The 144,179-nt window shown below is 38.4% G+C and overlaps 4 protein-coding genes across 5 annotated transcripts; 2 read left to right on the forward strand and 2 right to left on the reverse strand.

Moving 5' to 3' along the window:
• Positions 1-2,861: 2,861 nt before the first annotated feature.
• Positions 2,862-4,118, reverse strand: LOC140245548 (beta-1,3-galactosyltransferase 1-like). The gene has a single exon (XM_072325114.1). It carries the CDS (start codon positions 4,116-4,118, stop codon positions 2,862-2,864), a length of 1,257 nt encoding a protein of 418 aa, XP_072181215.1.
• A 13,353-nt stretch (positions 4,119-17,471) lies between these two features.
• LOC140245075 (E3 ubiquitin-protein ligase NRDP1-like) lies at positions 17,472-50,023 on the forward strand. 2 transcript variants are annotated; one of them, XM_072324673.1, is made up of 3 exons: positions 17,472-17,653; positions 45,338-45,466; positions 48,382-50,023. In XM_072324673.1, the coding sequence occupies exons 2-3, from the start codon at positions 45,377-45,379 to the stop codon at positions 49,249-49,251; spliced, it is 960 nt and encodes a 319-aa protein (XP_072180774.1). In that variant the 5' UTR covers positions 17,472-17,653; positions 45,338-45,376; the 3' UTR covers positions 49,252-50,023. The 2 variants fall into 2 exon arrangements, with proteins under 2 accessions (XP_072180774.1, XP_072180773.1); XM_072324672.1 differs by having other exon boundaries at positions 17,472-17,640.
• A 7,449-nt stretch (positions 50,024-57,472) lies between these two features.
• Positions 57,473-67,872, reverse strand: LOC140245549 (uncharacterized). Its single transcript, XM_072325115.1, has 11 exons — positions 67,779-67,872; positions 66,753-67,249; positions 66,083-66,620; positions 64,441-64,539; positions 63,596-63,718; positions 62,714-62,836; positions 61,523-61,625; positions 60,297-60,421; positions 59,401-59,529; positions 58,530-58,600; positions 57,473-57,481 (listed from the first exon to the last, which is right to left on the reverse strand). The coding sequence occupies exons 1-11, from the start codon at positions 67,870-67,872 to the stop codon at positions 57,473-57,475; spliced, it is 1,911 nt and encodes a 636-aa protein (XP_072181216.1).
• An 11,295-nt stretch (positions 67,873-79,167) lies between these two features.
• On the forward strand, positions 79,168-100,576 carry LOC140245050 (monocarboxylate transporter 2-like). Its single transcript, XM_072324645.1, has 7 exons — positions 79,168-79,430; positions 88,914-89,301; positions 89,634-89,927; positions 91,459-91,808; positions 97,762-97,987; positions 99,155-99,298; positions 100,069-100,576. The coding sequence occupies exons 2-7, from the start codon at positions 88,944-88,946 to the stop codon at positions 100,443-100,445; spliced, it is 1,749 nt and encodes a 582-aa protein (XP_072180746.1). The 5' UTR covers positions 79,168-79,430; positions 88,914-88,943; the 3' UTR covers positions 100,446-100,576.
• Positions 100,577-144,179: the final 43,603 nt, after the last annotated feature.

Here is a 144,179-nt window from a genome sequence, read left to right on the forward strand (position 1 = left end):
ACCAAGTGGCATAGGAACAACCTCCCCGTGTAGACAGAACAGTAACTGTTTGGAGATGGGTGTGAGGAGGGAAACAATCTAGCGAAGGGAGGGGGGGGGGATGGGGCGGCGGCTTAAGTTGGGTATAGAGAGGGTTATATCTCCAGTCATTCTTCGAGAACAAGTGAAGGAGTGACTCAAAAGAGCCAAAAATCTGTACGTCTAGGCTCCATTTCATAGCAAGTTGCTGTGATGGCAACTCATGCTGGAATGGCAATACATTATTGTCATGTAACGATCACAAGAATCCAGCTCCCTGATTGGTAGTTGCTATACGGGAAATTGCTATTCGAGAAAGAGTTGCTATCCTGACATCTTTTATAAAATTGGGTTCCTGGTATCATACCCTCTTGAGTGAATCATGCTCAACGATCGGTTTACATAGCGTCATGTGACCAATCGTAAAGGTGCTATAATGTCGATGTTGAAAATAATGATGAAAAATACTATGCTTTATAACTTGACGTCAGTCATTATATGTACGCTACATTGTGCTTTTAATCAATGTTGTTTCTCATGTCATGGATAGCGTGCTGTGTGAAGTGCTACTGGAATCGACCTCGGAGATCACAGTGTATAAGTCGCGTCCACTGTGGTATAAACAGATTGTCGCTAGCTGCTTCTATACATAAATATTTATATTTAAACAAAAGAATATATAATGTATAATATTTTGTTCAGTATATGGTTGAAGGTATAAAAAACAAATACATCATGCAATGTTTTGAGGTTTTAGTGGAATTATGGGTACCTTTGTGACAGAAATAGCACATTCCTCGAACATAACCTCGAATTCGAAAACACAACATGAAGAATACTTTACTCCATCACAGGAACGAAAACTCTCTACGATGAAGATGTTGAAGCTTCTTGTTATGTTTCTATGTTGTTGGGTTTTCTCTTCTTTCAATTCTTTTTCTTTCTTCGTTGTCAACAGTTTGTAAATCTCCAAAGTTGCTCCCTTTCTGATTTGCACGTTTGGAATTTTCTATTGCAAATGGACAGACTGTGTGTGAGGGTGACTTAAGAGGCCTCTTATAATCAAGAATGATGCTCATGATGTTTATGGCGCTCATTCGAAGAGCCTCTCATAATATAGACATGATAGAGGGGAACTATTACTTGGAATTTTGTCAGTACATTCTTGGATGTTACATAGCGCCTACTCTGAGATTCCTTACGTCAACTATACAGCATGTCCTCCCCCCCCCCCCAAAAAAAAATAAATAAATAAAAATAAAAATCGGATTTTCGCATTGATAACTCCCAATATGAATAAACTGTCGAAATGCTACTTCAGGGCCTTGAAATATAACATATTAGCTCTATTTTGCAGAAAACCCCATGCAATTTGGTTATGCGATCACAGAGAAATGTGGATTGTTGTAAAGCATGTCACGAGTCTGATTCTTCCAAGTTTAGCACTTGGATGCTCTGGAACTGCATGTTAATGTGTGAACACAATAGACAGAACTTGGAGGGAAGAGATTCCTGACGTGCTCTACAAAATTCCTCATTCCTCTTTGACCTCTGAAGCAAATCGAATGGAGTTTTCTGTAAGATGTGGGCAATGAGTTATAGTTTCATACCCTGAAATTGTATTTCAATTGATTCTCTAATTTTAAAGTTATCATTGCAGAGGCTCCCTTTGTATTTTTCTTTTTGACATACGGTATAGCGACTATATATCACAGTTTTACTCGACAAGTCATGACTATACAGAAAAATCTCATTACTGTGTTTACTTTATTAATATTTCATAATGATATGAGATGATAAAGGCAATTCAATTTGAATTTACTTGCATACATGTGCTTACTGTTTACATTGCCGTAGTTGATAACGGAAGTATTCATTTACGAAATTCCCGAAAAAAAAAAGAAATATATATCCTTATGATTAACGATAATTGCATTCTTGGTGATGATATCATTTTTTTTTAAAGCTTATGTTGACCGTCTAAAAATAAAAGCTATATTCCAAGTTATTCTTCTTCTCTGTTTCTTGCGCTGAACTTGTGAGAGACGCAAATCATTTGATTAAGGTCAATTTGTTTTATCAATTGCTATATGGTGTTATGCATAATAACAATAACCTATATACAATGACCAGTCCTGTCAACTTGGGATACTCTTTTTTGCATCTCATAGTTGAATAGAACACAAAATGAAGCAAAGCAAAATCTGCAATAATTCTAGCTGCTCTAAGTGCTCAAAGTTAGTTTACTTTTTCTATTGCTGCGATCATAACAGAAAGAATATGCTTCCTTTTACTCAATGACCAATTAACTGTCTGATGAAATAAGAAATGGTAAAAGAAATCAACAAGATATTTCAGTAATATAGTAATTACTAAGTCTTATTATTTTTTTTATGTAGGAGACTGTGAAAATGAATGTGAAGGTACGCAGAAAGATATTTTGCAAGTCAGACTTTGGCGAACGCTGAAGACTTCTCGAACAATCTTGATTTGAGCGTAACTTAACCTGTTATCTACGGGAACCGGGTACCCCTGTTTTGAAGCAATGGGAATTCGGAAGCAACGGGTTAACTTCAACGTACATTAAATGTAAATGGGTATCCACCTCCCATACACACTGTACTCCTTGCGAAAGAATGCATTATTTTCGTAGCTGATGACAGGAAAATATAGCTATTCACAAATCAACTGTAACACTGCTCGGTCTCTTCGTATCAATCTGTAGCGTCATCCTCATTTGTTTAACTTATTCAGATTGCTCAGTTGCGTATTATCATGACTCTCTAGTCCGCCGGTCAACACTGGTCAATGTCAATGTGCAATGTCATCGTGCAGTCTTCAGATCAGCTAACTTTTCCAATCTTCCACAACCAATTCATCGTGTCTGGACTCATGTTTGTTATCACGGTGAACAGCAGAGTCTTGTTGCTAGAAATTATGTCTTTCGATAGGCGGAATCTCGAGAAATTTTTCACGTCTTTCAGGTCCTGAATTCCGGCCTTTTTCAGACAGATTCCAATAAAAGCATCTTCCCATGGAAACAAGGGAGTCCTAATTGCCTCGTGGTACAACTTTTCTACCATGTCGGTGGACATTATATACGCAGGGCCATCCATGTAAGGGGGATATGTTGGATGGGGATAAAACTCTTCAGAAAGGTAAAATCGTCGCTTTTTGTTTCGCACCACACTTTGCGCTGCCCATACTTTTCCGGCGACAAAATTTGAGGTTGGAGCTGTCACCAGGATTTTAATTAGTCTTTTTTGATTCATCATCGTGTCGTCGTCAATCTTCATAGCAAAATGGGCGTGTCGACAGTGCTTCGTGACCCACTTCAATCCCATAACTGTCTTCCGCGAGAGATTCATGTAGCTATCGACAAAATCCTCCTGCACGATGTCGGAATGGCGGTGGAACTCGACGTCGATCTCTTTTTGCAAGGTGGTGTTTTCGATGGCGCCCAAGAGAAACACCGTTCGAACAGTCATGTCGTCGTTCAGATTCCACGATCGGGAATCGCCGTACGTCGAGCGAATAACTTGGCGCCTGAGAAAGTTCCCGGGGGCTGTCAGAACAAGGAAGACAACCAAAACTTGCAATTTCTTGCCGTCTTCTTTCAAACAGGTTCTCCACGGATTGTGACGGTAGGTATAGTTGTGAGTGTCGACGGGTTCATCGAGATAGGTGGACTTCTTATCGACACGCACAATATCGTCAGATTTGTCGATTTGTAATTCAAACATCGTGGCCATATTGTCGTTCTCAGTGCCCGTTTCTGGATTATGCTGGCTCACTTCAGATCCGAGTTCGTGATTGCAAGGATATGATAAGTTGTCACAGCGTCTGGAAGCGGTTGTCCTAGCTCCATCAACTGCCGTCTCATGCATTGTCGATCGGAAGCGAGACTGTACGACGTGCTCGTCACCCTTGTGATTACCAAACTCCCTCGCCCGCCACGAAGCGACGATTTTTGGGGAGACCATATACCGGACATCACTATTCATTTCAATAATCGTCATGAATATGAACATGACCAGCGCCCCTGACAGGAAGATAAAGCCGTGTTTCACGGTGAGATGACGAGATGCGATCAGGATCATGATACCATTAGTACGTACAACCCGAGACTCCACCAAATACGCGTGAGAAAGTTCACTTGAGGCGGGGTTTCACTGACTGCGTGCATGACCAGCCCACTCGGATGGGCTGCTCCGTTGCAGATTTTCGAAAGCCATCGCCCCTGGAAAACGTTACAAAGTCTTCCAGTTATGCGAATGTATAGCTCGAAAATAGACTCGACTCGGCATTCCGCATCTTGCAAAAGCGATTCTCAACAAGTTTACTTTGGCCTCAGTAGTGATGTTATTTCCGAGTGTTTTTCCGCTCCTTTCTCTACAGACAATGACAGAGAGTCAGAAAGTCAGAAAAAAAACAACAACAACTAATCCATCGTCTAGGTGTTAGATTTTTCTAGATGTTCCCCTCTAAGATAAGTTTACATCAGTCAGTTCAAGTTTCGTCGTGAGACGAGAAGAGTTCGCTATTCTCTCTAGGGTTTCTGGACAAAAGACTACATGCAGGGTAGCAAATAGAATGCATCCAAAATGCCTGAAGGTAGCCCCCATCGCCTCTTAAGGGAGAGGGGAAGAGGGAGCATAGAATTGGACACTAAATCTGGTTCTCAGCCTTGAATATGACTACAATACAGTACAATACATTAAAATACAATACAATGAATGTTTGAAACGCTCTTCCTACGTAGATCAGAGCGCTTACAAAGTTACAAGAATAAAGCAAAAGATTGTTTAACTGAAAATGGAATAGTGAAGGAAAAAAAAAAAACCAACGACAACATTATGATCAATCTTAAATCCATCATTTAAAGAGCGCCCGCACAGTAAGGAAACACCCTATACATGTGTACACAATCAAATACTCATCATAGGCCTACCTATACATACACATGCACATAAACATTAATTGGTTGACATACATAATACCTATCCAGAGCTGAAGGTTGGACAATACGTTTTCAGAGCTTTATTGAAAGAATTTGTGGATGCAGACTTGCTTGATAATCAAGGGGAGATTATTCCACAGCTTTGATGCAGCAACAGTGAAAGTTATTTTTGGTTATGTCACCAGTTTGATTTCGAGTAGACAGGATAAAGGAACTAATTTTATAACATTCCGTTTGTTGACAGCCATACAGCGCGAATTAATGAGAGAGAGAGAGAGAGAGAGAGAGAGCAGATAAAACAATGGGTTTGTGCCTATACACAATAATTCATCATATTCTTTCAATAAGTTAATTGATCGATCTCATTAACGGAGGCAATAATGGGGCGAATTAATTTCAATACAGCCATCAACCTGGATCTAGAGAAAAATGAAAAGGAAGAGTGGGCTTGAAAAAAGAAAAAGTTGTGCAACTAAAAAAAAAAAGAAGGAAAAATCTTTTCGAAAATGATCACGCACTCAAGGAATAAAATCAATGTTAGACTTTTTTGTCTGCAAGCAACCAATGTCATCGAACTACTCTTTAAATGGAGATGCACATTCACGCCTGCATGATTCTGGGTCTGACACTCTGCACCGTCACACCACACCGTCTGGGTCTGGCACACTCTGTAACTGTCACGCTTTTTCACCAGGCATTCACTTGCTAACTCCCTTGGAGCTGTACTTGCATTTGAATAGCAGAAGACACCGCATGTTATTCTTAAAAAACAACAACAAAACAACAACCAGCAAATAAGTTTGGATGTTAAGCTATATCATAGGGATGTTTGTTGTACAATTTACTTCATTTTATTTTTTATGTTTGCCTACTCCTGTTCTTTTGATTTAAAGATTGATAACATTTCGGGCCTGAGGAACTACTCTGGTTTGTATCGTAAATGTTTGCATGAATGGGGTTCACGAGTTAATTCGAGGGGATTGATATTAATGTGCGAAGCTGACGTAAAACAACAACAACAATACCCATACAAGTACCATATTGTCCTCATTCAAAGGGACTTAAACACTAATTAGTCGGCATTTGGGGAAAATCCTAAGATGTTATAAGGAGTTGTCTTTGCCTTTATAACATCTATTCAGGGCGGCATTACTGGGGTCTGATCCAAATCTAGTCAAGTTAGTGGTAAGACGGCTTTTCATGGCGAAGATCGGAGCTGCATTAATTTTGTCAGTCATGTGTGATTGTGACTGAGCTATAGGACTCCGTAGAATTCACGCAATGAACGTAAAAGCCAACATGCTCATGGCCGCTATACGCAGGTAGATATCCACTAAGGGATACAAAATGAGTGGCCGCTGGCCGCGTTAGGCAGGTGGCCGCCATAAGGGTCTACAATACAGCAATTTCGTGCGGGGGATTTTTCATTGGTCGCTATAAGCAGGTGGCCGCAGAGACAGGTTTGACTGTATATATATATATATATATATATATATATATATATATGGTACAAAATTACAAGGGTCGACATTTACAGTGACCCAGTGGCCCAGAGTAACTGAAAACGATATCGGGCCACCAAAATTTGAGATTGAAATTAACTGCAGTGAACGGGCCACCAGAGGAAAAAAAAAAGAGTTACATTTTTAGTCCTGATAATTTATGTAGACCTACATAATGAAGAAGAAAAAAAAAATGATATACATGTATTTATAACTAAGTGGAATTTGTGATGAAGACTAATCAGGTTACTCGTAGTCGAGGGGTTTTTCATCTGCATGAGTAGAATCTTACGTCTGTGATGAAAAGTTGCTACCTATGGGAGACGGGGGGGGGGGGCAGTAAGTAATTTGACAAAAGTAGCGACAGCTCTCTTATAGAAAAGAATAGATTTACAATGTTTACTCGCTGCAATAGAAGCTTACCCAAGTGGATACAGCAATTGAATACAGTCACTGAAAGTTCGAAGAGACTTTCAAGGCTTATTGCTCAACGCTGCATTGTCCACGCCCAATTACGTCATACCTCCTTGGTCATTATTATGCCGCTGATACAGTGTGTTGTGGTTCTAAAAGAGCAGCCCGTATGCGTTATCATGCAGTATACTTGTACAAATAGAAAGTTAACTTTCGCTCTTCACAGAAAATGCGTTAAGACATCACATACAATCTCTCTCAGGTATTCCTGAACCGGTATACATAATTGTTGAACATGTTGTTTTCATCTCCACGCAAACACACAAACAACTTATGAAACACACACCATCTAAATGGAAGGGGAGACATGTTATTATTAAGAGCGTCCTTTTGGGAGTACTGCACACTGTGCAGCCGACATTAAGTTACGATGATTTCTGTTAAAAAAACAAATTCCTACCATCTTAGTGAAAGAGTGTGCTACAGTTTTTTCACCTATAATAGCCATCATTGTTAATTTGAGTCTTCAGCAGGCATCAGTCCCAGTCTCATTGAAGTTGGCTTACATTTACCCTTTATTAAAGAAGCCATCTCTTGATCCTGAGGCTCTGCAGCATTACCGGCCTGTATCGAACCTTCCATTTTTGTCCAAGATCCTTGAGCGTGTTTTCTTTTCACGATTATCAGACTATCTGCTGGAGAATAATCTCTTAGATAACCGTCAGTCAGCATATCGGCCGCATCATAGTGTTGAGACCTTACTAGTTAACTTATCCAATGATATTTTGAGAGATATGGATGATGGAAAGATTACTGTTCTCTTACTGCTTGATTTATCATCAGCATTTGATACTGTTAATCATACGATTCTGGTGAATACTTTGAAGTCATTAGGCGTTTATGGTAAAGCTCTTGAGTGGTTCAAGTCATACTTATCTGAAAGGTTTCAGGTTGTTTGTATTAATAATGCAAAATCTGATCCTGCTCCATTAGACTGTGGTGTCCCACAAGGATCTGTCGGGGGCCCAACGCTTTTCTTGATTTATCTGTCTGGTTTGAAAGAGATTTTGTCACTTTTTTAACTATCACTGTTATGCTGATGATATCCAGATATATACATCATTTCTACCTACCCAAACCAATGTCGTTGACATCATTCAGAAACTTGAGGCTTGCATCCATAATATCAAAAAGTGGATGAGCTCGCATTCATTGAAGTTAAATCAGGAAAAGTCAGAGTTGTTATTTATTGGTTCCAAGGTTCTACTTGACAAGGTTAGTCTTCCTTCTTTAACGGTTGACAATGATGTGGTTATTGCTCCATCTAAATCATGTAGAAATCTTGGAGTATTATTTGATTCTACAATGTCCATGTCTGTTCAGATCTCTGCTGTCTGTAAATCCGTGAGATATCAGTTACGCAATTTGGGCATTATTCGCAAGTATTTAACTCGTTCAGCCACAAAAAAAATAGTTCATGCTCTTATATCATCCCGACTTGACTTTGGTAATGCACTCCTATTTCAGCTACCACAATCTCAACTTTCACGGTTATAAAAATTGCAAAATTCAGCAGCCCGCATTGTTACCCTTACCAGGAGAAATACTCACATTACCCCTGTTTTGTCCTCATTGCACTGGTTACCTGTTGAATCTCGTATTGTATTTAAACTATTACTATTTGTTTTTCATTGCATACACGGATCTGCCCCAGAGTACAATGTTAATTTACTGACATTTTATAATCCTTTTAAGGTCATCCGATTGTAGATTGCTTGTTGTTCCTAAAACGAAGAAATCATGGGGGGATCGGTCATTTGCACATGCTGGACCTTACCTGTGGAATCAGTTGCCTCAAGCTATCCGTCACATTTCGAATGTTGACTCCTTTAAAGTTGCCCTCAAGACTCATTTGTTCATGACCATTTTCCAGTAGAATTGTATATTATGATGTACATTTTTTCATTATCATTATTGTTTCATTCATTTTCATGTGCATGTTTGTGTAAGGATTTTTGTATTTCATAACTTACTTCTTCTACTGCGCCTTGAGCACGTTAACTATGTGGAACTGGCGCATTATAAGTACCCTGTATTATTATTAAATCAAAACAAAACACACACATACACTCACTCACACACACACACACGCACCTACCAAACAACACACAAACACGGCATACCGACATGAAGAGTCTACAAGCAAAACAAAACAAAAGAATAACAGACAGTACCTTTCCAATAAATCAAGCAGGGATATATTTCAGAAATTTATTTTTTATTTCAACATTTTACACAAATCCTGTATGATTTTAACCAGTCTAGGTGTTTTTTTCCTTCCTTGTTAAAACTCTTGAAATGATCTTTATGACAAGAACTAATATTATGATCAAGTTATCAATTTGAGAGAAAATTTGAAGTAATGTCCCTAAGTTGGGCTTAACAACAGTAAAATTAGCTATTATCGGATACGAGCTGGTCATTTTTGTTGAATTTTATGTTTTCACTTGTTTGGGGGTAAGAAAATATGGTGCATACTAGCAACCTATAGTCTACTGATAGATTTTTTTTTTCTCGTTCTTTTTATTTGATACTACGAAAAGCAACAATATGTCATCGCGCGGTTTGAAAGTATCAATGACCTGTTTGTCAATGTTACAGTGAGAAAAATAAACACAGGTAAAATATAAGAGTAAAAATAAGCACTCAACCTGTCTTTATAATTCGATGAAAGAACGGTAAAGGGGTATATTGATAGCTGTCAAAAGCACCTGTGCACCCGAGATGGGTACACGTCACCAATTCGACACCCACGAGTCATACAGCCCATGAGCTCGACACTAAAGGCGAAAAATTAAGGCCCACTAGACTGACACAAAGTCATTACACCCCGTCATGTAATGTCGAGTTCGTGGTTTTTGTTTTTGTTTTTTTTTCCTTCATTTTTTTTTTTTTTGTTTTTGCCAAGGGTCGAACTTGTGGGCCTTGTTCGCCCACTGGCAGACTCATTGGACTTATATCAGCTGTATATGCCTTGTGTCGAGCTCATGGACTATATGACACGTAGGCTGTATATTTCACGGACCTTTATTTTAATGTCAAACTCGTGGGCCGTATGACTCGTGGGAGTCGGTCTCGTGGGATGACCCCCTCCCCGATGACATCATCTCCTAAACCGTTTCCAATTGTTTGTGCACCATCCTTAAATGATCTTTGCCATTTTTATGAAATTCGTTTGAGAAGACGATATCAGAAAAATGACGCCCATTTAAACAAATAACGACAAAAACACATTTGATATCTACTCTCGTTGATCCAAAGCATGTGTTTCAAGGTTAATGTGATACAATGTCGTAACAATCTCAGTCTCATTTGTTTGCTTTTTTTATTTCGTTTTCATTCAACTCATTATTTTCGACACATTTCCGCGGCCAGTCGCACCTTGAAAAAGACCCCTTTTCCAAACAAAAAGCATAGCTTTTGGTTTCAAGTTTGTGACTGCCACGTGCTTTTTAATCTTTGGCACTGGGTCAACACCCCGTGGCAAGCGCGGGAGCAAGAAGCGGCCCAACGATTTCAGATGAATTTTTGCTCTTTGCAAGCAAAATCCTACGAACACATCCTCCCATGGGAACAGAGGTAAAGTGATTGCTACTCTATACACCTTTTCCGCCACGTCTGTGGTCATTAAATATGCTGGTCCATCCAAGTAATTTGGGTACCTTTCCTTGGGATAGAACGCCTCAGAAATGTAAAATTTTCGCCTGATGTTGCGGACGACCTTTGGCGACACCCGAATTTTGCCGCCGGCGAAATTGGAGTACGGTGACAATCTTTCGAGGGTCTCGAGCAATCTCCTTTGATTGATCTCCGTGTCATCGTCGATCTTCATGACGAAGTGGGCTTGTCGACAGTGGTTCGTCACCCACTTCAACCCCATGACCGTCTTACGCGTCAGGTTCATGTAGCTGTCGACGAAGTCCTCCTGCACGATATCATGGTGGCGATCGGACTCGACGTCGATCTCCTTTTGCAGGCTGGCATTCGCCACAGAGCCAACAAGAAACACGGCTCTCGTGCCCAGGTTACCAGCTGTTTCCCATTCGCTGGTATTGCCGTAAGTCCCGCGTATGATCTGTCGCCGCTCGAAATTTTGAGGAGCCGAAAGTACGACGAAGACTATGGTGATGTTTGGCTCTCTTTCACTTTCAAAACAAATGCTTTCTGGATTGTGCATTACTTCATATTTATGAGGGTCGACTACTTCTTGATGATAATCGCCTTTTGGTGGTTTCATCATTTCTTGACCAGCCGCCCCTGAGTTGTGGCTTGGATTGATCTGCGGCGAACTAGGTTGTTTACCTCCGATAGCATGTGGGACAGGTCGCCTGATGGCGCTTCCTTCTCTGACAAGGGATCCTGGGTCGATTAATAAGCTGGAGTTTTGAAAACAGCAAGTCTCTAGCTCTCTCACGGTGGGTCTCAGAGGTGATGTATAGCATGTTAGGTGATCGCAGTATCGATCGATAATCCAGTTGTTCATCGTGCGAGCGTAGAGAACAATGAGGAGTAGAGTGGCCAAGAGGAGGGTGCACAGGCCAGAGTACTTAACTGATGGCACCTGTGTCATGGTGCGTGTTCACATGGTGTCCATGGAGGGCATATAGGGGCACCTGTTAGATGCAATAACTTCTTCAATTAACATTTCAGATCGCGAGATGAATCCCTGTATAACATTTGCTGTTATTGTTCTTGCTCCTTGTTCATGTAGCGATGTCCAGAACGGTAGATTGAACGAATTGTTCAGTGACAGACCAAGGCATATCCGCTGGGCAAGTTCGAAGGATCCATTGGGTAATCTGTGACGACTGAACGTGTTGCAGGCAGTTCTTGTCAATGTATCCTCCCTCGTGCTTTCCGATGCACTGTAGCAGTGATATTGTGTGATGGTTCTTTCTCCAAGAGTAAAGAGAAGAAGGTGAAATGGCTTTAAAGTTTTTGAAATCAAACGCAGCAGGTTTGAAAGCCTCGACCCTTTCCTTGATGAAATATACCGGGCTCCGCACCCGACCCTTCCTCCTCCCGTTATTGATTGCTCAGAGATGCATAAAAAAGAGAAAGGAAATAGACTTAATAGGCAACGTTAGCGACTCTGCCCTCACCCACAAAATACACACACCATTTTCTCAGTTGAACGCAGTCACATTCACCGATCATATAATCACTTATAAGCAATATTCCTGACTAAACTCTGGTTTTGCTTCACGTCTGGAGCCGTTCTTTGATTTGATCAGTAATACTTGATTTCAACAAAACATATTCATAACAACGGAATTGAATTTTGACATGTTCAATACACAAACCTGCACTTTTCATTTCGAATCTCACTTATGTGGTTTGTACAGCACGAACAAACTGCCCCACAGAAAACAAGAACAGATTAAAGTTCTTAGGATGCCAAATCGAGCCAAAAGCCATTATTATATACATTATAATAATTATGATAACACAGAGTGTTGATATGAAATACAGTATATCATGCAAATCACCATCTGAATATATTCCTTGATGGGAATGTGATATGAAAACGTTGATAGACTGCCATATTGACAATCCCAAAGGCCTACGTTGAAACCAAATAAAGTGATAATATACACAAAACAGTGGCAATTCGGGTGACGTTATTCAGAAGGTTCGTGACTCCGAAGGTTCGCTAATCCGAAAATGACATAAGTTTCGTCAATTCAAAGGCTCGTTAATCCAAAGATGATAATGTTTGTTATTCCGAAGATTATCCTATCCGAAATGAATAAGGTTCGTTAGTCGGAAAATGGAAAGAAGGTGCGTACTGATCTGAATTAACAACCTTATTTCTCTTTCGTAGATGACTACAAAAAAAAAAAAAAAAAAAAAAAAAAAAAAAAACGTACATAAAATAAGCAAAATAAAATCAGGTGGTTCCATCAACCTTGCCATTGTGCGCAACACTGATAGCATCCATTAGACGAATGCTTAAATGTTATACCTCCGTTCCACAGAGATTTTTTCTCATCGGTCATTCGTCGGAAGCAAAGTTTTTGCTTTGTTTTGTGTGTGTGTGTGTGTGTTTTTTTTTTTATGCTTTATGGCCGGAGTGTATCGGATCGCAGTCTGATGCATCCGATTTGTGTTGGTCAACGAGATCAGGTCAGTGTCAGACCCGTCGGGCGTGATCCAATGAGGCGAGATCGTCGGACACTGTCGGATGATGGAAAAAAAAAACTCGATCAGAGCTTAGTTCGCCAGCCATCGGACGTCATTTCCAGTCGCAAGTCCAGTCAGTGTCGAATAAGTGTCGCGTCGCTCCGATAAGTGTCAAGTCAATCTGATGTGTGTTAGACTGGTGTTGTGCGACTGTCGGGTGTGTCCAGCCGACGTCCTATGACAGTCTGTTGAGTATACCCAGGGAGGTGAGATCACCTCCCTGGTATACCCGACGATTAAAAGTCATCGGACGGGTTTAATGAGCCCTGGTTCTAGGGATCTTCTGTCGTTGGTATCATCCTCGGTGAGCATTGGGGCGAGTCTCTGGAGGTTGTCAGATCAGATTTCATCGGAACTCATCGGAGAGCGCCAAAATTTTTACATTTGGGGGATCAGATGAAAGGGACTGTACAGTACTGGTTTAGGTGGGGATTCATGTTTTGAACATTCCTAAGTGAGATAATGAGAAATTTCTCATGAAATATGAAAGAAAATGTAATTCTAAGAAGGATTCAACGTTTGTTTGATGAAAATTGGTTTTCAAATGGCTGAGATATCCCCCCCCCCAAAAAAAAAAGTGACAATAATAAATGCGTCAGGCCACGCCTTTTATTAGGATCTCTTTGTTTCACCTTTTTTTTTTTTTGATATCTCAGCCATTTCAAAACCGATTTTCATCAATAAACTTTTGATACCCCATAGAATTGCATGCTCTTTGACATCTAGAGTGGTTTCTGAATATCTCACAAAACGTTAAAAGCTAAATCCTCACCTCGACCAAAACTGTACACACCCTTGAAAATCCGATGGTCAGTGGAACGTGGGCTATTAAATATAGGCGTTCGCAATACTCCAGAGAATACACAGTCAGTGTGAAGAAAGAGCGAAACTTTGGTGCATAACGAAAAAGATTATACAAGGAAGGAATTCATCGTATGATAAACTCATCAGCTGATGCGTGTAATTGTGTTCTATATGAATACCCTAAAGAGAAGAAAAAGAAAATGAAGAAGATGAGGACGAAGAAGAAGAAGGAAAATAAAGCTTCACGTACTGCCCAGTGCTGCTGACGACTGTTGACGACGTTTATAGGGAACTAGATGATGGAGAGTTGATTACTCGCGTAACTGTTAAAAAAAAAAGTAAAAACCTCGTATATTACCTGCAGCTTCAACTACGAGGCATCAGGGTTTTTTTTTTTTCTTTTTACAAAGCAACGTCCTTCATTATCATATAATAGTTCTTTGTAAACTTCGGGATATTTAGAGACCAGTATAATAATAGTATTATGTAAATGTTTGGTGGGTTTGAAAGCCTTACGAAGCCTTACGAGCACACCAAGCCATATTTCACGCAATGATAATGATAATTATTCGATTAAATCAATAAAATCAGAGGAGCTTGCCCAGTGTCACAGTGAGAGAAAGTTAATCACAAAAATCTGATTATAAGCTTATTTCATAGAACGATGATGTGTAATCGTGCGTCACAAAACCAACAAAAATTCGCCCGCCTTAATTTTGAGTTGTTCATATTTTCTCAAAAAGTAATATTCTTCTTCTACACTATATTCCTAAGTTTGGGATCATAAACCGAATGGAAAATTGTGTTTTAGCAGTGTTTTCCAGAACTCCTTTATTTTTCTTTTTCTTTTTAGAATATGTGTGATAGGTATACGTAGTGTAGAGGCCCCTTTTCACTTCGGAAAAAAAAAAATCCTTCACACACTCTTAATTTTTAACTCTAATAACAGTTGAAAGGGGTTACAGCTCGTTATTCCGAAGGTTCGTTATTCCGAAGGCTCTTCAGTCCGACGATTCCTTATTCCGAAGGTTCGTTTTTCCGAATTTCATTTTCGGATGAACAAATCTTCGGAATAACGAACCTTCGAAATAACGCCACAAAGAGATGTTCGGATTAACGAACCCTTTTTCATTTTCGGATTAACGAACCTTCGGAATATCGAACCTTCGGAATAACGAACAGCACCCATTGGAAGGATGATGCTATACTGCTTTGAAAGTTGGTATTATTCATGGATGAAATGCCTTGATAAAGAATTCTTAAATTCGGCTTAATCCGATGATCCCTTCATTAATAAGTTATGGTGTATATCCGGTTTTTCAGTGTCCCATTGATTGCACAGCCAGCGAGGCTTAATTGGTAGCGCTTGAATTCAACCCTATAATATACTTTCATTTGGCTTTGCAATGGAGTCTCTTTTCTCAACACACACTTTTTCAGAGTGTGTGATTTCTTTCCAGTATTTAGGTGAGAAGAGTTTATTTAACTTGCGTTACAGGCCTACATACTTTTAAAGCTTAGAGTCTGCCCTTTCAATTCAATCATTTCAATTCAATTCAATTCAATTCAATTCAATTCAATTCAATTCAATTCAATTCAATTCAATTCAATAGTTTATGAAATTTATCATTTTATTTCCATCATATAAAAAGATACAAAGAGGTACACGTGTCACTTCGACTTTCATCTAGTTGGGAGGGACAGATCATTGAGTACAATATAAAATATATGCACGAATGACTTTTTTATAGCGAAAAAGGGAACAATGCACATTTTACCATTAACAAAAAAAGAAGAAGTAATCATAACGATGCAGGAAACGAGTGTTCACTAGAAAGGTAAGCTTGTAGGACGAGGAACACTAAAAACAAAAACAAAAACAAACAAACAAACAAACAAACAACAACACCAATATGTTAAATTCATGTATGTGCCATTGTACATTTGATCAATGATGATGCAGCTGGTAATACAAACATGCGATCAACAGTACTTGTTTACTCTTTTAAAACATGCCCTAAAATAAAAATCCTCAGTGTCTGGCGACTTTTTTTTTTCTTTTTTTTTTTTGCTTTTGTGATACTGCAGGGTCACACCATGATTGTGCTATTAGATACAGTCAAACCTGCTTTAGAGGTCACAACTATAGAATAAAGGGACGCTTGCTGTATACGCCCAACAGAATAATTTCCCCGAGAGAAAAGCAACATTAACGAACATGTCTATCACGTAGCGGCCATCTGTGTATAACGGCCACTTTTTTTTTCGTCCCTCTCTACTAGCCGCTCTAGAAAGGTTTAACTCTATCTATTTACTATGGGTAACATTTAATGAGGTGATGGTGACATCGCGGTGACATCATTCTATTCTGGCTTTCTAACTGTTTGTGTACGTGCGCGCGCACACACACACACACGCACGTTCATCATAAACAATATGAAAATCATTTGGTAGGATATCTAGCAATTAGTGCGATCTCCTTTTCCTAATCAAACGTTACCATTGTGATGTTAGTATGTATATCAGTAATTTCAATTCAGCTTTTTTTTCATTGTGCCATGTGCACCTGTACAAAACACAGTAAAGATCAACGAGAATTTAACAATGATACGACAGCATCCGTGATAACTAAACTTGTGACAGATATGAGCTTTTCGTTTTGAGTTCTCGTCAAAAAAAGAAAACATAGGCCTATAGGCCTATAAGAAAGCAGCAAGACAATTTCAAAGGGAGACGTATGAGGCAACAACGTCATTCTGTACCTCATCTACTTTGCATAATTATGGTTCACAATAATGTCGCTGTTCCGTGAAACCCTTTGAAACTTGTGGAGGTCCCAAAACTTTCTTCTTCTTTTTTTTTTTTCGTTCAACTGTTTTGTCCGATTTTAATGAAACTTTCAACCTTCTGTTTGCTTTGCTCTATTCTATCTATCAAACACCAACGTGAACATGGAACAAACCTTGTGCATGATTAAAAGTCTGCTTTCACTATAACCAAAAGTACTTTAATGTAATTGCCTAAGATCGCTTGGAACTGTGCACAATATTGCGTGTGTTTATGATATAGTCAGTCATGCAATCCAATACGATGGAGGGAGTGAAGGGGTGGGGGAGAAGGAATAGTCGTTGTTAACAAGATGCACCATCTGTCAGAGCTTTGTTTCAGTCTTCAAGAGCCTGGTTTTTGTTTTGTGCTTGTTTATCTTTTTCTAGCTTGCACTGTTTCCTTTTCTACCTTCATAACGTACCCATTCGCAGCAAGCAACAGTGTTTGCACCCTATAATAGGTCCTACTTTGAAATCAAACGAAGAGTCCATTCCACTGTTCCAGGGGACCACAATAATGAGGAATAAAACGCTTTTATCGCAAGATGGCGCTCTTCAAAATCGAGAGCAATAATTGTTGACTCGACATTCTGTTGTCAGCTGCTGCATGCTGACGGTATGACCACATACACCACGTACCGTACCGCAGCATACAAACACCCGTGTAAAATCGTTGTACGAACATACCATTGTGTGGCGACCAGTTGTAGTCCCTGAATATAAACTGCATGACTGTGTAGCTAATTTTCTTTCACCATCTGCCTCCAGTTTACTTCACGTATCGACTGAAGTGGCACGAACAGCTAGCCAGCCAGGAGTGGTATGATTGGCGTTTTAGCTTTGCAACCGATGCTGGTTGTGAGAACGGAAGGTATAATTTACTAGTATGTATTTAACGTTAGGCCTAGATACAGTAACACTGACTGTTACTAACACTGACAGTGCAGTGACCAGTGTATTGATGTGATGTAGACTCTTGACTCTAGCTGTTATATGCTATGCAGAGACTAAATTTCATAATAAGAGCGTAGAATCTAATGCATTGAATGAATGTGTTTCACGTCAGAACTCCAGTAAACAACACGTACCAAGAGCTGAGTAGGGCCTAATAAGCTAAACTTTACATAGGGTACACGTTGTACGTGATCAATATAAAGGGGCTCTAACGTTAGACTTGTGGTCTTGTAATGTTAGAAGTTAGGCCTACTTCTAACATGTCTAATGAAGTTCTATAATGATCTTGTCTCGTATGTATGGCCATGGTACATGTATGTATGGTTGGACTTGACAAAAAGATCGGTCTGTATCTGGTCGTCGGGGAAATGTTCCGCGGAGACTGCGTCTGGCTTCACGGATCCCCTCGGAGGAGAGCGATAATGTTAAAAAAATAAAAGACTCCTCCGGACAGACGGATCTTTCTGTCTATGGTCGGACCTAAAATAAATGTTACTCATCGACTTTATTTGTAACCACTATTTCACCGAAAATATTCGTCAGATTTAATGTACCTCAATTTCGTCTCACTTTGGGAGAAAATACCGCAGATCCTTACCCCATGCTCAGATTGTTGCTCCGTATCCTACGCACGTAAATCTCGGTGATAAACACATGGGAGGTTTTTTTCATGTGCCCGCGGTAGCTCATTTTTTAAACCGACCGCCCATTTTCCCATTGAAAAGCATGTAAATCCATTGACCGACAAGTATGTCTAATTCCGCGAAAAACTTCTTATCTATAATAATGACATTGGCTGGGTCAGTTACTGACCCAGCCAATGTCATTATTATAAATGAGAAGTTTTTCGTGGAATTAGACATACTTGTTGGTCAAGTAAATCCAGTGAATGGGCAAATACGTGTTAACAATAATTACCTGTATTACTAATGAGGATTTTCTTCAATTCTTTTTCCTCCTGTTTCCTCAGGTTATTTACCTGTAGACCCCTAATCTTTCTGGATTTGTATGAAATATCATGTTCGAATGTTCCTGTGCTGTGTATTGTGCCCCGTCCCACGCGTATTTTTTATTTCATATGCGAGAAAGCAATTTCGTGAGGGTGGTTGATCTAAAGATAGGTGGTCGATGAGTAGTAGACTTACTAATGTACTACCGGTTTGTTCCTAACAAAAATTCTGTGGTTGCCTTCCCAACGCTGTTCAAAGGCAATGTAACGTTATTAAACAATAGACCTAATATAATTTCTATATTACACTGTATATATCTATGGTTAGACTAGGACCTACCATATAGAGTCTACTGAGCTGAGTTTAGTGGAACATGACCATGATGACATGTCGGGCAAGTCACGTGATTGAATTACTTAAAGAAATTATGCGAGAGTAGGGCCCTACGTTAGACTCCTAACATTTACTGGCCTATTTAAACATCGGATTTGTGTTTTCATCCCAAATTCCATGGACTGTTGGATGATGGCTGTGTTAATTAATTTAGTATTAGTACTGTATATACGCCAAATATTTCGTGAGGTTTTTATTTTCGCGAATTTCGCGAGTCAGCTGTAATTCGCGAAATTAAAGACACGCGAAAATATTGACTCTGATCCCGATATGAATGGGATGTACGCATGGTTCTGCGTTCAGTAAAGGACACCATGGTCGCGAATTTAACCACTCGCGAAATCGTCGGGAAGTCTCGATTCGCGAAAATTTAGATTCGCGAAATATATGGCGTATACAGTATATGGGTAGACCTCTAATGCTATTTGGATGCACCTTTGCACCTGCCTGAAGCTCATCACTCTCTTAAAAGTAATATCTTAAAACTACTGATAAATCGTCCTCTTGTTTGGTGGCCTCTTGCTGATGTCTAGTTAACTGTTACTAAAACTGTCAGTCATACGGTCAGCCCCTTATCATTTTCTTGTTCGTAGGTCTCTTGTTAACTGTACAGTCGGGGGTGTAGTAATACATCAGCCCCTCACTGAACTGTGAGGGGCTGGCCGTATTACCGACTGACACCTAGGGGCTGACCGTATTACCATCTGTACAGTTGACAAGAGGCCACCGAACAAGAGGCAGGTTTATTGGTCTGATCCATAGACAGATCAAGGTTCTAGACCCTAGTGTCACAGTAAGACCCTATTTTGATCTGCATCAGGATCACTCATATGTTTTACATGTATATCAGTGTATTCACAGAATGTAAACTCCCAGCCCGGTCTGTTAGAAACATGTTGCTGAAGTAATTGGCATATATCCATACCACAGACCCCATATTGCCATTATCCCAATGAGGTTTTACTTTTACAAACATGGAGCTCATTCCAATATCATGTGACCTAGACATTTGTATTTAGGTATTGTCTATACATGTACGTGTACATGTTACAATGAATGAATAATTTTGTTGGTGTCCGTTCATATTCTTCATCTCCTTCATTTCACCCTACAGTTAACGGACCACAAACTGTGTATACTAATCAGTGGTAGACTGTACACTTTCTACAATGTACTTAATTCTCAACCTATATCCATTATCTGATAATTGACAAAGCAGATCATATCATTTTGTCTTTGTTTACATTCATCTTGCCCCAATGTCTATTGTTTTTATGAATCGTAAAATGAATACCATCAAGCACCAGCTTTCTATGGTTAATGATGGTAGCTGTAGAAACAAAAATGTACTTGTAAAATTTCTGTTCTGTGCTCTTGAGCAGTTTGGAAGTACATCATAAAAAGTCTTTTAGTAAGACCAAGGATGATACACATTGCTTGGGATACCTTATTGCAGCTGTTTTGAGGAGGATTGCAGAGATTTTGAAGATTTTTGTCAGTTCTGAAAAAGGCTCTCTGAGCATGCATGGAGGGTTATATCACTAGTCAGTGGTCCCATACCATGAGGATTTATGTTGTGATGCCTCATGGTCCATAACTTTTCACAAAGGCAGACATGTCAAAGATAAGGTTATCTCGGTCGTAGAATTGAAAAAAGAAAAAAAAATTGAGGAAATGTAGAGCCTCTAGAGGACATTGAATTTAAGAGTTTAGTTAGAGAGTGTTTTTGAATTATTATTCACTTGCTGAAATACTGTCTATGATAGTTTAATTTCTGACATTCCAACTGCTCGTTGGGAAAGATATTGACAGCCTACAGCTATCAGAAAACAGTAAGAAATCACCCAAAGAAGAAGAAGTATAAAACCTTATCAGTCATTTTCTTTTTTTCCTTTTTATAGCCACATACATGTACACACAGCTTCCATGGGGATGCTGTGGGGGTCACATCCTCATTTATTGTAATTAATGTTCTGTCCAACTACTGTACATGTACCTCCTGTATTGAAGCAAACCAAAACCCAAATATGAATGTGGATTGAGTAAAAGCAGTAATATTAGTAGAACAATTCAGTGAAAGTTTGAGGAAGATCAGACAATGTAAAAAGTATTGAATTTTTTAAGTTTCAGTAATGCCATAGCTTGTTAAGGAGACTACTACAGTTCATGACTTGATTACCTGGTATGGACAACAGTTACCATAGAAAATATCAAGACAATTCAATATATCTTCACTTTTTTAGCATAATGAAAGAGCACTTGACTTCGTTTGTACCTCTTTCAGAAATCTGTCACCCATAACATAATATGTTAGTGACAAATTAATGGAATGTGTACCTTTCGTGAAAAATGAAATTTTGCGGAATTAGGTGATCCGAGTATCCTCTCGGATCACCTTCTGTATCTGTACTGATTCTTTGTTCTTCTTTTTATTTTCCTTTATTTCTAACCAAAATTTGTGCAGCGGTTAGCTCAGAAAGTGCATTGCCTTTCAATGTCAAACTTATACCATATATGTATCATGTCCCAAAGACGGCAGATCAAGTAAAATCATAGTGATCAGTCGACCGTGACGTCACTATGACGTCATTATATGAAAACACATTTTCATTCATATCTCATTAATGGAATGGAATTTTGCAATGAAATTTATGTCACATATAATTCAAATTATGCGCATTCTACTCATGTTCTCAAAAATCATATTTTCTCTTAAAACGTGCGCGTACGCGCGCGTTGAAATATTTGTATGCTCAAATCGAGCTCAAATTTTTTTTGCACACGTTTCAGATCATTTGGAGCATTTTTTGAAAAATTGAAAAAATTGGACGGACGCGTACGCACGCGCACATATTCGCACACACAGCTCATATGCAATGGAAATTTCCCGTTTTTTTACATTCATCGGATGCCTGAAATGTCAAGGAATATTTCTACCATGTTTCAAGTCAATCCGACTCAATATGACGTCATACGGGCCCGTCAAAGTTGAAATTCTGCGCGCGCGTCAATGGCGATATACAGTGCAACGATGCCAAAAAAACGCCAATTTTAAATCCGATTTTACTCGTCAGGATGGACGGTGACCCCCCATTTTCTTTACAGATTCTGAAAGCTGATGAGTTGGATATGTTATTTCATGGGTTGGCGATGCTGGCAAAATGATTAAAAGATATCAAATTTCTTAATAAAGTAAAAAAAGTAAATTTTCAAAATGACGTCATCAAATTTCAAGTTCACTCGAACGTATCTCACTTATCCTTGGCCAATTTCCACCCAAATTTCAGTATGTTGTAGCTTATTAAATGATCTTTCATTAATATAATTACAACATTTTGATTGGAGGACGGCATCACCTCGTAAAAATGGATTGAAAGTAATATTGTCAAATTTGACCAGTTTACGTGTTATCTCTATGGGAGAGCAGTTTTTCTGGCATTGAAAATTGACATGACTCTCTTTTTCGAGCACTAGCTCACTTATGCTTCGGTGAATTTCTCCCAGATTTTAGTATGTTGTAGATGAGACTTTGGGCTATTGTAAGTGTGCCCTCCATTTTTTCATACGATGTCGGCATCACGTCGAAAAACTTGGTTGAAATTGGCACGAGGTTTCGATGCAGCGTCATTTTGCTTAATACACAGGGCCTATGGAGAATGAAATAGGTCATTGCGTAGCGCATCCGACTCGTAATCCTAAGGTCCCTGGTTCGAGGCTCACCCCTGCCAATATTTTTTTAAAATTTTTTTAAACACTTTTTTTCTTCTTTTTCTTTAGTTAATCTTAATCTCCCTTTCCTTACTTTATCTTTTTCTGATTTTTTTATGCTTCTCCTTCAAATTTCTATAAAATAACATAATTTTTTCTTTATTTTTCTTTCTTTCTACTACTTTCTGTGCAATAGATGAACAACAACAATTGCTATCAATCCCATATTTTGCACATGTTTAGTACATGTCAAGTACATTATTTCATGAAATAACAACTACTTGATCGGACACCATCTTGGGTATGTAAATTAGGGTCAAAGGTCATAAATGTTTCATCCTGTATCTTGGTGAATACATGTCCTATCTTTCCCATATTTTGCACACGCAAAGACCATGTTACAAGAATCATTTCATAAAATAATCACTTTTTGCTTACACGCCATCTTGGGTGTGCAAAGTGAGGTCAAAGGTATATACTTCATTCTGTATTTCCGTTAGTGTATACGGAATTCGGTACCAAAGATGGCAGGTCTCACTCCCTTTTCTAAATGAGAATCCAAACATCACACGGCCAATGTCCCGTCAACACAGATGAAACCTGTATGGTCATGAATATTTGGATCAGGACTCAAATCATTGATTTTCGAAGAGATCGGATCACCTAATTTGTCAGTCTTGACAAATTCCGGGTCTAGTTCTCACTATATTTCCTTTGTATTGTTGTCTGTAATGATGTCATGAGCTGCAATCTTCTTATCCAGTTTTGAAGGCACCAAAACTGTGAAAATTTGTAAAGTTTTAAATTGATTGTCCACTTTTCCCTCAAACTTATTTTCCTCACTCTGATACATAATGTGTTCTACTAATATTGCTGCTTTCACTCAATCCACGTTCATATTTGGGCTCTGGTTTCCTTTAACATGCCAGGTAGACAACTGAGTCATGTTCCCATCCCTTGTTGACTAAATCCCATGGGTGAAACAAATTTGGCCTGGGCTTGGTCTATCTTGATTTCCGCTCCTCCTCTTGTAACTGGATGAAGTTGTCAGATGTGCTTACTGATACATAAAGTGGCAGGAATTATGGAAAGTTTGATTTGTTCTGTTCTAAACCGCTTGGTCGACTACCAAGGGGAAGATTGGAGTTCAAAGCTTGAACCCCTCCGTCTTCCACCTCTGATGATTGATTAAAGATGATTGATCCAGATATGGAGCCCGTTTCATAAACTTGTCATCAGTGACAAGTTGTCATAGATGTGACAAGCTACTGAAATCCTTGCATCTGATTGGCTGAGAGCAAATTTGTCATAGAAATGTGGCAGTTGTCACTGATGACAAGCTTTATGAAACGGGCCCCAGATGTGCTAAGGACTCCTAAAAATACACCCATTATGTGTTAAAGGTATGGTACTGTTTACCATCCGGAGCAGTGATTCAAAAAATGTTCAAGATATCATATTTCGATGCATGGATATGGGTAGGTCCGTTGTATCACATATTCTTACCATGTAAAAATTTTGGAACAAAGCCTAAGATATAAGGAGATATCACTATATTTCTCACTAAACCATAACTGTAGACGGTTTAGTCTTGAAACATTTTTATTGTAACTATTATTCACATTTTGTATATTTGACAATCAATACTTAACATTAATTCTACTGATTCAAATTTTCACATTGGTTGTTAACTATCCCTAACTCACATTTTAGAATTATTTTTAAGCACTAAATCTGGGTTTTGTGAATAAAAACAAACTTTTATGATACACATGGACATACAAATTGATTGAATTTGCTCAGGACCACTGCTGTGATTTACTGTCAATATCTTACTGTCAGTATCTTACTTATTACGTTTGCCAATGAAAACAACACTATGCAGGAAATGCATGTGATACCAAAATTTTACCCTGGAGGTATTTCAGTGATTAAAAGTGAATGCAAAAAACAAACCAAACAAACAAACCAAAAACAGTGCTTTATTCAACTTTATTCAGTAATTGAAGCTTGCATGGAAGATCTGTCTATTTACATCTGATAAAGTGTTTGTGGCAAGTTCTGTTGTACGTAGTGGACACCGTTTGGTCTAGCCAGGGGGGTTAGACGGATTAAAGGTTTAATGCAAGTATCTTGCTGTGATTAAGGGGATCAAAGTTTCGGTTCAGATTTGCTGTCGGCCGGAATTCTGTAATACCATTGGCAATAGGTTTGTGTACCATTTGAAGTTTTTACATACGTACAGTAGTAGAAAATCTGACAATGGTTTTGAAAAGCACTGGAATGAAGGTTTGAGAAATAGGAGAGGAGTTAAATTAAAGTCTCAATTTTACTATCGAGCTTGAATTGCCTTCTCCGTCTTCTTCTTCTTCTTAGTGTCACAGTAAAATTAGGCTTTTCTGGCAAGATGAAAGATACTGTATATTTTGAATCAGACACTCATTGCATTTTTCCTAGTTTAATGATGGCTTTAGGTTTTAGTTGAGCAGTACCTTTCTTTGAATACCATGAGCTGTTCATATTGCACCATAGCATTGGTTAACTTCGTGGTTTTAATTGATCGTCTCGATCACTTGCATGATGTGTACTGTATGCAAGCAATATGCTGTAGGGATGAGGTCTACCATGGACCTACAACGAAAGGTCCATGGGTCTTAGACCCCGTTTACACTGCCTGACCACTTTTAGGCCGGCCCAAATTGCGGTACTCGGTGGCGTTTACACCAAGAATTTGGGCCGGCCTATATATAAATATTCTGACAGTAGCGGCACTCTGCATGTGAACAATGATTTCATTGGATCGTGCCCGTGGGAAATGTGTATTGTGTACATATGCAATTCTGTGAACTGAATACCTGGGGATGTCATGACTATTTTGTCCGACACAGAGCATGGATTTTGGGATAATTCAAATCACAAATAACGTCACATCACCGCCACTACCCAACAAAAATCAGTTTCACAGTTTCTCACCATCCTTACCTACGCACAAATTTTCTGGAGTGAGGAAAAAAAAAATGACAGAGATGAAACATTGTGAGACATTGCAGGACAGAATTCTCCGCTCCTTCAAGACAAGACAAGACAAGACAGCATGCACGATATAAGCACTCATAACATTACGCAATTACGTCACGATCGCTGCGGAAAGGAAGCGGGACTCGCATTTGGTACCGCATTTGGGCCAACGTGCGTTTACACCGACTTTTAGGCCGGCCCTGGGCTGGCCCTGGGCCGGCCCAAAAGTCGGTGTAAACGGGCTCTTAGAGTCTAGGGACATATACATATGTGATAAAGTACTACCAGTTTCATAGTAAACCTGATGTACATTTGTACATAAGGCACTTTTGCGATATGTATTGTGACACACCTTTTGTGCTGGATGCTGTAGATTTGTTTTTGTTTTTTTGCTTTGTTTTTTCATTTCCTTGTCATCTTACCCTTCTTTTGGGAGATCAAGTTTATTTGTTTGAATGTTTTCAGTATTGTACTGAATTAGAATACATACGGTAGGGGCCTACATGTAGTAGGCCATGATATCAACATCCCATCCATTATAGACGACACCCAATGAAATTCTAAATAATACACCCACACACACACACACACAACACCATTAGTCATGGCTAGAGTGTGTAAACTCCCTGCCCAGCGTGACTTGACACTCCCATGCCTCTTTTATTTGTAATTTATTGTAGTTCAAGGTTTACTTCTTTGTTTTTTCATTGCTGAAACAAACTACTAAAATTGACATGTTTTAATAGTTATTCACTATACATTGATACCAAATTGTGTATGTGTAGATGGTAATCATGATATCAGCTAACCATCTCTTCTTTTTTTTTTTGCGGGGGGGGGGGGGGGGGGCTAAGAATCATATTTAACTTGTCTGACTCGTGTATGGTCATAACTAGGGCAAGTTCTAAAGTCACAGTCACTTTTCACTTTTGGTGACTAACATGTGACGCGTTGCAAATCCATAGCACTCTTATATTGTTAGATTATGATTCATTGTATTCTGTAATTGTATGTTTGAATTCCCTCTGTGACAGGGCTGCCAACTCTCACGCATTGAGCGTGAGACTCACGCAGTTCAACCAATTTTGACTGTCTCATTCTGATAAACGAAATCTCACGCTAAACCCCCAAAATGGAATGTACATGACTACAAAAATAAATATATCTCTAAATTCTCTGATATTCCGAATATCGATATATGCCCAAGCCCAAAATTTCGAGATTTTCCCGCGCGGGTGTAAAGCTTAACCAATAATAATTGTTTTTCGGTTCGCGCGCAAAAACGAGCTATGGGATTACGATTGGTTTCTACCTATACCGCGTGAGCGTAGCTTGTACTTTTGGCAAATTACAGTACATGTATGGCTATGACGTGTGCTTTACATCGCTTTACATACACTGACTGTGTACGTAGTACGCACGTACGTACGGCCGCACAGCAGGCCGCCAGGCGCTAGCCAGGAGGTCGCTCCGCTCCCTCACAGTATCTCACGCCAAACTCTCACTCAAGGTTGGCAGCCCTGCTGTGATGGTATTTCAGCCAATAATGTGAACATTGAGTAGATCATGTTGGGTGCATGAAGCCATTTGAATGCCACTTGTGGGCATGTTACACTGTAAAAGCCTTCCAGAATGTGGGCTAAGTATGGGATTTTGCCATTAGCTCAGTTATGGTTGAAGAGCTATGTATAGTGTGTACATTCCTGTTCAGCAAACTGAGCTGCATGTGATATGTGGGCGCAAATGTTTACAGCCCAGGCATTGAGAGAATGCAGAAACACAATTTTGATCTTTTTCAGTTCATTGAGTACCACCGTTTGTACCGAACAATGAGTTTTCATGTTTAAAAAACAAAAAACAAGGGGAAAATAATACTGCTTTTGTTTCCTTTTCTGTTTGAAATTTTTACCAAGTGATAGATAAGAATCAGTGGAATGTGATATTCTAAAGAGAAGATGCATTTGATTGTTGGGGGGGGGGGGTGTAGGGGATAATTTGTTTCTAGACTGGGCATGGAAGAATTCTTGAGGGTAATTGGACCAAAATGGGTGCAGTCCTAGGTACACTGTATGTGTGCCAATTTCCTACACATTCTATTGAAGAGGGGTTTATCCTCCATGACTCAATTATAATCTCAACTGCCCTTTTAACTGTAGCAATGAAGCAACACTAATACCCTGCTGGTATGGCAAATAAATGGGGAAAAATGCTTTTGGTATTCATTTCCGGGAGAATGATGGGTAGGGCTGCAGGAAAGAAAATAGAAATACTATTTGGAGTGCCAGTCATTTATCATTGCTCATGACACTCGGTACACATGATTTGTGGCATCCTTGGGTTTACCTTGATTTGCTTGTTTCTTTGTTTGTTTGTTTGTTTGTGTGTTTTTTTTTTTTTTTTTTTTTGGGGGGGGGGGGGGGCAATCCCTTGACCCAACTAGGAGCAGAGTAGACCAGGGATCCCCTCCCTCTCCCCACACTCAAGTCTTTAGCCCATCCCCATTGATTAAACATTGTGCAGCCACTGTTGCACAATGTAATGTAATTTTACGATGATTTCTTTCTTTGAATGTATGCAACATGCACAAAGTGAATTTGTACATCAGTGATTACTACTATGTACAGTGTTTAGCTTGTCTAGGCCAGCTTCAACCATCGATATTCACATGCTGTATTCTGTCTGTTGATGGGAGGGTGAAGTTACAAGACCCTTTGGTAGTAGTTTGGCTCATATCCCCATCAGAGCCAAAAGTAAATACCTTGGTACTCAGATTGTAAAACAATAGAATACTAATAGAAAGTGATATTTTGAAGTATGGGTTCTTATAGAGCATGAATGTGATTTTGTATAAAAAAAAAGGCACAAGCCCTGCTTGAAACTTGCATCTTCACAGAGAGTAGTCAGGCTGGTAGAACTTTATAAATCATCAAGGAGCTTGTTTTATGTAGTACAGGGGCCATTTAACATTTCTTGAGAGAAGGGGGACGGTCCATTGATCTTGATAATTATACAGAATGTCCCCAAAAAATTACCGTCGGATTTCTGCATTGATAATTTTCATTATGATTAAACTGCCTGAATGCTATTTCAAAGGTCTAAATATATATCATCTTCCCAATATTTTGCAGAAAACCCCATTCAATTTGGTTGAGTGGTCACAGAAATGTGGATCATTGTATTCAAAAAGCATGTCATGGGTCTGTTTCTTCCAAGTTTAGCACTTGGATGCTCATGGAACTGCATATTAATGTGTGAACACAACGGACAGAATGTGGAGGGAAGGGATTCCTGACATGCTCTACAAAAATCCTCTTTTCTCTTTGACCACTGAAGCAAATCAGATGGGTTTTCCTGTAAGATGTGGGCAATGAGTTATAGTTTCATACCCTGAAATTGTATTTGGATTGATGTACTGGTGTATTTTATAAATAATGATAATACAGGGTATTTATATTTTGAAAGTAAGTCGTTGCGGATGGGCCCGTTGTAATATTTTTTGACATACAGTACAAAATGTCGCAATTTACTGCCTATTTCATTGCATACCACCATCATTTGGAAGATGTAAAATAAATGGTAATGTAATGTAATGATTAAAGTTTGGAATTAGAAATCATTGTTGACATCAGACTTTTTTGTGTCTAGCTGCAAACTTTTGCTCCTGTCGACCTCCATGAAGTGTCGAGGTATTAGAGAATTCCTGGAGATTAGATTCGTCTCTTTGCAGAAGATCTTTCTGAGAGTTGTTTTGTTTGTGCGTGTGTTGTGCTCTTCCTCGCATGACATTAATTTGGTAATAACCCAAAAAATGCGGCCAAATTCCATGTGCCAGTGAGTTAAAGGGATGGTACAGTATTGGTGGAGATGAGAATTGGGCTTTTAACTTTTTGCGATATACCAAGAAAGTATAAGTACAGAGCATACCATTTTAGAAGAGGAATTCAAAGTTTGATGAAAATCGGGTTTGGAATGACTGAAACATCCAAAAACAAAGTAAAACAAAGCGATCGTAATAAAAGGTTGGTCCCACACTTTTAGAATTGCCCTATTTTGGATATCTCAGCCATTTCATTTAAACCAATTTTTATCAAATAAACGTTGAATTCCTCATGGAATGGTAAACATGCTCTTTAATATTTCATAAGAGGTTTCTCATTATCTCACCAAAAATTTTTAGAAAACCTGAAATTAGGTCTCAACCAAAACTATACGATCCCTTTAAAGCTTTTGACTAGAGAGAGCGCTCATACAGTACAGTTTTGTATCCAGATACACGAGTAATACAGTGTATGCCAGCATTCCTCAGTGATTATTGTGTGGGTCTCTACTCATGTGGACTTATCTCCGAAGTGTGCCTCTACTGAAGTGGACAATGGTGGAGCCAGCGCTGCTACAATTGTACAGTCACATGTGTGATGATCACTGAAGCAAGGAAAGGGTGTCTGTGCACCCGGTATTGTTGAGGCGCGACATGAGGTCTGTATTTGACAAGTTGTAACCCCTATTGTCCACTCTGTCAACATACACCTGGACTACAAAAAGAGAGAGGGCGATAGGGAGTCCTACACTTCCACATTATGACCCACCCCCACTCGTCAGTTCTCTTTTGACAAGGAACTGATCTTACAATCATATTAAGGCGACTGTGAAGAGTACCTGGAGATCTGCTTGAATGGGCGGGCTATCACTAAAAACTTTCTCTGCTCTTTTCGCTCTATATCGCGAAAGCACATACCGATGGTTGTCGCCCCATCAACCACCTCAATCAGCAGGCACGCATGAAGTACCGGTACCCAAACCCTGGACTTTTTCATGTGGTATGACACAAGGGGTATGTCTCTTTGAAACAAGGAATTTATACATTTTTTAACACAGCAATTACGTATTTCAAGCTCTGTGTTCATGCAGTGATACTTCTACCTTCTTTACTGCTGAGTAGATCATACAAGTACGATTGTACATCTCTCTTTGCAATTGCGTGAGAAAGATGACCATGCTTGGAGCATTGTATTTTATAACGGCAACAGTAGTAGTAATAGGAAAGCATTGGTAATAAACAAAGTAGTAAATGTTGTACTGTAAAACATATATTCGCGGCATGAAATTTTCGCGAACTGCCACTGGCGTTCAATGCATACAGTGTAGACAAGAACTCTCGCGTGCATTTTGATTTCGCAAATCTTGGCGCTCGCGAAATTCACGAAATTAAAATGCACACGAACATTCCTCGTTTTACAGTATTTAAGTGACAGCTGTAGTAATGTACCGGTAGTTGCAGCAAAACTGGTGGTGGTGGTGGTGGTGATGGTAGTGTTAACAATGCTATTGATAAAATGGTAGTGGTAAAAAAGCTTGTTGTGAAGTAGAAGCTGTGGAGGCAAAACAACCAGTTGCAATTCAGACACAGGTAATGGTTTTCATGTGGAGCTTATGTTGCACAAGTAGCAAAATAGCATGTATACTAAAATGAATTGTCCACACAGGCATACATTATTGTATCTTTACATCCACTGATAATTCACACTGTAACTCACCGAATTCTCGCGACCGGGAGGCTACGTCTTCCATTCTCATGCCGCCGAGGGCAGCTGCAGGGCGGGGGATTTTGAGGAGGTGGAGCCGGCTGGGTGAAGCGCTGCCATGTTTCCTTGAGCTTGTCGGAGGCGAACATCATCTCGGGACTAGTTGATATGGCTGCCGTTTAGTCCCGTGTATTGATATCCACGTGTGTATGTGTGCTATTCGTGACAGGGTAAGTGGTCCACACATTCAAGTGTCCTGTCTGATCAGATATTTTTCCTTGCAGCAACTTGTGGAATACCTTGCCTGGTCTGTGATGTGGCAGAGTGGATTTAAAGGTGTACAGATTATCACGTTTTCTACCAATCTAATTGCATGAGCCGAGAACTTGTAATGCCAATTTTCAGATACAACCCTTTTGTCTTACAGGTAACAGCATGGATGTAATGTTGTTAGGTTGAGGACAGGTTGAAGCAGTAGTTCTATCAAAAGGTGTACTCATAGAGAGAGGATGGAGTTTATGCTGAAATACATTGAAATCCGGATGTCAATCACAGGTTCTGGCTTGCTGTCCACACTTCTCAACACAACAGCCACAATCTGGTTGACGAATACCCCTCATTCTTCAAATTTGCACAGGTAATCTGATGACTCTTCCACAGAATTTACTTCTCATTGGATATGATTTGTCAGAAATCTATTCTGAGTTTTGCCGACAAGAGTTCTTCATGCAGACTCTATGACGATGGTGCGTCAGCTCGCTTGGCTAGACCTCAAGTGTTCTTTTGCTAGAGGGAGAGTGATCATTGGGGTGATGGTTGGAGTTTGCTGTGAACTTGGTATCAAACTCCCTTCCGGCAGGAAAGTCACCCCGACAGGAGTGAGAATATGACCAAAAAAGAAAGACCTAATCAGAGCTGTTTCTTGCCAGTCAACCATCTAGCCAGTCACCAGTGAGGTCGTCTGCTTGAACACTGCGATGGCCCTTGGCCTGTGAGACGAGTGATTCACAGTGCACGTACAGCGTCTCCACGGCTGCGTCGCGATCGCTATCTTGACGATTTACAAGGATCCCTGGGCAGGAGGAGAAGTTGAGGGGCCCTTATGACAGTGCATGAAATCTACCCATCCCTCGACAACATCCGTTCATACAATGTGCTAATGTCATCTTGGGGTTGTCGTCACTGCTGTCCTATCTCTGTGTACTTTTGAAAGGCATCACGTGCGTTTGAGAAAAACCTAGATGATCGCCAAGGTAATTATCTCACCTCTTCACTCAAAATACGATGTGCTTCTACCTTGGATAAAGATGCATGTGGAGCAGCTGCTTGAATGTTCGAGATATCAGTCACATTGAATCTGTCTCTGTTTGAAGAGATGTCGACCCAGTGATTTCTGTATCGTCTTTTCCCAAATGTTACCCTGATGAAAGGATGTTCTAGCTGCTTCTGAAGTTCACTGTGCCTGTGACTCACCAGAGCAAAAAATAGCTCAGTCTCTGGAATACAGCCATCATGCCAGTGTGTGCCTGCGCAGACGACAATGTATCAGCCTTGAGGGATTATTTTTGGCTCTTTGAGAGTTTGTTTAATTAGGACCAGCTTGTCGGGTCTTAATGTTGTGAAAACCCCTCTCCTTGAGGTCGGAGAAAGGGTCTGTCGCAAAGCATTTATAGGTGGGAAGATTCGGGATTTGGGAGGAATCCCGATTCGGGATACAGGATTACAACGACCATACCAGATTACTTCATACCAGCTATCATTTCTGTAGTTAGACATTGAAGAGAAGTCCCCTGTTTGTACGTTCATTTGAAAATGTATGTTGAGATGACTTTGTACAAAAAAAAACAAAAACAACAACAAACAATCTTTGAATCATTGGAAAGTAGCTGTATATTCACCCTGAGTTCTAGAAAATGCATTGCTGTACATTGTAGGTTGTCGTAGGTGAACAAATAAGGACAAAACTTCATGCCCTCATGACACTTGATGATGAGATAGAAAATGTATCTGACCAAAGTGATTCTAGATTGATCTTTTTTGGTGCACAGGTGATTTAAGTGTCCACTTAACGTCTTGAAAATTTTAGGGGATTATATTTTAACTCAAATCCAAGTAGGTCTTCATTACATATAAGACATAGCTTTAATGTGAAACGTGACCAAAACGGCACAACATTTGCTCTGGTCTTATTTTCTCCAAGGACATTGGGCTAGAGTTGTGTTAGGGTTTAGGTTTAGTTTGTTGTGAGGATTAGGATTAGGGTTAGGCTTATGTTTTTGGGTAGGTCTTATGTTTGGCTTAGTAGCGTGCAGAAATTTCATAGGAGCAATTTTCGCAGGAGCAAATGTCATGAAAATGACCAACACACAACTTAGATTGCAGTAGTTGTCTCTATTACTGTTGGATTCCGTGACTCGGTGACAGTAGATGAGATGCAGAACTGGCTTTTGAATTACAAAGGGATGACAGGTGCTCTCACAATGCCAGCAAAGTGAAGTATTTTAAGTACGATTTTCCAAACATTTTCCAACCGTACCTTCATTGCAAAGTCATGAAAGTCCAGTCTTCTGCGACACAACCCCCCCCCCCCCTCCTCAAACAAAAGGAGTTACATTCTGGCAAAAGTTTGATAAGTTTAGTTCTCCGCATGTTTGCTGAAACAACCCTGTGACTGGCTGTGGCTGACAACAGAAGATTACATCAGTAGTACCAAGATTGCTTGCAGGTAAAATCACAAGTACATTGTTTGTTGTGACCATGCATGTACCATACAAAATTGTAGCTGATGGCAAATGAGATCACAAGAAATAAACAGGAAGTTATGCCACACTGTCATTATCACTATTCATTATATTCCCTGTAAGATAAGGGCCCCGTTGCATAAAAGTTACTATTGTGGTAACTTTGCCATCTAATGGTAACTACCATGGTAACTACCATGGTAACAATATTCAACAGTCAATCAAAATCAAGAATTCCATGGAAGTTACCATTTGATGGCAAAGTTACCACAATAGTAACTTTTATGCAACGGGGCCAAGCTGGATCAAGACAATACCATAATACTGTGACTGAAAGGGGATTGCACTATCACTTTTTATGGGCTAAGTATACTTGTAATGCTGATAGCTGAGAAGTGGTGTAGTTGAATTCATATCAAAGTTTTGCATATCTCCACACAAGTACATTTAGTGCTTTCGGTTTCTGAAAAGTTTTGTCGACTACTATTCAAATGCAGACAGTGTTACAGATCTATAGATTCTTTCTGCTAAAAGCAAACTTGTGCTCAAAGTGTAGGATGATCTGATTATCTGTTACCAGCAATTAACATGCTTAACATGTTATGAAGATCTAGAACCTTGTCACTTATTTCAGTGCATTGTGTATCAGTTTGTACGTAGAGTTTGCTTTTATAGTTGATCATGTGCCCATCATCGTTTCTGGGAGTTATTTCAAAAATTGATTATAAGGATGTATATGCTCTCCATGCAAAATTTTAGTGAATATAATAATGATTCCCTTCGATAGTGCCTTTGAACAGTCTTTTGTGTTCTCTGGCTATGAGTTTTCAGTGGTGGCTTTCTAAGGCAGAGCCGGGATTTGCCGCAGTGATTGGCATGAACTTGACATCGTTCCTGCTGTGTTGACGGTGTGATTTATAGCACGTTTGTCATGTCATCTTCCCCGAGACACGAGACACCCACCGCCATTTCTCTCTCCATTTGGACAGGAAATGGGTGGTAATAGGCAGTCTGACATGGCAAGTAGGGGGAAATAGAGACTCTTTAAGCAGACAGACAGGGCTTGTAGACGTGGAAGACTGATGCAGCAGGTATTTAAACATTCAAAGTGCCCCCTCGTGCCCATCTTTGTTGTTATCTATTTGTGTTGGGGTTGTTTTTCTTTATGTTTCAGGCTGTTAGAAAGTAAAAAACAAATAAACAAACACACACACACACACAAAAAAAAACCTCCCTGCTGGTTTAAAAAGACCAGTAAGTGAATATGGTATGTAATGCATTTTACTTCAATGCCCAAAATGCATTGCTTGTCTGTAAAGTTAGAGGAAAGTTGGGGGCAAGAATGTTTGAAGAGTCCTCCTTTGAGGTTTGGCTGTGGATGGGTCTTGCAAGCAGAATGTCCATGACACCAGACTGAATTTGATTTGTCGCTTGCCTACAATAAGACTGTGAACACAAACTCTTCTTGAAGTAGATTGGTTGACTTCTCAAAAGACTTCCTTTGTCTGCATTGAGGTTAATTATCTTTTTTTTTTTTGAGAAATAATGGATGGCTTTCATAGCTGGAGAAGGATAAGTTATAAATTTGGACAAAGTCTGAGAGGTAAGTGGTTTATTCAAATTCAGGGTGAATAGATTCAAGGAATGGGGGGGGGGGATGAATGTCTCGTTCTTGGCTGAACAAGGGATGACTTGGGTGCCCCATCTGAGGAAGCGACAATTTATTAGCAATTTTATCACATGAGTGTTGTCAAAAATACGCCAGCTGTGAAGTCGCCTGATACTGTGAAGTCAGTGAGCAGGATGTGTGATGGTTGCGTCCCCGTCCTCCTGTGACCTCTTGCTATTAAATCAAATACTGTGTAAACAGAGATGCCAAGTTCAAAAAACTTTTATGAGTGAGATTTTTATGACTCGGCGTCTCGGCGCTCGCGCGCATGCGCACGCGAACGAGGAGGGTGTCCCTCTCCCATGGTAGGGAGCTTTTTTAAATTATTAACTCTTAATGATGCGATCTGGTGCATACTTTAAGTGACTATTTTTTACTAATTTTGAAAGGCAAAAGGGAAATATACCTTCAATTGCAACTATCACTCTAATCCTTTAAGCTATGCTTCTTATTTTTGGCCCAAATTGCAGACTTCACCAGATGCGTGAGAAAAATGGGTGCCATGAGTGAGATCGTGAGACAGACCCTAAATGCTTGAGTCTCACGCAGAATGCGTGAGACTTGGTAGCTCTGTGTAAAATGTTGTAGTGACCATTTCTCTGTTAGTCTTGCTTCCAAGACTGCTCAGTATTTTTTTTCCTTCAGGATTCTTCCACTTTGAAGGAATGGTATAGCTTTAGTTGAGATGGGGATTCAGATTTTAAAGGATGGTACAGTATTGGTGGAGATGAGAATTGGGCTTTTAACTTTTTGCGAGATACCAAGAAAACACTTATGATATAATACAGAGCATATCATTTTAAGAGGAATTCAAAGTGTATTTGATGAAAATCGGGTTTGGAATGACTGAAACATCCAAAAACAAAGTAAAACAAAGCGATTGTAATAAAGTGTGGGTCCCGCACTTTATTAGAATTTGCTCTTTTTTTTTGTGGATATCTCAGCCATTTCAAAACCAATGTTCATCAAATAAATGTTGAATTCCTCATAGAATTACATGCTGTTTCATATTTCATAAGAGGTTTCTCATTATCTCACCAAAAAAAAATGTGAGAAACCTGAAATTAGGTCGCAACCAAAACCATACGATCCCTTTAACCTTTTTGGAGATAATCAGAAACCACTCCTGAAATATTAAAGAGCACACAATTCTAAGAAGTTCTAATTAAAAGTTTTACTTGATGGACATTGGTATTGAAATGGCTGAGATATCAAAACGTGAAGCAAAACAAAGTGGTCCTAATAAAAGGGGGGACCCACCTTTATCAGGACCTCTGTTTCTGGATATCTCAGCTATTTCAAAACTGATTTGTGTCAAATAAACTTTGAATTCCTCAATTAGAATTGTATGCTCTTTAATATTTCATGTAAGAAATTTCTAATTATCTCGTAAAAATTTAGAGCCTGAATTCCCATCTCAACCAAAACTATACTATCCCTTTTAAAAAGGGCGTGATGATGATTGTAAGAATAAATGAAAAGAACCCCCACAGGGTTCTAGCCAACATGAATGCAATACTCTTAAGAGACTAATGTGCATGAATGTGGCACAGCAATGGTTGTTTTGAAACTGATGGAGTTGTTTGTCATTTAGTATTGAAGCAGGATCACCTTGCTGAATATCAAGGAAGGAGGAAGGATTTCATGTATCAAGTGGTTTTGTAGATTGGGTGTGGGTTGGAATGATACAGCTATATTTATAACCAACTTCTTATTTCCTTTACAAGTTTGTTGTCAGTTTATGGTGCGATGTGGGAGGGATGGCCATGTAGGAAGCTGAAAACATTTGGTTCTTCTGTCAATTACCATATCAGATTTTCTCTTTGCTGCAAAGAGTGATATTCAACTTAGATTACATGTGGGCAGCTTCTTCCTTTCGGGATGACATAATGGGATGGATGTACTTGATGTGGATGTGGTGACAATTTCGAATCAATGGTATGCAACTTTTTGATAGCCGTGATACGTACGGTGCAATTCATAGAACTCGCTCTTCGCTGCTCGTACACCGATCGCAGCTCCATCAGCTAGGATGGCCCAATAGCCTTTCCTTGACAGATCTAAGGCCTTCCTGTGTGGCTGCTGTAGCTTTTACTTCCTGTTGTTTCCACGGTTTTGTGGTGGTCAGTCTAAAATAAGCCTAATACTAGTAGAGTGCTGAGCGAAAAAAAGAAGAAGATATGATACTTCTTCCTCCCCATCCCTGAAGGTATATGTAGCATGTGATGATGGCAGACGTTTGACCAGACATTTGTGTGGTTTTTTTTTTTAGCAAAAGTGAAATCAGATCAAACTTCTGACTTTATCTCATTGAAATCGTATTACATTAGTTTATACATTTGACTACTGAAACACATGAGCAGCACCCTGTATGGATCTCTCATCTGGTATGGTTGTCCTTGTACCATATCTAGTATGTGTGGGGTTTTTTTCCGTCTAATTTTGTCATCCAACAGAAGGATTCATGGTTTTGAAATGAATCAATTATATGGTTTCCCAGAAGAACATGTACAATTAGCACACGTGGCACACATGAAACTATTTTTTAATTCTAAGTGTATGCCTTGTACCCATTTGTTGGTAGTGTCCATTTATGAGTAATTTATGGTCCACCGATGTGGACGAAAGGCCACGTGATGCTTGAATTTCAACAGCTAACGTGACAAAAAGTATGTGCAACTTAAAGAGTACTTTAAATACAGTACATTGTGTGTCCTTTGCAATACCTTTATTTCTGGAAACGAAGGCTGAAAACATTTGCTGCAGTCACACCATCACAAAGAGAGGGCCATAATGTAATACCGAATTGTTACATGTTTCCACCAGTGAAATAGACTTCTTTGAAATCTAGATTTTTTGGTTTTGTCCTTTTCAAATTGTATACCTTTGCAGTTGTCATCAATAGACTTGAAGGCAACCATGGAAGAAAGTAAATTCTTTAACTGCAGCCATATTAAAAATGGAGATCACCAAATGTAATAGCTGATGCTTAAAAGACAGTAATCCATAAGCATTTTGCTAAAAAAATGTGAAAGATAGACAAATAAAAGTATATCATAGTGCTGATGGCAAAATTGGAGTGTATGTGAAGCAGGGAAAGGAAAAGGAAAGACCTTTGAAGAAAAGAAAAGAAATACTCAACTTTTAAAGCATGGCCATATAGTTGTTTACAAGACACCTGTGGTTAGGAAGTCCTGGTCCCTATTGTTCAAGGGATTTAAGCAGGTTGTGTACTTGTTTGTATACGTGTGTATGCCCCTTCCGTTGAGTCATGTATTTTCTTTGGGTGGAGGAGAAGGGAAAGATTACGATGGTAAGTGCTACCAATCTTGTGATTTACAAAACAAATAATTAATGGCTGATTATTCGTATGTTTTGTCTTTATTGCTATAGTAGGACTGTCTTTTACTGTACATGTATGCTACAATGAACACTTAAAAATGTATAGCTCTGGAGGAAGATCACACAGTCGCATACAATGTATGTCTGAAAGTCCAAATGCAGTGTTTCCAACCAAAAAATTTATTTCATGTATCAACGACACAATCCATTAAATTGACAAAATAATATAATGTGAAGACAGTTTTCCAATGGATATACAGTACTGTAGACCCTGCATTTAAAGGGTGTGTACAGCTCTGGTCGAGGTGAGGATTTAGCTTTTAACGTTTTGCAAGATATTAAGAAACCACTCTATGAGATGTCAAAGAGCATGCAATTCTAAGGGGTATCAAAAGTTTTTTTGATGAAAATCGGTTTTGAAATGGCTGAGATATCAAAATACAAGGTGAAACAACCGAGATCCTAATAAAAGGCGTGGCCTGTCGCCTTTTATTATTATCACTTTTTGGGATATTTCAGCCATTTGAAAAACAATTTTTATCAAATAAATGTTGAATCCTTAGAATTACATGCTCTTTCATATTTCATAAGAGGCTTTTCATTATCTCACTTAGGAATGTTCAAAACATGAATCCCCACCTCAACCAGTGCTGTACAGTCCATTTAAGCTGTGGATCATAGTGCATACAAACAGGCCATATTCACTTTTGAATAACTTTGATTTGCTTTAATAGAAAGCTGTACTTTGAATTTTAAAGAAAAAAAAATATGTGCAATTGCATTCGCATAAAATTTGTGTTTTGTTGTGCTTTGTGTGGTGTTTCAGTGCTTTCGTAGTGTTCGACTTCGCAGCCATCTTCCTCATAAGCTGTCCATCTTCTTGGAATTAAAGTGAGTCATGTAAATACATTTTCTACACCAAATGAAGCTCCTTCATGCTGCACACGGATGTTTTCTGTACCTTTGTCTGGTCACTGAAGGACAGATCTTTCGGACAATGGTCAGCTTGTAAGCCTCTTATTGTCAGCAGGGTAGGAGAATACAGCATGAGTTATGCCAGCTATGCAGACAATTGTGCGGAAAAACAAGGGCAAGGGAGAATTAAGCCAATGTTTGAAACCTGTCCTGCTCGCCCCTTGAAGGTAAATAGATGTTATGTAGGCCTACACTTGTGCATCACCCCTCTGCAAGCTCTTAAAAACTTCTGTTGAAGATTTGAAGTAGGCCTATAACCTGGACAGTGGTTGATGGGATTAAAGTGTGTCAGAGACCTATCAAAAGAGTTATGCTCTGTGCTTGTTCTTTTATTGTTCAGTGTTTTGGCTTTGTTTGTCTCAATTGTATGAACTATCTGATTGGACTACTCTTCTCGTCACGTACACATGGTAGACATCCACCTTCTGGTTGTCATATTCCTTGCTGTTCGGCTGGTAAGTACAGTCACTGTATGTGGTGCTCAGGAAAAATTATGATTCTACTCTAGGCGTAATGTGACTGCTGATATGAGGTCTATGTGCATTGGTTGTGTGAGTGAAAAGCATGTTTGAGTGTTCAAATGCAGGACATATGGATAAAGGGGAAAAAAAAGTACAGCGACAACTAATCCCTAAACTAAACAATACCTCACAAGGATCGAAGGTAGCAGGTTTTGTTATACATGTATATTGTAGTTGAACCATACTTTTTATTTACTTATTTTTTCACTTCAACTTGATGGTCAGCTGTGTCTACTGCTTATTTCGTTTTCTGTTTTTGTTTTGTGATTGCTAGGGCCACAGTGTACACCCCCCCCCCCCCTGAAAAAAGGAACATTTAAAGGATAATGGTTTCCCAGCTAGGCGAATGTACCCATATATTCCATTTGCTTCAACAGCATAGTTTGGTTTGATACAATGGTACAATGGTAGCACTGCCCCCCCCCCCCCCCCCAAAAAAAAAAAAAAAAAAAAAAAAAAAAAGGAGAAGAGAAATGACAAAAATAGACAAACAAGCAAATGGACAAAATTTCAGAATTGACAATTTGGCCTTTGAATGGATAAATCAGTGCTCTACAAGAGAAGAGTCAGTTGTTTGGATGCAGCGTAGCTGCAAGATCCTTTGTCTAGCTCAAGGTTCCGACAGTATGGGGAATAATGGTAATGTCGTTGTTTGTCTGTCTGCTTTTGTTTACATGTTTACCAGATGACACTTCAAACTTCATTTTGTGTGCCCGTGCGTGTTTATGCAATGTTGTGAGGTGACTAGTAGATGACTATTGAGTTTTTGTCTACTGCAAATGAAAGTGCAGTGAATGGTAGTGACTCGTATCTGGCAAAAGTTTGAAGATGGGGAAATACAAGTGTAGATCCTGTGCTAACTTGTACATGTAAGTCTCCCGAAATTTTTTGGAAGGTCATGATTGCCTTCCAGGGTTTATATTAAGCAATCATGCAATTTTTTTGTTGTTGTACAGATGACTTCACTTTTGCGGCTAGTTATGGTTGTAATTAATATGAAATATTGCAATGGTGTATTTGGTTAGTGATCCAGAAGGTACATGTACGTCGCCTCTTTGCAAGGTATCACTCAGCTGGTACAATTCTTCATTATTGTAAAACGAGGAATGTTTGCGTGCATTTTGATTTCATGAATTTCGCGAGTGCCAATATTTGCAAAATTAAAATGCATGCAATAGTTCTTGTCTACACTATGTGCATTGAATGCCAGTGGCAAGTAGCGAAAATTTCATGCCGCGAATACATCATGTTTTACAGTATTTATTGTAGAAGATGCAATTTACGTAGTTTGTGATTTTATCTTCGCATAGGAAATGTTGTGTTATGGGCAGTGTACGTAGCGATGTTACATCCTGGGTTGACTGCATTCATTTAAATCTTTTTATTTATCTATTTACCTTATTTTCACTGCTCCATGACTTGGAGTCTGATGCAGGATGCTTGTGCATTGATGCTGTGAGTGGGCGTGCAAATGAAAACAGCCTTCTTCAGCCTATATATAGCTGACATTATGAAACATGTTTTTATGCACTGTGTGTGTCTGTGTTTGCGTGGCTAACTGTCCCACCTTATTGGCCATATCGCATCGCGTTTCACATCCACTTATGTACATGCATGTACTTAAACACGGACTTGATATTGTGTCATGAGCACTTCTGTGGAGGCATTTCATAGGTAAGTTTATTGTCTGCAGAAAGCTTTCTTGCTTGTAGTGAATATAAGTCTGTTGTAACCAATACGTTCATTGTATGCTTTTTTTTCTATGTTGGACAGTATACAAGTGATGCTGAATAGGGTAACAGGTGGATGGAATACAATCTGTGTTGCTGTTGTTCAAAGACAACACAGCTTTCAGCAGATCAGAAACTTTGCATTCATCAATATGCCTTTGAAGTCTCAAGTTTGATGAATTATGAGCTTTTTATGGAAACCTTGTGTGTGTTACATTGTTCTTTTACATATGTGTATTTTTCCAATACTGCAGAGATTTAAGGTGATTAAGTTTGATTAGCCCTATTTCAAAAATTAAACATAATTAAGACTTAAAACTTTCAGGATATGTAGCCCACATATATGAGAGATAGTGGAGATAAAATCATATGAAACCTTACATTTTTCTTGTATATTTTAAACAATATGCCTTAAAAATTGGCCATTTTAGGACACCAAATTTGTGACATGATTAGTACCCCTAAGATCAAATGCATCACACTCAACTAAATTATATATTTCTATAAGTGTTTTTGACTGATCTTATTCCAGAACATGCCTATTTGGAATGACATGTAAAGAAAATCCTGTTAATAAACCTTTTTCATTCCTAAAATGCCATTATAAACAGTGCGTAACGCGTGTTACGCTTGGTGTCCACGCGACAACCGTTACACAGAGATCCTAGAAAAGGTTGATCGGAATTCTGAAAATCAATGCATTTTTGCTGTTTTAATGAGCTCAATGGGGGATGAAAAATATGTGACTTTTGTTTCAAAATATTTACATCTTTATGTCAAAATTAACAATGGTAAATCAGCAATTTTTTGGTGTCCAATGTAACCACCGTTACACATGAAGATTTGATCTTTTATTTTGTACATTTCCAATACTATTTACTGGCCTTTCTGATTTTTCTGAGTTCCTTTCCAGGATAGGTATCCAAAAGAAAAGAATATAAATTATATAAAATATTTGGGAAGAAACTATTTGCCTCTTTCTCTTTAGTGTCCAATCGCGACGCGCGTTGCGACACGCGTTATGCATATTTGGAAAATGCCTAAATAAGTACAAACAGTAAAATTCTGCACTGTTATCACAATACATTAGTTACATTATTAACAAATCAAGTTCATAAATATTTTGTGATCAACAATATGTGTTTAAAATTATTTTCAATATTCTATGTAACGGATGTTACATAGGACACCAAGCATTTTCAATGGATTTCCCTATAGGAATGTACACAAAATAACATTTTTCTGATTTAATTTTTTACAGAGCTTTTTTGTGCACTATCTCTCTGTACAACCCTGAATATCAAGAAGTCACTATTCATTAAAATGAAGCTTATTTTGAGGTCATTCTAGTGGAATTTAATTTGTAGTACAATGTCACACTTTTGGTTGCAGTATTGTAAAACTACACATATAGTAATTTATTGTTTGCACATTGTTCTGTCGAAGGAAATATTTGGTCACATGGGTTAATAATACAGATGGGATCACATGTGTCTTTGTACATACAATGTACATTTGTGAGTTTCACAGGCAGGTGGATGGATGCCCATTATTGTTTGGATAATGGTATTAAAGACTGCAGATTTGTATTAATCTAAATAGTGCTGTGAGCATGAGGAGAGCATTTCTGTTTATACCTTATTGGGACTTGACATGTACTGCATTTCTTGTGTCTTTTTCTTGTGTCTGTTGTACTGAAAAAAGAGTATTTTTATCCTTATTTTATGACGTTCGTGATCTTCCCACCAATTTTCAAACTTAAGACAAAGCGCAAGGACAAGAGACTTTTAGGAGAACGACCTTGAGTCTCCTGATGGTGGAGAGCTAAATATATGCGAATGCATTGTACTTTTACAAGTGTATGTCACATTTGTGTGACATTTCTAAGAATCAGATTCAAGAGGTTTCCTGAAGCTGTTGTCTGTTGAATTCACTTCTTTTTATTTACTTTTTTTTTTGGGGGGGGGGGTGGGTGGAGGTGTATTTGTATGACTGCTTAAGTGCTGCATTGATTAAGTAGCATCACCATTAGTGGTTCACAGTAGTGATATATCTTTTGTGGAAGTGTCTGTAGCGGTTGATTGTGTTGAGGACTAGGCTATCTGGAATATCTTGCTGCCCGTCAAGTGCTTCAGATAGTCAAAACTGCAGAATCAAAGTGCATTGAACAGAGGCCATACAGCCTGTACATGTACATGTGTATACCTACTACAAATGCACCTCCCAATAGTGGAAACAATAGCAGGACTCGGAGGCAGGGGAAACTTGATGGAACTGGTGCCGCTTTTTTGGAGGAGTAGGCCAGATGAGTTGTCGTGTTGAAAGGTTTCTGTATTGGGCAATATTAGTGCCATTTAGAGTTCAGTGATACAATGCATGTCATGCTCGGTGATTGAAGACTTTATGTCGGTGCCTAGAGGTGCAAATTGTGTTCAGTGCCTTGTGGTTATGTTCATGCTAAATGTTTCTTTTATAGTCCATATAATGCACAGGCTATGGGCTTTACAAGTATGATATGTCTTTAAAACGCTGCCAATGTGATTATGATTTTGTTCAATGTAAATGGTTTTGGAAGCCCTGCTGTGGCACTCGCAGAAACTTTGAACGGATCTCCTGCCATCATAAAACTTTGGTGTTATTACCTCATATATATGTTTATTTTGTTTTCTTCGTAAACTTTCAGAGAGTATTTTGGTCACTTGCAGAGTTTCTCTATTTTCAATGTTCAGTTGGCCTGTCATCTTGTGCAAATTAGAGGTCTCCTTTGTTGTTTTAATGTGCATTTCAATACAATGTATTTGTTTCATTTGTAATGGACTGATATTTCATGGTTCAATTGTCTCATAAATTCTTCTCTTACAGTGCATATTGTTGGGAATAATTCCCATCGTAAATGAACAGGCTATGGGCTTTACAAGTATATGTCTTTAAAACACGGCCAGTTTAATAATGATTTTGTTCAATGCAAATGGTTTTGGAAGCCCCGCTGTGGCACTCGCAGAAACTTTGAACGGATATCTCCTGTCATTTGACCTGTCTCCACAGATCTTGACCACTGAAGGGATTTTGGAGTGACCGGTCGAGATGGGGTACGAGGTTGCCCGCTTCGAGGGCGAGGTGGACGAGGAACTCATCTGTCCAATCTGCAGCTCAGTACTAGAAGATCCACAGCAGGTGAGCGACTTGAAAAAGTGCTATGCTGTTATACAAGTAAATATCCATACAAATTATATAAAAATATGTAAAATACCTCTATTCTGACTCTTTCAGCCTGTGTTGCTTGTCAGTCTTTAGAGGGATGGTATAGTTTTTGTTTGAAATGGGGATTCAAGATTTAACTTCTTGCAAAATAATTATGAACCACTTGTATGAGATATTAAAGAGCATGAAATTCTATTAAAGAGGAAATTAAAGTATACATGATTAAAATAAATTTTTGAATAGCTGAGACACCCAAAAACAAAGCAAAACAAAGTGGTCCTTATGAAAGATGGGTGCCACCCTGTTTTAGGACCTCTCTATTTGTGCATGTCTCATCAATTTTGTAAATTATTTTGCAAAAAGTTAAAACCTAAATCCCCATCCCAACCAAAACTACGCCATCCTTTTGATGTTATACATGTAGATTAACAAAATTTAACGAGAAAAAGCACTCAGAGAGTGCAGACCTCATGTCCACCCGTACATGCACACTGAAAATCACTCTATAAAGAGCTTATGTTTGTATCTCACAGTCTACCTCTAATAGCTTATTGCATGCTGCGCCAAATCTGTTCACAACTTTGTAAGTTAAAGGGATCGTATAGTTTTGGTTGAGACCTAATTTCAGGTTTCTAACATTTTTAGTGAGATAATGAGAAACCTCTTATGAAATATTAAAGAGCATGTAATTCTATGAGGAATTCTACATTTATTTGATGAAAATTGGTTTTGAAATGGCTGAGATATCCAAAAAAAAAGCGATTCTAATAAAGTGTGGGTCCTAAGAAAGTGTGGGACCCACACTTTATTACGATTGCTTTGTTTTACTTTGTTTTTGGATGTTTCAGTCATTCCAAACCCAATTTTCATCAAATAAACTTTGAATTCCTCTTAAAATGGTATGCTCTGTACTATTTTATAAGTGTTTTCTTGATATCTCGCAAAAAGTTAAAAGCCCAATTCTCATCTCCACCAATACTGTACCATCTCTTTAATGTGCAAATAGACGGGCAAACCAACACCGGCAAAAACATAACCTCCTTGGGGGAGATAGTACATTGTAAAGGATGTTCCCACATTATGTACCTCACTGTCTACAAGTGCTCCTGAAAGAGTCTGCAAGATTTCACTCATAACCTGTAAAAGACTTCGCCAGAAATGATGAGCAGTACTTCATGTTGTGATTGTGATTATTCAAGTATCGAGAGCAACACTCCATTGCCCGTTGTTTTCTTGTATGAGGAGGGAAGTGCTCTCCATTGTTGGTTTCCCCTGCTTAACCTTGTCACAACCATCAGCAGTGAGAATGTACAGAGTGCCACAGTCATCATGGTGGTGAGAGGGTTTAATGTTGTGATGAGTGTATGTACACCAAAGTGTGGTGTCATAGCCATTTATCACCATGGAAACTGGTTCTATTGAGACAACCTCACCTTTTATGACCAGCATATCTGTGAACACTATTGTTGCCAACCATTCTCCCACCTGGTTCCAACCAAAGCTGTAACAAAGGACCATGATATCGTCACTTATAGGTACTCTATATAGCTGGCGCTTGTCTATAGATGGGACTTTCATGTACATCTTCCTTGCAAGTGTTAAAATATTGCACATTTGAATACAATAGTAGAAAACACAACTTGCAACAATGCACAGTGTGTGGGGAGAAGGAATGTAATTATGCATAGTACTGGTACCTTTATGTGAGACCAGCAGGGCTCACCTCAACAAAATCCTTGATTAAACTGCACCACCACTTGATACATCGTTTTAGGTGTATCCACCATTTTCTCAAACCCACTCGCCTTCACCAAGAGATTATTATGGGGTGATGCTTAGTATTTCAAAGGCCTTAACTGTTGCTGTAGCCATGGGTCTGTTTTCACCAAACTTTTTTTTTTTCTTTTTAACAGGAAATAGCATGTTAGAATACTGTGAATGTGTGTGTGAACTTTAATACATGACTTCATCCCTGTTTAATAGCAAAAGCTCACAGTGGCATGACTTTAGGGATTCTAGTGCACTCGAATGCACATTTACAGTATGTGCAGTTAGATGCCAAATGGTGATAACAGTTGCATTCTTCATTTTTTTTTTTGCAGCTCTGTTTGTTGTATTCAGCAGACATGTAGATCAAATTTGACCTGTTGCCCTTAAAGCCCACAGGAGTCCCTGAACATTGATTTTCTGACATTGTTATTAAAATTTCCAGACTCTTCTGAGCTTTCCAGCAATGTATGATTTGTTCCACTTGATTTCCCCCAAACCTACCACCTATTTAAAGTGGTGAGAAAAATGAGCATGGGAGAGTATACAGCCATGCATGTATGAGATCAGCCAAGCAATCTCTGTAGATCATTTCAGCGCGCTTGTAGTAAAATACTTCATAAAGACCATAAAGTTGTCAAATTTTTTAATATTCTTGGTTTTTGAAATTAGGGATGGAATACCGGTAATAGATTTTCTAAATTCTCACGTCCAGTCGAATGTTACATAGTTCATACAGGTCAATATAAGTTGCAAGGGCTTCTTCTTTTTCCTGGCTTTAATATCTGACATGATTAAGGTATTATTAAACATGTTGAAAGGTAATGAAGCCTTCATAGTAAAAATGGCTCTGTCTTTGACCATACATGACCTGTTGTAAAGTTTGTGGCATGAATGTTGTCTAGATGTTTTATTCTCTTTATATTTTGATGTAATTGGGTGTGCACGTCAATCAGCTTTCCCCTGCAAGACTCTTTTACCCATGATTCTCCAAGCCTTTGATTTGATTCAAAGTGATCTGTTTTTCTCATACTTTGTATCAAGATATTATTGACCTCAACTTGACAGCAGATATTGCTAATTAAGACATTACTAACTGTCTGTTTAATCTTCTCTTGCAGGCACCAGAATGTGAGCATGCCTTCTGCTCTTCATGCATCCAGGAGTGGTTGTCACGGCAACACACCTGCCCTGTGGACCGCAACCACATCACCTCCCAGCAGCTCAAGCCAGTGCCTCGCATCCTGCGCAACCTCCTGGCACGGCTGCAGATCAAGTGCGACAATGAGGGCTTCGGCTGCGTGGCAGTGGTGCGGCTGGACTCCCTCCACCAGCACCTGCAGGAGTGCGAGCACAACCCCAAGCGCCCCATCCAGTGCGAGGCGGGGTGTGGCATGGTGATTCCCAAGGATGAGGTCAAGGACCACAACTGCATCCGGGAGCTGCGGCTGCTGGTGCAGAACCAGTCCAACAAGCTGAACGAGCAGGAGACAGAGATGTCAGAGATCCGAAACCAGCTGTCTGAGCACCGGCGTGAGATGCAGATGCTGAAGGAGTACATCCGGGCCATCCGCATCTCCAACCCGAACACCAGCCCGTCGGTGCGGGCCATCGAGGACGAGATTGAGAACAACGAGGTGGTGCGATGGGTGAATTCCATGCCGCTCGCCCGCGTCACGCGGTGGGGTGGCATGATCTCGACGCCCGACGGCGTGCTGCAGACGGTCATCAAGCGCTCGCTTCTGGAGAGCCACTGCCCCGCCCACATCGTGGCGGAGCTCATGGAGAACGCCCACGAGCGCAACTGGCCCCCTGGACTGAGCACGCTGGAGACGCGGCAAATGAACCGACACACTTACGAACAGTACGTGTGCCGCAGGATCCCCGGCAAGCAAGCCGTGCTGGTGATGGCGTGCGACAACGCCCACATGGGAGAGGACTTCACCCTTGACCCAGGCCTTGTCATGATATTTGCACATGGCATCGAATAACAACCCCAGCAACCTCCCACAGGTGTACAAGTTTGGACACGTGGAAAACTTTTCGCAGTATACCCAGCGAGTCTGATACGTGCTGCAAAATGACGTAGACGTACTTGCTGTGACGACATGTGGTGGTGCAGTAAAGTCTGTGATATTATGTCATCATTTCCCTGTGAACTGCGTTCATTTCCGTAGAGAGGAGAGAAATGAAAGAGTCTCTTTTAGGGCTCCCTGATGCAGTCGCATCTCAGTCAAGTTCTGATGTGTGTGGTGTTTTCGTAGAACTTGGCATTTGATAGGCAATTCTTTATGATATGTTGCAGATAACTGTTGTCATAATCTGTGCATTAGTGTGATCAAATGTGGTAGCTGTTCATGACAACAGGAATGTTCATACGTGACAACCAGTTTGTGTTTTGTTTTTGTTTATGTTGCCCTGGAAGTGCGTGGATGGCAAGTAATTAATGTTGTGATGCTACCCAGAGTGTCACAATAGAAAAACAGCTAGTCGGCTTCTTACTCTAAGTACTCAAATGCGTATCCTTGCTTTTGCCGGCCTCCATATTTCAGAGAACACTCGTTAAACTTTACTCTTGTTCTGACAAACCCTCAGCTGGTCTGCCCTGAATGAAAGGGGAACTCTTGAATTGGTCATTATGTAACGACTGCTACATTCACTTCACAGTTGCAATGGTGAAATATTGGCTGCTCTGTTTTATGATTTGAAGTGAATTCAGTCAGAGGGGTTATGCCTTCTCTACTATAAGGGGTCAGACTACTATAAAGGTGGAAATTTTCATGTATTTTGAGTGACGTGCACCTAGGGCATTAAAAAAAAAGCAAGTGAAAATGTTTGCTTCCTACATGCAATACTAGCTCATATTTTGATTTCACAGAATTGAAAACACACAAAATTCACTTTACCCTGCTGAGCGCAAAAAATTATGCACGCAAAAATATCCTCTTTTACAGTATAGAAAAGTTTTGGAAAACAAAAGCAAACGAATTCATGCTAGATGTGTTGACTACAGTGATTGTCATAAATTTCATGCATTTTTCCTTTCGTATTTACTATTTGCCTAAATGCCTGGTACAGCCAACCAGTGGTGCTGCAAGCTTCGTGTTTCCAAATTGCCCATTCATCATGATATCCCAGCAACGGTCCAGACACTCTTGTTTGGCATTACCATGATAGCTTTTTTTGCAACAAGAAAACCTGGTATGTGTACGACCATTTCTTCGCTAGGTGAGACTATGAACAACAGTTATAAAGGTCAAAAGCCAAATGGCACATTCCAAGCAGAAAAGCATGTGGCAAAACTAAAAGTAGCATAGTGTAGAGTTAAGCTTCTGTAAGGCAAGTCATTTGGCCGACTCTGAATAGATCTTGCAAAGGTAAAGTTATAGCATTTATCAATATTTGCCCTAGAAATCTGAGAATCACAAACTTTGACAGGGCAGTGTACTGACATGATGTGGACCTGATCTGATGGCAGTCGAGGTGAAGGCATGATTCAATCTGAAATGTTTCCATGTGCACAAAGCATGAAAAAGTGCCCAACCTAGTGAGTTGAAACTTTTTATTCTGCAAGACTAGACTCATTCAACCAGTCATTTCAATGGTAACAGTGATGTTTACACCTTGAATATGGGTGGTATTCTGTGCACAATGTAAAATGGTTCTACATCATTTTCCTGCTGTCTAGTGTAATGTTATATTGGAATATTTGGGGGTTTTTTCCCCCAACTTTGTTATTGTTGTTGTTGTTCATACAGTCATAATTGTACTGGGCAAGAGGCTGCGTTTGAGTAGAAATATTCAATACTGAACACTAGATTTGAAGGCAACACATTTTGAGTCTGAATGAAAGTAGCAAGTAAAGAAAGTACATAGTTTGTCTAAAGGCATCTCATGTGAAACAGCCATGAATATGTAAAGACTTACAGGAAAAGGGACATATAAATCCTGGAAATGGTTAACTTTGCCCAGCATTTTCTAAACTGAAATCCCACCAATCTGTGGACACCAAGAAATTGATGCACAAAGAAAGAAAGAAAAAATAGACTTATCTTGCTGTGAGAGGCATCATCTCTTTCTGCCTCTGATTATTTTACACAGTGTATGTTTTATTACTGAATCAAAACTTGAATTTCCCATTCAATCCACATAAGGAATAGAATGGCATATATTTCCTACGTCAGTGCTGCATGAATACAAATCATCATTCATGAATATGAATTTTTGCCTTTGGAGATTTTTATTTTCTCGAAAATACTGGTACGAGTATTCTGTCTTTGCTGTTTTCATTTTGAATGTTACATACAGGTCATTGGCAACCAAATAAGAATGAATTAAAGCAAAAGCAACCAGTAAAATTTACATTGTAAAGCATGCGTAACAGCACCTACATTTGTTGCTATACTTGTCTATATGTTGTACAAGAACAAATTTATTTTATCATGTGTATCTTGCCTGTGGCTGTTGCAACATACTGTGTTTTTTTGTTGTTTTTTTTTTTCATTTTCATAGCCTTGCCGTTATGTTGTCAGTGTGTGTGTGTTTGCTTAGAAATAAATATTTGCCTTGTAGTTACAGCTTAAACTTGCACCTATTTTGAAGCTAATTGTTCATGAACTTATGGTCTTGCTTGTGTGAATTTGCAGGTAAAATATCTCCATTTTTTTTTTTGAAGTCCTGCAGTTACGTTGTAGATAAAGATTAGTATGTATAAAAGAGAGTGCAAAGCACATGATGCCATGGTAACGGATGCGTCATGGTTCTATGGCTAGTAATGGAGAGATTGCAGTGAGTTGTCATAGAGATATTTTCATACCAGTGTATAATTGGCCTGTATTGTAGGAGGACTGTGCAAGATGCCTCAAAACTTATTGCATGATGCATCATACTTTTTTTTCTCTTGGGATGAATTCACATAAATTGGAAAGAAGAAAGTGAAAATCAGTCTGCAGTGTAAAGAACTTGAAACAGTGTCAAGTTTCCATGGTAATTGTTGATGTATTGTGTACATCATACAGCACTGTTTGAATGTAAATTGTAGCATGACAGGGAAGATTTTGCTTGGTTGTCTTTAGGTGTGGATGAAGCATTGATTTGGATGGAGTTTTGTGACAGGGGTGTAGTGGGATAAAAGGGTGGGCTCAGAATGTGTGCAGTCGTGGGCCTTGTGACAAGACTACATGAGCACTGTCATGTACTGAATTAGTTCAATGATGGGACGGGCTGTTGAAGGTGATTCACGCTTCAACGGACAAATTGGGAAATCTTGAAACCGTACCTTGCACATGCTGTGAAGAAGAAAGAAGATAATTAAACAACCTGTGCATGAACCTGTGCATTAACATGTGCTGCATGGAACATTAATAACCAAGGCTGAGGCTGAGGTGTGTTTCCATCTTACTGCATAGTCAAGACCTTGTTTGCGGTATAGAATTTGACTTCATATTTTCTCAGGGCATGTGTGCATAGACATTGGCAATGTGTGTTCTTGGATGAAGTATTAACCACCTGTTGAGGACGAGCTGACTTTGTTATAACAGGCATTTCCCATCGACACCTGCCCAAAAACACCCTGGACTCGACCTCAATGGAAAGGAAAGGGGGGGGGGGGGGGAAACGAAACTGTTTTATTAGGGCATCTTAATAGCATTTATATGGATTTCTTCATTACTGCATAGGTGACAAGACTGCTGACCCATAACAAAACATCATAACTCTGTGGGATGTGTTGAAAATAACAAGAATAACAATGCAGACACAAAAATTACTTCATGTGATATTGGAAGGCTCTATGTAATTATTGTAGGATGGAAATGTGTACCAAGATAAAATATTTGCATGTTCTTATGGCAGCATTTTTCCTAAAGCCAAAGATGAAAGCATTTTTATGATTCTGATTCTAACTTGGAATCCTGCAGAAGTACCTGAAACAAACAGCAATAGGCCAGAACTTCTCAAATTTTGTTTGCAATTTGTTAATTTAAGATGGATAGTTTGATTTTTTTTTCCTGGATTCCAATGAGTACTTTGTATATTCTGTTGGAAAAAAAAATGAAAATAAAATTGGAATGGAATTGAATTGAAATTAAATTGAAGATTGACTTTTGGAATCTTTTACAACTCTAGAGCTTCCCATAGCATCTATCATCACTGGGTTGGACTCACCTTTCTGGGATGTGAAATGGATTTTTATTAATTTCTTTGCACGTTTGTTTGCATTGTTTTCAATATTAACATTGCGATCTCTATTCTTTGGGTAAAAACCCAAAGTACACTGTGACCTTGTTGGAAGATAATGTTGCTTGGGTTCACTGTTCACTAACTGACAGATAGGCATTTAGATGCTTGCAAGCATTAGGGTATATCTGTTTTTTGTATGACTCTGAGTGATATGTATATTAGTGTCATGTTGATATTGTTGAATTGTTGATATTTGAGGAAAAAACAACAAAATCCTTGCCCATGTAGTGGTCTTATTCCCATATGAATTACATGCAGGTGTACATGTATGTCTGTTTCTCGCCTAAATACGCTTTGTTTGATTTTTTTTTCTCTCTCTCTTTTTGGAGTTGTGCAAATGAAAATGTATTTCTCTCTATTTTCCCACTCATGTTACTATGTACTATGTCTACATTCAGTTGTATAATAAAGTGTATTTTGTAAACAGAATGCAAATATTTGAAAAACCAACAGTTCTTGTGCCTAACTCTGAACTGTGTTCTCAGCATAATCAGAAGATGTGATTGCGTGCAGATGTGTAGTGTTGTATTCGTGTGTGCAGAATGATGTTGTTGCCTTTTTTTAGATAGGTATTGTGAACTTCTCAAGGAATATTTCAACAGAAATATGTAAAGGGACTATTAACTTTATAAATAATTGCAGTTTTAACCAGTGCAATTTATTAATGTCACTACAAGTTTGTGGATATGAGAAAGACAATTAAAAAAAAAAAGCTTTCATCAAACGAACAAATTCAATTATATCTAGATTTAACTACAATGTATAATATTTGGATACACTTGATTGAAGCATAGCTTGATGTCCGGGGAGATCAAAACTGCAAATTGAAGAAACTCGCACCTTAAGTCACCTTAAGTCAGCTGTGATGACGTCATCACGTTTAAAGTAGTTCCGTCAAAATTGGCTCGATTTTCTTTACCGTCGATTTACTGGAATTATCTTGATTTATAGTAGTTTTCCTCCAAAACCACTCAATTTTCATAAAAATTGTGTGGTCAACCTACTTTTTGTCCCCGCCGAACGAGTTCGAGCAGGGGACTATGAAACGGGCTCCGTACGTGTGTGTGTCCGTGTGTCCGTGTGTCCGTCCGTGCGTCCGTGCGTCCGTGTGTCCGTCCGTGCGTCCGTCCGTGCGTCCGTGTGTGATCAAAATGTTCAAAATGCTACTCCTTCGCCATTTCTAACCCGATTTTGATTCTGTTTGCTTTATATGATAGCACTACATGGGAGCTTTGAAACTTCTATAAAGAATTTCAGTTGTGACCTTTGACCTTGACCTTTGACCTATATTGTACATTTTGCTTCAAAATGCTACTCCTTCGCCATTTCTAACCCGATTTTGATTCCGTTTGCTTTATATGATGGCACTAGGTGAGGGCTTCAAAACTTCTACACAGAATTTTGACCTTTGACTTCTTTGACCTTTGACCTTGATTTTTTGCCTATATTGTACATTGGCTACAAAATGCTACTCCTTCGCCATTTCTAACCCGATTTCGATTCCGTTTGCTTTATATGATGGCACTAGGTGAGGGCTTCAAAACTTCTACACAGAATTTTGACCTTTGACTTCTTTGACCTTTGACCTTGATTTTTGACCTAAATTGTACATTTTGCTACAAAATGCTACTCCTTCGCCATTTGTAACCCGATTTCAATTCCGTTTGCTTTAAGTGATGGCACTTGGTGAGGGCTTCAAAACTTCTACACAGAATTTTGACCTTTGACTTCTTTGACCTCTGACCTTGATTTTTGACCTGTATTGTACATTTTGCTATTAAATGCTACTCCTTCGCCATTTCTAACCCGATTTCGATTCCGTTTGCTTTATGTGATGGCACTAGGTGAGGGCTTCAAAACTTCTACACAGAATTTTGTCCTTTGACTTCTTTGACCTTTGACCTTGATTTTTTACCTATATTGTACATTGGCTACAAAATGCTACTCCTTCGCCATTTCTAACCCGATTTCGATTCCGTTTGCTTTATGTGATGGCACTAGGTGAGGGCTTCAAAACTTCTACATAGAATTTTGACCTTTGACTTCATTGACCTTTGACCTTGATCTTTTTACCTATATTGTACATTTTGCTACTAAATGCTACTTCCGGCGGGGACATATATTACGCACCGCGTAATTTCTACTTTTCCTTGTTTTTCAACGGCCGATCTGTTCCCGGGCTTTTTTTGGGGCCCCAAAGTGTTGGGATGTTTCGTCAATCAATTTGTTTCTCTCTTTGGGCGAATGATGCTTCCGTTCATGGAACGACCCTTATCACTTATGTAGTGCAAGATTGTGTACAGCTAGCGCTCACTGGATCTTGTCCAACGCACAAGATGGCTTGAAATCCATGCGAAGTACTTTCCATTTTTTTTTTTTTAATTCAAATAGATATAACGATCTTGTACTCCTTGATATAAACCATGTCATGTTCACTTCGGGACACGAGATGAATCGGCAGTAACTGTGTCCTCAAACTGCCTGTAAAGTTGGCCTCCAAACCTCACACCTCCCAGGCACAATTTGACTGTCTCTCTTTCTTTTCTTTGTTTCTTTGCTTTCTTTTTTCTTTCTTTTTACTGTCCCTCTCTCTTCCTCTCTCTCTCTCTCTCGCTCTCCCTCTCTGCCACTCTACTTTCTTCTCTTCCTCTTGATATGTTTTCATGAAAATTCCACTCGATATGACAGGGATTTTATCTGTCAGCATTTTATTGCTCAGTTAAATATACATAAAATATGCTTCCATTTTGTTTTCATTACAAAAAGACCTCTTACATATACAATTTATTCATATTTTACAGCCATACACAAAAGAGGCCAGTAGGCAGTTAGAATGTCAGTATCAAAGTTTAAATGGCCCGAGTACATCTAACTTCTTTGAAGAGCAACTCCAAACTGTATTTTTATTTTAAAAATATTCTAGTGGTGTTTACTGAAGTTATATTTTGGCTTTTTGTTTTGTTTTGTTTTGTTTTGTTTTTTGCTTTGATCGTCTTAATTTTATGTATGATTTGTTTTTGAAAATCGATAAAACACATAAAGAAAGAAAAAAAAGTTATATTTTGGCAGTCACCGATCCATATAGACTTTAAACAGTAGATTCGTGTTAACTTGGGTCTCCACACTAACTTTTCTTTCTTTTCTTTTCTTTCTTCTTTTTTTTTTCTCTTCTGATGGTTTGTTCTGGCCACTAATTACCACCTGAGATTTGGGTGGCCCGAAATTGAAATGAAAATCATTAATATGCCCCATCAGGCATAAGAAAAAAAATAACCTTTTTTTTTTTTTTTTTAAAGTTTGGTGGCCATAATATAGGGGCCTACATCTATATTAGTGACTATGGGCCACCAGTTAATGTCGGGCTATGAATAACCAACTGTCAGTGGGAATAATGATAAAACATATAAAGTATTGTATACAGCATGGACTCTATTATATACAAATCAAAATGCGCATGAAAAGTTTGGCTTGCAGCAAATCCTCATCGTTTATCACCAGTAATTTTAGTGCCTCTATAAATGCTTTAACTTGTGGCTTCTTGTGGACTGTCGTGGTATCTCAAAATTTCGCCTCATTCCTCATTTATTTCTTTCACAATTTCCAGGAAAATTTTCTTGTACGTAGTAGTTCGATTTTTATGTTAGTTTCACAGTCATTCTGAATCCAGAGTCAAGTTACACTTTAAGTTAAGGAAAAACAGCGGATACTGCAAACACACCCTCTCGAACCACAGCCGCCGAAAAAAAACAGGGTGCGGTCAGTATCCCCAAGGAGGTGGTAAGCATACCGGTAAGCACTGATCACTTAAAGAGATCAGTCAGTCGTGGTGGTTAAGCCTCGTTCTTCTCTTGACTTGAACCAGTCGCTATGTAGGTACATGTAGATCATTCTTGGTGAATTGTAGTGAGAGTATTATGCAGCGACGTTAAACGGATGGTAGTAGAAGTCACGTGGCTCGCGGGATTTTCATCCCTAGGGTGTCTGTGACAGGAGAAAATGAACACGAAAGAATCAGTTTGCAGGTGTGATTCAGTATAGTATCATTCTTGTCACTTAGTCATCGGGGATCCGACAACAATATTGTTAGGATGAGATGATTATAATATATCTATATATGTTTGTATAGAAACACAAACAGATGTTATAAGTTGGTTTCCGTGCTCATTCTTGCACACATCAATGGGTTACACCATTTTTTTAACCCTCTTTACTGGACCAGCAGTGCTAAGCTTGAAATGCCGATGAAACACAAACAACCTGCATTGTACATTCGGTACATTCGGTATTGAATGTGTTAATCAGAGGGAAGACGCTGGCTTTGTCGGAATACTTGTACCATGGAAGTCCATACTTAGCACCAACGAAACTGAACAGTGAAAAAACTCCCTGTGCGCAATTCATAGGGCGCCCTCAACTGGGTCATGACACTGATCTTTTTAAAGAGCTAAGGAGTGGGTCAAAATGATCAGTCGCATATTTACAATTCTTACACCTTATTGGTCAAATTAGAATGACTGTTGGTTGATCATCAAAAGGACCTTATTACAAAACGAACTGTGATTAACGGATCTTAGATTGGTGTCGGTATAGGCCCACATAATTATAATCGATACAAACGCAATGGATACTTAAAAATGTAAGCCGAACAAACTTCAGATCACACATATCTCGATTGTAACAGGGTCCCTAACTGTTTTAGTTGTAATCATTACGTTATAGTCATTCTGATTCCATTTGCAAAGATATGAAACGAGAATGTATTCGGAGCAGCAACTAAATACCGTGTGGGTTTGTGTGTTTGGCTGTGCGTGACAACTATCTATGATTATGACATTGTGCATGCTCGCTGTGTTTCTACATTATTGACTATTTTAAACTGGTTCATGCGATTTGATTCGTGTCAAACAGAATGGACGAGGGCAGAATATAACAATATTACGTGGGATCGCGATCTGTCTGGAGTGTCTTTCCCACGAAATAAGACCTTCTGAGGTCTTCATGGTACAATGGCAGCCCTCATATTATTTACCTTCAGACTGTTGTGCACGCAGACACCTTTGACCTTGTTCAGTGTAAACTCGTCGGGACATGAATAGAACTCTGAAGAGAGAATAAAAAAATGTACACATTATATCTAGGTTGTGGGAGATATAATAATGGGAGACTTTTGGAACCTGTAGATAGAGTCAAAGCGTTAACAATTGACATTTGTGCACTATTTTGGCTTGATCTAGAAAAAACAAAAACTGCACTGAAGCATACAAATGTTATGAACACTATGCCCCTCACGGGCAAGGTATAGGTGTTGGGTACCTGTAATCACTTCTTTAATATCTTGATGAATTGAGTGAAAAGGCCTTGGTGTAAAATGTGTATGTCATTCTAGATATCGGTTGCTCTTGACCTAGACTGCTGAAAGAAGTGATTTCAGGAAAGGACAAATTACTTGAATTTCAACTCTTTTTGGTTCTAACAATGTAAAAATTATGACTTTTTGCTTTTTTTAAACCTTCTGATCAATCTTTTCATGGATAATGTTTGTTTTTGCTTCTGGTTACAAGGAATGTTGCAAAACCTATATTGTAATTTTTTATCATTATTGTTACTGTCAAAATTGAATATTGCTTGATAGGTTTACTCGTTAATATGATGATGATGATTATTGTTATCATTATTATTATAATTGTTGTTATTATCATTATTATTATTATTGTTGTTACTATCACTATCGTTATTATTATTATTATTATTATTATTATTATTATTATTATTATTATTATTATTATTATTATTATTATTATTATTATTATTATTATCTTCATTATTATTATTATTATTTTCATGTGAAGGCACAATATTGTACTATTAAAATGAATGTATAACCTTGTCTGTGAGCATACCTGCTGTACATCCACGTTCATCGATACCACTCCGACAATCCGGAGTTTCGTCGCAGAGGGCAGACTTTATCATACAGATTCCGTCACACGCAAACATGCCAAAGGCTTCGCAGTCCCTTTGGCTTCGATCTGCACCGAAGAAGTTGAAAGGTTTTTGATCATCAAAACACGAAAGGACATGCAGCTAGATTCCCATTAAGGGGAACATCACTGTATTCAGTTAAAGGATGAGATTCTGTGATTGCCAAGACACCCATTTCGGGTGCTGTTCGTTATTCCGAAGGTTCGCTTTTCCGAAGGTTCGTTATTCCGGAGGGTCGTTAATTTATATTACGCAAACACAAATTCCCTATACCTAGATGTTCGTTAATCCGAAAATGAAAAAGGGTTCGAACATCTATGGCGTTATTCCGAAGGTTCGTTATTCCGAAGATTCGTTAATCTGAAAATGAAATTCGGAACAATGAACCTTCGGAATAACGAATCTTCGGACTAAAGAGCCTTCGGAATAACGAACCTTCGGAATAACGAGCTGTAACCGGAGGAGAAAACAAAGAGTGAACATATTCAAAATACTGTGAAATTTTGGTTACAGCTCCTTATTCAGTATTTTGAATATGTTCACTCTTTGTTTTGTCCTCCTCCTCCTCCTTCTCCTCGTGTCCCTTCTTCTTCTTCCTCTTTTCCTTCCTCTTTTCTTCTTCTTCTTCTTCTCCTTCATCTTTTTTCCTTCTGCAGTTTCTCTACAGCTTTCTGAAAGGAGAGGATCTGTCTGAACATGTACTTTGTAGTTAGTAGATATTATACTTCATGGCCTTTCTGCATTAATTTGTTTTCCGGGTTTGTTGTATCGACTTAAAACTTGTCCCACGTATCGAAAATCGAAGTTCTCTTACCGCAATGATTCCCTTCGTCCGAACCGTCCCGACAGTTTGTAAACGCGTTACAGAATAATTCGTTCTTCACGCATTGCAGTCCGTCCGCGCATTTAGAGAACCCATCCGGACACGGATTTGTACATCTGTTCAAACAAGAGTGGATAAGATATAGCCGAATTAGATTACAACATGAAATTGTAATCATGGGATAAACATGATGATGGAGCTGCAGCTACGCTTGCTATACTACTGATAGCAATAATAATTCTCTACTGCTGCTGCTACTACTATCCACTACTACTACTACTACTACTGCTACTATTACTACCACTACTACTACTACTACTACTACTACTACTACTACTACTACTACTACTACTACTATTACTACTACTATTACTACTACTACTACTACTACTACTACTACTACTACTACTACTACTACTATACTACTGCTACTACTACTACTATTACTACTACTACTACAACTACAACTACTACTACTACTACTACTGCTACTACTACTACTACTATACTACTACTACTACTACTACTACTACTACTACTACTACTACTACTACTACTACTACTACTACTACTACTACTACTACTACTATTACTATATACTAACACGTAACTACTAAATACCACCACAACCACTACATAATGTTACTATTCTCCTGTTGCTTCTAGCGCTTCTGCTGGTATTATATCATGCAACTTTTATTGCTCTGGGTTTTTGTTTTTTCATAGATCCTTTTACTTCCATTCCTCTTCCTTCTCATCCTATTACAAAGGGATACTGCCTACTTCACTGTCATCACAGATTGTAGGATAACTATAGCGCCATTTTAACTCATCATTTCTGCCATAAATTTCGGCCGTTATCAAAACGTTATCATGGCTATTGATATCAATGATAACAGAAAAATTGCAGTTGTGATGCTCCGCATAAAAAGTAAATAAATAGATAAATCAATAAACGAGGTGTTTAGAAAACAAAGGGCAGACTTTGTATAAAGATGAGGAAGCTACTCATGTTCATTTACGTAAATCATAAAAGAAGTATTTTCCATGTTTAAAACGATTTTTAAATGAAGAAAAACAGCTATGAATATGGTAGAATCACATCAGCAGCCAGCTCTAGAAATATACATGAATTCAAATACACCAGTATCTTAAAGCCCGTTTCTCATCATACATTTTTCGTCTTTCTTTTGTTGCCATGGCAACAGCATCCTCACCTCTCCGATGTTTCGTCACTATTGTCGTCACAGTCCCGAACCCCGTCACAGAAATCTTCGATCTCCAGATATTTTCGGTCCCCATAAGACCCGATGCAAGTCACTGTCACAAAATCAATCGGATAATACATGAACTTCAGTATAACGTCATCACTCTTTCACAGGCATTCACATTCACTTGAGTTGTCTGTATACAGCTATTGTTTATCAGATTGTATGTTATCCTTAGATTGCGCTGGACCTGTCGTAGAATATAAAGTTAAATTTTGTACCTTCAATTGATGGAAAAACATGTTTTTGCTCATTTAATTGTGTGAGGATACAATAAGCTTTCTCGTAGTTGCACGGGTCCCATTGTCAGGCGCTAACTAATCGTCGTAAATTGTTTACTGTTGTGCGTACATGAAGATTTGACTTGCAACCAACATAATGAATCCCCCCTTCCTCATCCCTACGGAAAACACATTTTGATTTGCATACATATTCTTTACTGCGATTTGTCGATCCATACCGGCCAGGTTTAGCCTTTTGACAAGGCCCTTTCCCTATGTGTGGACAAGCGAACCCCATACGGCCTTCTGTCACACTCGGCTGGGGTCGCTTCGCGCAAGAGGCCTTGTCAAAAGGCTAGGTTAGGTTTAACGTAATTGAACCTTCACCCAGAGTCCTGACACTGTGAGCTTTATGAGTTCTGCCAGTTTTTCGAATGTATAAAGATCATTTACTCAGAGCTTGTAGATTTACGTTTCCTTGTTGTGACCACAAAGATCACATAACTTGCAAGACAATGCATTCAGTGAAACTTGGTACGGCCAATCATTATCTCGTTTATACATGCTCTTCGTCATGCAATGCGGAACTGAGCGTTAATGCTTCCGTTTCTCGTTTCGAAATAATCAGAAGTAGTGTAAAGTGACCCAACCTCCACTTTCCACTCCACGCTGAAATGAAATTGAAAACAAAGTGCTATCCACCGGTCTCGAAATTAGAAATGCAGAAAACTACTTTAGCATGATTTAATGCGGGGTGACACAGTGAAATAAAGGAAAAAGACACACACACACACACACACACACACACACACAAACAGCTTTCTCTTTAACCCTACCACATCGAGTTACGGTCTATCTTCCTAGCCTTCTTATTAATAGCACACTCAGATCCACTTAGTGCTGGGTTAAAACTACTTACAGCAGTTCTTCTCGTCTGCCCCATTGTAACAATGGAAGATTCCATCACACAAGTCGGTGTCCCGGATGCACTGAGACGACCGCCCACATTTGATGAATCCTGCAGGACATTGCCTGTCCTGCCCTGTACGTCGGAGAGATGATAAATAGGCATGATTTACCATTTACAGATGAAACAAAACCCCAATTTTAGTGCTTCAAAATAGTTCTTAAATGTTAGTTAGGAATATAAACGACCAATGTAAAAATGTTAATCAGTATAATCAATGTTAAGTAGTGTTTATAGAAAATATTGATTGTGAACATTAGTTATAGTAAAATTGTTTCGAGAATAAACCGTCTCTATATACAGTTAAGGTTCATAGAGATAATAGTGAAATTTCCTAATATTTCAGGCTCTACTGAAATTTTTTTATATGGCAGGATGTTTTTTTAATACAACTGACCTACACATATGCATCAAAAATAAATGTGATAACTCGAACATTTCTTTATATCACTGCTCCTAATGGTAAACAGTACCAATTAGATCTTGTCGAACCTAATGGGACAGTAATCCCAGTCTTAGAATTTCAAGCAAACGTCTTGATAATAATGATATCTGAAAATGATTCAGTGCGCTGCTGGAAAGATTCCAAGAGGAAACTTGTCAGGCATTTTCAACATCACCAGTCCTCTTATATTCTAATTTGTTCGTTATTCTAGACGTATTTATACCTGTTTCATTAAAGGCTGTAAAACTTTGAAATTCGAGTGCTTTCTCAGAGTTTGTCCCATTTTAACGCACCTGTCACAGCTTAGCTCCGTTTGATTCATTTCATTTTTTTGTCATCAAAATTGAAGATGGAGTACAAATTTGTTTTAAAACCGAGAGAATACTCACTACAGATATCTTGGCTTTCGTCGGATCCGTCAGGGCAATCGAACATGGTGTCGCACACTGTGTCTGGCAACACGCACTGACTCCCGTCTGCGCATGCGTAGCGACCTCCTGAACACTTTCTTCCTACTTAAAGAAACAAAAACAAAAACAAAACAAAACATCATGAAAAAACCCAAACATGCGTCATTCATAGCTAGGTTAAGAAAAGGAACCAAAACACTTGGCTACAAGAAAACCCAAACTGTTAAGTTGTTCAATATCTCGAAAATTATATATATCATGAAAGAAAGCACCAAAGAGGTTAGTAATCGAAGAATGCACTTACTAGCCTGTTTGATACTTCGTTTATTTAAACATGCGCCCCCCCCCCCCAAAAAAAAAAAAAATTGTATTTAAAGGCTGTTTTAATCATATATAATATAATTTTATATCTAAACCTTCAGAGAGGAAATTAAATCGTTTTTTTATGGACTGGCAGATGGAATCAGGATTATTATTATTATTATTATTATTATTTTTATTTTTTTTTGCAAATTAAAGAGCAATAATGTCATCTTTGACGTACCTTGCAAAAGATTGTATTACAGCTTCTACATGTTTATAAGTTTATCGATGAATATATGATTGCAAACACGCTTTGGATATTTGATATTACATGACCTACGAAGGAATTAGCTGATGGCAATAGCTTGTAATACATCTGTGAGCACGTACTGTGCATGGTGTGGCTATCCTTTTAGATTACTTGAGTCACGCTTGAATCTTCGAATCTTGTCACAAGTTATGCAAACCTTAAACAACGCTACAATATCTTTTTAAATCTTTTTATTTCATTTTTTTTTTACCTGGTGATGGTTTGGCCGTTTGCATGTCCGGACCAACCTCTGCAATTTCCGTGGATCCAAGAATCGTCGGATATGGCGTTGAGAAGACAAACGTTGGTTCTACGCAAGGAGGCAGATAAGAAATAAATTACCTGACATAATCTGCACTCTTGATGTTAAGGAGCCATTGTTCTCATGATAATTATTCGTGGCATGTGTTTTCATTGGGTTATAATGTCATAATTTGTTGTACTGTTCCTTGAAGGGATTGGGCCCACGCTCAAAATATCTCTGGATGTCCTTCTGAAGCATGGGATGAAATGTGGTCGGGGTATGATAATCCACTTTTGTTTTGACAGGTACAGCCACGTGATTCTCATCTGTTGTAATGACATAGATTTTGAAATCGCTGGAAGTGTGTTTAAAGTTCAACGGATGAGACTCACGGTATCTCGCATCCTGCTCGCCTCCATCACTACACAATTGAGGCAGGTAGCCAACATAGCGGTGATGCAATCCTAGTAGACGTAGATCGAATCTGATACTTCAACGTCAGATTTCACAGCCATCACTTTTTCTTTTTGTCTATTTTTTCTCTCTTTTTTTAGTCAAATATCATCTGCGAGGATAATCATGCCAAGTGAATGATAACATGATAATGTACACTTTTCCTCCCTGTCCTCTTTTTTTAATACTATTTCTATTATATTTTATTACTATTATATATATTATATTTTAATACTTATATTTTAATACTTATATTTTAATACTATTTCTATTCTACTATTTCTATTACAACATCACTACTACTACTACTACTACTACTGAGGCCTCCATCCATTTCAAGCTTAATCGCTTATGATGGTGGTGTCCTGCATTCATTGATCTCTGTTGTTTACTGAAAAAAATACTGTATATCTTATTTTATGTTTCTGTGTATCTACATTGCTCAATGCAATCACCTATGTGTATCTATTTACTGTTATCGATTTATTTCACTGCACCTGTTATTCTTTGTTCTTTGTACTTTTTGAAGTTTGTATTCAAATTGCATCTGATTGAATGCAGAAATAAAAACAAACAAACAAACAAACAAACAAACAAACAAACATCACTACTACGACTACTGCTATTATACTACTGCTCTTATAAATATCATTGTTATTACTACACTACTACTATCACGACTACGTCTACGTCTACTGCTACGACTACTACTACTACTACTACTACTACTACTACTACTACTACCACTAGTACTACTACTGCTACTTACTTCTACCTCTACTGTTGGAAACTGCTGGTGTTTTGTCAATTTTGTTTTATTTTCAAAACGTAACAAATCCTCACAAATTCCTTTCCCCCAATTCTTCTTCTTCTTGTTGTTTTAAATAGATATGAACTACAGTGTTATGAATGAAATTGTATCAAGCTAAAAGTAAGTTTGCAGAGTGGCTGGAAAATTTGGTAAGCAGTGCGAATTATGATCTCCTGAGCCGGTAGATACCAACTTGGCGTCATTTAGCCATCTTTTGTTTGTTTGTTTGTTTGTTTGTTTGTTTGTCACATCGTCTCCAGTTGCCGAAACCTAATTGTTAGAGAGATCGTAGGCCTATGGGTTGATGAAGGTGATGTTCATTCGCAGATGCAGGAGTACACTTACCATCATCTTCATCATCAGCGTCTGTCACTGCAACCAGTTCGTCCAGTTCCATCTCGAGTTCCCTGCTATCGGATGGCGTCGTTGCCACGGCGAGGTCGTTGTCCGTACTCATAGTCGAGACTCTTTCCTGCCCTTCGTCTCCAGATCTGGCTAAGTCTCTCAGTTCACTCGCCAGGGGGTCCAAGCCGAGCTCGACGTCGGTTTGGTACTCCGTGACTACTTCGGTGATAAGAAGACTCGCTTGATCAATCTCCACCGTACTGGCATCCAGGGGAAGATCAAAGCGCTCTCTTTGTTGACTTTGTGCATTCATCGACAAGGGGATTCCAGTGGCTGGTGTGCCCTCTTCAGTCATCTGGGTTCCTGTACCAAGAGGTTGCTCCAACTTAGAGGGGTCATCATCATCATCCACGTCCTCAGGGATGACGTCATAGATGATTTCGGTTACCATTGTCACGTCTGTGATGAGGTCATAGTCGCCATCGATGATGTCGGTGGCAAGATTTTTATCGGTTCCCACCAAAGGGAGTTCCCCTTCCTGCCGAGTCTCGCTCCCGGGACTCTGGCCAGGCGTCTCTCTAGGATCGTCCTCTGATATATCTGCCTCTGTGGTGCCTGATTTAAGGTGTGTGGATTTATCTGGGACGTCGGTGTAGGGCCCTTCCGTGACCTGCACAATATCGGTGACGACTTCGGTTAAGATCTCATCGACAATCTCCTGATTCATCAGCCCGTCAACCACTTCGTCACTGGCAGTGGGTACATCAGCAGGACTATGTTTAGCATCGGAGATGAGGGTTTTGTCTTTAGGTGCATACTTGCTGGTGTCATTTAATTTATCTACCAGCACTTTTAGTTCATCGACGAGTTCGTCGATACCGTCGACGTCTACCCCTTGTATTACATCAGGCATCGACGTCGGAATTACTTTATCGATTTCATCGAAGTTCAGGATATCCTTTTCATCGTCGGCGTCATTGTTGTCTCCAAACTCCATCAAATCGTCCACCACGCTATCTACTGAATCATCCTTCACAGTTTCGACAAGTTGGTCGCGAAGTTCGTCCACGAGATCATCGCCTACAATATCATCATCTGTATCTGTTTTTCCTGCTATGGCGTCATCGATTATAGCCTTTAGAGCCTCGAGTTCTTCTACAAATCCATCTGGGGGAAAAATAAACCAATTAGAGAAGAGCTAGATTTTTTTCTTCACTTATGTAACATTTTCGCAATTGTAGACTTGAAGAACCGTGTATGATATCTTTTTATTTGATAATGTCCCAACATGGAGATGAAAGTTGGGAATTGATAACAAACTTTAAATTTTCAATATAATGAGCATTGCGAGGCGATGACAACATCACCTCATCTTCAATATTTGCATACGTGATTAAAAACGAAATGAAAGTCTTAAAAAGTACAGGAAACTTTAAACTTCCATTTCAGTCTATATTTCAGGACTAATTTTGATACGGCCTGTATCGTCATATTTATTTGAATGTAATCTATCACGTAAACGAATTAAGTCATCCAGAACATGGAGTGGCAGGTCACTTTGAACGGACGAGATAAACATTAGATTTGTTATGTCATTGTTTTTTTGTTTTTTTTATGTCTTGTAGTGTTTGTTTGCTTGGAGAAGGGGTGCAAGGAACCAACCTTTACCGTGAAGAGTATGCATGACGTCGCTTACCTCTGCTTTCACGTACAGGACTGGGCGAAGTTAGCGTTGTCACGGCAACCAACTGCACCACCCCAAGAACCAGGATCGCTCTCGGTAAGCCCATTGCTACAGTTCTGCATAGCAACGAGAGAGAAGCTCAAAATGTTAACATTTTGATGGCACCATACAAAGAGTAACATGATTATAATGGGAAAAAAAAAGAATTTCAGTCAGAACATCAACTGACAGTATTGTCATAATCATTATCTAATGATATCATATTGCTGATTATCATCAATATCATAAAATCTATCATTTCACTCTGAAATTCAAGACAGATGATTAATAAACATACATGAATGAATAATTTACTTGTCCTATTCACGCGTTCCAGTGACGGATGCACCGGATTGATGTGCATGCCAAGTTTTAAAAGGGAAAAAGCTTAAAATCGAGAGGTGCAAATGATCCGCAGAGCTTTCTTCCCTAACACCGATTATAGGATTATAGCACTTAAAAAAATGTCCGATTAAAACAGTTTACAGTGGGTGATAAGACATTCTTCATATAATTAATCTTTAACCATAAATCCGGCCTATTTACCCGACATAATAATCAGTGACAAGCTAGTATAAATCATGTATGTGATATCATAATATAGGGCCTATACGCATAATCATTAACCCCATAGCATGCACTGTGTTCCAAAGAAGACTACTAAAATCACAAAATACTTCTGTCAAGTCCAAGGTCAAGATAAAACTTTTTCTCGCCACCTCAACATAATCAATAGCACATGATATACACGATGTACATGATGTAAATAAAAGGAAAGAGATGCTAACATTACTAATAAATCACAAATTACATTATACTTTTGACGAGAATTAAAGAAGTGAAAAAGTAATTTGAGTAATTAATAATTCTGAGATGGAGATGGAAGGGGCACATTACTGAGTATGTAACAAGTAGACTTATGGGTGCTATAATCTAGTTATAAAGATATACATAAAAAAACCAAGTTCAGTTCATATTGCCTATAATCGGCAAATTAAACATATACTCACAAATATATAATATCGTTTGGGGGAGTTGATAAAACTTGATAAAATGTATAAAGTGTCCTATCTACAGATATAAGCGCAAGGACAAAATGGCAGAAAATGCTGTGAAGTTTTTTGTCAGTGCGGGGTACCTATCTTAATCAAAGATGGCACCCTTTCATCTAATATCATCCTAGTTGGTTGATCCTACAGGGTCTCTAAGCTATATATGCTGTACCACAGGGACTTTTACAGGCATTGTTCATTGCGAATAGCAAATTCTACGACTTAACAATAGGTATCGATCAGAGGTATCGATCGCAACGTTTCCGTGTGGTAAGACAAGATGTAACTAAAGATGCAGGAATTTCGTGCGTCATAATGTATAAAGGAAACAACAGCACATCCCTCTTGAAGATATTGGAATTGTTTGTTAAATCATTATTGGCTATGAAAAAGATATTTCTCTTCTTTCACCTATTTTTATGTCTTTAGCATTTGCCACCCTACATCACAAAACCCCAAAGCAACACTAAAATACAATTCCCATTAATGTCAAATACTGAAAAAGTTCTAAAATGATATGTAACTCATCGCTATAGGATGTTTCTAACCCATCAAAACGAAGGACTGAAAAAAAGATGTATGCATGCTATCTTTGATAAAAACGTCTGGGATATTAAGTATAATTTATATTCAAATGCACTTACTGTATACTTTATTTTGTGTAGAACAAGAATGGCATTGGAATCTTCATGGTAATTCAGGATTATTAGCTTAAACCCTTAACAATGCACGCTCATTCATGTAACATATTGGGTTACATGACATTTGCTCCTGCGACAATATATTGCTCTCATAAGTCTGCACGCTAAGCCAAACATAGATTGTACTCACAAACATAACCCTATAACACTAATCCTCACATCAAACTAAAACTAAAACCCTATCACAACCCTAGCCCTAAGTCCTTGGAGGAAACAAGATCGGAGTACTGAATTGTGGTAGAAGCAAAATGTCGTGTCACCAATATACTGATTCATGACTATATCATGTATATGATATATCATATAAAATATGTGTATGATATAATTGCTGGCAAATTAACCAGCCTGCTGGATGATTTTAAAGTACACTGTATTTCCATAGGTTTTCATGCAGACAATCATAAAATTTGTGTGTTGGTAACTGGGGAAAATCAAATTAAGACGAAATAAAGAATGAGTTCGACAACAACAACAACAACAACAACAGCTACAAGAACAAGAACAAGAAGAAGAAGAAGAACAACAACAAAATAATGTAAAGTGTTATAGGCCAAAGATAAAAAACAAAATGGTAACTTTGGCAGAAAATAACCAATACACCAAAACAGCCAAAGACCCCAAAATACATATTCATCAATTACTTTGTGCTACTTTTTTAAATAAGTTTTTGATGAACTGTCAAATTTTTTATGTAAAAGAAAATGTCCATCATTCATGTTTGCCTGTGTAGTTTTGACGCGACCAAAGTTACACCAAGGAGTTGTCACTCAAATTTGAAGGGATGGTATGGTTTGGTTGAGATGGGGATTCAGTTTTTAACTTTTTTTTGGGGGGGGGGGGGAGATAATAGAAATCACTTACATGAAATGTAAAAGAACATACAATTTTAAGAGGAATTTGATAGTTTCTTTGATGAAAATCGGTTGTTGAAATGGCTGATACATTCGAAAACAAAGTAAAACAAAGTGGTCCTTATAATAGTAATAAAAGATGGGACCCTCTGTGGTGTGGCAACTTGAAATACAGTGAGTATATGGTAACCTTCAGGAAATCAAGAATCGTATGGCGCAGGAACTGACACTTACCTTTCAGAGCTCAAATCAGAAGAAAGAGATGATGTCTTAGTCCAAATAATTCATTCCATGTTTTGAAGTCTATCCCAGTAAGTTTTCTTTTTTTTTTCGTTTTCTCTCCCTCCTAAAGAAGTCTACTCTGGTAGTTTAGCTCCTCATCTCAGTAGCCCTGCCGCGGAAACGCAGATGGCGGAGGTGCATCACCATTGGTGGACCAAGAGAGAAAAAGGTCCAGACAAACGTCCCCCTCCTCTCATCAGTAAAAGCTTGACAAGGACGCGGGAGGGAGCGACTTGCCACTTCTCGATAGCTAAAGCCGTTTCGCGGTCGGACCAAAAGGGAGAAAGGGGATGGGGGGGGGGGGGGGGAGGTTAGATGATGGGGTTTGGAGATGCTAGCTGATACCTCTGTTTTTACTTCCGTAATTATCTTCATGTGTGACGACGACACGTATGTGTTTTTCTTTTTTCCTCCGCAAAAAGTATAGTTGAAGAGCGATTATTCGTGAAGGATAAAGAGCAGAACAAAACTTTCATGAAATGTACTCTTCTCATCCCCCTGCTCTCAAAAATCTCCTGCTACGCCTCCCTCGTCGGAGACGAGCTCTCTATATTTGACGCTGCAGCGGACGGCTTTGTCCGGAACATTTTCCTAGATGTATAACGGGACATATTATCTCAAGGACTGTGGACCTTTTCTCTGATCGATAATATTGACAAGGATTGACACAAAGAGCTGAGTGCCAAGGGAGACGAAAGGGGTGCAAGGGATCGATATGTCCAAAAAAAAAAAAGGGGGGGGGAAGGGTATTCCACCATCAGCGGTGGCAAATGCGCGCAAGCCCAGAAAAAAAACAACAGAGCAACTGGGTAGGTATAATTTAATAATGTTATTTAGGCATTACGAAAACAGTAGATCCCAGCTCAACTTTCCATCAGACAGATCGCATTCAGAACAGTGAAAACAAATCGATTGCTTTGAAAGTTTAAGTAGGTTAAGAGCAATTAATGACACATTTGGAGGTATAACACATGCACACACGGAATAGATGATTCTGGCAAGCTTAGTTTCTCAGTCAACAAGGTCATAGACACTTATAGATGCAAGTCAACATGTATTATAAGTATAATTGCCTTTATTAAATCTTAGCTGTATTTTTCGGTTAGAATGTCATTTACTTCCTCGTCATCTGTTATAATATTTCTACACCAGAGAAGCTGCCGTTGCCACTCGTGTACTACAGGAGAGCTGTCTTTGGGCATACCCCCCCCCCCCCGAATGTTTTCATTGTTCCACCCAAGAGCAATGTATGCCTAGAGTGCCAGCATACAAATTAAAGGGATGGTACAGTATTGGTGGAGATGAAAATTGGGCTTTTAACTTTTTGTGAGATACCAAGAAAACACTTATGAAATAGTACAGAGCATACCATTTTAAGAAGAATTCAAAATATATATTTAATGAAAATCGGGTTTGGAATGACTGAAACATCCAAAAACAAACTTTATTAGAATCGCTCTTTTTTGATATCTCAGCCCTTCCAAAACCAATTTTCATCAAATAAACGTTGAATTCCTCATAGAATTACATGTTCTTTCATAAGAGGTTTATCATTATCTCACCAAAAAAAATGTTAGAAACCTGAAATTAGGTCTCAACCAAAACTGTACGATACATTTAACTTTGTGTATTTGTTTGTAGCTTTACGTTCGTGATGACTAATCACCAAATGATGCTGACTGGCTTTGATTTGGGGATTCTACCGAGCTTTTTAGGTTTTTGCCTCCAAAACAATTCATTGTATCATTTTTGCCCATTCAAGAAGACCTGTTTTAATATGTATCGTTTATATTATGCTTGAATGTCTGTTTATGCTGTTTCATTTGAATATCATTTACAATTATGATGAAAAAAAAAATGACCAAATGAAATAAAGTCAAATAATATTGAATATACATGATAATGAGATGGTACTATTCACCCACGTGTTAACTAAGGTGTTCATATTACTCTCTCAGAAAAGACGGTCCTGGCATTGATGATGACGCCGTTATTGTCATAGATACACCTGAATAATGATTGACATGGTGGGTAGGAACATCCGGTCCAAGATCATCCGCACTGTGGCAGGACTTGGGCTCGGGATATCTCTTTGAGAGTCAGAAGTCTACTCCATTTTGCCCCGCTACTATTTTGTGTGTGTTTTGTTTCTTAATTTCTTTTTATTTTGTAATCTATTCAGTGCAATTTCGGAGTGATTTGATACAGAATAAAAATATCAAGCACTCGTTCTTCAGTTCTATAATTTTGGTAGAAAACACACGATCATGTAATGTTTCAAGGGAACTTTCAAAAATATGAATGTTGGTACTTTGATATGTTGTGTGAGTTTTGTGTTTAGGTGGACATTATGTAGGCTGGAATATGTTTTTGGACAAGAGTTCTTGAATTCCGAAGCATGACGTGGAATTTCATGAGACAGACAAAAAGAAAGAGAAAAAAAAATTGCCTTTGGACAACAGATCGCGCTTTTCTTATCGTTCTGAGAGAAAGCGCCTGAGAAGGAGATAATGACAAATTTTCGTTGACTCGCATATGGAATTCCATACTCTATCATGGTTTACATACATTGTTACGTCATTGCACCTCACATAACCCATTTTCTTGTCATGAATTGAAAATAATTTCTATCGTATGTTTGTTCATTCAAAGCTGAATGATATTGAAATCACCAAAATTAGGGCCTTTCTTGGTTTAAAAAAAGATAAACTGTATATAATATCAGAATTGTGATAAATGTGGCTCTTACTTCCTTTATTTATATGGATGCTTTTGGAAATCCTTAATTTGAGAAAATAACCGACTCTGAGGTTGATTATTGCAAGACAAAAAGTTTATGTAAATCTGCAGTATGTTGCACATGTACTATGTCATGTCTTAATTTTCATCACTGGGTGACAGCACGCAGGGCTAAAATCTCTGGCCATGAAAACATAGCGTTGTTGGACAAGCTATCTTGCTCATGCGCCGCCGTCAAAGCAGGGACAAGTCAAGTGCACGGGCAAGTTGATTACTTGTAATCGTTGCCCAAGGGTCTCGAAAGAGTTAAATCCCAACGCCCTCTCTTGGCGAGATGGTGTCAACGTCTCCCCTCACAGCGAATTTGCTACCCCTCCCTCAGCGAGCGAAGTCGCGCGTCGGGGATTGTGTCTGCGGCTGAACTTGACCTCGTGAGTCACCTGTTGCTCATGACATCGCCATCTGTCAATTAATGTCCGGACACCCGACTGAGTTGCTGCAAAGCCATATAATACACTATACCATAATATGCAATCTGTCATTTATGCCACTCTCTATCGCTGCGACCAATGGCAGTCCCCCCCCCCCTTCTTTGTCACAAAGAGATGAAAGAGTATGCAGTCAGTTGTACTCAAGACACATGGCCACATACCTACACACTCTCACACACAGATATGTTTATGATACTAGTATCTATTATGTTTGTATCTGTGTGTGTCAATGTATGTATACATCAGGGTTCCATGACATTCTTGCTCCTTCGACAATTATTCTCCCACGAAATAAATTCTACCAACAAAAACGTAACCCTGACACTTATCCCAATCCACACAACTAGAACTAAAACCCTATCACAACCCTTACCCTAACCCTAAGTCCTTAAAAAAATAAGATAGGAGCAAATGTCGCAGGAGCGAATGTCGTGTCACCGCATTCAAGTATATTTATATATGAATGTTAGAATAGAAGAACTGCCTTCATATTTGGCTATCATGCTTGGAAAACCATTCTGAAGTATTATAGTCAGAATGTAAATAGTTATTCACATGACTGTTTTACATTTCACTTTGTTATCATAGCATTCCCATAACTGAAAATCAAAATATTATAGTGTTACTTGGTAATATTTTTCTTATTCTTTTTTTTCGAAATTTTCTCTAATGGACTTGGACCCTTTCCTATATTCAGGTATTCATAATATCAACCAGAGGTATTTGTGGCATGTTTGCTGAATTTCATTTGAAAGCACAAGTCTTTTAATCAAGAGGCGTCATATCATATTTGGCAGCTTTGTTGATTTAGGTCGCTGGGTAATCATCACGATTCTCTGCATTGTATTTGGCATTGTTATTTCTTTCTTTCTTTGTAGTGGATTTTTACCGTCAAAGCAGTTTTTTTTTTTTCCATCAGACTTTATAAAATCTGCCTTTGCATTGAGAAATAAAAGTTTAACCTTTACTGGTAGATAGACTTTGGACAATGGTACAATGCTATGAGGTTTTTGATGTCAATGCGCACTTAAAGCACACCCAAGGGTCAATGAAGTGGTACATTATCTTAGCGTGTTTCCTCCGCGATTAAAACATGCCTTGTATGATTTTGGTATCATCCCACATTCTTATTGCACGGTGACATTATATCGTAGCAAGATGGTCCTAAATCACTTTGCGAAATCTTTGATTTACTATCTAGTTTCCCCTCGGACTTGTATGATTGTTATAGACAATGTATCTTTTTGCTTTTCTGCCACCGTTTCAAACGACACTTATGACGTGACATTAACGGTCATGATAATTTCAACAATGATAAAGATGATAATGATAATACGTAATACTAATAACGTTCATAACGCTTGAATGTAAGAACAATAAAAGTAGACTTGCGCAACACTTATGGTATAAAGGGAAACAGTAATTGCTTGGGCTGCCTCTGTCTAGGCTTAGAGCGGAAGGACGAGAGGAAAGGAGCAAAGAATCCTAACATTTTACGTGAGCTCGTGACTAGCAACCATTCATCTCATCTTAACCCTCTTTATGGGTTGTTGTTAAATTCGTGATTAAAGATCTCAAAACTATCACCACCGTTTGTCAGGTTTTTGAATACTGCATAGACATTGAATTTCACCTAGATCAACATCCCATTATTTTGCTCTATAAATTCATGTTGTGTCATTTTTTTTTCGGGGGGGGGGGGGAGGGGGTAACTGCCGGCATTGTCGGGTTCCCTGGTTGTGCTTGAAAGAGAATAATTGCGCCTGAAAGTATGTCTCTATGCCTGCAAAAGCCCTTGTTGAGATAGATGTATTCCTGTGTTGTCGTTGTTGTTTTTGCTGTTGTCGTCGTCGTCGTCGCCATCGCCTTTCTCGCTCGTGTTATGGAAAGCGAACACTAGGAGAGTCCAAGACTGTCATATTATGCGTATACTAGAATTCTGTGATAACAATTCCGCGCTATTCTTGCAGATAAAAACCAAGCACAAAGATAAAAAAATTGTATTTAAAAGGAGTGGTAGCGCTTGTCACAACTAAAGAGGAAAGTATAAGAAAAAGAGTGAAAGCCCTTTCCAAAATCGTTCGAATCCGCATGTGACCGCTTTGGATTCTGTTTTGAGTGTACTGTGAACTTACGGTCAGTGACTTTTTCACATGCGTGGTATACACCCGCACTGGATTAGACGTTGTGACATACGTAGGAGGCAAATTGCCATGGCACACAAGAAAGGACAACAAATGAATTAAGATGCAAAGAGACATAATGGGAGAATTTGAGAAGGAAACGTGAGGAAGGATATAAGGAGTAACATAAAAATCGAAAAAAAAATGAATTGCAGTGAGACAGGAGAACAGAGATCTGGTCTGTACCTGTATACTGTGCTATGTAGATTAAAGTTGTTATAATGCATCTCTATTTATAAGCTGTGTAATAATTCACGTTGAACTATATCGTCATTCGCAGTGCACATGCCATCTGCGTTTCAGTTGGGTGGAGCGCCCTCGGTGGATAAACATGCAGTATCTGTGGTCGAATGACGAAATCTTGTCTCAACTCATGTCGCGACGAACAAACTACCTTACAGTCATCAGCGAAACACATAATGCATTGATATAGACGGAGGAAAACCAGAGAAAACCAGTTTACAATGGCGTCTGACCGACAACAAAAGAATAAGCACAAAGGGGTCGTCGGGAGTTTATTTTCTCCTCTCTATTATTCTCCATGATGTTGCCCTTATATAAAAAGATTTACATTCTCTCTCTCTCTCTCTCTCTCTCTCTTTCTATATTTCTCTTTGTTTGCCTTCAGAAAGAAACATACCAGAACTGTCAAGCAGTGACGTGTAAAGAGGAGCTAAAAGGCGCACAATTCGCATTGTGTAAATAATTGCTGGGCGAAAATCAAATTGATTTTCTCAAAAAAAAAAAAAGAAGAAAATGCGTGAAAACGTCGTTTACAGGAATTCGGCATGCAACCATCTACATCTATAAAGTCATATAAACAAAAAATAAATTTTCTCTTTTATGTGAGTACTAGGCCTCAAGGTATGCTATACAAAAGCGATTGATTTATCCCACCCCCCCCCCCCAAAAAAAAAAAAAAAGAAAAGAAAAGAAAAAAAAGATGATTACAATGATAATGCAAACTAAACACAGCATATAACAGGTAAGAAATATATATATATATATATAAACATGGAACATTGCAAGAAATGGCTGCAACCATACAAGCAACATTTCTATCTGAAATAGAATTCGATAAAAGCTTCAGTTTGATGACCTATAGTTTGCATACGGCTTCAAATAAAATGCAATTCCTTGGTGAAGATTACCTCAATATCATTCAACGGAAGGAGCGGAAGAAGTTTCATTCAGTTGGACATGAAGAAACTAGGGACATTTCAACTTTTCCCACGCATGTCTGCACGATACGGTGTTTTTGGTAACGGCCTGATGATATACAACATACATGTACATTTATGTATAAATCTTTTTGTTTCCTGTCAACAGAGCAACACGGTATCATTATAAGGTGGAGTACTTTCTCGTCCTACATTTGAAATGTACTATTATGAGGTATCAAAATCTCATGAATTGAAAGTAAAACTTTTATCTCAGACTTCCGCTAAGCTATTCTTTCATTGACATGATGTTTACTGTTCTCTACCAGACTTCTACATCATGTACATTGTAAAAAGAAAAAGAAAATTTTATTCATCTTTATATAATTATGCTGGAGCCCATGTGTCGCATAAGACGTACAATGTACATGATGTAGAATCAGCTAAAGTATAGTTCCCGAAAGAGAGTGGAACACAGTATAGAGAACCTCATAGCCTGAAAAGTGCAATGAACGAAATTTGCGTTATGCAATCTGTTGTAGCAATTTACGCGCGTGAATGAACATAATTATTTCCGAAGATGGCCAGGAGCCAGTTGCACATCCGCACTCATTTTATCTGCACCTTACTTTCGTCGCCGAGAATCAACCTGGTTTGGGTTTGTTTGGCTTGTATGGGTTTTGTACATGGTAATATATACTTTTTAATTCCTGTATTTTGTTAAACACACACACACACGCACACACAAAAAAATAACACAGAACATGATACTTGAATAATATAACATACTTTCGATACGTAACTGAATACTAGTACATGGTGCAATGTATAATTCAATACAACTTAGGAAAAAATCTTAACCAATGTAATAATTACATGCCTTAGATATTATATTATTAACATATCCATGTATAATCTTGTTGTTAAATGATAATTAGAAAATACAGGAAACCACGATCATGAGGTTTGATTTCGATGGCGCTCTTAAAAAAAGTTAATATTTGGTTTGAATGCTCAGTAAATAAAGTGAGAGTAAACGACGCGAGCTAAATAAACGATTCAGTCTCGGTTTCTATCTCCCCACGTAAGGCAAGATGAATAATTATTAAGCTCATGTAAGAAAAGCGCATTTAACAACGTTGGGTGTGCCTTCGAATGATTAACTGCACAGAGTTTGAACGTATACAGGATTTCCGTCTGAATATGGGTATTTATAGGTACAAAGGTATATTTCGCCTTGTTGAGAGAGAACATAAGCGACAGCCTCTGCAAAAGTTGAAAAGGATAGTCCTTGTTCAAGGACAGTCCGCGGCCGTTTAATTCTCCTCGAGGCAAAATCAAGTGTCTAGGGTTGGGATCGAATATCATAAACATTTCCAATTTTGCTATTGGTTGTGATTTATAGCAATCTGGAACTGTTACAGTTTATCGTAACACGTTTTAAAGGAATACGAAAGTCATGATTGCGCTACCCCAATGAAATAAACAGTACACCTACATTCTGTATTTCACTCTGTCAGTTGACGCCTTTTACCAGGCTATAGCGAAAGCGTCCTTCTACCACAAACGCAGGTGGATCTCCACTGGCCACATGCATCTGATTATCAGCTCTTCGTCCTCTGGCAACGTTCACACTGCGCCTGCGCAAGAGTACTAGTATAATTTATGTTAATTTCCATACCCTGCACCGGTTCTGACCGGTGCCGTTGCAGCTGTTTGTTGCTTCGCACACCAGAGCCAACGTGATTGGGTGCGTGCACATCTAATTTCTTTTCCCCGACCGGCTCATGTGAAACCGCGGAATGATCTTCATGTCGGCTGCTTGCGTGTTGTGATCGATTTGACATTCGTTATAAAACCTCACAAAACAGCCACCTTCGCAATCCTCCCTGCTAAAATTGTTTCCAATTCTGTACCAAAAAACAGTCATGATTCAAACTTCGCCTCTAATTTACACCAAAGATTCCCAGACCTCAGCTTAATCAAACGCTGCAATCAGCGTCAACTTTTCATCGCAACGATTCCATCGATTTGCCACTGACATCTTGTCGCAGCCATTTTACCCCCTTTGCTTCTGCTCTGCTCTCTCCCTCTCTCTCCGACAGTTCTTCGTGTGATGTTGATGCCGCTGTCGTTGTTCTGAACCTGACACACAATTTTTGCGTGGTAAGTATAACTCTTATATGCCCATCATAAACGTTCTGAAGTTTATTTGCTTGTCATCATGACAATCAAGACATCACATCACGGCTTTTAAATATAACGCTGATTTTTATTCTATATACGGAAGTCATTTTTTCAAAAATCAGAGCTCTTGAGAGCAGTTTGTCATCTCACGGGCGATTCTATACCCAATCCGTCTGCACGAATTTGAGTTAAGCCGAGTCAAGCCAAATAATATGCCATACTGTTCAAAAAATGAGGCTGATGATCGGAAAGGTGATGATTTGTATTAAACGTCGCAGGAGGAACCTTTTGATTTCCACATTTTATAAGGTAAGTGTTCCATAATTATGATTATTAACATGGTTCAAAAGTATTGAGCATTTCAGATTCGATCTGATTGAGTTCAACAAACTCGACCAGAAGGAAAACTATAGCGCGGAACTTTCAATGGGTAAGTTTATTTAGATGTTGGCAAACACGAGTTGGTTACCGATCAACCAGGAGCAAAACGTAAATGTTCAGAGGGGATGATGAAACTGTGAAGTTGATACTGAGACTGGGTATCAGCTATATGTAGGACTGCCAATCTTCTTGAATATTATCTCTGTCTTCTGTTAGCCTCGTTTTGGTCCGTGCTTTGTGATCCTGCGCCATCTTGTCTTTTCACAAATTGTGAGAGGTAAGTGGATGTATACCGATGTACCGTGTAACTGTAATGCTCATGGAAAGTGTTTTGTTTTTTTCTCTCCCCCCTCCCCCCTCCTCTCTCTCTCTCTCTCTCTCTCTCTCTCTCTCTGCAAATATGTTTTTCGTTGCACTCTGCTATAAATTCGGTCACAGAACGGCCGGTGCATCCATTTGCGGGTATTTAAACAACATAGGGTGTAGTAAAACCTTTTGCTGCGTCGTTGCCGAAAGCTATTTATCCCCTTCCCATGATTTTCAAAGTGGACGGAACAGACGGTTTACGAATCATATCAAAAGCTGGTTTATGAATGCAATCATTGGTTATCGAATTTCCTATCTCTATATCATATTTCTGTCGACCTTGAACTCAGAAAGTAAAGTAAAACGTGTGAGTAGCATTTTTACTGACTTTTCACATAACTCTTACATCACGAATTTAACGCTTTGCTAGCACAGCATGTCATTGTAACATCGTTTAGCATTACGAGAAATGTGACAGATAATATAGTGACCACATAAAGTGTTAATATTTACAACTATTTTGCATAGTGTACTTATGCAAATGATAAAGAATGATTTTGCTTCGAGCATTTTAACGTTGACATTGACGATGCTACAGGTATGGACTTACCATGCACCAACTCCCCACCCATTCAAACGTTCAAGGCATGCGGAATCTATATTTATATTCTTTTTTGGGAGAGACGGAGAAAATGAATCTACTATATAGTATAGTTATACAAAGCTGGATTTAAAAATACGCGTTTGTACAGATCTTTAAGGGTTCAGCTGGGTAGATATTTCTACTTTGTTAGAGATGATCCAGAAAGAAGCTATTAGTGAGAGGAGCGTGAATTAGACTAATTGACTATTTTGACATGTGAATATACTGTTTGTGAAAATGTAATGGGTGTGCGTGTGTGTATGTGTGTAAGCGCGTCCCTGTGTTAACGAGTTAGATGTGAGAAGCCTCTTTACTGGCACTCAGTTCTGACTTCTGAGGTAGGCTTATAGATGGCACAAAACTTGGTCCATATGTTTTTATGATGGTTGTTGTTTTGTCGGCTTAACTACGAGGTAGAAGTGGATTTTCCGCCTTGCATCCAGTTTGTGTAGCACTGCTTGCAAAGTACAATGCATAATATCGACCTTTAACGGGTTATGCGGACAGCTGATCGCAATGAAAGGAGTTTAATTCGCTCGGTTGGACCGCGACGCGCCTGCGTGCTTTTGGTCAGACGACCAGTAGGCTACTGAATAATTCCACAGTTACAATATAGCTGGGGAACTTATAGTCGATGTTGAATCATATTTTTATGCGCTCTTCTGTGTAACAAATATTACTGTCCTAAATGTGCTAATATTTTCTAGAGACTCCAACCCCAAACGGGGCCCCAATTATCTTTAAATGTGGAGATTTCTTCCACTGGAGATTCGGATCATAATGCGCGAAATTTTGGGTGCGCAAAGCACAACGTCCCTTGCGAGCCAGATCCAGCTCAAGGGTTTGATATGTACTGGGTTCATGCTCTCTGGTACGTGCTATCTTAGCCGTATTTTTGAAAACATATATGACAAAACTAAAGTTGGATAGGAGAAAAACTAATTTTAAAGGGGGAGAGAATACATCTAAAGCAAGAGACACACAGCTATATAGTCTAAGTGGGAGAACAGGAAAATTTGCGAAATGACCTCAAATTGTGAGATCTCCCGCCGAAAGGATTGGAGTCTCTGAATTGCCAAGGAAACATCACCCACGCAGATGAGAGGGCGCGAGAAGATACAAGGATGACTAAACGCGTGCATATTTTAGTACGGCGTTATGGATATTATGATCTGTTCTTACGCAGCATCTCAGGAAGCTCGTTAGATATTTAGGGAGGATGTGTAACCATGGCAACGGGATGACAGAATTGGAAATTCGCTGCGCCTTCGTTGCAGCGATGAAACATTGAGTTGTTCTATTCTTTGCGCCACGTACTATCTTGGAGACCAACGTTTATTTCGACTTTAACCTTTGGGAGCCTGCGGGGTTGAATAATCAATTAAAGGAAAAGTTTTTGTTGAGATGGGGCTTCGGGTTTCCATTTTTTGTGAGATAATGAGAAACATCTCATGAATTAAAGAACATGATTAAGAAGAATTTGAATGGCTGAGATATCCAAAAACAAAGAGGTTCTAATAAAAGGTGGGACCCATCGTCAATTAGGACCATATTGTTTTACTTTGGTTTAGGATATAATGACCTTTTCAAAACTGATTTTCATCAAGTAAACTTTGAATACCTCTTAGAATTATATGCTCTTTAATATTTCATAAGTAGTCTGTAATTAAACGCAAAAAGTGAAAATCTGAACTCCCCATCCAAACCAAAACTATACAATCCCTTTAAAAGTCATGCCCAAGTGTCACAGTCATTTTAAGGCCCAAGTGCCAGATTAATGTGTAACTCGTATAGTGCTCTATTTTGTTTCGTAAGGTCTTTCGCAAGTTGTGAAACTGCGCCTTAATCTACTGCAGCCAAATGCAATTGACCGTTAAGCAATATTTCTGCATAAAATGGCTGCGAACAGGATGAGAATATGGAGGCAATTAAATTTGATAAGACAGTACTCGTAGGGGGAAAATTCGTTCACAAGACAATATTATTATGAATATGCGGCACGCAACTTGTGTGTTGGTTGCGTCTCAATTTCCGTATGTTTTTGATTGACATACTCTATTATTTTGTCAATTTTCATACACATCTATCATCACTCTTATCCAAAGTTCTCTCCATCCAGCACCACCCCACGGTTGTTTCTGCCTCCCAGCACACCTCGCCCGGCGTTCACGAGAGTTGAAATGCCAAGTAAACAAGTTAATGAATAGTTGATTCGTGCCTCAAGGGCCACGCACGACGGAGCTTCGTCGACGCCATTTTATTAAAGAAACCAATCATCGTTGCTGCATGCCGTTAGACTATAACACCTCCGCATTTCTTCAGATGTTCTATATTCCCTCTCTATGTCATCCCCAAGCCGCATTCACAATGCACTACCGATGTTCCAGATTGTATGCATTGTAGCTCCACGACGGTTGTAAACAATGATACCTGTCGTATTCTTTACAGTCCTGTCGGTAGCCTCTTGACTATTTTAAGTGCATTGTTGCCGTTTCTAGTGAGCTTAAAGGAAACGACTCGTGTTCAGCACGCAAAAAGAGCCGAATTTCCACAATACTGTTCCGTGTTGAGGACCCGTCAAGGTGGCGTCAAAATGTCACGAAATTGGCCCAAGATGGCGATACGAATGTGAAATTTTCAATTTCGAGCGAAGTTGACTTGGTCAAAAGCCAATCAAGAGCCGAAGCAAGTACGATGCCTACAGAAGGTCAAACCATGGAGCTACACTGTTTTGTGTAAATCCATGGTCACAAGATTACACCCGAACCATACACGAAGGCTACACGAAGATGTGAATTTTTATACATAATAGTTTTCCCGACGGACACACGACGGAAACACCCTGCATGAAGATTTTGACACCTTTCGCGAAGTTGCCGCTGGAGCCAAAGGAGCTATATATCTGCAGTTATACGATGGTTCGATTGCCCTGACCCGATGTATAATATATAATAATCCATGTACGATCAAAGCCAAATTTGAACATTTCCTTAATCGTGTGTCCATCTTTCCCCAATATCGGGACAGTAGGGCGCTTGCAATGTATTATTGTCGCTATAGAATATGCACCCCAAGCAATCAGGTTACACCTGACATACTGTCGTAGCCTCAGGAATACTCCCGAGAATAATCGTTACATAATAGCAACTTCCGGCCCTGCAGTACGAGACATTGGTCGTATTTAACTAGGTCATTCAACTTGAAGGCCTGTTTCCACAGGCACCGTAGCTCAGTACAGGATGTTGATAAAACCAGAGCTGTTTGTGTGTGTATTTTCTTCCAAATTTGCGTTCTGAGACGGATTTCATAGCCGCTCTATGTTTATATACCTCGATAAAAATGACCACTTCATATGCATACCAGCAATTCCTAGCGTTTGATATGCAACCACCTTTGTTTAACATCATGAATACTTTCAGTCTCTGCGGATCGTTACTCTCACGGGCACAAGAATCTGTTTTTCGTATAAAACATTTCAAGCGTTACACAGCTGAGAAAAATGTAAAAAAAAAAAGAAAGAAGAAAAAATGATGATACCCAAAGGGGAGATATAAAGCGATATGTTCCACTGAGCCACTCATGGGAGGAGGTTTGATCTTCGTTGGTATTTCTTCTTGATATTTGCATATTTTCATTTTCTTTTGCCTATTTAAGTGGTGCCAAGAATAATCTGAAAAGGTGCATGTTTGTCAGCCCTATTTGGTTGGTTTGCGGCAGACTTGGCCCTCCACCAGAAGATCCCTGTCATCACGCTACAGTCATCTTGCAGCTGTGCAATATACTCACAGTCCACACGTATCATTCGGTATATGGCTCCAGACATAATATATATGTTCTCGTCACTCATCTTTTGCTCATCTTATGTACATGATATACTAACTTAAATTTAAACACGTATTTGTGCAGGGGTGCCCCTTGCTCCACTACTACCTTTTCGACTCCGAGCCCTTAAAGGTATATGCTTGGAGAAGCAGTTTTCTGCAACGTAAGATCAGTGTATTCGAGAAGAGCGCTCTATAATGTCGGTACCGCTCTCTCGATTTTTGGGATTGATTCTTTATCAATTTTAGGCCGACTGTTTTGGAAGCAGGTTGGAAGTAAATGTCGCATGTTCGCCACCCTGGATGATGTTTGCCGACTCGCGTCTGGATCGAAGACTAGGTGCTTGACGTACAGCGGCTCTGCAATACATCCGTAGTTGGAGCAGTGCCTCGCTTATTACTATGTGGTGCGTAGAGGTAGTTATGAGGTACCGATTACAATTGTATTTCCAAGGGTATCGTCTCAGTGTGTTTGAGCGCAAGAAACACAGCATGCATGCGACTCTCAGGCATAATGGATTTACTGGGTTCTATGCACTGTACTGAGTGTGTTTTGCAGGGCATATTAATAATAGTCGTAGACGTTTTTCTTCGGGGAAACTCTTGATCGACGAGGAGAAGATATAAATTATTTCGTCATATCTTCTCAACTTCCAGTCTCTCTCTCTCTCTCTCTCTCCTTCTAACAGACTTCTTCTCCGCCTTCTTCATCTCTCTCTTGCCCTTTCACTCCCTTTCACAACTAGGAAAATCATACATTAGAGGATTCTACTTGATGGGTTCTTGATGGGCACCTCAGTCTCAAAATAGGGATTTATTCAGTCGTCTGTTTTCCGATATGTCAGTAGCCTTTGCCTGTGCATTCAAACCACACCGATAAACAGTAGCATCTTCTATATAGCTGTCTATTTAGAGTGCTTCGCGTGAATCAGACATAATCATCTGCAGAAAAGATTTGCCCGTACGTGCACGAGTCATCCCCACGGCACCGGTCATTTTCTGCAGGCTTAAAATGTTGTGGATGGAGGCCCCCCCCCCCCCCCCATCTCTCTTCGAATGCGACTCGACCAGCACCACGACACGAAACAGTACCATCAGGTGAATGCATAATGCATACATGTACTGATCAACATCCGTCTAGACAGTGCTGTGTATAATGTCATAATGTCGGAGTGTCTTAGTTTATAATTTTAAAGCGCTGACGCACGCGAGTGACGGGTCAAGTGTATAGAATCGAGTTTCAGTGTTGCTCAATGTCGTATTGGCGCAAAATGCTATTGACCTTCTCGAAAGGAAAAGTTCATCGAAGGCGCTTCTCGTAGTAATGTATCAACTATGCTTCTGGTTCTCGAGCTTCTTTACAGAAGAATTAAAGGGTTGTATTCCTTCCTTCGAAATTTCTCTGAAAAGGATAACAAATCAAATAAAGGAATCATTATAGGAAAAGTAAGCGCGGAATGCAGTAGTCACGCAATGAATGCTGTTGATTCGTTTGACGATGATACCCACATGGGATTTTGTCAGCTGACATTTGACTTTTAGTTGGCCTTCATGAATGAGTCACTGATTATTACATTTCTTTCGCTTATCCAAAGCCACTACATGTTATTGGGCCATGTATAGGTCGCTGTCACACACGCGCCAGAATTCTGTAGAGGAATTCTGTCGAGCTAATGAGGATAATTACGCCATCCTCGAACCGTGATCGGCTCTGCGACACAATGTCATCATGATGACACCCACGAGGGATGTGTACGATTACTTTTAATATACTTGCACGTATAATGTTGTCATCTTCATCACATATAGTGAGACTACACATTTGAATAAACTCATTACTTTTATTTTATCAAGGATAATTCAGATCATTTACCTATCGCAGTAGATTCATTCTACAATAAAAATGTTCAAGATCGTATCTTACATTTCTGACGTATATAGGGCCTACATATTACTTCCTTTTCTTATGGACAAGAAATTTTTTTTCCGACCATGTCCCTCTCGACTCAGGTGTATAAATGGGTAGCTGGCAACGCTAGGGTAATAACAATGGCAGGGCCCTCTGGTAGAACAGTGGAAACACTGAAGAGGCTACCCTGGATAAAGAAGACCTTATTATTATTAATTTATGCGACCCCGTGAGTATTGTGACAAACACAATGGTTACTCTATGGAGGTACGTTGTAGCTCCATGATGACACCGCGCTGTGTGAAACGGGATATTGCTCAGTTGATCACGAGTATTCGCAGGCAAAGCTGAATTTGTCATGCCTATTGATCTTCAGCAGTACACATGCAGTCCACGTGAAGTCACACACACACAAAAAAAAAAAAAAAAAACGCCGGAGGCCCAGCACACGAGGAAGTTATCATCCATATCGAATTCGCCGAGACTGTTCAATTGTTTGTGCATGCTTGTGTGTGTTTATTTTTATATTTACGATATGAAACTAGGCAAAAGAGAGACGGCACAGGGCGCAATGTGATATGATACAGCTTCCCTTTCGAAACATTTTCCCGGAAATGATAGGTTTGTGAGATATTTTTATAACTCTTCGAAATATTGCTGGTGACGAAATGCCTCAACATCAATCTTTTTGTGCTTGTGGGCGCATGATTTTAATTTAGTCTACTCAATTGTCGCTTTGCTTTCAGTCGCCATTCTACAAAAACAACCAGAACTAGAAAGACAACAACAAGCAGTGCGGCAACGTGACTTGTTCAAAACCTTGTAATTGGTTTCTTGCAACCTTGCTTTGCAAAGTATAGTGTCGGCGGGTATAAGTAAGCCATATATAAGTGGAACTCTTTTTTTTCCTCCTGACTTTGGCAGTGATGTTTTGCATTACCAGTACTTAATCCGGTCAAAGGCGGTTCTCTCACTTTGATATTTAACTGATAGCCAGGCGAATCCTGTTTCGTCTTGGATCATGGATCGTGATCCGGGAACTGGAGTGAAACCGAGTCACGGAGTCGTATACGCCAACACAAGGATTGTTTTGCTTTCCAGAATCCACGCCCGGCACCACTGTAGGTCGCCGCAGTTGACACCGAATAAAGAGCAGTGTAGGGTGTAGCGCACCGAGTGTAGAGCGCACTGATAGTTGTTGATAGATTGATGATTGTAACTCGTACGACATTATACTGCGAAATTTACAAGAACACCTCATCCCATTTGTGCCTTAAATCTAAACTACCCACCCCCCCCCCAAAAAAAAAAAATAATAAACAGACACACACTTTGTGCTAGAACTACCTTTGGCAAAATCAAAATCAAAATCTTACCAAAAAAAGAGAAAATAATGATGATAAAAGAAATGTTAGCAAGCTGTTGGTTTGCTATGAAAATAGAAAAAAAAAACCCAAACGTTTCCATGGAGATTTCATCTGATGAGGTTACGCATGTAGACCTATACGTCAAGAAATCGACTAATCTTTTGTGACTATTGCAAGACGCTCTAAAACAGCAAAATTTTTACCAAACAAGTGATTCCAGAGAAGACCGAGAAGAAGGCTTCTTTTCGAAGTGCGTCATCTCTGCATTCATTAGCGAGCTTTAGATCTGCGACGCGAATGCTAAAACGACGCTAATTAGGCCGAAAATGGTGTTCTGCACATGCGCGAGGCAACTGTTTCCATTGTTCAACCAGGGAAGCGGCGTCGCCTTTTACAGCCTTGGCGTCACAGATCTAAATCTTGCTATTGTAAAGTGTATGGCTTCAGGAGAAGCCCTTTGTCCACACGAAAATAGACATTGTGCAGAGTACCAACTTTGATGAGTGTAATAATGAGACTCTGGTAAGTATTCTTTGCTCTCGAGATTGCATGACATGTCAGCAATTAGATGAATGTATACGATCGTTTATAAGAGAAAAGACATATTGTATACCGTTATATACTGTTTTGCATTCAACCTGAAAAGTACATTTCAGTCATAAACTCTTCTTTAGGTTTTCGATATTGTAGTAAGACAAATGCATGATTTTCTTCCACCTCAGGTTCGTCCTTCTATTGTCTCGTCAGTTGTGTGTTTTTGTTTGTTTATTTTTTCAACCCTATACAAACAAAGGAGAGACAAAAATACACACGAATGACATGATTTATTGAATGAAAATGTCATATTTTATGCATGTGCACATAAAGATTTCTTTAAAAGTGCTTTTCATTTTCACTTAGGTCTCATGCTGGATGTGTACCCTCCGTATGTTTATGTGCCTGTTGCTCCGCTGAGAATGTCATCATTTCTTGCATCAGCCTGTAGTGTGGGCTTGGCTCAATCACGTCTCAACGTTTGTTCCTCTTGCTTTGCAGCTGCACGACTAGATCACTTGAGCGAACAGCATGAACTCCGGAAGCAGCCGGATCGTCTACGAGTGTGTCTCCCAGCGGGACCTCTCGTCCATCTGGCCGGACGAATCGCCTCTGCGAGCCGCCCTCCGTTCGTCACAGCAGAGCATCGGTCCCGGCACGCCGCAGCTCCATGTCGGCGAGGGATTCGACGAAGCCGTCAGAAGTCGCCGCGGGATCTCGCGTATGACGTCACTGATGACGACACTATGGAAGAGCCCTCGGTACTACCGATGGCTTCTTACCATAGCCGCGTCGTTAATGTTTGCGTGCTTTATGGGGTTTTTCAACAGCTTTGGTGTCCTCTACATGTGCCTCAGAAGGGACCTGCAATCCTCGGCAACAGAAACAGGTGAATTGCGAAATGTTAAACCTAAGGAAGCAGTTGAAGAGAGCTCGACGTAATCGACAGCATCAGGGCCAAATTGACCTAATCTGGAAAGGCATTGCAGTGATTAGCTAATTTTCGCTCTTCCATTAGCATTTCAGCGGTATAGCTATTGCATGGGCCATCTCGACGGGCGTACGAGTGGAACACGCTCTTCGTGTCGTCACACGCCGATCGAGGGTGGGATTTAGGACGCAAATTACGGTAAATGCAATGTCCTCACGTGTCCATTGTGTTTATGTCCTCCAGATGTACAAAAGCGCCAATAACCAAATCCTTTGATTTTGTTCACGCAGGTTGGGTGGCGTCTCTCGCATGGGCCCTAGTTCTTTTGTCGCCACTTATCACCGCAATCTACCAAAGACTCGGACCTCGTTTAATCACCGTGGTCGGCGTCATTCTCTGTTTCGTCGGCCTCTTCGCATCGACGTACGTAGAAGAGGCATGGGTCCTCTTCATCACCATCGGACTCCTGTTCGGCGTCGGCATCAACTTCGTGTTCGTCAGCACCATCAACGTCGTCATTGCCTACTTCGAAAGCCACGAGTGCGCCATGCCCACAACGCTGCCCGGCGTAGGGGCGACTGTAGGTGAGTCATTGATAAGGTAGACCTGTAGGAGCGACCGTAGGTGAGTCGTTGATAAGGTAGACCTGTAGGAGCGGCCGTAGGTGAGTCGTTGATAAGGTAGACATGTAGGAGCGACTGTAGGTGAGTCATTGATAAGGTAGACCTGTAGGGGCGACCTTAGGTGAGTCATTGATAAGATAGACTTGTAGGGGCGACCTTACACTCTAAAAACACAAATGTTGAATTAGCATTTAAAAGGGCCGAGGAGTGACAACATTTTGAAAGTGCTGGTTTTCCTGCTAGATTCAACATTTAAAATGTTATTCTAAAAGTTGGATGCAATACTTCAAAAAATGCTGTCACTCCTCGGCCCTTTTAAATGTTGATTCAACATTTGCGTTTTTAGAGTGTAGGTGAGTCATTGATAAGGTAGACTTGTAGGGGCGACCGTAGGTGAGTCGTTGATAAGGTAGACCTGTAGGAGCGACCGTAGGTGAGTCGTTGATAAGGTACGACTGTACAGCACTTGTATAGCACCTGTATAGTCGTCTAGTTGAGGTGGAGACACAATAGTTGATTGTTAATCTACAGCAACACAGTGACCTAGTGTACTGAACAACTTGAAGAATCAACGACTTGCTGAATTTGTGTTTTCTCTCTAATTTTGCGTTTAATGAGGTTATCATGTCACCCACTGTTACCAGAGTGTTACTTGTAATGATTAGTTCGTTGGGTCTTAAGTGTGCTTTAAATCAATACCGTAGCAAACGACGTATCGTAACAGCTCCCTACGATATCATACTCAGGCAACTTCCGTTATAACGTAGTTTCTCGGGACCGGCAGTTTTCTTTTGTTATATTTCGTTACAGCCGAACAATAAAGTGTATAAAGATATGTAGACAATAATTTCGGGACCTGAATGTTTTCTTTGTTGTAACGAGAATTTCGTTATAACCGTGTTCGTTATTATGGGGGTGCATTTTAAAATTTTATTGTCTCTTTCGGAACTTGCAAACCATATCTCCTGTTTTGATGATTGTTTTGTCCCTATTATGACAGTCTTGTCTCGTTCTGTCTTGTATTTAGGTCCCCCTTTATAAGTTTTGTCCTCCCAGTCTCGTTTAATGTTCATTCGCCTGTGTATGTGTGTCTGTCTGTTACTCTGTCTTCTTATTGGGCTTCCAGACTTTTTTTATCTGACTTTTTTCCCAATTTTTTCCCCTTTTTGCATCAGTTCATTTTCTAGTGACATTCTGTACCTGAGGGGCCCACATTCTACAAGCATTGCCTTTTTAGTGGGTCCCTCCATTTTTCGATATTTTGTGTAATGTTATATCGTCTATATCACTTCAGTCAATTTTCATTACAACATTATTTGTTACCCCGAGGTTCCACAATTATGTTTTCTCAATTTACTCTGTTTTGATTATATGTAACCTTATTCTCTGTTACCAAAGAAAGTGAAATGTTTATGTTCTTTTCGAAAAATAAAATGAAGTTTGAATTGAATTGAATTGAATTGAATTGAATTTACATGACAACGTTTCCCAGGGATGCTTATCTTCTGCCCTGTAATGGAGATCGTCTTCGACCGCTTCGGCTGGAGGTCGTCTCTCCGCGTCATATCGTCCGTCATCCTTGTCTGCGGGCTCGCCTGCAGCACGCTCTACAGATTGCCGCCCCTGCCGCCGCAGGACAGGTCGCCGGAGGCTACCCCTAATCCTGACGAGGACAGACTCAGGAAGCTGCACGCCAAAGAACTCGCTCTGAGACGGAAGAAGGAGAAGCTGCGTAAGTCCAAGGATAACTACAAGTTGCTCCTGAAGGACCCCATGCACTGGATCTTTGGTCTGGCGACGCTGATATCCAGTATGGTTCTCCTCTGCAACGCCATAAATCTGGTGAGTGATCTTGTGCTTGTCGTGTCTGCATTGAAATTCAGTCTTTATAAACGTAAATTATGTCAGAAACGGAAAGAAACAGAACTTTAGACAAGATATCAGAAAGAGAAACACAATATAAACATGTGTGCTTTAAAGGGACTGTACAGTACTGGTTGAGGTAGGGATTCATGTTTTGAACATTTCTAAGTGAGATAATGAAAAGCCTCTTATGAAATATGAAAGAGCATGTAATTTTAAGAAGGATTCAACGTTTATTTGATGAAAATTGGTTTTCAAATGGCTGAGATATCCAAAAAAGTGCTAATAATAAAAGGCGACATGCCCCAACTTTATTAGTATCTCTTTGTTTCACCTTGTTTTTGGATATCTCAGCCATTTCAAAATCGATTTTCATCGAATAAACTTTTGATACCCCTTAGAACTGCTTGCTCTTTGACATCTCATAGAGTGGTTTCTGAATATCTCACAAAACGTTAAAAGCTAAATCTTCACCTCGACCAGAACTGTACACACCCTTTAAACCCGAACGAAATAGAGCAGCTTTTATGTGGCAGTTATAGGTTTATTTCTTTTTTTTCCCTCCACATATATACTGTGTCGCGGTTTGTTTTGCCTTTTTAGTTCTTCAATATGTATCCGACGTACACCTCAGTTTGCCGTTTTCCCAAACCTCTCGTGGTCAGAATAATTTATCTCTACATGAAGTTACACATAAACCATGTAGATTTTGTCACATGTGTTTCTTTCTTATTTCATTACGTTTGAATTTTGCCAATTTGCATGAGACCCGCAGCAATGAATTGCCTCCCCCTAAAAGGGAATAATATTTATTTGACTGTCCCTATATGTTGATAATACTCAAACTTTAATTGTTATCGTTCGGACCTTTCAAAGTAGAACGAGAGCGAGAGAGGAAAAAAATGTGTACGTCGATAGCAGATGTCCTTTGAGGCATATCCAGGACAACATCAAGTGTAGTAGATATTCGACTTTGTCCCGCACCTGCCTAGCCATGCCTCTCTCTTATACATGCAGCCACTTAGAGTCTTCTGCAAGTGCGTGACCTGTTCGTGGCACACGAAATCGCTCCCCCAAGTGGAAGCACTACGTGCATTGACTTCCGGGTCAGGCTTATACTGTGGCCGGTGGTTCCACCGCGATGGGGCCCGGCGGTGATCGGAGCGTTAACGCGGCCATGCAGTCTGGACCAGGGGACGTCCGTTCTTGGGTGGCATTGGACCTAGACGGGCGACTCACCCTGTCGGTCGAGGGTCGTAACCAGCCTGGATGAAGCTACTCTGGGGAGCTGTATTGCGAGATCCTTTCTCCGTTGAAGAAAAGGTGATGAAAGGATTCGGTTGTCGAACAGAGGAGGGAGATAAAGCGAGCCAATACTAAGTGATAGGTCTAAGCTCAAGCTTCAAGGAAGGATATTATTTTATTCATTTATTTTTCCCAGTAGGGAACATCCTACAAGAATGAATATAACACGATTATGTGCACATCATGCCATTAGCAGAAGCATCACAGTTTGGGTTTTACAGAGTAAAAAAAAAAAAACCCAAAACAACAAACCCACACACACCAAGAAACAAAATCAAAGCAGGCAAGGGGACATGTCCTGTACATGCTTGCGTGACACACCATGAACTGAATAACGATCCAGAATGGGTCTTTATGTCATCGTACCAAATTGGAACACTAGCAGGGTGAGCCAAAACACTCGTCATGACACAGAGATGCATACAAACGCCATGCGAACTAGGTGAAACACACATTTTTAGTGTCATGCTCAGGCACACACAATCACCCACACTCACACAACACATGTCACACACAAGGCACATGTCATGCATGTTTCAACTTGAATCGTTCCTAGGCTGTTGCTTTCAATCGCTGGCTCTAGTAGGCATTACACGTTTTCCGGCACCCAATCCTTTCATCTGGTTTTCTTGAATGAATAAAGAATCTGTGGGGCTTTCCAGATAGCTAGTCCGCGATGACGAGGCACGCCGTTCTCCCGGCTTGTATGGATGAACTCAACCTCAACTAGCGACCCGGATGTGTGGAAAGCGAGGGAGAGAGAAAGGGAATGTGGTCGACTGGGAGAAATTAAATCAGCAGGGTTTACCGGACAGCGAATCTTGTTGTTCCGGGGAGTGTTCCAGCCGTAAGTTTGTTTTTCCCGTACAGGCAGCATCAGAACCTAACGAAATCGATATCATCTCAAGCTCATTTTTGTTAGTGAAAGCACCAATGAGCACAAGAAAGCAAAACACAAAGAGCTCAAGCAAACAAACTTCTTCCAGTCTTAATGACGTCTAGATGTGAATGCATGACATCTCACGTGTAGACCTCAAATATTGGAAGAGGTTTGTTTTCTTGGAAGTGATTGTCTTCCGTATCATCCATTTGAAGTCAACAGAAGTCATTGTATAGATTACTACTAATTGAAAAAAGGAGAAAATTCTCCTCTTAGCTCACATGGAGCAATGATTTTGACACACACCTAAAACCGATCCATCTTAAATGATGCCGGAGGTACTGAGATTCAGTATTAGCACTACTCAATAGACATTGGCAATTGTTTTAAATATTTTGGCAAAAAAATTACATTTTGATAATGATTTCTTGCAAGTTCTTGTCAGGCGTCTTCACATGGATGATTTTTCATTTTCCTTTGTGCGCAGTGGACCACACTTTTGAAAAAAAAAGTGTGCAAGTAACCACTTTTGCATTTTGCTATATTATATTCTCAAAGCACTTCACGAAGGAATCATATCTGATTTTCTGAGCTGGATAATGCTCTTCCAACATTCTGAACCAATCATTCTTGCAAATTCGCTCGTACCTGAAAAAAAAGAAGAAGAAGAAGAAGAAGAAGAAAACGGCACTTCACATGTTTAACATGAAGAAGAAGATGCCTTGTAAGTCTTCTGGTTCCTCTAGACTACGATTAAAAGAACTTCTCAAAGTTTGCACAATTCAAAAGTAAATCGTGTCACAACCCAAGGAGGATACTGATGCTGCCTGTACCATGTAATTTTTGCCCACTTTCCTCTGTTTGGCACCATTTTGGTGAGTATAAGGTGCCAGTAAAACAGTCTGGTTTGTTCCTCCATCAAAGTTATGACAAAGAAAAATCTAAATAGAAGTTACGAAAACGAGGAAATGGTCTGATTTACATGAATTATAATGATAATTTATACAGTGCAATTTGGATTTTACAGAAATGAGAAACAGAACAACAAAATCGTTTCGTAACCTAAACATTTCGTCACACCATTGTCCTGCAGGGAATTGGTGAAGGAAAGTTGTTTTTAAATGAAATGCTGTTCGACAGACATTTTGATGTTTGTGAAACGAATGCTGCATAAGTTACCTGATGTTGATCATAATCTTATGAAGAGATCTCGCTACCAAATTGCAATCACCACTAATGCGTGACGTTCCAAGGACGCGTTAGTCCCATTGGCCAAGTTTACTTTAGATTCATGATTGACGCACAGTCATGTGAAGTGAAAGAAAACATTTTTCAAGAAACATAATACGTGAGGAACAAAGCAGACTGGATTATCCCTTATTTGAAACAGCCACGTGTGCTGTATTTGCTCGTACGAACCAGTAATTTGCCAATCGCAATGCACAAGAAACAAGAAGAAGCCTGCCAAAAGTGTGTAGTATGCATATAATATAAACTCTTTCCCATTCATTTGTGTCTATGCACTAATAAAACAAACAGACCAGTCCAAAGACGCACGAAGTAGAAAGAAACCTATGATAAGGAAGAAAAAAAGAAGTATGTTTTCTTGCTTGATAATATTTAGTCAATTTTCTTCAAACTAGAGACCATGAGAATTTTTGTGCAGAGAAAGTAAAAAATTTCTCATTTTAATGATTATTGTTCTCTGGTTTCCTTAGAATGGCAAGAAAATAGTCGAGCTAGCAAAGATTGGCACTTATTTGCCGTTCATAATCAGGCAGTGACGCTTTGTAGATGATCGAATTTAGCGTCTCCATTTCTTCATGTTTCTTACCGTGCGAGTGGCAATGTCGGTTCTACGTTATGGTTGGTTGCAGACATTTCATTCGTATCGTTTTACTTTCTATTTCACTCCTGCATCACTGCAAATTTCCAAATTATTCCAAAATACGTTCTGAAAATAAGGTCCACAATTTGACAACCATTCCACACATTAGCAGAGGTTACTCCAAATGACCGCAGTCAGTTATCTAGATATCCTGGGGAATTTCAAGTTAAAGAGGGTCTTTTTTTAACTTTTTTTTTCTCTGATACATTCGACGACTCCATGGCTCTTTCAAAGCGACAGTCAGCGATATCGCCTCAACTTTGACGTCACTTTGAGACCTCCACCTTTCGATCTCGACGAACATCGATAGTTCATCAATCGTTTTTTTTTTTTTTTTTAATTATCGTCATTTTTTTCCATTTCGTTTTCATAATGTTTTGCTCAGTATACATGCCATCAATGGCATACCGTCTGGAATTTTTTTTTTTTCTAATTCACTTAACCATTTTTTTTTTAATTCTCCCCTAGGTTTTTGGCGAATATATGACAAAATGAGATGAGGAAAAGATATTTCTTGTGTTCAGTTTTTCCTGTTTCTTGTTACTTTCTGTTTTCATCTTTTTTATTAGATATTCCTCATCTGTGTGGTGGAAAATTTATTTTTGAATAAAAAAAAAATCCAACATGATTTTTGAACCTTTTTTCATGGCGAGTGGCAAAATTTCATCAAATTAATAGATTCAGTAAATGAAAGATGTTTTAAAGATCAAACAAAGTGTTTGAAATAGTTTCATTGATATGCAGACTTGTAAATGTCTTGTAATCAGCTCGCCACGTCTGCACGGCAATTTTCCCCCCGAAGCTGTTCCAGGAAATTTTGGGATATTATTTCAAATTTAAACAACTGGAGTGAAGTGAGATGGCCGATGCGTGTTGTTATGTGACCTCTTGATTTTTATATTGATATTCCGTCGACTTTTGTTTAGTAGCAGCAGAAACGAAGAACACACACGAGTCACTTGTAGTAGTGTCTATCGTCAAATCCAATGTATACCGAGAAGCATTTTGTTAAGAATCCATGTATCATGCTTTCCCAGAATATATTTGTAACATTGCGTTTGTGCCATGGATGCTTCAAATAAAATCAAACACCAATATACTCCCACTGTAAAGCTCATGTATGATGTTATTTTCTGCTCAAGAGAATAGATATCTACACCTCTTCATCGCATATTACCATATATACCGATGTGTAAATCTGAGACCTGTACCTCATGGTAAAGCATGGCTCGCATGATGTGTATGAATTTGCAATTTAATATGCTACCCATTTCTGTTGTGTGGTCTCTGTAAAGAAGACATGTCTTCTCCTAACTTGGATTGCACTTTTTCAGATTGCTGTCTTATTAAAAAGCCAAAATATTAACCCAGTACAGGATTTTTGACCAACATCAAAAATAGTCTTTTCAATTCAGATTAATTAAGAAAAAACAAACTTGATCGTCAAACCTGATGGTCTTCCGGTTTTAGATGATAAGAAATGATGTAATATGAAGGTAAGTAATATCTCAACTCCTTTTCAAGGCAGAAAAATGATTGGATTCAATAATATTTATATTTTCAATTTTCATTTTTTTTCCAGTTTATGCATTTATTCTTTATCATGCCAGAAAAAAAATCACAATCAAATGACATAAATGATGGCCTCTTTAGATTAGTATAATTTGAGAATTACGTCAACACAAATCTTAAATCACTTTTCAGTAGATATTCCGCCTTTATGTTCAGTCGCTTCCTTCAAGTTAACACTCTCGTGACATGTAGCGTATCGCTGTAACAAGCGTTACGGCAAGTGTGCCTGTGGTGCGGGTATCTGACGGCAGCCATTTTGTTTCTTCTTGCCTCCCTGTGTGCCGTAGGTGGAAATCATGACGTTGGCGGGTTACAGCAACGAGCGGTCGGCATTGTATATGTCCATTTTGGGCTTCGTCGACACGGGGGCTCGTTTGGTCGTGGCGTTTGTCGGTGACCGGCTGCCCTGCTCCCGCATTCTTATCATCCCGGCCGTGTGTCTGGCCAACGCAGGGGTCACTTTCATGCTTACAGTTACGACACAGGCCGCAGCCATGATTACATACGTTACTGGTGCGTTGAACGTGATATAATGCCGCCGCTCCGTCTGCATTCAGTTCAGAACCTATTTCCTTTTCACCCAAAAGTTGTTGGCCCAATACACTTAGTAAATATGACATTGTCTAAACTGTTCTTGTAAAGTTCTTTTTAAATAAGCATTGCACGCGCTACAGTGCGTAAACAAACTTCTGTATGAAACTAGCCAGTGAGTCGTCAACATTTTATTCCCATTTCGTCCAGATTGTCCGAGCATCAGAAATGAGAGTATTTCAGAATATTCCTTGTCGACATGCAAGGCCAGAGGCATTTTCATTTTCGTTTTTTTTTTTCGGCAAAATGATCCGACCTGAAATCCCAAATCTCTGTCTGATCAAGAATTCCCGATATCGTAATTTTCCGATGAAGTTCTTGATATTATCACGCTATATCATATACTACGTAAAAGAAAAAAAAAAAACCGTTGGCCGTCCTCATTTCAGTCTTCCAAGATGTCGTCTTTGAGGATCTGGTAATACAGTGCACTCCCGTTATAACGAACACGGTTATAACGAAATTCCTGTTACAACGAGGTAAAATTTAGGGCCGCAACATCACAGTATCAACTGTATGTATTCTTATTGTTTGTTCATTCATTTTCAACGAAATGTCAACATAACGAAAGAAAATTGCCGATTCCGAGGACTTCGTTATAACGGGAGTCCACTGTACACAGAAGAATGCAACAAATCCGTGTTAGAGTCCAATTAAACGGCAAAATTCCTCTTGACACCATACCTGATGTTACATTCTGTTGCAAAATCAAACCCGAAATTGTTTAGTAATCTTTCAGATGCCATATAGCCCTTAATCTTCGGTGTTCGTCTCAGCAGCGCTGAGTCAACTTGATCGGCCGTCTTGTAGGTAGAATCTCTTCAAGGACACACAGTACAAGTACATGTATACAACTACATGTTCAGTCAAACCTGTTTATAGCGGCCACCCCAAGGGAGACAGAAAAAGTGGCTGTTATAGACAGGTGGCCGCTATAGACAATGTCGTTAACATGGTTTTCTCTTGGGGGAATTGTGTTTAGTGGTCGCATACGGCAGGTGGTCGCTATGGACGGTGGTCACTATAGACAGGTTTGACTGTATTAGGCCTATAATCACATCGACTGTATTGATTAATCTCTCGTTGCAGTTGTTGGGCTAGCCAGAGCCATCCTGTACTCGATCATCTACGCCGCGTCCGTGGAGACATTCGGGCACGCCGTTCACCAGGAGTCCTTTGCCTTCATCCTGCTAATGACGGGTCTCGGCTGCCTGCTGGCCCCAATCATACCAGGTGAGAATCGTCATCCTTGCGTCAGTCAAAACCACGTGGATCGATTTTGCGAAAATCGCAGTAAATTCTCAGGCCGAAATCTTGAAAGAGGTTAATTACAGCGTCTGAGTTGCACATTGCGGAAGTCGTATCTTGTTCTCCATTCCCTGTGCATTCGATTTGACTTTTCTGCACTTGCCATCCTGTTCGCCTTTGAGAGGACCATGTAATGCTCAGAAGAATTAACCCACATACCGTCAGATTTATCACACGTATAGATTACTAATTCATTGTAATTATCTCAGAGATTTGGTTTTCCATGGAAAAGATTGCGACTAACTATGGCACAGTGAGTTTCGCGTTAACGTCCACATAACGGACTTGTCTCATTTCACTCTAAAATTGGGAAAATCATTGAAAATGGGAGTTTTTACGTCAAACTCACACATCATCCGCGTTCCATGTGTTTGTGAAACTGTTTTCGTTTGACTTTCACTGTTGGGTTAGGAGGAGAAGTAAATTTTTAATGTCGTCACGGCAGGTAAATGAACGTTGCTTTTAAAATGCATATTTTTTGAGCGATTAAACAGAAACACATAGACATGAGACGCTGTAAGGCAAGATAGAGCCCTGCTTGAAACCAAATAGGCAAAAATCACCATAATTATTGTTGTACCGGTTTTATACGTTTTCACTCGGTATTGTGTTGGTGTGACCGGTATTATACGTTTTCACTCGGTATTGTATTGGTGTGACTGATGCTGTGTATCTTGTTACTCTTCCGTTCCTAGGTCTCAGTTTTGACTTGACGGGGACGTACAAGTATGCCAACTACTGCTTCTCCGTGCTGTGGCTGGTGGCGTGTGCGAAATACCTGGCCGTGTATTTTATGAAGAACTACCGCAACAAGATGCAGTTCGCCGCCGAGACGCTAGAACAGTCCTCCGCCGCCGTTGCGGAAGAGGAAGGCTGCCTCGACGCCGAATCCGCGCGCGAGGCAAAACGCGAGGAGGCGGAAAGCTCGTCGGGGCATCCGCTAGGACAGGGCCCCGAGCCTCCGCCGTCTCCGCCGCCGTCGCCGCCGCCTCCAGAATACTCAGAGGTGTGGGCCTTTCCACCTAAAGAGCCACCAAAGTATGCAATCATCGACAAGGTCACCGTCGTGTAGGAGTATCTCCATAACGAGTTTTGCAAGTAGGCCTACACGCGGCTTGTCTCACTGCGATGCTCCTGACCAAATCCTGCGTGGAACCGACCTTTTTTTTTTTCTTCAGTTGAAAAAGTGCAATGTTATCAAAGCCAGCCTACTGCAGTCGTTTTTATTCATTAATTTATAATTTTTTAACACTATTTAGGTTGAGTGATGTCTGAATGAGTGTGTCTGTGGGACCTACCATGCATGGGGAAATGGAGCAGAGATACTATTCACATATCTCGTTGTGCGTCCCTGGGTTTTTTTGTTTGTATGACCGTACCTATTTTGGTTGTGTGCGCGTGCTAGAATATTGAGATGTTGAGAAAGTATGTTACTCTGTGCGTGGTGGTGATTTTAAATAGTGGTTTAATGTGACTGGACGTATGTGTGGAGTAAATAAAGAGAAATCCTATTTATTACACGTCAATGGTGCCTAAAGCTATCGATTGCTATTTTTGTAACTTGTAGCATCTCTTGCTCGCACAGTAAAAGGTATGAACAAAATTTATGAAATGTCAGAACGCCGATGTAGATTTGCAAAGACTGTTTACTGCTATTTATGCCAGAGTAACATCACAATAGTACTAATTATATTCCCTGGTATGAACTATGCACAACCTTACCTCGACGTGATAAAACGAACCTCAGACTACCAGATTTACCGCCAAAGCAAGCGTGCTTTCATGCACGGATATCATAGTCTTTTCACAACGTCATGCGTCAGGCATACAGTATGGTCACGTGGGATCATATTAACCAATAAGAAAGTGAGTTTGGCAGCACGCATGACGAGCTGCATTTCTTCTGGTGAATATGACTTGCTTTGCTTTTCTCTGCACTTCGTCGTATGCCATGAGGTAAGGCACTGTTTTTTTCCTGTGGCCTCATACTGCTTTTTTTTTTTGCTGTCCATTTTTCCGAGGAGCCGATCCGAGAGTGACGTCATCCTCGTTGGAGTCGAAGTGAATGTTAATCAGATCGGAAAAGCTTCGAAACAGGTGTCCGGACTAGTGTCATTCCAATTCGTGTGTTTTGTTTAATCATTGCATTGCGTATGCGAAATTAGTAGTTTTCTCTGTCCGTGCATATCAAATCACTTTGAATTTGATACGTTGTACATAATATGTCTTGTCGTGGCTACTTCAAGACGTCTCTTATCATAGTTGTGCAGGGCGTTCGGTTTACGACAGTTTGTATGATCGCAGAGGAAACGGGTATGGGTGTGAACCGATTAAAGTGCCAAGCTCTTTTTCAGTGGTGCTCCTCAATTTCGCAGCACACAGTCTCCAAGACATGAGGATGGACATGATGGATGAGTCTTGCTGTGCTGTGCCGAGGGTATGTTCTAAAAAAAAAGAAGAAGATGAAGATGAAGATGAAGAAGCAGAAGAAGACGACGAAGAAGAAGTCACGAAGGAGTAAAGATGAAGAATAAACAGAAAATCTAAGTGCCGTATGCAGAGGAATAGAAAAACACTGTACGCTATAATCCCGAATTTGAGCACGTTCCTGACCTGAAAAGTCATTTGTGATGACTTAAAATCTTGCAAGGCCTAAGTGGAGGCTTTTCCCTAACCTATATAGAAACGTTATAATGTGGCTATATCATGGATTTGAAAGAATCTTCAAGAATGTCGAGACATTCAATTTTCATTTTCAATCTAGATACATCCACAAAGCAAGCTGCCCCGCGACTGTCATGGGACTAGGTAGGGCAAAGAGATGAATTAAAGGGCAGTCTAACCTTAAATTGACTGACTTACATCTGTATTTTGATGGCTCTTATGGTCATGGCGGGGAGGGTGTGGTAATGAGTTCGATTTTTTTTCGATTTTTTAATGCCTTCACATTAGGACATTATTTTGTGTAATTTTGGATGAATTGGTTTCCATTGTGCAAATTACAGTCATTTAGAATTAAGATTTTTCTTTATATTGCGTTTGTTCTTCGCATTTTTTAGTTACTTTCAGGGTTTATGCAGTTCTGTGCTTGTACGTGTTTCTTTGATTTTCTTATGAATTTGTTATTATGAACATCCAATGTTTTAGTCTTGTTTGTCTCACTCTGTGTTATCACATCAAAAGTCTCCGTTAAAGTGTCAAGAATGAAAATGGTCTTGATTTTTTTTTTTTGAAATAGGCATTTCTTTGCAGTGAAACGACACACAAGCAAATTAAAAACATGCACATTTTGGTGGACTTGTGTAGCAGTAATCTGTCACGCAAACTGTATGTCTCATCACCACTAATCTTTTTATGTAAAGCTAACAGGACACGTTCGAGAGAGGGGAAAAGCCAGGAAACTCGGGGGAATTCCGGAAAGGGGGCCTGAAGACACACCTGCTCTTCTGGGGTAAATGCTAATGCCCTCCGAGGATCGGGCGTCACAGGGATATGGTTTATCCGGGCCCAAAACTTGCCAGTGTAAGACTTTTATTTCATACTCTCTTTCATGCTTAGAAGGCAAAATTGATTAAGTTTTAGTGGTTTTAAGGCTCCTTGACACTGATCAACAGTCAGCAATTGTGATGTTATGTGATGTATTATGTGATGTTATATTTTTCTCTTGTTTGTTTGAGAACGCTGTCATCGACCTTTGTTTAAATGCACCAAAAGTACATACAGTGTAACGTGCGCCTTTGTTTATTTATTGGTTTGTTTCGGTGGTTTTATGGGGAAAACCATTTCAAAGTCAATTTTTGAACAATCTTCTTACTATAATTCTTTGGGGATGTTCACAGGTATAGTCTATGTGGACAGAATGGAGAAAAATTGAGTTATCTTGTCAGAATTCCTGAGTGGGTTCACATGATGAATGCATATGAACACGATAAATGATAAGATTATGAATTATTAGCGCCTATTATCAATTTTTTAAACATTGTACAGATACGTGGTATATAGTACCATATTTATAGTAAAAAATCAGAAAAAAGGGAGCGTAGTATCTTTTCAGAAGGGTATTGAAATTGATAAGTAGTGAATTGCATGAAATATATGAGAGGTCAAAGTTCAAGATTAGAGGTCATAGACACTTAGATGAAGGTCCCCCCCCCCCCCCGGCCCCCCAATGATGTGAGCTAGGAAAGTTAAATGCTTATGTACCTTGAAATGATGGAAAGAAACACTCTCTTTGAATAATCTCTGTCTGCAAGGGTTTCTAATGTTAATCCTTAGTTTGTGGTCGAGATTCAATAACTTCATCAAACCGTTAGCAATGGTTAGTGGAGGTCCATGTCGAGCGCATGATATAGGGATTCCATTACATGGCGAAATTATCCCAGTTGTATTGTTCAGATTTTTCATCGTTTACCAATGTTAGCGCCTCAGCGCACCGATATAGCATGATACTTGTATTTTGCAGCTGTTTTGTGTAGTGATAAGTAAACAAGACAAGCAATACCATGTCCTCTAGACCTATACACTATACAGCTGTACCATTTTTTTTTTCAAACTGATACTTGGGATTTGTCCTTTCTATTGATTTAATGTGTTTATCATATCGAATACAATTATAACTAATAGAAGGTCTCTAAAAGAACCTTAGTACAGGTGATTACTATTAAAGTAGTATATATGAAAAAAGATCAAAAGATTTGTAATATTGATGTTGAGTGTAGAACGTTATAGACCAGTAGAGTATGATAACTTCCCTTTAGGGTAGGAATCCATTAACATAGCCTGTTCATAAGGCGGCATGTAATGCTACCTCTGAGCCCAGTGGGGTCCCGACTTTTGGACAAACCCTCAAATATAGAAGTTCACTTCTTTATAGTGGGACTACACAGACGTTATCCTATATAGCCTAGTGAGGCAAACGGACTCTGTCTGCATCTACCGTATAATGCCCACTATCAATGATCATACCAATGTTGTACTTATGATATTAGCTGTTGCATTCGGTTATGTTATGGCTCGCACCACGCCTTAATGTTTTGTCCATTTTTACAATGATGCTCTATGATTGATAATGTTCACTGTGCTTGTAAGTAAACGTTTATTGCGCTCCGAATCCTTATCTTTGATTTGTTGTTGTTGTTATGATGGAGTAATTTTCAGGTAATGCTGAATTTGCTTTGTGCGCAGCATGAAGTTGCTGTTAAAAATGGACTTGCGTTCATTCTGAACGCGCATTTTGTATTTATCGTTTGCTTTGTGGTTTGTGTATTCGAACCAACCAGGGCCCTCTTTTATGATGAGTTAAAATTGATTATAAAGTTGATTTTTGTGATAAGTCTATGACAGCCTGTGTGTTAAGGAAATTTAAAGTCGATTTTATCTTTTGATAAAAGAAGGCCCTGTATAACTCATTTTGTGTGTATAAAAGAATTACATGCTTTTATCTGTGTTTATTTTTTACCGTTCTAATGAAAGACGCACTTCATTATTTTGTCATGTTTAGTTTGCACACGAAGTGTCACCACATAAAATGTTATTATAGAATCTTGTCAGCACGATGAGAAAGTATTATCAATGACGGCTGTAAATAAAGATGATTATTATGAAAACCATCACAGTGTGTTCATTTTCTCATCATTCAACACAGACGAAATCCATCGATTTATGTGTACTTTATCCTTCGTGGCCCATCTCTTGCATTGTTGCCACAGTTTGTGCCTGTTCACCCACCGGTGTCTGACACCTGTGCACTCCGTACATTTTGAGTGAATGTGTGTTTTAGGGTATACCCCAAAGTTTCGCCGTGCAGGATCCCAGACCTCAAAAAAGAAAAGAGAGAGAGAGAGAGAGAGAAAAAAAAGAGAGAGGTGTAATGGGGGTTTCATAAGACTGCTCTATCAGCAGCATCCACGTTCATGTATATGCAAATCCTTAGGTGCACAAGTCTCCACACAAGTCTTTACCAAATTTCATTTTTATGATGCATGTGTTTGTACATATATTTATATATATATATATATATATATATATATATATATATATATATATACATATATATATATATATATATATATATATATATATATATAATATTTATATATACATATATATATATATAATATATATATACATATATATATAATATATATATAATATATAATATATATATATACACACGCACACACACACAATATGTATATATATATATTAATAGACATCGTTGACATAGTCGTATTACATAGTCCTATTTATAGTTACAGTTATAGTTACATGTATAAGAATAAATCATGAAGAACTTGATTGCAAAGTGGGTTAGGTGTCATTCATAAATAGTTAAGTCCATCATCAGATAGAGCAAAACAAAACCTTTTCCAGTGATACCTCATTTGTTACCTTACCAATATCAAGAATATTCTTGAGGTTTATATGGTGAAAGATATGACATGCCTCATTTTCTCATTGCTGCAATCTTTATTTATCGGCTTTAATCGCAAATACATGTATCTCAAATTGACAAGGACGGTGTTTTTGCGGTCAAACTCTTCATAAATTTTGCACTATCCAAAACTGCTCGACATATTCCCATATACTGTATATATATATATATATATATATATATATATATATATATATATATGCGTGTGTGTGTGTGTGTGTGTGTGTGTGTGTGTGTGTGTGTGTGTACATACATAGGCCCTATATCTTATCCCTTATTCATGAAATCATGTTCAGTGAGTGGTCTATTACATAGTTTTATGTGACCAAACATAACCTTCATTGTTATGTTGATGTTGAAAACAAAGCTGATGGAGAAATATTTGTATTATGCCGTAACGTGACGTCATAGTAGTCATCCATGGCATGGCAGGTCCCTACACTATAATACCATGCTATCGACCAATGGTGTTTCATGGCCAGCGTGTGTAAAGTGCAACGGTTATCGGCCTCAGACCACTTTTGGCATTAGGTAGAGGTAATTAGAATATTGTGAGTAGCCTTTTCTTATATAGTAGATAATTACAGGAAAGGATTAATAATCGAGCAGAATGTAAAAGACATGGTGGAAACAAAGTGATTTAATCTAATTGCGTAAAATACGATGAATGGAAACGCTTTTACTTTCAAAACCAAATTATGTCATAAGTATCATTACTTTCGTCAGTACTCTGTTAAAGTTTTCAGGAAACTGAGAAATGATTGTTTGATTTTTCATGCATGGAAAAGATAAAACAAAACAACCTTAAGAAATACAAGACTATTAAGGAGGTAGGAGGTCTACTGATAATATCAAGTAATGCTTTTTTGAAAATGAATAAACTATCTGTACCAATTATTTGCAGAAATATGCTAAAACTTTATGGGACGCTTGAAACGAAATTTCGTTGAGAATATCTTTAAGACCTATAGGAAGTATATTTTAGATAACAATAAGAGAGTTTCCATCTAGAATGTATATGAGCTTTTATGCTATAATGGGAAATATAATTATGTATGCTTTTAGATTATCATCAATATATGCTCCTTTTGTGATAAAACGTAAAGAGAGTTATGATCATTATTTTTTTTCACTTGTGAAAAAAATAAGAGTTCTATTGAGCGATTGTCGATATTTATCAAATTTATTTTGTATTCAAAATAAAGACAGTAAGCGAATTCACAAAAGTCGCGTTTACACGTACAACTATAGCGGTATAAATCTCGGGATTTTTTTTTCCAAGCGCGCTTTGAATGATGTGATATAAAATCTTGAGATTATTTGGTCGAGCATTGATGCTGATCACGATAATAGGAATTTTGTGTCCACACGGGACAATGTGTCGATCGCGATGCAAATCTCAGGATTTGTATCCCGCTAATTCGCGTGATGGTGTGAACCCCATTAATCATTATAGAAGATTTGAATATAAGGGATGCATTGGGCAGATAATCAACCTTACTACTTTTCATTCTTTATACAAGTTGTGATGTTTGTTAAAAGTAAAACTAAAAAAGATAGAGAGACCCTCAATTTCTGAAAAAGTTACACACATAATTCTGATAATGAACGAGTAGAATTAAAACAAAATAGCAGAAGAGCGGCATATATTGTTATATCATTTTAGGACATGAGAAAACTCATGGGGATGGCGAGGTCATTACATCTATTGTGAGGTGGAAAAGAAAAATACCGTCAAGAACGGCTGCGATACACAACGTTTTTATCTGTGCCCTGCGGTGTGTGAATGTGAAAGTGAATTTTTTTTTTCTCTTCTTCTTCTTCTTGTGTGTGTCGGGGGGGGGGGGGATGGGCGGGTGAACAGTCATGTATGTGAGAAATATTTTCTCTAGGCAGTTTATGAACTCTTATTTGTTTTTCTGCTATAATTGTCTCGTGGGTGGGGTGTTAAAGCATGATGGTGTATAAACGTGTCTTCTTAGGGTGGTTCGGTGTATGTGGAATCCAAGTGCTATGGGTATTCAAGCACCATCAGCCGAAACGACACACCCCAAGGAGACAAGCAAGAGCCAGGTTCGTGGTGTAAAACAGAGAAGTAGTTTATTAAGTATGAGACAAGCATGCGTCACATAAGAGCAAGTTAAACACTCAACAAGCAAAGTGTTTTCAGGAAAAAGCTATCTCCTGTTTGCCCGAAATTTCAAATATTGTAGCATAAAAGACACCTGTAAAAACTCTAAAAAAATAAACGTAAACTCCAGAATGAACCTATGCATCCAAAACTTGGGCTATCATACTAATAAGTTCCCCACGTACATTGGGTAAAGCGCTTGATTACCATCTAATGTTGTTATCAAAGATATTAGAGCTGACTCGGCTTAACATGCACCTTGTCCTGAAATTGCAATGGAACCCTGGACATATCAGTCACATCACTCTACCGAATCACTCTTACAATGTTTCCTGTGGTACGTTAACTCGAGACTACACGTGTGCCATATCTTGTTCATTGCCAAATGAAGACCATACTCTCAACTTTCTCATACTTAAACTGGCGGACAACTTCAAAATATTAATGGCTTCAGAAAGTGATGAGACCTAACCATATTTGAATTCACACGGCAAATCTCATAATCTGTAGCTTGATATCACTTCTGTTATTCATTCTTTCTACTCATATTTCAATATTTTTGACATTCCTCTACCTAAACTCTGATTCTACCTCTATTTCTAAATTTCATCAAAATCAATAACTACTAACCAACCATATACCCAGAGAGAAATACACTTGATTTCGATGATATCCCAGAAAGTAATTTCTTTTCCTACTTCTTATGTCTTTCCTTCTCCTCCTCCTCCTCCTAGTCCTCCTCCTTCCTCCTCCTCTTCGTCATCGTCGGGATGGACCACACACGACGTCTAAATATTTCAAAGAGACCACTAAAAGGCCAAGTTAGTCACTCATGGATGTATAGCCTACTTACAACAAAACAAACACATAAACATCCATAAATATTGAATAGCAGGTCTGAACTGTAACATCTCTTTTCAATTGAACTTTATTTCATTTCCGATTGACGAATTTAAAGTCATTTTCGGATTGGCAAGCCTCATGTCACTTTCAGACTAATGAACCATATTTCATCATATTCGAGGAAATCAATTTTCAGTATAGGTGTATCTAACCCTATTTTATTTTCTGAAAAACGAACCTTCGGAATAACGAACCTTCTGATTACTGCAACATTCGGATAAACGAACCCTAGCTGTTTCATTCAAGAATTTTGAGTTGTCGGAATACTGATAACGAACATTCACCTCACTACCCATAACGAGCATCAACGAATTTACCAAATACTATGGGTGTTTTGTTTTTTGAGAAAGGGTAGTAGAAATGGTTTACATGTGAAGTCGAAGAAATGATTGAAGTAACACAAACAAAGAGTATGGAAGAAATTTCAAGGAAATCGGAAGCTGAAAAAGAACAGAGTACTGAAGATTTTACATCTTATCGTGAGAGGCAAACCTAAGCTATATTCCCAATGAAGCCATGAGCCCAGTAAAGCCATTCTTATGCCATGCATGCTGACGGTCTCTTGCTTCCTTATTGAATTAAGGTAATGTACAATGTACTGCCTTTTCTGTATTATACGCAACTGTAATGTTTTACAAAGATTTTTGTTTAATATGCATGTAGTTTGTAAACTGCACTTTCGTATTGCCCCTTTGTCGTTTGGTTATGTTTTTGTTTAACATTGTCACACCCATGTTATTCATTTTGATTTGATTTGAGAAGCAAAATGAATACTAACGAACGAACATACATTGAACTATGTATCAAACCGGTACTGGTCACAACCTCATATGCAAGGGCGGTGGAACAGCTTGACCCTCCCCATGCCCCTAAACAGCATGTAAAAAGTGCCCCTTTTTAAAGTTGAATGTGTTTAATTTTCGTTGTATCCAACTAGCAAGCAAAATTATTCTTTATACTTCTTTCAGGCGTACGTCTTAGCGTGATTTTCCTTTTTTTTTTCTTTTCTCTTTCTTTTCTATTTTTGTCCAACCGCCCTGCCCACATACCATTCATTTATCACGCTATTTATATGCAGAATTGATAAATTCTCGTCAAGCGTATAGTATATGAAAATCACATGTGGTTTTACTTACGTTGAATAATAATCATAGATTAATACAATCGCATATTCCAAATCATTGAATCGAGGAAGTCCATTTCCCCTGTAACATTAGCGCTCGCATTGACCTCCGCGTGATCAATCGGGCCTCGAGGTCCGATGACCCCGATCTCGAGCGTACCACTCTTATGGAAATCAAGAGTCTTTGCCAACTTCAGCGCCCCTTCTTCGTCCCCCGTGTCAGGCACTTCCTTCGCAAGATCAGCCCTCAACTTCGATGCCCATGTCTTGAATGATGACACAAGGTCTGCCTCGCTGCTGCTCTCCAAATTCTTCTTCCCCGTGCGTACAGACTCCGCCACTCGCGACATGAGCTCCTCGTCGGCGGAGAGCCGAAGAGTCATTTTCTGCCGAAAATCAGACCTCATGCCAGCAATGGAGGAGAGCAGTCGGTCCTTCTGCCTTTCCAACTGCTTCTGGAGGATGTTATACTCCTCAGAGACCTTTTTCTCCAATCGCTGTAAAACCCGGTCACCTTCTGTCCGTATCCTCTTCAGATTATCTCTGTACCTGGAGTGTCTAGTCGCCTGATGTTCACTTTCCGTGTCGAAAGTTAAAGTTTGTGCTATAATGATATTCACCATTTCATCGATTGTTTTAACCGCCTCCCCATGGCCTAGATGATCTTTGTCGATACACTCGTCGCACACCAGGTCATCGCACGATTCGCAGTAGTACTTTACTTCGTTTCTTGAGTGGCGACCACACTTTCTCTTTTGTGAATCGTGAATGGCACGAACAATATCGTTAATCATATAGTTTGGCCTTACCATGTGATCCAGACGGTCAATTTTAATACTATCTCGACATACCGGGCAGTCCACCTCCGTCTCTCCTTCACGTTTTTGTACAGTTATTAATTCCCTTATACATCTATCACAAAAGGAATGACCGCACGGCAGTTGCATCGCGTCTTTTATCTTGTCGCAACAAATAGGACAAATTAAATGTTCTTTGAATGACGCCATTCGAGCAAAAGCTTGAAACGCTGGGAAGAACTGTGTTTGAGAGTCTCCAATCAGTCTCCAATCTCTCCTTGTCTGTAATGAGTAAGATTTAGTTGGGACTGTCTGCATTTATAGTTGTCAATGGCGCAAAAAAAAAAAATGCTTTTACAACTTCCATGAAGCGGGAATTCCCCACAAACAACGACGTCACATCGCAGTGTTGACGAGCAGTGACTTGAAAAAACTCGAAACCAAGCTATAGCTGTTGGTTGTAGCTCACAGAGGCATGAACACTTACACGTTTGTTATACCTCACTATCCTCAGGACTGAAGTAGTTTCCATAATCATAATAATTCACAACTATCACTGCAATGGTGCATGAGCTCTCTGTGTCATTTGAAAACGGACTGGGAACGGGTATATGTTAATCTACCTGTGTGCCTTTACGTCGTGTGTCTGTGTGTGTCTGTGTCAGTGTCGGGTGTGCACGAACTAAATTGAGAGCTTTGAAAGAAATATATAATGCGAAGATCAAAAGAGTAAAAATGCCACCATGCAATTAGTATCGTGAGGATATTGATTTATTCTGCCTAAGGGCAATGCCACGGTTAGTAACGTTACATTTAAAAAGATTTAGATATTTATCTTTACTACTAAATCCCCATTTATTCATTTCAAGTCAAAATCATGTTAAAAACATGTTCATCCTTCCCATATGTATGATATAGAAAAGAATGAATAAAATCCAATAAATATTAGAATTGCTATGGCAGCTAAAAGGGCAGGTTAGTGACGTTACGAAAAAAGGACATGACAAAAAAATCAATGTCTTGTAACAAAAAGTGTGCAAAAATTCTAGGTACTTCAAACAAAGTGTTGCATTAATCTCAATTATTGCATTATGACAAATGTTCACCCAAATACTTTTAGCAGTTCGACCAATAATCTATTAGCTAGACCCTCAAAAGCATGGTTAGTAACGTTACGGTTAGTAATGTTACATTTGTCCGAAGTAATTCCGCAGGTCATTTCACCCGTTTGTAATTGACGAAATGTCACATGACTTCTGGAGTATTTAAATGTATTCATCTTTTACCCTTTAGCAAAACTTTGAGGAAAATTTTTCAAAGGAACCCACTGTTATTTACATTTAAGTGAATTTCAGCATCCCCAGTCCCACATGTACATTTTAAATGATGGTTTCAGATCTCGTATAACCAATATATACGAAAAATGAAATCTACCGAATTTGAAAGCCTTTTATGATTGGTGAACATCCATGGCATTAGCTGTTACCTAAATTAAAGAGTAAGATAAAGAGGCACATTTCTTTTATCCATGTCATGTCCACCTAACTGCGGAATTGCCCCTAAGAGATTTATCTTTTCCATCATATACTGAGAATAATGTAACAAAGGTGAACGTATAAGGTGCATGATTTGTAGAAAAGGAAAGAAAACATGTGTATTATGTATCATATTTGTTGATAAGCAGTGATAAGTGACGAAGAAAACCATAAAGATATCAAAGTTTCCTGTTAAGCTCCCTTGAAGATATAAATTATTTCTGGTTTATACTTCTGCACAGATATGAATGAATAAACTGATATGCGTTTTTCCAGATACATGCACCGTAACTTGAACATTCGGTAGTTGTGTGACGGGATAAACTGTAACATCGTCGGCATGGCACTCATACCAATTCATGTACGCGTTACTCGCTGCTCTGCCGTTTTAATCGCAATTTTATTTAGTTCATTTTTTTTTTCATTTGTTAATACACTGGGTTGTGGATTGAGGCCTTTACTTCAATTGTTTTCGTAAAAATACATACAATGTAGATTGAAGACAATGGAATACTGAATGGTACATCCAGCCCTCATCTTTTTTTTTTTCTCTCTTCGCAGGCAGCATCAAGGTCAGTTTCTTCGTCATACAGAATCGATGGGAAACTTTATTCTCACTTGGAATATTTGGATAAGAACTTTAGGCGTATTGTATAATAGGAAACCTATTGTATTGTATTGTATTGTATTGTATTGTATTGTATTGTATTGTATTCTATGTCATTGTATTTTTATTGCTACATATTATCATTTCACTTCAACGAGGAATGCGAACACCTGACACCTCCTGTAGCTGTGCGAGTACACGTGTGCCTGCCCTTTCTAACAATGTCCAAGGTATTCCATGGACTGCGTAGATTAGAATGTCAGTCCCAGCTACATAAAATGGTCTTCGATGTGTTTTGGCATCTAAGACTTGAATATGTAATTGAACATGATGAAAATTGGTTCTTATATCGCATGATAAGCTGTATGTTAATGTTGGCAACCAAATTTCAACTCAATTCAATTTATTCGGCACAAAAACTAATAAGCACATTAAGCACACACACACAACCCCCCTCCCAAAAAAGAAATGTGTATACACGCATAGTTTGACAAATTAACGCCAGGATCCGTTTGAAGCAAATATAGAGTTTATAAGTGGGGCCTAAAGAACAGTAGGTATTGTGAAAAAAAAATAACAGTGATCATATGGATGAGAAACAGATTTTCACACTTGCCTTTCACTATACACACGCCATACTCAATCACACACAAAACACGCACGCAAATGTAAAAAAAAAAAAAAAAATCAATCTTATCGCAAGCGTTATTTTTCAACATGAGTTTTGTATGTCTTACCCCATATTGCATTGCAATAATTAAGTAATAAGTAATTGAAATTAAATCAATTAAGTAAGTAATATTATTGTATTTATAAAGTAAACATTTCTAGGTACAAAATTTACCAATTAAGATTACACTCCAACACAATTTGATATTGTCGAAGATATATTTTCAATGTGATGTTTCCATTCAAGAGACTCATGGATTAAAAAAGCCAAGAAAATTAATGATGTGAGTTTTTTCAATAATTGCATTTTCAATTTTAATTTGATTCAAACTTAAAGGAATTTTCTTTCTCTTGGAGTGAAATAAAACATACTTTGTCTTCTTAAAATTAAAAAAAAACTTACAATTTTAAACCATTTATTCAAGAATTGTAATTCATTATTCAAAATGGATATAAGTGTGTTTACAGTTCTATGTGAATGAAATACAACGGTGTCATCAGTAAAAAGAGAAAATTTCAACGTTTTGGAACAATTTACAATATTTACATGTACTAGAAATAACGATGGCCCCAGCACAGAGCCTTGATGTACACAATTTGAGCTAGCTTCATGGGTATCCCGAGATTTTCTTCTCCTTGTATGGATTCGACACCATCAACCGCCACTATGACATATTGTTTTCTATTTAACAAGTATTTAGAAAACCACCGTAGAGGTAAACTTCTTATTCCATATAAGCGTAACTTCGTTAAAAGGAAATGGTGGACGATGGTGTCAAAAGCTTTTGAGAGGTCCATGAATACTCTACAGCAAATATTACCTTCATCAACAATAATTTGTTGTAAGCTGTAAGCAGTAAAACACATCAAATTCAGTGAAGTAGGATGATTTTTTCCGAAAAGCAAACTGTTCAGCAATTAAAATATTCTCCTTGGTAAGACAGCCATAAACCCTATCATACATACGTCTTTCAAGCAGTTAAGCAAAAATAGAAAGAAGAGCAACAGGTCTGTAATTTTCAACATTTTGTGGATTATATTTTTAAACAAAGGAACTATCTTAGCAAGTTTAAATCTATTTGGCAAAATATCAGTATTTATAATGGCATATTAAAGATAATACACAATGGATCAACAATATATTGAATGCAATCCTTGATGACACGAGGAGGTATATCATCTGGTCCACTGACCTTTGATGTTTCAATTAAAGAAGATATTTTTATAATTTCATGAGGAGATGATGGCTTTACATAAAAAGATTTTTAATAGCATTTTGACAATACACAAACTCGTGGAATGTATAAGATGGGATAGAATTTGACTTTGAGAGTTTTTCACCAATATTAATAATATCAAAATTCATTTGCTATATCCTGTTTTGCAGGAAACCTTGAATTTTCCGAACACATTTTTTTTTTGCATAACATTGTGTTTTTATACCCCTAAAATGTTATTAATATGCCTTTTTTAAAACAAAGATCACCCTGTGTTGAGGAAAACATTTAACTGTAATAATCATATTTTGAACAACGAATTGTATTTTGATAAAAGTTTATTTTTATACTTCTTATAATAAAAGTTTATTTTCATGCCTCTTACAGTAGATATATGTTTAACATCAGGATATTTAGGACTTGCATTATATAATTTATTCTTACAATTTATAGATTTCAGTATGCCTTGAGTAATCCAAGGTTTCCTACATTTGTCTTTGTTATCAAGAATTATCTAAAGAGGAAAACATTCACAATAACACATATCAAATTTTACATTAAACTTTTAAGTGTTATTTACATCAAAACATTCTTCAACAAAAGACCAATCAACAAACTTCAGTTTGTTTTTAAACAACAACAAATATTCTTCATTAATGATTCTTTTCTTTTCACATTTTCTTCTTCAATGATTTGTGATTACATTATATATACATGCTGCAATAAAAAAGTATTTTGAATATGAAATGAAATTAAATTAAATTTGAAATGAAATTTATTTACCAAGCAAACAAACATCGTCAAAAAATTCACAACAATGAATAGTCAAAATATAGTTTGAATATTTACAATATTCAAAGAAGAATTGTTATATGTATATATTTACATGGTTTCATAGGGGATCATTTATACTTCAATTGATAACAGATACCTTCTCAATGATATCCGTTTGTTTTTAAATAACAACAAATATTCTTCATTAATGATTCTTTTCTTTTCACATTTTTTCTTCAATTATTTGTGATTACATTATATATGCATGCTGCAATAAAAGAGTATTTTGAATATGAAATGAAATGAAATTATATTTGAAATGAAATTCATTTACCAAGCAAACAAACATCGTCAAAAAGTCACAACGATGAATAGTTCAAATATAGTTTGGCAAAAAAATATGTGGCATATAGCGTGCAGGCTAGTCGAGGCCAGTCCTTTTAATGATATAGATTATAATATAACGTATTTACAATATTCAAAGAAGAATTGCTATATGTAAATATTTACATGTGTTCATAGGGGATCATTTATACTAACAGATACTTTCTCAGTGATATCCGAAAAGCGTTACGGGTGTTTATCTTTTTTACATAATGTGGGAATCCTCTCCAAATTATACTGCCTGCATATGACAAGGCGTGTTTATCTGTTTCAGATCTGATTTTTATTGATTTATAATTCATATTGTTTTTAAACCTTGTATCATAATTATGCTCAATTGTAAAACAATAATCGGAGATATCGTGCGGTAAAGTATGATGGATTAGGTCAAACATTACAGTTCCAATTATAAATTGGCATAGTCTGTAAACATCTAGTATTTGTAAACGATGAAATAAGGGTCAGTATGCTCCCTAGTTCCTTTGAAACAGATTGCACGCACTAATTTCTTTTGTAACAAAAATATAGATTGACAATTTTAGTGGTATGTACATCCCCAAACTTCTAGTGTATAAGACATACGAGGAAGGATAAGAGTATTAAATAACAATTGTAAGATTTGTCTAGGCGCAAGTTGTCTAATTCTAAATATGATTCCAATTGTTTTCCTCATTGAGGAAGAGACACACTCAGTACGTTTTCGCCATGATAAGTTTTCGTCTATATTAACTCCTAGAAACAAAGTCGAATGTACCTGCTCTATAATGTCTGTGCGTACCATAATATTTCCATTTATCTCCACATGCCTACGTTTACTTTAAAAAACTATATACTTTGCTTTGGACGTGTTGATTGTTAATTTGTTAGCATTAGGCCCTACACCATTTCATAACGCCTAATAAATTATGTTCAACTTCCGTCAAGTCAATATTCTTAGTTCCAGATGGAAAAGAATGAAATGAACTCGAATCATCCGTAAATAATCGAAAATTGAAATAATCTGTTGATTGTGGCAAATCGTTGATATTAGGAACAGAGTGGGTCCCAATACTGATCCTTGCGGTACACTGAATGTAATCGGTAGTTGTGCAGACTTTTCATTTCCATAACATACAAACTGAAGTTGATTTGATAAATAGCTGCGCATCCACTCTGACGGTAACCCACGTATACCATTGTGTTGTAATTTATATAGCAAAATGTCATGATTTATCGTATCGAAAGCTTTTGCAAAGTCTAGAAATAATCCAACAGTAACCTTGCCCTTTTCCATTTGTTTGGTTAATTCATCACTTAGATTGATCAACAATAGTTTTGTACTGTGTCCTTGTCTAAAACCATACTGGTGTTTGTAGAATATTTTATTTTCCTCAAAACATTTCATCAGACGACTGTTTACCAGTTTTTCGATTATCTTACTAATTATCTGAAAGACCGAGATAGGCCGATAGTTTGAAGGCACATTTTTAGCTCCCTTTTTATAAACAGGTAGTACCTTAGCAATCTTAAGCGCATCAGGAAATACGCCAGATGATATTGATAAATCTATGATATATGCTAAAGGATGAGCTGACCGAGCAGCATCAACTATAACTCTTACTGGGATGTCATCAACTCCACATCCTTTATTTGCGTTCAAAGAGAGAATAATACGATGTACTTAAATCACCGTCACAGGTAACATGAAAAATGATTTATCAACTTCTCCTTTCATGAAAGTGTATACAAGCATCGTTTTCACTTATTTCTATTTTCTTAGCTAAATTTTTCCCGATTACAACAAAGAAATGATTGAACCCTTCACTTATTTCTCGAGGTGTTTTGCATTCCTTTCTAACACCATTCTCAGAAGCCTGAAGTTTCTCTACAATCAAATCATCTGTTTTATCTTTCTATAAATTGCTTGATATTTTATCAATGTGGTACCACGTTTTCTGTATATCCTTTGTAGTTCTATCAAAAAGTTCATAATAATTCATTGACTTTGCTTTTCGTAAAACCTTATTTCTGTAGCGTTTGTATTTCACAATTAAATCGATATCGTGTTTAGACGCAAGTACCTGTTTATACAATTTATACTTTTTACAACTTGATTTTGCTATTGCAGGTGTAATCCATGGCTTCTTCATACGATGTTTTCTTATTTTGGGTGTTTTAAAGGGAATATGTTTGTCACAAAGACTCGATAAGATAAAAAAAAGAATCGTACGCATTATACGCATTATTTACATCGGTACAGTCATAAACATTTCCCCATGAAATCATTCCCTAATGATACTGGAGAATAGCTTGCATAGCTGCGGAACCTTTTTTTTCGGAGGCATGAGGTGTCAATCTTGTTTTATTTTGGAAATAACAGTCAAATAAAGCAAAAAAGGTAAGTGATCTGACATATCAGCTAATATGGTTCCAGCTGAAATTTGACACAAACTGATATTTGAATAAATATGGTCGATCAAAGAGCTACTATGTCTAGCTATTCATGTAGGTCTTTTAATAAGTTGTTGCATACCATAGCATTCCATCATAGATATATACTCACTAGTTTTGTTATCTTCCGAAAGTAAATTGATGTTGAAATTGCCAAGAATAATGCACTTGTTTCTATCTAAACTCATTTGATGCAGTACATCGTTTAAACTATTACAGAAACCATCAACTTTTCCACCTGGTTTTCTGTATACAGTACCAACAATAATATGCGTGTTACCATGTTCTACTTTCATCCAGAGCGATTCCGTATTCGGTATAGCGATATCACGCATGCGCGTGTAACGCAACTCGGAGTGTAAGTACATTGCTACACCACCTCCTCTACCATCATTTCGACTTTGGTATTCAAAGTTATAATCAAACAATTTATACAGATTCGGGTAATCGACATGCCATATTCCTGAAATTCTAATCATCTTAAATCTAGACTGCAGCGCTGTTTCAAACAACAATTGTAATTCGTCAAAGTTTGCATTAATGGTTCGAATATTAATATGTGATACGCTAGTGTGGAGTTCATTTCACATGGAAATGTAAGCAGAGCATTCGGGCTTATATTGAAATAATTTACCGACAATAAATTATCAACTAAATCGTTCTGAAAGCGTCGTGTATTCATCTTTGAATACAATTGTATTTACACTATGTACATAACATACTGTATCATGATATTAAACAATGTAAAGCCATAAGAAGATTATATAATCTGCTTGATATTCCGAAGATCCTCCTCACAGCAAAATCGCCGGAGAGTCAGAGTTTTTCCTTACAAGGATTCTGGCGTTCGATGTCCAGAGGTACCTGTAATTGGCCTTCCTTCTCTCCACGTTGGCCTTCGCCAGTAGCTGCCTGGTGGCTGGCAGGAGATTCTCGTTTATGAAGACCCTCTGATCCTTGGTTTTGCCCCGCAGGTTCTTTCTTCCGTTATACACAGCATCTCGGGCTCGTCTTGTCGTGAATCGTACTATTATGGGCCTTGGAGGTCCGCCTTTCTCTTTTTTTTTTTCCAGCCGAGACGGTGTGTTACGTCTACGACCTACTCGGCTAAGTGGGGATCAGCGTGCTTCGCAACTTCTACAACAATCTTTGTAACGTTTTCTCCCTCTGTCTCGGGAATGCCGACAAATTCTAGGTTGACCAGTCTGTGGTATTGATCTAGGTCGATCACTCGGTTCTCCAGTTGAGTCACGCTCTCCTTCAGCAAACTGTTCTGGTCCTGAAGCTCCTTGTTCTGCTTCTCCAGATTTTCGGTCTTCACTTTCATCTCTTCGAACTTTTCATTGAGAAAGGGCAAGGACCGTACGATGGTTTCTTGTCCTTCACTCATTTCACGAACAGTCGCTTGAAGAAGAGAGAGTTTGGTTCCAATATCTGATTGAAGGTTTGACATCTGCTCTCGGAGCTGAATGAAGGCTTCCACAGGGCTTCCATCTACTCCGTCATGTCTGTTGATATCGGAAGTTGATGCTGTAGATAAACTCCTATACCCGTCACGCTCTGCTTCTGCAACTAGAGTTGAATCTGTCCCCTTCCCACCTCCCTCCACTGCTGCTTTTCTCTTCTTCCTCGGCATTGTTCGATATACAACCGATGAAATTCACACGTTGTTTCCTTCCTTCAACTCCGATGACGTCACAATTGAGGAATAAGTTCAATAAAAAGCGTTTCATAATTATCTGTAATACATAACAACTCATTTCGTATATAACATTCATATTTTATTTACAGAGCAACTCCACCATCAACTTTACGAAACAACAATTATCAATCTCCTATTATTACAATGTATACTTTTTTCTTTTTTTTTAAAAAGAAAACCAGGTTTCAGATACTGCCATAGCTAACGCTAAAGCTGAAATCTAGTGTATAGCGAGAAGGGTATTACATTGATCAAAATATTTTTGCAGACTTCTTGCATTGGTATGAAAAAAGTAGTTTCCATCATGTAGTTTTGGAAATATTTCACAATCATCCCTGGTGCATGAGCTCTCTGTGTCATTTGAAAACGGGCTGGGAACGGGGTGTATGTTAATCTACCTTTGTGTATCAAAGTGCCGTATGCAGAGGAATAGACTAACACTGTACGCTATAATCCCGAATTTGAGCACGTTCCTGACCTGAAAAATCATTCGTGATGACTTAAAATCTTGCAAGGGCCTGAGTAGAGGCTTATCCCTAAAATATATAGAAACGTTATAATGTGGCTATATCATAGATTGGAAAGAATCATCAAGAATGTCGAGGCATTCAATTTTCAATCTAGATACATCCGCAAGCAAGCTGCCCCACGACTGTCATGGGGATAGGTACGGCAAATAGATGAATTAAAGGGCAGTCTAACCTTAAATTGACTGACCTATTTTGGTGGCTCTTTTGGCCATGGCGGGGAGGGGGTGATAATGAGATTTTTAATGAGTTTTTCAATGTCTTAATATTAGGACATTATTTTGTGTAATTTTGTATGAATTGGTTTCCATTGTGCAAATGGCAGTCATTTAGAATTAAGATTGTTCTTTCTATTGCGTTTGTTCTTGGGGCATTTTTATGCCTCCGCCACGAAGTGTCGCCGGAGGCATTATGTTTTCGGGTTGTCCGTCCTTCCCTCCGTCCGTCCGTAATGAACTTTGCGGACAGCGTAACTAAAAAAACGTTCAAGGTATCCTAATGAGACTTGGTATGTATATGCATGAGAAGACGAAGTTGTGCCTATCAACTTTTGGGGGCACATGCTCGAGGTCAAAGGTCAAAAGGTCAAGGTCAAATGCTCAAAATTTCACTATTTCCCCCATATCTATGCAATGTCTGGAGGTTTTTTTCTTGAAACTTGGTGTATACAATCATGTAATACCAAATAACGATTCTCCAGAGAGAGTTTCGAGTCATGAGGTCAAAGGTCAAAGGTCAGAGGTCAAGTGAAAATGTTAAAATTTCACTTTTTTCTCCATATCTTGGATATGGTTCAAGCTATTTTCATGGAAGTTAGTACATATGCATGTACTGACTAGCGGTGATTACCTAGGGAATTTGGGGGTCATGGGTCAAAAGTCATGGGTCAAAGGTCAAGGTCAACTCCTCATAATATCGCTTTTCCCCTCATATTGAAATACAATACCTGCCCTATTTTTTTTTTTGAAAGTTGATATGTACATGCATAACCTAATAGAGTTTCTCTTGGAAGTTTCTTGCCCATAGGTCAAAGGTCAAGTGAAAGTGCTAAATTTCATTTCTTGGTCCATATCTCGAAGGTGACTAAAGGTATCATCATGAAACTTAGTACATATCTCAGTTTGTAGGTCCACATGTCCTGTCGTATGACCTCGTTTCTTAATGTCAGTATTTTACGTGTTTCATTTGTATGAATACCTTTTTTTTTTTGCAATATCTGTTATCCCTTTTACGATGTAATTCTATGTGCAGTTCAGTCGTATGACAGCGAGACATGAATACTTCAATAAAATACCATTTATCTATCTATCTATCTACAGTTCTGCATGCATGTTCTACCTGACAGTGATTCTCTTGGGAATTTTAGGGTCATAGGGTCAAAGGACCAGGGTCAAAGGTCAAGTTAAAATGCAAAAAAAAAATATTTGATAGTGAAATTACACTTTTTCTCCATACATTGAAAGTTTAATCAATACGGAGTAATAAAAGGGTCAAAAGTGAAGTAAAAATCCTCAAATCCCCTAATACCTGCGCTCTTAGGCAGTATAGCCATCCATCCATTTAAACCTAGTTCAAGAAAAGTGAACATTCAACACATTTGTGACAAACCTGTCATTCTAATATTTTGCCAATTATTTGAAACTCATCACACATTGTCAAGACATTGTACTATAGACCTATTAGGAGAACCATGCATTAAGGCGGAGGCATACCAGTCGCCATAGCGACATTTCTAGTTTTGTTACTTTACTTCCAATTCAAAATCAACTTTTGAATACATAATCTTCTTACCATAATTCTTTGGGGCGGTTCAACGGGTATGGTCTACGTGGACAAAGTGGAGAAAAATTGAAATTTCTTGTCCGAATCCACGAGTGGGTTCACATGATGAAAGCATAAGAGGGGAGCTGTGGCATAGTGGATAAGACTCCCGACTCCCGATCGGAGGACCCAAGTTCGAATCCCGCCCAGTGCTTACGTCCTTGGACAAGATGTTTTTACCCACCGTGTCCCTCTCGACCCAGGTGTATAAATGAGTACCTTATTATTATTATTATTATTATTATTATGATTATTATTATTATTACTGTTATTATTATTACTATTATTATTATTACTATTACTATTATGAGAAAGATAATGATGATATAAGATTATGAATTGCATGTATTTGTATAGCGCCTATTCATCTTTTTAAGTGCTGCAATGTACAGATACCTGGTATAGTACAATATTTACAGTGGAATCGGAACAAAAGCGGCGTATAATCTATCGGGAAGGGTATAGAAATAGATAAGAAATGAATTGCATGAAATGTATGAAAGGTCAAAGTTCAAGATTAGAGGTCATAGACGCTGAGATGAAAATCCCCCCCCCCCCCCCGGCGATGATGTCCGGAAAGTTTAAAGATGACGTAAGATGAATAATCTCGGTGTGCAAGGGTTTGTAATGTCAATCTTTAGTTTTTGGTCGAGATTCAATAACTTCATCAAAACGTTGGCAATGATTAGTGGAGGTCCATGTCGAGCGCACGATAGGGATTTCATTACATGGCGAAATTATCCCAATCGTAGTGTTCACGTTTCTGATTGTTTACCAACGAGAGCGTCTCATGGCACTGATATAGCCCGATACTTGTACAATTTTTTTATCACCTGTTTTATGTAGTGATTAGTATCGTATCCGGGCAATTACCCCCAGAGGGCAAACCCCCCGGCTAAATACTGGTTAGTGGTAAGATTAGAGTTAAGATTAGGGTTAGGGTTGGGTTTAGTGTTAGGAGTTTGGGTTATGGTTAGGATTAATTTCAGGATTAGGATTAGGATTAGGGACAGGGGAAGGGTCCGGGGTAATTGCCCAGGGGGTAATTGCCCAGGGGGTAATTGCCCTAGACCCATTAGTATACCAAACCAGGTAATACCATGTCCTGTAGACAAATTATACATTGTACCATTTTTGAAACTGATAACTTTAGATTTGTCCTTTCTATTGATTTAATGTGTTTATCGCATCGAATACAATTATAACTTACAAGGTCTCTAAATGAGCCAAAGTACAGGTGATTACTATTAAAGTAGTATTGAAAAGATCAAAAGATTTGTAATATTGATGTTGAATGTAGAACATTATAGACCATGATAACTTCCCTTTAGGGTAGGACTCCTACCCTAAAGGGTCCATTAACATAGCTTGTTTATTGATGCTGTAAAGGCGGCATGTAATGCCACCTCTGACCCCAGTGGGGTCCCGACTTTTGGACAAACCCTCAAATAAAGAAGTTCACTTTATCTATAGTGGGACTACGCAGATGGCGTCCTATATAGCCTAGTGAGGCAAACGGACTGTGTCTGCATATACCGTTAATGCCCACTATCAATGATCATACCAATGTTGTACTTATGATATTAGCTGTTGCATTCGGTTATGTTTTGGCTCTCACCACGCCTTAATGTTTTGTCCATTTTTACAAAATGAAGCTCTATGATTGATAATGTTCACTGTGCTTTTTATAAGTAAACGTTTATTGTGCTCTTAATCTGTATCTTTGATTTTTTTTTTTGTCCGTCATGATGGAGTAATTTTCAGGAAATGCTGAATTTGCTGTGTGCGCAACATGAAGTTGCTGTTAAAAATGAACTTACGTTCATTCTGAACGCGCATTGTGTATTATCGTTTGCTTTGTGGTTTGTGTATTGGAACCAACCAGGGGCCTCTTTTATGAAGAGTTAAAATTGATTATAAAGGTGATTTCTGTGATACGTCTATGACAGCCTGTGTGTTAAGGAAATTTAAAATTGATTTTATCTTTTGATAAAACAGGGCCCTGATAACTCATTTTGTGTGCATAAAAGAATTGTGTTTTTATATGTGTTTATTTTGTACCGTTCAAATGAAACACACACTTCAATTGTGATGTTTAGTTCTTACACCAAGTGTCACCACATAAAATGTTATACCAGAATCTTGTCAGCACGATGAGAAAGTATTATCAATGACAGCTGTAAATAAATATGGTTATTATGAAAATTATCGCGGCATGTTCATTTTCTCATCATTCAACACAGGCGAAATCCATCGATTTATGTGTAGTTTATCCTTCGTGGCGCATCTCGTGCATTGTTGCCACTTTTGCACCTGTTCGCACACCGGTGCGTGACAACTCGGGCACTATATTTCAGTTAGAGTGAAGATGTGGTTTTTATAATACACTGTATTGATACAAAGTTACTCCGTACAAGATCATAAAACATTCATACCTCAAATTAGGAGAGTTCTAGAATTTTCTCGCGACTGTGATATCAGGAGCAATCCCTCATGTATGCAAATCATTTGAGGGGGACGATGTCCAAGTCTACACCCAGATCTTCACCAAATTTCCTTTTATGAATCTAATATATATATATATATATATATATATATATATATATATATATATTATATATATATATATAATATCTGTATTTATATATGTATATATATATATATATATTATATATATATATATATATATATATATATATATATAATATATGTATTTATATATGTGTATATATATATATATATATATATATTATACAGATATATATAAATAGGACCTACCCATTTTGTTATATATATATATATATATATATATATATATATATATATGTACAAATGTACAGGGCTCGACATTAGCGGTGGTACGTTGGCCCAAGGCATTATAGTAATTAAAAAAGTTTCTTAGCTTGAAATATGAAGTTTAAAATGAAATTAATGGTGTCGGACCAAATTGGTAATCTTTTGGTGGCCCAAAACAGGCCACGTTGAAGAAAAAAAAAGTTTGTTACAAAAAATATGATACATCTATTTACAATGTACATTGTATTATACATACATACATACATACATGAATATATACCTGCATGTGTGTGTATATATTTATGTATAAATAAATAAATAAATATATATATATATATATATATATATATATATATACATGTATATGTATGATATATTAGTGAATATTGAATTTCTATATAATTATATATACAATTACATGTGTATAGATAATAATATGATGATCTTAAATTGTAAAACGCATTTACATATTCGAATTGATGAGCCGCATTTCATTTTCAGACCAATATACCTTAGTTTGAATATTTCATTACACTCGGAAAAAACGAACCTTAGGTATATTTTAATCCTATTTTATTTACCGAAGAGACGAAAATTCGGAATAAGAAAAAAGAATACTGCAACAAATATTTGAGTAAACGAACTCAATTTCATTTTCAAAACTGAAGTTTTGGGAATAAGATTCATTTGTTTCCTTTATTTTCATTTCCATACAATATACATGTATATTACAAACGTCAAAATAGTAGTGTGATCCATGTAACTTATAGAAACACATCTTGTTTTTTATCAATAACTAGGAATGAAAACTCAGGGACTGCTAAAAAGCGAACTTGTATAATGCAGTTTCCTCACTTACGGTACTTACATTATTGGAATGCATTTATACAAAACTTTCAAAATAAGTTACATACTATAGTACAGCAAATTAACCAGTGCAAAATGCACTTGTCATTATATCAGTGGTAATATCACACACGTACACACACACACACACACGAACACACACGCAAATACGTACATGAACACACTCACACTGGCGCAGAACAAAAACAAACAACAAAAGAAAGTCCCAAGTGTGATGTCATCGAGTGAAGAGCATTGGAGAATGAGTAAAAGGAAGCGAATAGAAAGAGAGAGAGAGGGAGAGAGAGAGAGAGATGGGGGGGGGGGGTGGTAGAATGAGTGAGAGGCAGATGAGTGTATTTTCAATGCAGGGTGAAAAAAATAGAACAATTCCGAGTCAGATAAAGTACAAATCATGAGGTACATATGAACTGATGAAAAAAAAAAATCTGTCAACTTATACAAAATGATGTAAAATTTGATGAACTTTTTTTTTCTTTATCGAGGGAATTCCGTAATTTAGGCCGCCATATATAAACGTTGATTTTAAGTTTGAGTATTAGAAGAGGCAAATGGTACTCTCCTGTTTGATGAGTGGGGTACAATTATATTTGTGAATACTTATATTTTTTGCTAAACATATTTTCAAAAATAAATGTAAATAGGCCCAAGTGATGATAATACAAATTCCCGACTTTCAAAATATAATGCTCTAAAATCAACTCATCTGTATGAAAATACTTAGAAGCATTTTATATTCTACAAAATATGTGTGTGTGTGTGTGTGTGTGTGTTTGGGGAAGAAATATTTTACGTGTTTTTTATTATTTTTAGTTAAATGCACAATTACCCCATTCTATAATTCCGTATGCCGTTAAAGTAAAATAAAGTAAAATTAAAGTTCATTAAACATTGATAACGAACGTTTGAACAGGGAAAACAAAACTTTGCATTCTTGATTATTCCAACATTTCTAGAAATTCTGCGTCATATACAAAACTATGTGATTTTCCAAGAGAGCCTCTACATTTAAACTAAGAAATCCAGTCAAGCGTATTTCATACATGGTAGCATCACATTTGTTTCTGCTCTTAACCATTTAACCATGGCTTTATTTCTTTTTAGTTCTACATTCATGATATCAACTTATGTATCTGAATTTGAATGAGAGGACAAGAGAGTAGAATTATCTCCAAATAGTACTGAGGAGAGAATATTTGGACAATCGCTGATATAAATTATTAACTGTAACGATCCTTGTATATTTCCCTGTGGACTCAAAAAAGATCATTTGTCATTTCCCACCCCCCTCCAAAAAAGGGAAACAAACAAACAGCGAATTATTTTCTGTCTTTCAGATAACTTCTGAACCACTCCAAGGCCATTCCAAGTATACCATGGTGGGTGAGGTTAATTTTGTCGAAGGTCTTGGAGAGGTCCAGGAAAACTTCGGCAGTGTGTTGAAAGTTATCGATGGCCCGAGACACTTTTTCGATAAAAGACAAAAAATTGCATGTGATGTCCTTTTTTTCTTGTAAAATTTAATTTGATTCTGTGACAAAATATTACTATTATTCAAAAATTACATAACTCGAGAGTATATTATTTTTTCTAATATTCTAGATACAGTAAGCAAAAGTGAAAAGGGTCCATAACTATAACTATGCTTTGAGGTGTGACCTTATGTTTTCTTTCATAATTTTATATTTTTTTGTCTCTAAATTGAAAAATGAACACATAGATGAAAGTACAATGCCTGAATCAGGAAGAGGGTTTACATAACCAAACCCCAACCCCCCCCCCCCCCCCGAAAAAAGAGAAGATATATGTTAATCATATATACTCAGCAAAAAAAAAAAAAAAAATGAAAGAAAGTAGACACTCTTTCAATTTAATATTTCTCATATAATTTTTGGCTAAATGTAAATGTATTATGTACCATATATGAAAGGTAATTTAATTGGCTATGAACTTGGTAAGTCAATAAAAAAAAAAAAGGAAACTTTACTCGTGAGTGAACACATTTGTCTTTCTCTTCCAAGGCACAAAAGGAAACATTGCAAAAATGAACAAGTTGTCATTCATGCATAAATGCTCTTCATGTAACAATAAAATCAAAAGACAAATTTAACAAAAATAAAAAACAAAAAAAAAAACATGAATTCAGTTGCAAAATTATACCTATAATCTCTATAATATCTTTGAAGCCCAAACGATCAATAAAGGCTGAAAATAATGGAGGAAAATGAGGAATTCAAGGAAATTAGAGAAGAAGCAATATTAACAAAAATGGTACGATTCTGAATTGATTTCTCAATCTAGGAAGATTGCAAATCATATGGTTCCTGAGTTTGTCTCATGAATTCTTAAATTACTAAACTGAATCAATGAAATGAAGATATTCTGTTTATTCAATCATCTTTGTGCCCTTACTCCCAATGTCATTTGAAGTTTTTGAGTTGACAGACAAAAAATCTTATTTTCTTCTTTCAATTTTCCCACTTTGATTTTGTTTGAGATTATAAAGAGATAAAGAGAACGAAAACTTATTTTTGCTATTTCATTCACGTCTCTCATTGTGTTAAACTGGTGTTGTTATGATTGTTATTTTAACGGGCATTTGCAAATGAAGGACATGTCAATTTTTGCAATTTTTACTGTTGTGCCTTGGAAGACGGAAAAAAAAATGTGTTCACTCATGCGTAAAGTTTCCCTTTATATTGACCTACTAGTTTGATAACCAATTAAACTGCCTTTAATATGGTATATGATACATTGATTTTAATCAAACCGGATGGAGGCGAGAAGGAAGAATGGGCCTCCTAGGGTGAGGGGAATCCGGTTTGTGAAGGAGGGGGTGAGATGCAGTGCGAGAAGGAAGGGCCAAAGGGATGATGGTGGAGGGATTTTAGCCGCGGGGGACGATTGGGAGGTGCGGGCAGACGAGGGTAACCGTATACAGTGCCAGAGGAGATGGTGGTGACTGTCCTGCGGCCGGACATCGTGTTGGTAGCTAGGTCTGTGCACAGGTTAGCAATGGTGGAGCTGACTGTGCCATGGGAAACGAGGATGGGGAAGGGAAGGGAAAGAAAGTTAGATAGGTATGGTAAGTTGAGAGAGGAGTGTGAGAAAGGGGGTGGAGAGCGGAGGCGCATACTGTGGAAGTGCGGTGCGGGGGATATGCTGGACGATCGGTGATCGTGATGAAGAATTATCATCGTTTCCATGAGAAATTTCATCTTTTTGAAAATTGATATCTCGGCAACTTGGCGTTCAAATGTCAATGCGGTAGTGAGATTCGGAGATTTTGGATAACGTAGAAATAAATCTAGATTTCCTGTTCATTCAATCGACTATAAAGAAAAAAAAAAAGATCGAATCAGACACTGAATTGGTCCACTGTAGCAGATCTTGAGGGTGGTACCTGTACCGAGAAATCTGCTGACCTGTATAGGACGTATCAGGGCATACTGGTTAGTGATAAGGGTAGAGTAAAGATTAAGGTTAGGTTTAGGGTTAGAGTTTGGGTTAGGGGTAGGATTAGGTTCAGGATTAGGGTTAGGGTCAGGGTAAGGGTCTGGGGTAATTACCGTAGACCCCTATAGGAAGATGAGATTGAAGGAAATAAAAAACAAAGTGTGGCCACGTACACATACATGGTATAGAACACGCATTCGCGCGCGCGCGCGCACACACACACACACACACACACACATATATATATATATATATATATATATATATATATATATATATATATGTTTATATACAAACAAGCACACACACACACACACACACACATATATATATATATATATATATATATATATATATACATATATATATATATATATACAAACAAACACACACACCAATGTGATAAGGGGACATAAAGTGCCAATCCATGGAGTTGTACTGGTCTCTCCAAATGAATTGGAATATGTTCTATCAATAAGCCTGGCATTTATACCACAATTGTACATCATTACTTTACTTTCGTATCCTATGACTATCGTGGGAGATAGGCGTAATATACGAGCATAAAATTTGCTTACTATTCAATTCAATTCAATTCAATTCAATTCAATTCAGTTCAATTGTTGTATTCAACTTTTCCTAAAAACTCAGAAGGAAATTTTTTATGATGGCTAAAGTGGGGATAGCAGTTTGGTATCAGGCAGAAGAAAAGACACGAAACAACAAGCCTTCACAGTAACGAACCAAAACGAGCATCAAAATTTTCAACAAATGCGTTGTTTCCTGAGAAAGGGTATAGGTGGTTTATAATGGGAAGTCCAAGAAATGCAAACAATGACGACGGTAGGTATTTCGGTGAAATCAGAAGTTAAAAAGGAACGTTTTAAAAAGTATTAAAAGAATTCATATTTACTAATAATGGTCACAAGTCCATGTGCAAGAGCGGAGAAACAGCTTGCCTCACCCCATCCCACCCCCCCCCCCCAAAAAAAAAACAGTTTTCAAAAGTGCTCCTTTTTTAGGCTGAATGTGTTTCATTTTTGTTGTGCGAAACTAGCAAACAACATCGTTCTTTATACTTTTACAGGCCTATTTTATATTCACTTTTCGTTTGACATTACTCGTTCGTTTTTTGTTTTTGTTTTTGTTTTTGTTTTTGTCCCGGCACCTCTGCTCATATACCCTATTCATGTATCATGGTATATACATGCAAAATTAATGCACAATCTTTAGGTATTGCCTATTTAAATTTTCTCGTTAGGTGTATAAAAATCACATGTGATTTCGCTTACCTTGGATAATTAGCATAAATTAAAACAATCGCATATTCGAAATCATTGTATCGAGGTCATTTACATGGGCTTCTTCGATTGCATTTGGATCTCGATATTCAATCACACCTATTTCGAGAGTATCACTCTCCCGGAAATGTAGCGTCTTTACAACCTTTAGTACCTCTTCCTCTTCCTCCGTGCCAGGTATTTCCTTAGCAAGGTCAGCCCTCAACTCCTCGGCCCATGTCTTAAATGAGGAAACCAGGTCCGCGTCGCTGCTGGACCCCAGACTCTTCCTGCCTACGCGCAGAGACTCTGAGACCCGCGACATGAGCTCCTCGTCGGCGGTCAGCCGAGGCGCCACTTTTTGCAGCATATCAGACCTCATGTCAGCGATGGAGGAGAGCAGACGGTGTTTATGACCTTCCAACTGCTTCTGGAGGATGTGGTACTTCGCAAAGACTTTTTCCTCCAATTGCTGCAAAACCTCGTCACCTTCTGACCAGATGCTCTTCAAATAATTCCTGTACTCGCCGTGTCTAGTTGCCTGATGTTTACTCTCATTGCAGAAAGTTACTATTCGTGCAGCAATCATCCCCACCATTTCATCGAGTGCCTTTGGCCCCTCCCCATGGCCTAGATGATCTTCAATGATGCACTCACTGCACACCAGGACCCCGCACAGTTCGCAGTAGTATTTTCTCTCGTTTCTCGGATGGCGATCACACATGTACTCGTGTGAAGAGTTGATGGCATCGACAACGTCTTTAACCATGTAGTTTGGCCTGAGCATGCCAACCAGACGGTCAATATCAGTACTATCTCGACATGTTGGACACTCCACTTCCGTTTCTTTTAGCCGTCGGTTTGCAGTTATCATTTCCTCTATGCACTTGTTGCAAAAGGAATGACCGCATGGCAGTTGCCTTGGTTCATTTATCCTGCCAAGACACACTGGACAAGTCAATTGTTCTTCGAATGAGGCCATCTGTACTAAAGCTTTTGACGCGAAGAATAACTGTGTTTCCTAAAGGCACTCCTCGTCTTTAATGGGAAATACTTTGTTTGGGCTGTCTTTATTTATGTAGTGCAATAGTGACACTGACGTCGCAAAAAATCACAAAAAAACACAAAACCCCCCAGTGTTTGCAACTTTCCATGAAGCGGGGATTCCCCACAAACTATGACGTCACAGTGCAGACGAGCACCGAACAGTGAAAGAAATCAATATCTCACAGAAGCAAGAACACTTGTCATACGTTCAGCGTCTGAATTTCAAGACACTGATATCAGTCTCCTTCAGCGCTCATTAATTTTGCTCTCAAAGGACTTAACATACTATTCTTAAGATTGAAGTAGTTTCAATCCTATGGAATGGGACATTGTCATAATTGTCATTGGTGCATGAGTATGCTCCGTTGTTTCCATCATGTGGTGAGAAGAATTTAAAAAGATGAATGAATAATATTATGTTACCTGAGGGAATGGACCAATATTGGCTAAAACATCAGCGAAGTCTGAGGAAAGTCGGACAATCCGTTCAAAAGTTACAAATGTTTGAAGAACATGTAGGGCCTATATAAATGAAAAAAATATATATGTATATATAAATGAAAATTCAACATATTTTCACAATAAAGAAAGAACATTTGACATATCTCTTTCAGAGAGTATGAGGAATGATATAACCGGTAGCACATAATATTGTCAGTAACAAGTCGAGGGAATGTAAAAAAAGAGAATAAGATGGCATTTTGTGAAATTGTTCTTCTAATATTGATACCTTCACTCCATCCATTTGCATATTAGGGTTTCATTTCGAGTAAAGTAATCAGTCACGTTCACGATGGTTATGTAAAAAAAGGAAAGAAAACATGCAAGGGTATTATCACTGATATTTGGACAAGAAAGAAAAAGAACCAGCGCTTGCTGTTAATCTCCTTTAGCGACATATTTCTGGTTTATTCTTCTGTTTGAATATTTAAATACACTGTCACACAGTACGCGTTTTCTCAGGCATGTCAGGTACCGTATAGCTTGAATATCTATAAGTGTGTAGCCTTTTTCTTTAATGGCTTTCGCAAAATACATAAATTGTAGATAAACATTATGATACATCCTGCCTTCGTTTTAGTTTTAGTTTTATGGGTTTTTTTTTTCGCAGGCAGGGAGCATCAAGGTCTTCGTCATGCAGAATCGATGGGAAATTGTATTCTCACTTGGAATAATCATTTAGATAGGCACTTTACGTTTACTCAAGCAACGCACAATACATGTACATTGTATTTTGAATACTGTACTTCTTCCCTTTCGTACACCCGACACCTCCCACGCACTGTGCGAGTAGGCCTACAATAATATCTGCCTTTTCTAACAAGATCCAACGTCTGTGATACATAAGAGTGTCAGTCCCAGGCACTTAAAATGGTCAACTTGGTTTGATGTGTTTTGCCATTAAAGACTTGGATATTAGATTGGACATGATGAAAATTGGTTTAATATCAAATGATGAGCTATTAGCAACGAAATTAGGTATATATTGTGTATGTAGGTTCCATAACATAATGCTCCACCGACAAATGCTACACCAACATTTGCTCCGAAGACATTTGCTCGGCGGACAATGTTGCACCGCGGACTGTTATTGCTCCGACTTTGTTCCGATATATTTTCTTTCGCCCTGTATATCACATGTCGAAGTAAAGTCGCTCTTTCAAGGGCGTTGTGTTTCTTGATTTAAATTCGCTCGTTTTGCTGCAGTATTTAGAATCATATATTTTGGAAATTCATGCCCAAACACGAAATTGAACGCTTACATCCAAATCTGAACTTTGCGACTATTGCTTTAATTCAAATAAATTAATTTTGAAGTGCGTAATATGAACTATTTTGACCACCTTTTCACACATACGAGTTTGAATGCAAATAGAATAAAAATGGGATGACAATTTTACGAAATTGACCGGAAAACTCTATTTCATTCAATAACCCTTTCAATTTTGTCATCATCCTAAACATTGCTTAGATATCAAGTACAACTATGTAGGAACTTTCATATTCGTAGAGATTAAGTCAAATTGTGTATTTACATTTGAAATCTTCTCAACGTACCCCCAAATGCTGTTTTACACTAGAATTTTAACAGAAATTAAAAAGAATGAAGAGGGATATCTATTGCTGTCATTTTGTATCTGGTTGCGTAATATAAATTGTAATTGCCATGCAGTTGTAGTAAAATGCACTCTTACATAACTACTCCCAACATTAGTTTTCGGCATAGGAAGGTCGCTAGGAAGCGTTGCTGTGTGAGAGCAGCTCGACACTGTATCACTCTCGAAAACGCTTGGCTAATTGTCTCTGTGGGCTTTGGCTCATGGTGTATGCACCAAAATAATTTAGGTTTTTCTTTCTCTCTCTCTCTCTCTCTGTCTCTCTCTTTTCCTCTTCCCCCTATATTCTGTTCCCTTTTTCACACTTTTGCTTTCTTTTTTTATTTCTATTCCCGACTTTCCAAGTTTCCCGCACTCTTTGTAGTTGTAAGCTTTTCACCCCCCCCCTTCATTTTCCCCCTTTCCTTCAGAGGTACCTACATGATACAAGCATAGTCTTTTGAGTGGGTACCTCCACTTTTTTTCGCAGAGTGTATACAGAGTGTATGTTTCTTCTGATTATGCAGACATGAACATGTTGTTCTCCCTGTCTGGCTATGTATATAATCAACGACTCGCATGTCAAATCTATCATATTGTTTCTTGTACATTCTGTTGGGAAAAGTGAAAATAAAGTTTGAATCTTAATTTGAATTTGAGAGCACCACTAAACACGAGATGAAGGTCTTTTGGCTACAAAATTAGGCTCAAGAGGGCGTTTTGTCTCGGGGAAACCGGAGACATCAATTTTGTACTCATTACATACATTTTATCTATAGCTCTGGGATACTGTGTACATCTAAGAAAGAACAAAATGTGTATACAGAGTGTATCAAAAAAATTACACTTTTGAAAAAATTGTCTCAATTACATTTTAAAATATTTGGAAGATTTTTTGATGTGGATGCCCAATAATCTCATCTATCAAATGCAATCAACAAAACAAATTTTTGTTCACGCTTGGCTGAACACTGACGCTCTTTATCTAGGATGTGAAAAATGACTTGCGCCAAATTGAAAGAAGACGGAAAATTCAGCCAGCAGTCCAAATAAGTGCTCCTATTCAAACAAATTGCTCTTTTGCTGGTGGTGAAAACAACAGGGGAAGAGAGCGGTGGCCATTTTGGATGAACAAAATGCCAAAACCCCCCCCCAAAAAAAAAAAAAAAAAAAAAACAAGCTTTAAGGGGGGGGGGTGATTCCCTATGCCTACAATGTATGTCGATCTGCCACTTTAAACATGCAACAGTTGTGACTGATTGATTGATTGATTGATTGATTGATTGATTGATTGATTGATTGATTGATTGATTGATTGATTTGATTGATTGATTGATTGATTGATTGGATTGGTTGGATTGATTGTATTGATTGAATGATTGAAAAGCGATATTCCCTATATCGATCGCCACTTTAAACATGCATACAATAATTATTGTGATTGATTGATTGATTGATTGATTGATTGATTGATTGATTGATTGATTAATCGATTGATAGATTGAATGAATGATTGATTGATTGGATTTATTTATTGATTGGATTGATTGTATTGATTGAATGATCTGAGGATGCATCAATTTTGTACTTTTCTTCTTGACTGAGTGACTGGCATGTGGGTTCGATATGTTTGCGCATGAAATGTGATAACTGTGCTTAAAAGATCTTGATGTTGTTAATCAACCTTCCACAACACAATGGAATCAATTACACGAGATAGAAAATCGCCAGAAAATTCCTAACCTATCATAACATAATCAAAACTGTGACCAAAAGAGCAATTTGTTTGAATGAGACCACTTATTTGGACTGTTGGCTGAATTTTCCATCTTCTTTCAATTTGGCGCAAGTCATTTTGCACACTCTGGACAAAGAGCGTCAGTGTTCAGCCAAGCGTGAATAAATTTTGTTGTTGTTGATTGCACTTGATAGATGAGACTATTGGGCATCCACAAATATGAAAAAATCTCCGAAACATTTTGAGATGTAATCATGAAAATTTTTTCAAAAGTGTAACTTTTTTTAATACGCCCTGTAGAGTGGGCCTATGTACGATCACGTACGATCAGGCCATGAAGCTACATGTTTGTAGTCATGACAACCCGGTGTGCTCTCTGGTTCACCGTCTGCATGAAGAATGTATTTTGATGAGGTAAAGGAAATCGGGGAATTTCTCCGGAAAAGACCAAAAAAACAAAAAAAAAACAAAAAAAAAAAAAAAAAACTTGGCACGGTTATTGAGCGAGGGGGAAGGGCCTATTTGAAAAATTATGATTCTAGGTGAAATTATCATAATTACTTTGAGTTCGAGTTTTGTGTGTTTGGTATTTAGGTTATTTTACTTGTTGACACCGATTTTAGGCGACCATGGACATCTACTTGGAAGTAGTGTACTTCGTGACAGCTTTGATGCCCTCGCTAACGGTGTGCTTTGCCAGTTCTCCGGGGAGAAGGAGGCGCACTGTGGTCTGCATGATGTTTTATGCATTTTACTGAAGTCAACGTAAAAATGTAATAGCTTCACTTTTATTCGTAATCCATAGTATATCATTTGGAAGTGTGCAGTTATCCATACGTATTTCAAGGTTTATAGTTGTTTGATTTGAATAATACTATTGTCAGTGTTTTCAATCATCTTATTTCATTTCAATAAAGGAATCCTGAGAACCATCCAGATTTATTGATACTGAGCAGTATCAATATCTCCCTTCAAAGACAAACAAAAGTTTTCTCCTAAGAAACAGTCGATCTACCCGTGAGATTATTGATTAACGTCATAATCATGATGATGCATGATGTCTTTTAATATGCATTAGACAATATTGCTACTTTGAGAGCAAGGTGATGTTGGCTGGGAAGCAACAAAACGTGTTAATAGAAAATACGATCATTGTTGGTACAAGAAAGATGGGAAATTCTGTCTCACACACACAAACATATACAAAAATATTTCGTATCAATCATTACAAAAAGTTGAGTAATTACATTTTATTAGAATGATTTAAGTTCATAATTTTGATTTCATGTCATGTATTAACGTTTGGTTGATACAATACAATGATGACTTCTTGCTTTTCTTAATAACCTCATGGTACTCTCCGAGGAACTGACCACTGAAAAACTCACACAGGTCTGCAATATTATAACTTCGATCAACTTTTGTGTTTCGAAAATAAATACAAATACAAATACCAACATACACACTCTAATCATATTGATATACATGTATACATATGTATATATATATATATATATATATATATATATATATATATATATATACAAAAAATAAAACATTGACGTCGAGCCACTAGAATTCCATAAAGGTTATCTTTTGGGGGCCCGATCGGGTAACTAGGATTCAAAACCGATCGTTATACATTTCCTTTTTATTTGGGGTGAACATACCTCTTTTCGGACCCCTCTCCCATTTCGAATCTAAAGATGTTAGGGGCCACCAATGAAAACGTTAGTGTCGAGCCCTAAAACTCTGGAAACAGCTGTAGGGAGGTAATACATTGAAAATGTGCGCTCAGCGTTGTTCAGTTAAACATGTATTGAATGGATTGAATGGGATAAAATATGAGAAGACTTTGTCTCCTTTTTGTGGTAATTATACCATTTCTCTAGGTGACTCCAAAGAGGCATATCTGTATATACATATATACAAATATACATGATTATGAACAATTCTATCACCTATAAATAACTCTCCATATCATACACGACGGTTGGAACCTTAAAAAAAATCCTGAAAGTTCTATGTATATAATATTTTTTTTTTTGTCTAAAACTATACGTCGAAGGTATCTTAATATATAAGAAGACTTCGCTGTTTCACGGTTACACCTGTTTTCCGAACCAAAGCCGAAAACTGAAATTGTCCTTCTGAATCCGAAAGAAACCAAATAAGGTATCAGTACATTCTTTTTAGGCGGGAAATGGCCAAGGTGTACAGCTAATTAGCATTTACCAACGTCTAATAGGTCTAATTAAAGAATTTCATCCGATTACTTGCAGTTGTCACTTGTCAGTAGGCCTCATTGTCTGGTCCACTCCATATCAAGACTACAAACTGGTCGTCTGCACAGCAAGAACGATAGCAACGTATACTCTGGATTGGCACAATATTACAGTAGGATCTCGATTATCTGGCCACGTCGGGACCGGAGGAGTCCGGATAATTGATTTGGCCGGATAATCGATGACCGAATAATCGAGGTCCTACTGTATACTGCATAGTCTGCATAAGTATAACAGGCGCTGCTGCTTCCCATCTAACCTCAGCTTGATCACTAGTGATGCTCAATGTTCATGTATAAAGATGTATGTTACTCGGGTGAGCAAGCATGCGTCTTTATACGCAACCTATAAACACTTTTTGTGGTCACTTTGCTGTTACGGTGATAATCCCACTCCGTAAACTCAAAAAATAACGACTCTCCCCATCTTGAAGGTAATTCAACCAGTCATTTTCATTGCGATTATAAAAGAATCAAGGTGGCGTATATTTTAAGAATATTGGGAAAGTAGCAATATAACAGTTCCATCAAGCCTCGTTCTGAACCTTCAAGACTTCATAATACACAATTATAACACAGTATAGATAATATGAACAATTTACGATGTAATGGAATGTGCTATAATGAAACACAGAGATGCTGGAGTCAATACGAGCGTGAAGTTTCACAGAGAAATTGGTACCACATTTTAAGTGTGGAATGACCTAAGGATATTGCCCGTGTGTGGAAAACTAATTCAAATTCTCTGTGTGGCTTTCAAGACTGAACGTATGCGTCAGGTATGTTAATTTGACTTTTACGTTTCCCTCTGTTTTGTACAAAAATATGATTTAGATTTAAACCAAAAAATCCTGACAAACAAGATATTCGATTTACAATCTTGTAAGGTAAATTTAATGAGTTTTGGGTTTGTTGTTGTTGGTGGTGTTTTTGCCTATTTGCCTATTCGTCTGAATGGTTTGATGCTTCAAGCAAATAGAGCCAATAGTAACAGACACATACGACGTAAAAGAGGGGTAAAATTTTCCTCATTATGAAATCAATTGTGTTCGTAAAATACATCTGACAGGTACCCACGGATTCGAAAAATATTTGAGGATTAATCTCGAGGTTTTTGGTTACCCATTTTTCAGCCCTCAAATAAAGTCCGCCATCATGCTCACTCTCTGCCCCGTCGATTTCCCCACTGGTATCAGTGTCCTGTTGCTCCTGTAGATCGCTTGGCTCGCAACGTCTAATGGAACCAATGTCGAAGGTGCTCCTCTCAGATTGAGCGCTCTTTCGAAAGTACAGCATCTTTACCATGTTCAGTGCCCCTTCTTCTTCCCTCGTGCTGGGTACTTCGTGTACTAGTTCATCCCTGAGCTTTTTGGCCGATGTCTTGAAGGAGGAGACTAGAACCGGACGACTGCTGGTCACCAGGTTATCTCTGGCGCTGCGAAGAATCTCCGACACACGCAACATGAGCTCTTCGTCAACAGATAACGCCGAGCCGACCCCTTGTCGAAAATCTAACCTCATGGTTGTGATGGAAGAAAGTAGTCGCTCCTTTTGTTCTTCTAACTGCTTCTGGAGGATGTTATACTCGGCCATGACTTCGTCTTCCAATCGCTGGAACTCTTGGTCACCCTCTGACCGGATATTCCCAAGGGAGCTTCTGTATTCGGCGCATTTAATTTCCTGCTCTTTCCCTTCAACCATCAAAGATTCCATTTGAGCTGTAACGATCCCCACCATTTCATCCAGTGCCTTTGGCGCATTTCCATGACCATAGTGATCTCTAACGGCGCAGTGACTGCACACTAGAACCTCACACTGCTCGCAGTAATAGTCCCTTTCACTTGTAGGATGTCGATTACACATGTTTGAAGACTTGATGGCGTTTACAATGTTATTAACCATGTAGTTTGGTTTAATCGTCATCTCTAGACTGTCAATACTTGTCCTATCTCGACAACATGGACACACCATTTCCTCCGGGCATAGCTGTCGTCCCTGTATCATCATGGCCTTTATACAGGGGTAACAAAAGGAATGACCGCATGGCAGCTTTCTCGAGTCTGATATCATGCCATGACACTCTGGACATGTCAAATGTTCGTCAAGCGCAGACATCTTGGCTGAAACATTAAACGCACGGATAAGATGTATTCTGTTCGCTCACTCCTGGTCCTTTTATGAGAGAGATTCAGTCACTGGCTGTCTTCATGCATGGGATCACTGCCTTGCAAAATGTTTCTCCAGCAGGAATGACAATGCATGGTTACCACTTCAATACAGTGGGAAATCCCACGGAGCTCTTCCTTTCTTTAGTGTAAATAATGGCAAAAATCCAGTCCATTTCAAAAGGATCAAATGCTGTACCATTGAATTCCGCTGGGAATACCCACACCGTCAAGTTCCGCAGTCTCTCGGATTTCAATACTTTGTGTGTGTGTGTGTGTGTGTGTGTGTGTGTATTATAGAAGTCATTGAAGTGGCAGATCCCAGCCAGCTGCTAGCTCTACAAAGACTTTGCATTTCAAATTCTCAAAGCTGTACGATTTCTATATCTCATCCATTTCAAAAGCAATGTTCGTTGAACAAAAATTCCATTGTTATATGTCTTTCATATTTCATAAGAGGTTTCTTATTATCTAAAAAAAAAAAATCACCATCATAAAAACGTTATATATACAGTGCGTATAAAAAAAAACGCAACAAGATTTGATCTCGAATTTGTGAAGATTGTGTTAACTTTATACCAACCAAAGTGAATAGCAACATCTTAAAGCCACATATCTCCTCTTTCCAATGATATCTTATTTATTCTTACACGGTCATGGATGACTGAGTAATCATTCTTTTTAGACAATGGGTCAAATTGGACTTGGGACCAACTTTAGGTACTGCAAGAATCAATGCACTTTATTAGAAATTAAGTAAACAAATGGAATAATGAAATTAATCTTAATGAAATTAATGATCGCAATTAATGAAATTGATGAAATCAATGAACGCAACTTGCCATTGTCTTCTTTCGGATTCTAGTATCTCTTCTTTACATTACATTCCATGCCCCTCAAAATGGCCACCATTCCTTTCCACACAGAGATTAGCTCTTTTCTCCATCTCACGCACAGCCCTGCGACTCATTGGGGCTTGGTGGCGTAGAGCTTCAAACTCACCAGTGATTCTTTGTCTCAGGGTTGCAATGTCAGGTAGAGGGGTAATGAACACTTTGCTTTTGAGATAACCCAGAAGAAAAAAAAAAGTCACAAGTCAGATCCGGAGATGGTTTCGGCCAATTCACATCATGATACATGGCAATCACCATATTTCCAAATACCTCAGCCAATCTGTTTCTTAATGCAACTAGTCGATGGGCTGGTGAGCCATTCTGTGCCCACCATATATATGAGGCATCTGAACACACCTCTTTGTTGCACAGAAAATATTTCCATTAATTCAGGAATCACATTTTCATTTAAAATGTGTAAGTATCCATTTCCGTTCATGTTGTTTGTCAAAGAAGAAGGGCCCTAGGAGCAAACTGTTTCCACAAAGTCCAGCCCAGACATTCAGCTTTTCTCTACGAAGATCGACGTCATAGTTAAATGCAGAAACTGAAACTTGGTCCCAAGTCCAATTTGACTTATTGTCCAAAAAGAATGATTAATCAGCCATCCATGACCGTGTAAGAATAAGTAAGATATCATTGGAAAGATGAGATATGTGGCTTTAAGACGTTGCTACTCACTTTGGTGTAAAGTTAACACAATCTTCACAAATTTGAAATTAAATCTTGTTGAGTTTTTTTTTATACTCACTGTGTATATATATAGGGAATACGTGGTATTATTGAATACTGTACAAGCCGTGCTTTTCAGCAGTTCCCTCCCTTCATTTCCAATATCTCTCTTTCTGAATTTACCATAAAACTTACAACATATATTTGTATCTCAGTTCACTTTAGTTTGTTTTTTATTACATTGTTGTACCGATATCTTGTCATTGGTGTCTTCAAAGTATAACGTTTCATTGTATATATAATATATATATATATATATATATATATATATATATATATATATTTATTGTGGGGGGATTTGAAATAAAAAGCTTGAAACTTAAAATGTCATTTTGTAAGCAAGTGGTGCTTAGCACGTACTGGCGGCAAAAAGCACGGGGGATAAGCGTGGGGATGGGTGCAGATGGGTGAGGAGGCATAAGATCCCACATTCCCAAAACGATCATTTCAAACTCACCTCTTACCATACTGCAAAGATCCATTAGCTATCGATAGTTACAACATTATATACGGCAAATATTTCAAAAAGTCTGTCCGAGCCGTGTCGCAATATTTCAACCACTTTTAAGACATATAAGACGAGGAGAATCCCCCTGCATATCGGACGACGATGATGACCTTTCCTGCAGTATTTTCACTCACCCAGATTTTGTCGTTCTGGTGTTTTTTTTTTCAGCGTAATTCTGTACGTTTTATGACGTTGGGTTTTGATTATTATGTACAGTTTTCTCTTTTTTTAGGTGTTATACACTTGTAAACAACGAAATCCACATGATATCCTGAAAGAAAAAAGAAATAGTTGACATCTTATATATAGGTGTTATCGTGATTGTATTGAATATAGAAACGAGCGATGGAGGGAACATTCAATTTGATTTGATTTAATTTGATTTTATTGGTTCCTGCATGAGTATTGTGCACTTCGGCTCCTACACACATTGTTGGTAGCATATACATCAGTTGGGTTGAAAGTCATTTTGTTTACGTTGGATTTACAAAAATGTATAAGAAAAACAATGGATAACACAGAAGGGCTACAGTTAGTGTAGTTTGATTTGCTAGTAGCCACTTAAAGTGAATAGCGTATAAAGAGAAAAATAAAGAGAAGAGTTACTTGCGTAAAGATATGACCAGAGAAAGGGGAGAAGGAATGGAGAGATTGTACTGCTTCATCAAATGTTTGCCTGTTGGAATTTGTCTGTACAAAGTTAGGCATATATCACCTGGATTACTGTACAGCAAAGCATGACATGATTTCTCACCAAGGTGCAGATTTGACAGTTTTGAATACAACGGCATCAGTCGGTTACATGGTTACACAAAAGATTGAGTGAATCAATATTTTCAAGGAAGAATTTTACGTATAGAACACATATATACATTAACATTACATCACTGCAATCAATGAGTTAATTCAAATGGCAAATGACCAAACATTATATTTGTTTATATGATTTTGTTTTCATTTTCAACATTCTCAGAATTTTAAAGTGCATACAATGTGCTGATGAAATTGAGAACAGTTTTTGTTAGATCAAATTTCTTTTGATGATCATTGATATGCAGAGAGTAATTTTGTTTTTTACAGCTTTCTTACCAAAAATAAACACAATAAATACATGTGCTTTATCTGTTTATATTCCGAAGGTCACAAGGAAGAAATTTCCAAATATGTAATCATATAGCTGTGTCGTATGGACTTCAGGACCATCATCATCATAGCTTTATGTAAGTGAAAATAATTGTCAGGGTATGCAATTTTTCACGTGAAATAACAAGACAAAAGAAGATAGCAACTGACCGTCATTTAAGCGAAACATAAAGAGCGAATTTACTAGAGAGTTGCTATCATTTACCTGACATTACTTCAATGATTTTGGAATTTGATAAAGGGTCATTTCATTGAATTTCATTAATCCATTTCATTATATACATATATATATATATATATATATATATGCCAAAAAACAGGTGATTAATAGAAGGAAAATACAATACACTATAAGAAAGAATAAAACAAGAATACAAACATTTACAAGCGACATGATACATTTAGATTTTGAAGACCTGTTTCAAACCAAAATAGAAGAATGCTGTTTTAACAATACATTAAAATACATTAAACCTAACACCAGAAAACATTACTTCTAGTCACCAATTCATTTGTACAAAAATGCCAAAATACACTACTAACACAGGACTAATAAATGTATTCATTCAATCCTCTCAAATTATTACACATCGATATTACACAAAAAAGGAGAAACACTTTCCGATCAAAAAAAGGGGAAAAAGCATACACATATTCAACAATACATAAAGAAACTCGACGTCGACGTACACAGTCCGTCTATATAGGCACGGGCTGTGCATGACATGTATGAACAAAATATTTTGAA

Source organism: Diadema setosum, chromosome 22 (assembly GCF_964275005.1).
Source record: "Diadema setosum chromosome 22, eeDiaSeto1, whole genome shotgun sequence".
Lineage (NCBI taxonomy): Eukaryota > Metazoa > Echinodermata > Echinoidea > Diadematoida > Diadematidae > Diadema > Diadema setosum.

Excerpts from the sequence above, each read along its gene's own strand:
- LOC140245548 (XM_072325114.1), bottom strand. The coding sequence starts at position 4,118 with ATGATCCTGATCGCATCTCGTCATCTCACCGTGAAACACGGCTTTATC.
- LOC140245075 (XM_072324673.1), top strand. The coding sequence starts at position 45,377 with ATGGGGTACGAGGTTGCCCGCTTCGAGGGCGAGGTGGACGAGGAACTC. Across the intron at positions 45,467-48,381 it reads TACTAGAAGATCCACAGCAG|GCACCAGAATGTGAGCATGC; the intron begins GTGAGCGACTTG and ends CTTCTCTTGCAG.
- LOC140245549 (XM_072325115.1), bottom strand. The coding sequence starts at position 67,872 with ATGGGCTTACCGAGAGCGATCCTGGTTCTTGGGGTGGTGCAGTTGGTT. Across the intron at positions 60,422-61,522 it reads AGTGACGAAACATCGGAGAG|ATGTACAAATCCGTGTCCGG; the intron begins GTGAGGATGCTG and ends TTGTTTGAACAG. Across the intron at positions 59,530-60,296 it reads GGACGAAGGGAATCATTGCG|ATCGAAGCCAAAGGGACTGC; the intron begins GTAAGAGAACTT and ends TCTTCGGTGCAG.
- LOC140245050 (XM_072324645.1), top strand. The coding sequence starts at position 88,944 with ATGAACTCCGGAAGCAGCCGGATCGTCTACGAGTGTGTCTCCCAGCGG. Across the intron at positions 89,928-91,458 it reads CGGCGTAGGGGCGACTGTAG|GGATGCTTATCTTCTGCCCT; the intron begins GTGAGTCATTGA and ends AACGTTTCCCAG. Across the intron at positions 91,809-97,761 it reads TCTGCAACGCCATAAATCTG|GTGGAAATCATGACGTTGGC; the intron begins GTGAGTGATCTT and ends TGTGTGCCGTAG.